General features: G+C 39.7%; 18 protein-coding genes, 1 long non-coding RNA gene and 1 pseudogene across 27 annotated transcripts; 8 read left to right on the top strand and 12 right to left on the bottom strand.

Moving 5' to 3' along the window:
* The first annotated feature begins 5,047 nt into the window (after positions 1–5,047).
* On the top strand, positions 5,048–6,718 carry LOC115729355. Its single transcript, XM_048284856.1, has 4 exons — positions 5,048–5,580; positions 5,717–5,835; positions 6,038–6,515; positions 6,619–6,718. Exons 1-4 carry the CDS (start codon positions 5,048–5,050, stop codon positions 6,716–6,718), a joined length of 1,230 nt encoding a protein of 409 aa, XP_048140813.1.
* Positions 6,719–25,594: 18,876 nt separating this feature from the next.
* On the top strand, positions 25,595–26,557 carry LOC115729357. The gene is made up of 3 exons (XR_004013941.2): positions 25,595–25,656; positions 25,799–26,273; positions 26,377–26,557. It is a non-coding gene; the product is annotated as an uncharacterized LOC115729357 (long non-coding RNA).
* A 2,564-nt stretch (positions 26,558–29,121) lies between these two features.
* Positions 29,122–32,230, top strand: LOC115729354 (disease resistance-like protein DSC1). The gene is made up of 6 exons (XM_030659899.2): positions 29,122–29,261; positions 30,777–31,334; positions 31,435–31,543; positions 31,638–31,749; positions 31,930–32,045; positions 32,174–32,230. Exons 1-6 carry the CDS (start codon positions 29,122–29,124, stop codon positions 32,228–32,230), a joined length of 1,092 nt encoding a protein of 363 aa, XP_030515759.2.
* Positions 32,231–35,782: 3,552 nt separating this feature from the next.
* LOC115729356 (monothiol glutaredoxin-S15, mitochondrial) lies at positions 35,783–39,829 on the bottom strand. Of its 6 annotated transcripts, XM_048285678.1 has the most exons (8): positions 39,679–39,829; positions 38,638–38,776; positions 37,876–38,010; positions 37,658–37,757; positions 36,608–36,674; positions 36,078–36,156; positions 35,918–35,999; positions 35,783–35,887 (listed from the first exon to the last, which is right to left on the bottom strand). In XM_048285678.1, exons 2-7 carry the CDS (start codon positions 38,707–38,709, stop codon positions 35,940–35,942), a joined length of 513 nt encoding a protein of 170 aa, XP_048141635.1. In that variant the 5' UTR covers positions 38,710–38,776; positions 39,679–39,829; the 3' UTR covers positions 35,783–35,887; positions 35,918–35,939. The 6 variants fall into 6 exon arrangements, with proteins under 6 accessions (XP_048141635.1, XP_030515761.1, XP_048141636.1 ...); XM_030659901.2 differs by having other exon boundaries at positions 35,783–35,999; XM_048285679.1 differs by having other exon boundaries at positions 35,783–35,999; positions 38,638–38,713; positions 39,679–39,817.
* A 991-nt stretch (positions 39,830–40,820) lies between these two features.
* LOC115729353 (glycine cleavage system H protein 2, mitochondrial-like) lies at positions 40,821–42,522 on the bottom strand. Its single transcript, XM_048285227.1, has 4 exons — positions 42,322–42,522; positions 41,378–41,637; positions 40,904–41,194; positions 40,821–40,868 (listed from the first exon to the last, which is right to left on the bottom strand). The coding sequence occupies exons 1-3, from the start codon at positions 42,401–42,403 to the stop codon at positions 41,066–41,068; spliced, it is 471 nt and encodes a 156-aa protein (XP_048141184.1). The 5' UTR covers positions 42,404–42,522; the 3' UTR covers positions 40,821–40,868; positions 40,904–41,065.
* A 1,367-nt stretch (positions 42,523–43,889) lies between these two features.
* LOC115755429 (pentatricopeptide repeat-containing protein At2g35130) lies at positions 43,890–48,473 on the bottom strand. Of its 3 annotated transcripts, none has more exons than XM_030694831.2 (7): positions 48,112–48,473; positions 47,796–48,028; positions 47,248–47,381; positions 46,111–46,285; positions 45,643–45,848; positions 44,955–45,079; positions 43,890–44,612 (listed from the first exon to the last, which is right to left on the bottom strand). In XM_030694831.2, the coding sequence occupies exons 1-7, from the start codon at positions 48,314–48,316 to the stop codon at positions 44,029–44,031; spliced, it is 1,662 nt and encodes a 553-aa protein (XP_030550691.1). In that variant the 5' UTR covers positions 48,317–48,473; the 3' UTR covers positions 43,890–44,028. The 3 variants fall into 3 exon arrangements, with proteins under 3 accessions (XP_030550691.1, XP_030550689.1, XP_030550690.1); XM_030694829.2 differs by having other exon boundaries at positions 46,111–46,289; positions 47,132–47,381; XM_030694830.2 differs by having other exon boundaries at positions 46,111–46,256; positions 47,132–47,381; positions 48,112–48,472.
* A 1,239-nt stretch (positions 48,474–49,712) lies between these two features.
* On the top strand, positions 49,713–50,536 carry LOC115755418. The gene has a single exon (XM_030694809.2). It carries the CDS (start codon positions 49,920–49,922, stop codon positions 50,496–50,498), a length of 579 nt encoding a protein of 192 aa, XP_030550669.1. The 5' UTR covers positions 49,713–49,919; the 3' UTR covers positions 50,499–50,536.
* A 402-nt stretch (positions 50,537–50,938) lies between these two features.
* LOC115755442 (BTB/POZ domain-containing protein At5g17580) lies at positions 50,939–53,428 on the bottom strand. The gene is made up of 3 exons (XM_030694847.2): positions 53,328–53,428; positions 53,141–53,210; positions 50,939–52,969 (listed from the first exon to the last, which is right to left on the bottom strand). Exons 1-3 carry the CDS (start codon positions 53,366–53,368, stop codon positions 51,338–51,340), a joined length of 1,743 nt encoding a protein of 580 aa, XP_030550707.1. The 5' UTR covers positions 53,369–53,428; the 3' UTR covers positions 50,939–51,337.
* Positions 53,429–53,607: 179 nt separating this feature from the next.
* Positions 53,608–56,764, bottom strand: LOC115755405 (pentatricopeptide repeat-containing protein At1g08070, chloroplastic-like). The gene has a single exon (XM_030694785.2). It carries the CDS (start codon positions 56,701–56,703, stop codon positions 54,880–54,882), a length of 1,824 nt encoding a protein of 607 aa, XP_030550645.2. The 5' UTR covers positions 56,704–56,764; the 3' UTR covers positions 53,608–54,879.
* Positions 56,765–61,612: 4,848 nt separating this feature from the next.
* On the top strand, positions 61,613–64,080 carry LOC115755411 (APO protein 3, mitochondrial). Its single transcript, XM_048285635.1, has 3 exons — positions 61,613–61,771; positions 61,827–62,330; positions 63,022–64,080. The coding sequence occupies exons 2-3, from the start codon at positions 61,933–61,935 to the stop codon at positions 63,890–63,892; spliced, it is 1,269 nt and encodes a 422-aa protein (XP_048141592.1). The 5' UTR covers positions 61,613–61,771; positions 61,827–61,932; the 3' UTR covers positions 63,893–64,080.
* A 2,717-nt stretch (positions 64,081–66,797) lies between these two features.
* On the top strand, positions 66,798–70,759 carry LOC115755433 (protein ENDOSPERM DEFECTIVE 1-like). The gene is made up of 6 exons (XM_030694838.2): positions 66,798–68,320; positions 69,234–69,353; positions 69,542–69,658; positions 69,747–69,836; positions 69,917–70,024; positions 70,219–70,759. Exons 1-6 carry the CDS (start codon positions 67,259–67,261, stop codon positions 70,282–70,284), a joined length of 1,563 nt encoding a protein of 520 aa, XP_030550698.2. The 5' UTR covers positions 66,798–67,258; the 3' UTR covers positions 70,285–70,759.
* A 939-nt stretch (positions 70,760–71,698) lies between these two features.
* Positions 71,699–76,136, top strand: LOC115755397 (uncharacterized protein At3g52155, chloroplastic). The gene is made up of 5 exons (XM_030694773.2): positions 71,699–72,116; positions 72,532–72,631; positions 72,747–72,926; positions 73,621–73,738; positions 75,615–76,136. Exons 1-5 carry the CDS (start codon positions 71,864–71,866, stop codon positions 75,675–75,677), a joined length of 714 nt encoding a protein of 237 aa, XP_030550633.2. The 5' UTR covers positions 71,699–71,863; the 3' UTR covers positions 75,678–76,136.
* A 611-nt stretch (positions 76,137–76,747) lies between these two features.
* LOC115755396 (myb family transcription factor PHL7-like) lies at positions 76,748–81,975 on the bottom strand. Its single transcript, XM_048285494.1, has 7 exons — positions 81,528–81,975; positions 79,926–80,156; positions 78,854–78,930; positions 78,694–78,739; positions 78,506–78,560; positions 77,921–77,993; positions 76,748–77,509 (listed from the first exon to the last, which is right to left on the bottom strand). The coding sequence occupies exons 2-7, from the start codon at positions 80,143–80,145 to the stop codon at positions 77,051–77,053; spliced, it is 930 nt and encodes a 309-aa protein (XP_048141451.1). The 5' UTR covers positions 80,146–80,156; positions 81,528–81,975; the 3' UTR covers positions 76,748–77,050.
* A 3,287-nt stretch (positions 81,976–85,262) lies between these two features.
* Positions 85,263–89,749, top strand: LOC115755395 (snRNA-activating protein complex subunit). Of its 2 annotated transcripts, none has more exons than XM_048285180.1 (11): positions 85,263–85,540; positions 85,674–85,729; positions 85,890–85,956; positions 86,052–86,096; positions 86,673–86,867; positions 87,421–87,509; positions 87,614–87,704; positions 88,188–88,283; positions 88,769–88,894; positions 88,979–89,239; positions 89,388–89,749. In XM_048285180.1, exons 1-11 carry the CDS (start codon positions 85,358–85,360, stop codon positions 89,670–89,672), a joined length of 1,494 nt encoding a protein of 497 aa, XP_048141137.1. In that variant the 5' UTR covers positions 85,263–85,357; the 3' UTR covers positions 89,673–89,749. The 2 variants fall into 2 exon arrangements, with proteins under 2 accessions (XP_048141137.1, XP_030550631.2); XM_030694771.2 differs by having other exon boundaries at positions 85,264–85,540; positions 86,052–86,107; positions 86,681–86,867; positions 89,388–89,691.
* Positions 89,750–90,122: 373 nt separating this feature from the next.
* LOC125316549 lies at positions 90,123–94,855 on the bottom strand (annotated as a pseudogene).
* Positions 94,856–103,342: 8,487 nt separating this feature from the next.
* LOC115755399 (cell wall / vacuolar inhibitor of fructosidase 2-like) lies at positions 103,343–103,882 on the bottom strand. The gene has a single exon (XM_030694779.2). It carries the CDS (start codon positions 103,880–103,882, stop codon positions 103,343–103,345), a length of 540 nt encoding a protein of 179 aa, XP_030550639.1.
* Positions 103,883–108,668: 4,786 nt separating this feature from the next.
* On the bottom strand, positions 108,669–109,202 carry LOC125316498 (putative invertase inhibitor). The gene has a single exon (XM_048284857.1). It carries the CDS (start codon positions 109,200–109,202, stop codon positions 108,669–108,671), a length of 534 nt encoding a protein of 177 aa, XP_048140814.1.
* A 1,156-nt stretch (positions 109,203–110,358) lies between these two features.
* Positions 110,359–110,823, bottom strand: LOC125316499 (cell wall / vacuolar inhibitor of fructosidase 2-like). The gene has a single exon (XM_048284858.1). The coding sequence runs from the start codon at positions 110,821–110,823 to the stop codon at positions 110,359–110,361; it is 465 nt and encodes a 154-aa protein (XP_048140815.1).
* Positions 110,824–113,320: 2,497 nt separating this feature from the next.
* On the bottom strand, positions 113,321–113,860 carry LOC115732792 (cell wall / vacuolar inhibitor of fructosidase 2-like). Its single transcript, XM_030663480.2, has one exon. It carries the CDS (start codon positions 113,858–113,860, stop codon positions 113,321–113,323), a length of 540 nt encoding a protein of 179 aa, XP_030519340.2.
* A 5,426-nt stretch (positions 113,861–119,286) lies between these two features.
* LOC115730503 (cell wall / vacuolar inhibitor of fructosidase 2-like) lies at positions 119,287–119,823 on the bottom strand. The gene has a single exon (XM_030661123.1). It carries the CDS (start codon positions 119,821–119,823, stop codon positions 119,287–119,289), a length of 537 nt encoding a protein of 178 aa, XP_030516983.1.
* Positions 119,824–136,588: the final 16,765 nt, after the last annotated feature.

Here is a 136,588-nt window from a genome sequence, read left to right on the forward strand (position 1 = left end):
TACGACAATATGTGGAGACATTCTGAAAGCAAGATCTAAAGACAAAGCTTTGATCAATAAGAAGAATTAGATCAAGATAAAAAGCCGGGCCCTTTTCTTTCTTTCTCTCTCACCTGTGGAAAATCCTCTGTGGAACACCGAGATCTTGAGGTATGAGGCTGCTCTTGATGCCCAGAACAATCTCGACGACGCCATTTCTGTATATCAATCTGAGGACTATCCCTCTTCAGTTGTCTCTGCACACTCCAGAATGTCTCTCCCTTTCTCTCTCTCTCTCTCTCTCTCCCACAAAGATGTACATAGGATGTGGGGTTTGGTGGATGTTCCTAACAATAACTCCCTTTGTTGTCGTTGGAGTTGTCGCATCAAAATTGGAAATTGAGTATAAACAGTCCAAATTGATTGGAATTTAGCCCAAACCAACAGAAAAGATTACGGTGGTGAGTCATTTGTCCCAGCAAACTCCAATGGGCAGAAAGTTGGTGGAATGCTGATTCATTTACACCAATATGAACATCACGTGCTTGTTGGCCGCAGCACGGGAATCTTTAGCAGCCCAAGTTCCATTTGTCAATGTCAACCAGTACCTACCATCGGCAAATGGCCTCATCTTCCGGTTGAAATATTTCCTGCTATGGTCTTGTGTAGATCAACTAGTACCATACACACGCCAGTAAATTATGGAAGATCACATGTATCTGTGCTCTTAGGGTGGTTTCAAGGGAATGTGAAAGCGGAGGGATATGAACCCGAATCTAAACACATTCGCCAGTGGAGCTACCCCATGAGATTTCTATGTTCTGGTATTTTCTTATCATTCTTTGGAAGAATTTTTATTGTTTTGAGTGCAAAATTATGGATTTTTTCTTTTTCCATGTTGGTAAGTTTCGACAGATTCTCTTAACAAGTGCCCGAGACACTAGTTAAACGACCTGTAATTTTCAATGCGCTGCCTCCCTCGTGTTATGCATAATCAATGCATTGAAAATCAAAACATTCCTTAATTTATGTAAGTATCCAAAATCTGTTTGTAACAACATGATTGGTGACATTTTTTTTCAGGTAACTTAGTAACAAATTTATAGTTTGCAAATTAGCAATTTTTATACTGATTACAAACTTTTTTTTTTTTTCTGATAATCAAGGTTTCCCACATGCAGTGGACTATACCTCGGGGTGGTTGGAGTTTTTGCCTATACCACCAGATAAGTCTCCCTAAACGTGGTCGCTAGGAGTCGAGATTACTAACTTTTATCTACATTACTTACTAATATTTTTAGTTTACTAACAACTACCCGAGCCAAAAGAATACTGACTACTATATCAAATTACCAACCTAAATTAGAGTAGTTTACCAATTTTTATCGGATTAAATTTCCATGTGGTGACCGTCCGGGCTTCTCTAATGGTAGACCACTATTGTCCTAGCACGACATTTGCACATTCGGGTGCTAGCCTTAGCAAACAATAGCATTAAGGCAAAATTCTCTCTTCCACAATTTTCGCATTTTCGTGTGTTTCAAGTACTTATCTCCAGCTTCCTTTGAGGAACCACCTGATTTTGGATTTGTTTTGAGAAAGAATAAGTCATCATCACGAAAAGAAGAGTATCACCGCGAAGCGAAACAGAACGCAATACTCAAGCTTTGCAGAAAATTTCTATCGAACTACTCAAACAGTTCTTTTTTCTTTAATTTCAAGTTAAGCGATAACTATAGAGAGCCGCACACATTTCCAAAACAGTTATTTGGAGCTAGTGCGGTCGGGCCGCGGTGGAACATTGACCAGAGAAGAGGATGGCTCGCCGACGATGTTAACCAAGAAATCACGCCTTGCACAGCCATCTCATGTCCAAGACTGTTCTCCCTCATCAAACTATAGGAAGCGTGCTTCCTTTATACAGGCAAAGCAGTTCTCATGCTCTTGTGCATAGTTCTGATGACAGTTGTGACCTGCTCTCTCTGATCTTCGCTCGAACACGCCCAAAGCAGCACTTTCGCAGTCCCTCCGTCCGGCAAACAACCCGAGTCGATCATTTCCTCGAAAATGTCTAAACATCTTTTGTAAAGCTTCTTTCTTGAGTCTGCTCCGAGTCGAGATGTCCATGTCACGACATCCGGCTGCAACCTTTCGATAGGAATCATCTGGAAAAGCTCCTCGACTTTTTCCAAATACCCTGCTCGTGCATATGCGTTGATCAGTGTGTTATAGGTGGTTATATCGGCTAGATATGGTCCGGTTTCCATTGCATTCAACACTTCCCCCATTTTTTCGAATTGTCCTAATCGGCCATAGAGGTTCAACATGCTGTTGAGGACATGAGTATCAGGCTCGAGGCCAGATTGCTGCATCTGTCTTACGATGTCCTCGCACTTAGCTATGTCACCACTTATCGAGTAAGCACATATTTTATCTTAATTCTACCTGCCTAATACCCAAAAAATCCTCAACTTTTACTTTTGTCCCCATTCTACTAACCTAAACAAAAAGAAAATCTCAACTTTAGTATATGTCCCAATTATATCCAAAACTTCTTTTTGTCTCATAATAAACTATCAACTTTTATTTTTTTCCCAATTCTATCACCGTTAGCCTTCCGTCCATAATTACTGTTAGTTAATCCTATGTGGTATTTTCATGTCGTTAATGAATTACATTTCAGCAAAATTAACATGAAAATCCCCCAACTTCTCTTCTGTTGTATGTTTTCCCTATACATTGCCAACAGATACGGGGCCACTCAAGACAGCACGATTTGGATTCTCCCCGGCACTCAACAGCCTAAAGAGCCGCTTGACATAGAGATCTGAATATTTTGGTGAACAATCCCAAATCTCATCGTCCTTAAAACTTACTACTTTCGAATTTCTAAGATTCATTGGTAAGTTCAGTGAAAAAAATCGAGTCACGTAGGATTACGTAACGGTGACTATTGACGGAAGGGCGACGATGGTAGAATTGAGATAAAAGTAAAAGTTTGGGATTTTTATGATACAATTTTTTTTTGGATATAATTGGGAGATATGTTAAATTTGGGGGCTTTTTGGCTATTATGCTTGTAGAATTAGGACAAAAGTAAAAGTTAGAGGTTTTTATAAGACAAAATTTTTTTTGGATATAATTGGAATAAATGCTAAAACGAGGACTTTTTTGGGTGTTAGGCCCACAAAATGATGCAAAGTTAGAGAATATTACTAAGCCTGTTAGTTGTTAGGTGTCTTGATTTAGATTTGATAGTAACTTGGGAAAATTATCAAAAAAATCTTAAACTTATTGCATTGGTGCTAATTAAGTCCTAAAGCTTTTTGCATTGATACCAATTGAGGTCATCTGGGCAATTTTGACAGAAAACAACCGAGTAGATAATTTTTAATGATATTTTAGTATTATTCTAACTTATTTATTTATTCTTTTCTTTCTTTCTCTTTCTTTATTTTCCATCCCTTTCTTTTCTTTCTTTGGTCGATCATGTTGTCCACATCAGCGCGGACCACGCCACATTAGCGCAGACCACGCCATGTCGCCTATTTCCAATCAAAATTGGCTAGATGAACTAAATTGATACAAATACAAAAGGTTTAGGGCTCAATTGGCCCAAGAAAAAAAAGTTTAGAATTGAATCGATACAATTGCAATAGGTTTAGGACATTTTTCTAGTAATTCTATTTTTTTTGTTGAATTGATTCTATTTAATAACTTGTTCAATGGAAAATTTCAATAATCCTTGTGTTTTTAAGACATTCACGAAGTTACTAATGATACAACTTTGAATTTTGATAAGGATATCATCATATTACTAACACATTATGTAATCACTAGTATAAAAAAAATCTAATCTAAACAACTCGGTATGATTGGAGTACCATTGCAATTGGGATAAGTACACTACGAGTGCCATAACTTTTATACGGCTCTTATTTGAGTGCCACATAGGAGGAAAATCGTTCACTTGAGTGCCACTTCCGACCAAAATCATTCACTTGAGTACCACTTTCGGCGAATCATCCTACGTGGACTTTTTTTTATTTTTTATTTAATTTTCAGTGACACGTGGATTTTTTTAAATATTTTCTGAAATTTTTTTCTTATTTTTTATTTATTTTGATATTTTTATTTTTATTTTATTTTTGTTGCTTCTAACACCTTGGCCGGTGACGGTCCCCGCCTCGCCGGCCAAGGGAGCAAAAAATGAAGAAAAAACTAAAGTAAAAAGAAAAATTGCAAAATAAAAAAAAACTATGAAAAAATCTACGTGTACATTAAAATATTCAGAAGAATTATTTTGCTGGTGCCACGTCAACTTTTCCGATGTCCATGTAATCGATAGCAATTGAGCGGTCGGTTTTTTAAAGTTATGGCACTCAATTAAGTAAAAAAAAAAAGTTATGACACTTGTAGTATACTTATTCCTTTTGTAATTAGTCAACCTCACACCAGTCTGATATGATTTTTGGCTGATTAGATGTCCAGTTAGCCCAAGGAAAGAAGACAAGTTGGACTCTGTTAAAAGAGTTGCTCTTATTGCTGTTGTTTTGCTCTTAACATAACGGTTGGGGAAAATTAAAAACATGAGTCAAATTATGACAACTGTCAAAAGTTAGGGGTAGAGTAATATAGTATTGAGTATTGACCTTTGGAGTTGAGGTCCAAAGAGGGGCAGTTGAGTCAATGTTTAGCCGATGAGGCCCTTGGGATTCCTGTGTAAACAAAAACATTGACCTGAGTCTGAAAGCAATAAGAGAACAAAATGGTTGCCTTAACAATTGTTTAGCTCCAAGCCCTTCTTTTGGAAAAAAAGAAGAATAGACAAAACTTCCTAGCCCTTGTTCTTTTCGGGACGCTTTTTAAGGTTTTCACAATGATTTCCGAATCTTGAAAGCATTCTTCGTGCGTACCAAACCGCGTACACGTTCTAGAAGATCCTATGTCAGCTATAAATCCATCTTGCATATATGCCGGAGACGTCGCCAAGTCTTGGATTAGAGAAAGCATCCAAAGAAGACTTACTTAGATCCCAAAAGAGAAAAAGTTACTAACAAAGAAGAAAATGAATGTCCTGGCAATAATTCTTCTAGCCCATCTCTGTGTGTATACTTGCAGATTCATGCAGAAGAAAAGAAGGGCAGTCCCTCGGAACTACGACGTGTTCTTGAGTTTCAAAGGTGGTGACACTCGCACTGGGTTCACCGATTTCCTCTACAACAGCCTGTTAGCTGCTGGGTTTCACGTGTTTAGGGATGACGACGCGCTCCCAGTCGGTGACAAGATAGGCCCGGGGATTTTCCAGGCCATCAGGAAATGTAGGGTCGCAATCCCTATCATCTCGGAACAGTATGTGCACAGTCACTGGTGCGTCCGCGAGCTCGCTGAGATCATGGATTGCCACGAAAGGCATCGCAAACCAGTCTTCCCTATATTCTACAAGGTGGATGTTGTTGATGTACTCCGCGAACGCCGTAAATTTAAAGAAGCTCTACATAAACATGAGAGGAAGTGGGGCCCAAAAGTGCCAAAATGGCAGAAAGCGCTGATTTCTGTAGCGAGGATTAAAGGATGGAGATCAAAGGCCATTGCTAATGGGTATGTATGTATGCATGTATCTATGTATGTAGTAGGAATCTACGCATCTATATCTACTACAAGTCTGAATCTGAACCCCAGAACACTAGGATTGGGATGACCTAATTTTGGTTTTTACACATATATATGTGGGCAGGCATGAAGGAGAGCTGGTGAAAATGGTGGTTGCAAGGGTTTCAAGTGAATTGCAGACAATGTGGATCGAACGGCTGCCCATGTTTCCCATATTGATGTCTAGTTACCCCATAAGATCAGGTATCTCCCCATTCCATTTAAGCCAAGCGCATGCCATTCCTAAGTATTCTCTGAGTTCATCATGTTAGAGCTTTGGCCTCTCTTCAATTCCCACATAGAGAAGGCATGTAAGGTTCGCGTGGGTTGGTCTTTTGGAATTTTCACATGATTTGTATGGGCTATATCTTACCATTATCATTTTGTTTGTCTTGCTGGATTGCAGTCTCTCTTTACTTTTCCGAGAAGAAAAGAAGAGAAAGCGAATGGCAAGTGTTCTTGGCCTTTCACGGCCCTGATACTCGATGTGGCTTTGCTGCTTTCCTCTACATCAGCCTTGTGGCTGCAGGAATCAGAGTGTTTAGCAATAATGATCCGTCCCTCATAGGTACAGATCTTTCTCGTGAGACTCGCAATGCCATCGGCGTCTGCAAGATATCCATTCCCATTCTCTCTAAAAATTTTGCTTCCTCTCGTTGGCGCCTCAAGGAGCTAGCTCAAATGGTTGAAACGAAGGGGCAAAAGATATTGCCCATCTTTTATAAAGTGAAGCCCTCACATGTGCGAAAAGTATCACATCGTTTTGGACGGGAAATGCTTCAACACAAGGAGCTGGTCGACCTAGATACTTATGGGAGGTGGGAGCGAGCTCTCAAGGAGGTTGGGTCCTTCAAAGGATGGGAATCCGAGAGAATCGCCAATGGGTACTTGCTTACATCAATCCCACCAAAACCGTAATCTGATCCTCATGCTATAAACTTGTTATGCTAGTCAGAGCTTACTACAAATTTATTTGGCAATTGGCAGGCATGAAGCGGTACTTGTGAAACAAGTCGTCAAGGAGGTTTCGAGGCTGTTGAACAATCCTCGAACACATGATCCCCTATCACCCATACCCACCGACTAGTGACTCAATCTTGGACAATGGACAAATATATTTTAGCATCTGCGGTTACCATTTTACAAGGTACCGGTGGGTGTAACTTCTTTTTTGGTTACTCGGAGCTATGAACATTATTGATCGGTCTCCCCTGGATTTGTTGCTGAATAATGATTCTTTTGAGACCCTTCTTCTGGGTGTTTTGATGCGAGGAATTTAATGAACTATTTTAAGCTTTGAGTTTTACTGATTATGTTTCGGCTCCCGGAATTACTCTTGCAATTAGAGGTGAAATAAGCAACAATTGAGCGACAGTTCGAAAGTGGTGTTGGTCACTCAAGAGCATCGCCGGTGTGGCAAGCGTATGTCGACAGATGTTTAAGTAATCACTGCATATTCGGGTACCACCCCCTTTATGCAGGTGAAGCTTATATTGCATTGCATTGAATCAAAGGATTGGCCCTTGGCTCTGGCCAAACGTGGATATTTTCCAATTAGATCCTGGTCTAGATCCAACCGCTGGTGCACTATGGCGGTGAAATTTCTGTCTTTTGGTTTTATCTGAATAAACAGTGTTCTTTTGGGAGACCATCATGGTGCAATCAATCCTCACCAGGCCATGAAACCATACTCACGGATTCCCTACCCGGACAACCCATTCGAAACGGAATGAACAGGCGTGATACACAGAATATATAGAGAGAATCGAAATTCTTCTGCCCCAAAAGGAAGACGTAATATTGGTACAGCTTGTATTGCAAAACACTGATTTTGGTTATCAAGGCGGAAATGAATATGTCCTCAATTTCTAAGAAGACGCACTCTGACCTCCCTCTTTGTGTCGGACCATGCCTTGTTACCGACCAATGAACACGGTTTGATGCCGCCGTCTGAAGTCCAACTATCGTCATTAGCATGGGCACCAATTCTATGTTTTAAATTTGGTGACGCACCATGGACATGCTTTTCAAAATCAAATGAAATTAGCTTGGATTCTCCCTAGTTCCCATAGCGTGAGTATGAGACATGCAGAAAAGAGTAGAGAATAGGAGAGGAAACAGATACCCGCTCATTCGCCAAGTCTTTAATTACGAGAAATTGTCTCAACAGAGATATCTAACGGAGGGCGCATGATTTCCTCCTGTTCATGTTTTTAATCTCTACGCTGATAGGTCCAACTAATAAAGAGAGGCCCACAGGCAATGCCTCAACGTTCGCCACTGAATTTGGTGATCGGCCACTAAATATTTAGGCTACAAAGTGTGCTTTCTTATATGATTTTTGGTATTTGCTTTTTTTCTACAGCTATTTGGGATTTGTTAAGTTTGAAATGCTTCTATTTATCTCTCGAGTATTATTCTGCTTCATGAATGGAAATTTTATCTCGACCTAAAAAAAAAAAAAAAGCAGCCATTGACCACGTTGGTGTGGGAACGGTGGCAGAACAAAAATAATAAGGGATTCATCATATCTCGCACATGTTTTTTCCACCCTCTAAATAGCTAGAACACTACTTAACTTATTGAATTGACAAAAATAACGTTAAAAGAGCTAATTAATCAAAATCACAAGTGGAGTGTGGAAATTGCTAATTTTTTCTTTCATCAAGTTAATATTTCATTCATTTCCGCGAAACAAAAAAACAACAACACAGTCCAACCGCAAACTAGACAAATCTTGTACAACTTCAAAACAAACAAGTTCCGGATAATAAGATGAATCATCAAAACAAATAGGGGTCGCTCGCTCAAAGGCAAATCTATGACTTTTCCAAAGCAAAATCGACGGGCGATCATCGGATCCGTCTTCAGTAACAAGTACATACCGAGATCTGTATCTATTGCTACGGCTTTACCTTTCGGCGGTAGGCTCCTAGGTTCGATGGCCCTAACACCATCGCCATGCAAAATAAAAAAGCCAAATGTGCACAAGTTTGATAGTGAGAACGGAACCTTCATAGAACTCCTCCGATCTCTTTTGAAATTATATTTGTATATTGAGAAAACTTCCTAATGTGTTTTGAAGATTGACAAAACCTTCCATATTTTCTGTTGAATATAATAAAAGCTATTTTTCAGGTAGTATTCATGAAGAAACCACATTCAGAATCTATTTTATGTCAATCCGGATATTGCATCTGAAGCTAAGGATTTTTTTATATCATGAATATAATATACGACATGGATAGCGTTGTAGTAATATAAGAATACCAACAAAGCTTGTACGCTTATATTGTCAAAGCGTTTGGTATCTTCAAACTCTATCAAAAGTCTATTCAGACACAGAGAGTATTCAAACTCGGACAATAGCATCTGATTATAAAGTGTATTCAAAAGAAAATTGAAATGGATATATATATATGTATATATAGCTAGTGATCTGGCTCAAGATTCACAATCGGAAAGTATTGATATTCAATCTCGAAGATTGTCAGTAATGACCCATCCTGGTATTAGCTCAGGCCGTAACATCCTTCCCCGATACGAAAATGAGCCGTTACATCCTTTCCAAAGATACTTAACAAAGCCTGTAGTGTCCCGAGGTGCTACCTTTTACTCACGTGCTCTATTTTAGTCTCTTATTATATACAATTTACTTGGTGCATGCGGAAGAATACACCATAACAATCAGCCATGCAATCGGACAAGTGCATGACAAAACACAATAGGACGCGCTTAAAGTGTATGGCCTTTATAGGTTCAGCAACCTGTTCCTGGTATAACATCACATAAATACCATAAACGTCTCATAACACAAAGGACAAATTTCATTGATATATATATATATATGACCCGTTTTATTTACAGCATCCATATAAAACCAACAAAAGACACTGGGAGGAATCAAAAGGAAGTCTACTCCCCAGTACCAGCAACTACCAGCATCACCATCGTTATCCATAGCTCCTTGTTGTATCTACCTCCCGTGGCTATATCCAAAGAGTGACAATCTTGGTTCCATCCTGCTACTTAGCTGAAAAAGGTTTAATACATGGGAGTGAGTATAAAATTCAGCAAATAGAACGGCTAATCCAATCAACCAAACGATCCACAGATTCACAAGATTAGAGAGGACTCGCACGATAACGATAAGCATCCAGCAATCAATTCGCCACAAGAAAAAAATCAAAATCGGAATATCACATACCCCCGTGACTTCCACGAACCGCCCCTCCAACCTGCGACCGGAAGCCTAAGTATGATATCTCCTCAAATCGTGTTGTATCGACGACTATGGTCCCAAATTAGCCCGGACTTCTCAACCACTCAGGTACGCTAGCCCTTATTTCTCATCCTGAACCGACCTGCATGTCGCAACCTAAAAATCAATTTCAATTTTAAGTTAATGGATTACTAAGTTAATTAAATCAATTAACCTAGCTCGAGTTCTCCCAAACTCTACTAATTCGAAACTTAAGGTTCAAATAATTAACATGCTAAGATTTTAATCAGAGCCGCCACTAATTATTTATGATAGGTTGATTAGGAACCTAAATAAAATAGCGGGAGGACTATTTTATTTTTACAAATTAGAAATTTTGGGTACGGGGACTTGATTACGCTAGATTACTCTAACACCCTTTCGGTCCCATTTTATTTCGTGAAAACAATTGATCAAGCAGCTTTAATTGATTTTGCCTAAGCCACTAACATAGGTTATTATGCGGGTGCGCAATCAATTAAATGAACATCTAGAATTCAAAGTAAGCGGGGAGCATGCACTAGAGAATTTATTCTCTCTTTTAGATTTTAGCTTTTTATATGAAATCTAAACTATAAGCAATGCATGAATTCTAATCTAAATGCAATGACATGAATAAACGCAAACTATCCTAAAAATGCATATGAATGTAACTCTATGTGACAAATGCAATTAAATAAATCCTAGCATGCAATCTACATAATGAATGAATGAATTAATTAACCTAAACATGCAACTCTAAGTGACATGGCAAATGTAATTTTTTATATTTTCGAATTTAATTACAGCCCTAAAATAAACTATGCCTAAAAGATAGTTATCTTACACATTTTAGGATTTAAATTGATCTGAACCCTAACACATTAAAGATAAACTATTTTAGGCATAATTATGTATCTAAATATGCATAATATAACCTAGAATGGGATCTAATCTAATTTATTCTATGAATCAAATAAACATGCAATCCTATCTATATGATTTTATCCTAGAATGCAATTTCATTTAAACATGGCAATTCTATCTAGAATGATATGTAAATCTAATCTATATGCAGCAATTACCTATATGCAATATATTTAGAGATTTTCAACACTCATTCAAATATTGCGAAAAGATAGCAATCCAATCAGTTCAACTCAAATATGGAAGCAAATAAAATCATCTTGAATATTTTGTAATTTCTTTCGAATCAAGTTTTGATCTAAAGCCTGATAGATCGACTCTAAAAATTCGAAATACCCGCTATGTCAATGATTCCATCTAAAGCCATATAGATAGAATCAAATCCATATGTGCGGTTGCGAATTAGAAAAGATTTTCCTAATTGATCACCTGCGACTCAAAAAGATTTCATTAGATCACGAAATAGCTCAAATAGGTAATCAAATATTTCAAATCGTGGCAACAACTTCCATCATATCTCGAGATAAGAATCATTACCTAATTCCAAAGCTTTAGCAAAAAATCTTGAACACCAAGTGAATTCTCGAACCATTCAGCTAGGGAGGTTTCGTATACACGATTAGGACTAGCGAGGCAAAATCACAATAGCTATTTCGCACCTCGAACAGTACCTAATCAGTGGAGAGATTGCGCTCAAAAGTGTGGTACTTGATCCCGAACGGCTAGCAAAAATCTGCACTGAAGAGCTAATGAAATCGTCCAAAAAATAGCACTTTTTGGACTAAGAACAGCGACAAAATAAGACTAGAACAGCAGCAAATTCCAGCACTAATCGACAGGGGATTCCAATACCAAATTGCAGCTAGAATAAGGGCCGAACGGATGCAAAACAGCGGTAAAAATCAGCACTGAACAGCTGACTAAACAACTGCTAAGATCGGGACTGAAAAGTAGCAAAATTAACACCAAACCGTGCATGATCAGAGGCCAAACAGCAAAAGAATTGCTCTTGAACAGCAGCTCGAGACAGCGCGAATCAGGAGCACCAAACGAGCTTGAACAGTGGCGGATTGGCTTCAGTGGACTCTTAATTTTAAACGATTCCTGTACTGGACTAGGTGCAAAAGGGAGCACTTAATTTGACCAGAGAAAAAAAACCTTCGAGGATGATATGCAAAAATAGAAATCCTCCAAGTGTCGCCCTCCAAATCTGCCTATAAACATACAAAGAAAAAAAAAAACAAAACTGATTAGCGATAAAAATTGAATTCACTCGACATGAACTACAAGAGATGGTGACTGTTGAGGTTTCGAAAAAGCAACGACCATCGTCAAGTGCATCGGCTCGACTCATCGATGGAAAAGTGGGTCACGAATCAGCATGTAGAAGCACGACGAGGACAACGGCTTAGCTTCTCGAGCGATAGCTTCTCTATTGCCTGGACGTCAACGAGATTGTCTCATGAGAGACGTGATTATTGACTCTAAGGATCTGTGCGTGTTTGATACACTAGAGGAGCTTTGTTGTGGAAACTTCCTCATCGTGGTTGACCATGGAGAATAGAATCCTGCAAGAATTATTTAAAGAAGGCCCTCCATGGATGATTAATATTAAAAATCAGAGAAAGAAAAGTCTTCTCTCTTTTGTCGCTTTCTCTTGTATTCTGCCCAGTGCCTGAAGGCCTCTTCTCTTTTCTTTCTCGACTTTCCTTCGCTGGACCTTTCCTTCAGAGCGTGGATGAAAGACCAGAGAAAGAGATGCCTCTCAATTCTTGCGTCAAGATTTTTTGTGGCCGAGTATTATGATCAATCGCTCTCTCCTCTGCCGTGTTCTTCAATTGTGTTGGCCTCCTCCTTTCTCATTGTGCCGTATGTCTATAATGAATGTGGCCCCCTTTGTTTGTGAAGTATAAGCATGCTTATTTAGGGAAAATTAGGTCAACTTAGTGGCTCTAACATATGACTCTTTATGAAATAGACCCCGAATCGCAAGACCTTTTTTAATTAAGCCCCGAAAGACTTAATCACACTTAATTAAGTTCAAATCAACCCATATTCCTTAAAAATTTAGGCACAAGATTAATTCAGATAATTCAATTGAGTTCAAAACCTTGAATTAAATCCATCCACTGGCAGTCCGATGAAAATGTGTATGCAATGTATGCTAAAATAAATATGAAAACTAATTTGATTATTTTTGTTTAGAACAAAAATTAGTTCTAATTTTTTCTTACGCAAAAATGACTGAAAAAGGTTAATCAAAATTTAGGTGTCAACAGTGCAAGCACGAAAGCACACAATTACTCTTAGGGCTCCTCGGCCAGCCTAGACATGGCCACGGGCCGTGAACCGCTAGTTCCGGTTCGTGGCCATGCTTGAACCGAAATCGATCCTTGAAGGGGTGGCCCCGGTTCTAGTTTGGAACCGCCGATTCAAAGGTCCGTTTCGATTTCAAATTTTAAATTTAATTTAAAATAATAAATTATGAAATAAAAAAAATTATAAATTATAAATTATAATCAAATTTTACATTGTAATCAAATTTAGGGGAAAAAAAGGGAGAGGGAAGGGGCTTGAACTTAATAAATTATCATTAAGTGCCTACATATATCCTTGGGAATAGAAGAATCAAAATTCATATAGTTTTTTTACCTTTGATAACCCTAATTTACCTCATCGTCAATCACCGGTACCGGTTGTGATACACGTGGCGGTGGTATGTCCACTATCATCATTGAAGAATTCGTCATCTCGATTCAGCCATTATTGTCAAAATTTAACCTTTGTCTAATCATCGACACAAGCTTGAGCTTCCACAGTATCCGGATTTAATCTTGAAAGGCGGTCGTCCAAAATTAATCCCCAAGCACTAAATGTTTGTTCAACTGCAATTGTTAAAAAATGAGTTACTAACATCCGTCTTGCGATGAGAGCGATGACTGGGAATTAGGTTGAATGAGTCTGCCACCACTTCAGAATTGTGAAATTTGTGCTATGTTCGGAATCACGGAACTCAAAAGCAATGGTTAAATAGTTTTCTAATTTGGAAATATTACATGTTGCTCCATTTTATCTTTTTTGCCTACTAATGAGCAGATTGTACCATCTACTAAGTCTACCACTCTCCTCCCTTTGTGAGGCACTAGGTTGAGAAGATCCACTATCACCTAAACCATATCTACTATAAAATTTATTATATAATGCTATTATAACATCTTTAACCTCTACTTGTATAATTTTAATATCTACTGTTTCATTCAAATATTAACAATCACAATAATAATCCTTAAGATAATCATACAAACCATCTAATTTAGTACGTGGATCGAAAATAATAGCAACAAATAAATAATAGGAATGTAGGCATAATAATGCAGCCATTATGCTTTCATTGCTATAATAGTCAGAGCTAAATGAACATCTTTTTCATATTCACAAAAAACACCAGCAATGTTAACACATTCTATTAAAAATAAATGTGTAGCAAGACAATAAACACCAGATAAAGTATAAGTTGCATTATTAAAAACTTTCAAAAAATCTAAAAATTTTTTGCAAACAACCCAATCTTGTGGGAGTAAACTAATTTCGGAAACATTATTCGAAATAAACGCACATAATAAATCTTTATAAGCAAAAAAATTGATGAAGTAACTCATAGGTAGAATTCTAAGCAGTCGGAACATCTTTTGAATTTTTTTTTTGTTTTTGTCTATGTGATATACAAAATCTGCTCCATTCTTTCATAACTTAGGGACAACTCCATAAAAATTTAATTGTCCTCTTTATTGAGGTGATAAAAGCCTCAAGAGTTCACAAACCATCTTGTATACATAAATTTAAAACATGGCAATCACATTTAATGTGAAAAAATTGTCTACCAAAAGAAGGTTTACAAACATTTTCTAACTTGGGAATGGAAGTGATATTTGATGCGGCATTATCAAAACCGACTGAAAAAAATTTATTAATCAAATTATATTCTTCTAAAACTTACCTAATTATTCTATAAATATTATTGGCGGTATACCTTTCATCAAACACTCAAAATCCAAGTACTTTTTTTTTAATGTTTCAATCGTCACCTATCTAATAACATGTGATATCCATATAAGAATGAATTTACCAAGGATCACTCCAAATGTCGCTACCTATATACATACGTCCATTGAAATCCGTAAAAAAATTTTGCAAAGCCTTTTTTTGTTTTTTATAAACACTAAAAAGTTCTCGTTTAAGAATAATTCTCGGAACAGGTTTTGGTTGTAGAGTACATGCAGTGTTTGTCAAAAAATTCAAACCAAATTTTTCACTAGTAGCAAATGATAAATGTTCAATGGCGATATATTGAGCTAATGTGTTTTTTTTAAAGTTCATTATTGTAACGAAATAAAGGAGAAATGTTAGGATTGGCGTACCCGGAAATTTGTTGTTGCTTGGTGTCGATCCCCGCTTGCGTTGCATATTTTTGCATCAGATACCAATAGTATGTTCCATAACCGTCTCCTTTATTAAAATTGTATGATTTCGTACAATATTTACAGTTTATCTTGTACTTGTCTTCGCCTACATGTACCTTGTCAAAATGTTGCCATAAGTTAGATGTACTCTCCCAAGCCTGCCGTTCCGACTCATTTGTTGTTGACGTTTCTTCAACGCCGATAAGAGGATAAAGACTTTCTTGCATTGGGACGTGCTCGACATTGAGAATATAGTTAATATTATGATCAGCGTCTACCCAACATGTAAACTCACGATGATCATATTGATCACGAGGTTGAGGATAATCGGATTCTCCCATCTCCATCGGCATCGGGCTCTTTCCCCTATCACCAGCTTCGCTTCCACTTGCCATTTTTGCCAGAAAATTGAGCGGAAAGCTGATTCAGAAAATTGATAGAATTAATTCGGGATTGAGAGAATTCAGAGAATTTGAGAAAATTGAGAATTGAGAAAATTTTGAGAAATTGTGAGAAATTTTGAGAAAAAATGAAAAGGAGGGAATGGTATTTATAAAAAATTTAAGAAGAAAAAAAAACAGGAGGGGGGGTATAATGGCCATTGGGGGGACATAGCCAACGGCTCTTCCCCCCCCCTTTTTTATGTTCAAAATCGGCCCGGAACTGTCGATTCAAGGCTGGTTCGGAATTTTTTTCAACTGTAATCGGCTCGTGAGGGACCGGGTTGGTTCCGATTCGTAACCGGCGGTCCCGGTCAAAGGGCCACTTCCGATTATTCCACGGGCCGGTTCCGAGTCCAAACCAGCCCGTGGCCATTTCTAGGCCGGCCACTCCTCCACATACCACCAATCCTCAATTCCACTCGTTTCGACGACAGCAAGAACGATCACCTCCAAATATGGTCTACCCATGATCATAAGGTCCTAATCCAACTATCAATACCAACATGCATTGCCATCCGCTAAACGACGCATGCAAATTTCAATTTCACTATCACCCCCGATCAAACCGAGCCTACTAATTTAGACCGCAATCTATAATCACTCTAGTAGAAGGGATTAGAGTTCTACTTGCCTCTGGTTGCTGCACGAAGAGAATGGAGCTCGAATCGCCGCTCGAACGAGCTCAAACCGACTCTTTTTCCTTGGCGGTCGCAAGGGATATCTGCGGCGCCGAAGAAGAAATGAGCTAGAGGTCTTGAAGGTTCGAGGAACCACCGCTGCGTTGTGGTGTCGCCAGCTCGAGCTGAAGCGAAGGGGAGTTTCTTGGGTAGTTTCACCGAAGAAGAAGATGAGAGGGAGAGATGAGAGGAAGAGGGAGTGTTGTTCGGTAACGTAGGAAGGAAATGAGGGAGAAGAGAAGGAGTGTTCTTAATATTAGAGGGCTGAGGCGGTGGAAGGATGGGTTGAATAAAAGCTTCGCGGTTCAATCGCGAACCGAATTCGCTCCGGAACGACCTTACTTCAATGAACGCAAACGGTCCAGTTAAGATTGCCACGCCTAACTAAAACATCGAATTAATAAACCACCGATCTAAATATTAAACCCCCCAATTTCACATTTGCTATTAACCTGACAAGTACTATTCTGCTCGTAACTTAACCTATCGAAAAAATCGGGTCGTCACATTGTCTCTGCAATACAACTTATCACGCATAATATCTTCGATTGATCGATGACTGTTCCGAATATTTTTTTCTGAACGAAGAATTCTACTCAAGGAAACCCAACTCTAAGTTGTATGGGCGACTTAATCAAGGGATCTTGATCTCATTTGGCAACGATTGCTCATTCTTCTTTAAGCATTCATGTCTAACGGATTGATTGGAGAATGATCCTCTAAAAACTGTTCGGTGGCTAGATTGGAAGTGTAGGAGTATAAAAGGATATCCTAGTGCTGAAGCAAAAGAAGGCCGCGAATCCAAAATTTCAAAATCCAAGAGTCTTTGTGAGCTTCAAAGTTGTAATCTTTGAGAGGTTTTGTAAAAAGTGATTGTATGTCGAGAATTTTCACTCATTGTAATCTCTTGTTAATTCACTAGTGAAAATCAGCCAGTAGGTTGTCTACATGGAGAGTGGAGTGAATGTAGGCTTGCAATAAGGCGAACCACTATAACATCTATGTGCAGTTCTCTCTATTGCTTAACTTTTTAATATTATCTTTGTTGATATATTGCAACAAGTGAGTCTGATTATAATATTGTTGTTCATCAAACTTTGACTTCGTGTGATATTTTTTTGACTACTTTAATTCCTCTTTAATTTTTTAAGATTGGTCTAAATCACCTATTCACCCCTTTAGATGATAGTGTTACCAACTATATTGTATAATAATGAAATCCGATAGAAGCGAAATCCCAAAAACATATACACAAAAAACCCTAAATATATACTAGATCGAGATAAAAATTTCCCCGAAACAGGAATAGGTTCCTCATTTTCGTATAATCATTATAGGTCACATTACAAGTTTGGTATAGGTTCCTCAATATTTGGCATTTGGAACCTACACTGCATATCTTGGAACTTGGAATCGGATAGGTTCCCATGGGTTTAGTTCCAAGTTCTAGGTTCCGCCCTGGAACCATACTCACCCCCATCAATTTATTATTGTTTCAAGCTTAGTTAAACAAGATCTCAAGGTCGCTTTGGGCCGCGCATTCTCTTCTGGCTATGTTGAAATCTGCTTCATAATGATGGCATAAGAAGTGTTTCGCACTTCTTCTCATGTATTGACCATAGAGAGGCTATATAAGATGGTGGACTTTTGCCTCCAAAAACTAGAAAAGGCAAAGAACGTCGATTTTCTTGGAAATTTGCATGTTTTCGTCATTTTGGGGTGCCGGTTACCCATACTAAAATTTAGAAAATATATGCCTTCTTTGCTCCAAGGAATTGCTGCTGCTTCAGCATACGCTGGCCGACGTAGAAAGTAAATCATTTTGCCAAAGAATACTACGAGTCATTAAGCTCAAAGCTTTCACCAAAAAAATAAAAATTGAGCTCAAAGCAGAGAGGTTTTGCACTCGCTTCCTCTTCCCAAGGTAAGCATGGAATATTATCTATTGTTTATGAGCTTACACATCCTGTTCTGGCCCTTCTTATGCAAACTTGTACTTTTTTCGATTCAAGTTACATTGAAACCAGATAAAGTGGATTTACCCTACTTCTCCTACTCGTCCAGTGACGTTACTGGGGGGATTTTCCTGCAGTGCATGTAAATCAGCATATTCTTCTTCGCTCCTTATATTTCTTCAGTATAATACTGCTGGTGTTGATACCACTAAAACTTTTCATTTGTAATTGCTTCAGGGTTTGATGTTGGAGAGCTTTTGGAAGGGGGCCTGGACGATGGGAATGTTTGGAGGCTTCAGCGGCACGTATCGCAAACTTGTACCAGACCAGCTGATGGTGAGAAGAAGCTTGGAAAAGATGGCTTCGTAGTGGCTATAATTTCTCAACAAAAAAGAGGCAAGTTTTCATCCGTATGACCTTGTGTTGGCCTTACAATGTATCAAGCTCGAAATCTATTTTCCTGATCCAAATTGAGGCCTTCTTATTGTTGTCCTTGGCACTGTAATGTGCTAGTAAAAGGGGCCAGTGTCCAAGAATTGTAGTGTAAGCTAGCCTCCGACATTAGCTGGACATCATGCTTATGAGTCAGCGACAGAATGAGTTTTCTCAGATCAGCTTCGATAGATGCTTTCCCAGGACTATCCTATCTCATTTCGTATTTGACAAGACTAAAATCATAGGCCCTTTCTCCTTGGAAGAGAGAATCGGAGTTATTATTTGGTGAAATTTTATGGTAGATGAAGGGACCATAATTTGTTGAGTATTGAATACGATCACACTGTTTGTTTGGCAGTAAAACCCGGGATTGGAGGCTTTGCCGCTTCAGTATTGATGCAGCGACACCCTAAACTCTGCAGATTGTTGGTCTTTGTGGCTGGCTCCCCGCTTCAAGGTGATTAATTCTTGAGCATCTTTCCCTTAATCAGATTATAAGTCTTCGAAACAACGAGAAAAGATCAAGTTCACTATTATTCAGACTCTTTTGAAGCGATTTAATTCTTCTAGAACATTTCCCCAACTTGAATGATCAACAACATCGCAACGGTAGATCGATTGGGATGTAGCTTACAAGTTGTTGTATTAAGTTAATTGACATTCTTTGACAGGCCTTCGTCTCTCGATCTTTCAGATCCAAAAATGTTAACAAACTAAGATGGTGACACCTAAATTTTATCTCGTAGATTTATCATTCAACTTATAAGAAAATTAACCGGCTGAACTCGACTCTTGTACAAAAATATCAATGTTGAATAGTCTGCATTAGCATTGTATTCAGATTCTAATAGCATTTAGGGCTAGGTCATTCGGATCGAGGATGTCGCAAAGGGTAAAGTGGATAATAATTCCAAAGATTGGTATCCATCTTGACCATGGTTGACCGAATTTGACCTAGGTTTACTGTGCTTGACAGAGTTGATCGAATTTCAAGATGAGATAATCCATGTTGGCCCAATCTTCATCAGTCTTGATCTAGAGATTTAAATCATATTCGAAGCCAAGATTGGTTCAAATACGGATTCAAGATTAATTCGAGATTGGCTCAAGATGGGTCGAGATTGCGATTGCGTTGAGGATTGGCAGAACACGGGAATTTGATCGTCGATTCATTTGTTACCCCAATGCGAACCACTCATTAAAATAGTCAAGTCAAAGTCAACCACCAGTGTTTCGAAATAGGAATTGGCCATATACATGCTCGTGTTTTGCATCGAAAGCTCAAAACCTAACTTTGACCCAATTTAAAATACGACCCACGGAATAAGTCCATAGTGGAAAAGATTGGTGCTTGTTAAATATATCTTGAATCTATGTACTCAGTCTGGTTCAACACCTGACCCGACATATTTTTTTATATGGCCCAAAAGTGGAAAAAAAAATTGAGATCTAGTTCGTGACGCGGAGAGTTAAGCCGATAGGCCCAACTCGAAGCAAGCGAACAAATCTCTATAGTAGTACGAACAGATCTCTATGGGGGTTCGAGGGCAACACCCCCGAGAAAATATTTTTGGGCTCTATTTATATTGCGGCTAGGGTTTTTTTGTTAAGATTGAGAATTTTCCTTACATGAGAGACTTGTGAGCCGTGTATTTTTGTTCAGTCGATAAGACTTACTTCTGTAATTTGTACCCTCTTTGATTATAGTGGAATCTTGTTTTGCCTCGCCCGTAGACGTAAATCACCTTCATCGAACCACGTAAATCATTGTGTTCTGTGTTTGTTTTTCGCATTTGTTACAACAGTGCTGCCATGCACAAGATTCAAACAAACGCAATTAAGATGTTATCATAGCTAAATCGGACCTTCGTCACTGAAAGCGCAATATGGCTTAAATTGAGGATTTTGAACTCCTCGTCCGCGACAAATAGCCAATCAATATGGCTTGTGACATTGGTCTATGCATAATTTCTCAAAGCGTAGAGTTGTCCTCCGCATGCATGTCGAGTTGAGAACAAACCAAACACCTCTTTTTTAATCTTCTTGAAATCATCTCGAATTTTTGTTAATACTATTGTGAGGGCGTGCCACGGGAATGGAATCACCTATCATCACGAAACCTTAAATATGTTCCCGACTCCAATCTTACGTCAAATTTAAGCAAAATATGTTCGTTGGACCGAGTAAATCATGCCGTGACATTTCCTAGTAAATGCTCGATTTTTCTAAAGCTTTTTTCTTTTCTTTTCTATAATCACAAGCTCACCATAAAAGGAACATAAAATACGCGTATGACCCGCATCAAGTTAGTATCCTAAATGCAAATTGGGTGGAATGATTACCGAGTATCTATTGATTCATATATATTTATTGAATGAACTTTCTTTGCTATCAAGACTAAAAATGATTCTCCCCTTAGGTGCGCACACTTTCATTAGTGGAAGAAGAAGAAAACAGGAAAAAGAAAAAGTGGACGAGGCATTAAGTTAAGAGTGAATAAAGAATGTCATTAATTCGTGCGTAACATTTGTCACATGATAACTAGATCTTACTTTGTTTTCCCAGTAAGAAGCACTAAAATGAAGCGGGAAAAAGCAAAAAAAAAGCGAACGGAAAGGTCAATTAATAAGGCAAGAAAGGGCGGAGACAGACAAATGCATTCTCGCTCTTTCGCAAAAAATAAATGATTTAGATGATATTTTTCTAGAATTGATCTCATGTATCAAAGATAATTAGTAGATGAAATTTTTTTTCATCACCGACAACATCTTATGTCTAAATATTTTCATGGACGATGAAAGTATTTTTCATTTAATCATTTTTACAAGTGATATAGATGTTCAATTTTAGAAAAGAAAAATTTAAATCATTCATTTTTCATGAGACAAATTAAGCCTTATTTATAGTGATCTTTTCTTCTTCTGTTTTTGTCGGCCAATATGGTGCTAGCAAAAGAATTCCAACCGAGAGTTAAACAAACATATGCATGTGCAGTTTTTTTCACAGCAAATGTGATGCTTTAGAAAAATCTTTTTCTAAAAATCACTTTCTAGAAAAATAATAATAATTTTCAGTGTTTGACTAAAATCTGAAAATAAATTGAAAAATATTTTTTGTTGTTTGGTAAGGAAAATGGAGCTTGATTTTATGCATCGTCATTTGGCAGGAAATGGTTAACATGGACGTCGGTTGTCCTATGTAGTATGACTGATGCTAACATAAATAATTTTTATAAATTTAAGGGATGTGTACACTATAAGTCCTAAAACTTGTCACGAAAATATAATCAAATTCTAAAACTTGTCAAGTTGATGCAATCAAGTCCTTTTGTTCACCGTTTGTTTAGCTAATGAATAATGCTAAGATGACATTATTTTAATCTTTTATTCAAATTATATTTAAATTAGATTTTTTTTTGTCAAATATGTGAACTAGATTAAGAAAAACTAAAAATGAAAAGCTAAAATTTTATTTTAAAAATAAAACTGAAAATAAATGTTGAAAAATGGCATGATCGCCTATGCGGGACAGCCGCTGTATCTAGCCATCGCCGGAGGAGGTCCGTCGGACTTGGAAGAGGGTGGCTTGCCATGGTTGGGCCCGGGCGAGGGCGCCTAGAACTGGGTGTGGCGAAGGCCGGCCATTAGTTTGTCTTATCACACATTTTTGGTTATGCTCACGTTTTCCCTTTTCTCTCTCGCATGGCCACCGCAATAATCGTCTTGAGAGAAGAATCAATCACAATTTAGCGTTCGCTGTTGGCCCTTCTTCTTTTGTTTCCGTTTCTTGATTGATTGTTGAGGGGCGATTGCTTTCTCGATTTGATTTTTGAAGCATATGGTTGCAAAAAGTTAGAAACCCCCTTTTTGCAGATTCTTGAGGGTTTCTCTTGGCCTCTTCGTGACGATGAATAAGATCCGGGCACACCGGGGCTCCGCGAGGCCTCGTTCTGCCCGGGCGAGGGCCAGCCACCCTCGCTCGGGGCCGGCGACCTCTACCAGCCCCTCCGGCGATGGGCGGCGGCGACAGCATCCACCGGTGATCTACCATTTTTCTTTTTTTATTTTTAGTTTTATTTTTTTCAATAAGATTTTAGTTTTTCTTTTTTAGTTTTTCTTTATTGAATTTAAATATTTAACCAAAAAGAATGCTTTAAATAAAATTTGATAGATTATTGCATATATACCAAAAGATCCAAAGATCAATTTGTGATTTATCATTATATGTTGATGATATACTTATTGCTAGCATTAATATGGAGTTTGCTAATACGGTCAAAAATTGTTTGTGTTCCAATTTTGAGATAAAAGATATGGGTGAATCTGCATACATTTTTGAAATTAAGGTTCTCAGATATTATTCAAAGAGATTGTGATCTCTTTCACAAGAGACTTATATAGTTAAAGTCCTTGAATGTTTTGGTATGCAAATTTATAAACCCAAAATACTCTTATTGCAAAAGGTAAAGGTTTGAGCCGTAAAATGTATCATGAGACTCCATAAGCAAATGATGAAATGGAAAATATTCCATATGCTAGTGTTGTTGGAAGCCTAATGTACATTATGAAGTGTACTAGACCTAATACTTATTATGCAGTTGGAATGGTAAGTGTACCAGTCCAATCTAGGTTAAGCACATTGGATTGCTGTCAAGAGATTCTCGAGATATCTGAAAAGTACTATTGATTTTTACTAAGTTATCAAAGTAGAGATCTGCGCTTTGAAGGCTATACTGATGTTGAATGAGGAAGAGGTTTAGATAAGAGGAAATCTACCTCTAGGATTGCATTCTTACTTAGCAATGTCGTCATATCATGGAGTAGTAAGAAGCAAACATGTATAGCCTTATCCACGATAGAAATTGATCTCGTGGTGTTATCAGTAGTAGTACGAGAAAATGTTTGGCTTAAGAGATGTTTGGATCAATGAGGGGTTGTTAAGGATACTACAGGTCCAATTATTGGTTAATTGTGATAGTCAAGTAGCAAAAGCTTACACTAAAGATCCGCTGCCAAACCAAATATATAGACACAAAGTATGATTTTGTGAAAGACTTGTTTATGTGAAAAGATGTGAACATACAGTACATATCTACACATAGAATAATAGCAGATCTTATGATAAAGTCAATTCCTATAGATATTTCCATTAGTCATATGTTAACAAAGGGATTAGTTCTCTACATTGAAATATCTAGAAGTGTGTAGAAGTTGAAGTACTAGATATTTATATTTGTCAAAGTTCATATTTAATGATATTTGTTATCATTATTGATGCCTATGAGTTTGTTTGACATTTATGCATATTGATGCTTAGTGCGTTATGTTTGAGAAAGTATGTCGGACATATGAGAGATTAGCCCACTCACACGGGTAATCGCCTTTATTTACTGCGTGATGAATAAAGATGAGACAATTTTAAGCTCATTATCTATGTGATAATTGAGAGCTCGAGCTTAGAATATAGATGTCACCTTGACAAAGTGTCAAGATGAGGTCATAATATTTATTATGTCCGTAAGTGAAATAACCCACATATTTCACTTTATCCGTCTTTAATGCCAGATGTGAGTTCTGATGGATTTTTTTTTTAAAGAAAGTAAATTTGTGAACTCAAGTTAGACATTGAGTATGTTTGAACTATCATCTGTACGGTATTAAGAGAAAAGACATACGCTCCATGGGAAAGGAGAGAATACCGTAATACGTACTTCATATTACGTATGCACGAGACGACCAAGAAGAGTTGGCAAGAGTTTTGATCTCAACTCTATAGCCGTGTGAGACTCTTGAGGATAAAAGTTTCTCAATTTAGTCCCCTCACGACTCTTACTTATTCTCAAGATTTCTTTTTGGTGTTTGCTATCTTATAGTGTTGCCAATGGTCATGAAATTGATTCGATCTAATGGGACATTTATAGAAAAGCGAGCTGCACCGAGATTAAGAGGTTTAAGGGAAGAGGAAGATCAATTTATTTTGATGTCACATTCAATCTTTGTATTCATAGGTCGACCAATTATGATTATGTGAGTTTAATCATGATTGTGAATACAATGTATTGTATTGAAGTACTCAAAGAGATCGAGAGATATGATGTAAATGTGAGTGATTGATCTAGGGTACTGCATACTGGATCCACTCTGAATTAATATGCCCATTTTGAGCTGCTATATATTCCCAACGAATGTATGGCAATGAGCTCTCGCAATATGTTGGTCGTACGGATTATTTGTTGATATGAACTTTGCAGAAAAGAGAGAGTTATGTTTTAACCCTTCGTGGGCAAGTGTGAGTTGTTGAACCTTCGTGGGCAAGTGAGAGATATGGATAATCCTTCATGGGCAAGTGGGAGATGTTGGAAAACAAGGGTATATGGGAAGGACCATGGTTCACCCATGTAGGCTATCGTAGCCTTTTTCCACATTGGATAACGGCCTTTGGCGGTTATCAATTTAAACATGATCAAAGATCACGTCCTTTCGTCATTGAAAATAAGAACGACGTTCCTCTTACATTCTTACTGAACAGAGAATAAAAAACCACAGGAATAATGACGACGAACTCCCGCTCTCCTCTCCGGAACGTCAAACAGGCGACAGATTCTCTCGCTGCATTGTAGACACTTAATCTGTGAAAAATGAGGTACGTCCGTACTGTGATGTATTTCTCCGATCGGTGATTCAAGATGATCCTAAGACTTATTAATTCCGTGTGATCCGCTGCGTATGTTAATTAGGATCGGTTCTCTTCAATATATATATGTGGGTAGGCACGAAGGAGAGCTTGTGAATATGGTGGTCGCAAAGGTTTCGGGTGGATTGAAGACGACATGGATCGAACGGCCCCCCATGCTTCCTATACTGATGTCTAATTATCACTTAAGATCAGGTATCGTCTAATTCCGTTTGAACCAAGTGCCGACACCGATTTTGTGGCTGTTAAGAGTTAGCTTGGTTTTTTGGGATGTTCTTATGATTCGCATGGGCTTCATCTCATCTTCATCACTATGGTTTGTCTTGTTGGATCGCAGTGCATCATTGCTTTTTGCAGAAGAAAAGAAGAGAAAGTAAATGGCAAGTGTTCTTGGCCTTTTGCGGCCCCGATGCTCGATTTGGCTTGGCTGCTTACCTCTACATCAGCCTTGTGGCTGCAAGAATCAGAGTGTTTGACAATAATGATCCATTCCTCATAGGTAAAGATGTTGATCACGAGATTCGCAATACTATTGAGAGCTTCAAGATATCCATTCCGATTCTCTCTGAAACTTATGCCAAATCTAGATGGTGCCTTGACAAGCTAGCTCAAATGGTTGAATGCAAAAAGGAAAGCGGCAAAAGATATTGCCTATCTTCTATAAAGTGACAACTTCACACGCGTGGGATCGTTTTCCAGAAGACATGCTTCAACTTCCACTTAAGGAGTCGACTGATGGATATATTTATGAGGCGTGGGCGCGAGCTCTCAAGGAGGTTGAGTCCTCCAGTATCCAACAATATCAACAATGGGTAAGCACTCTCGTCATCCCTCTACCGAAATCTTAATAGGATCCTATTATGGGAAACTTCTTACTACGCAGAACTTATTTCAATTTTATTTGGTAATTGACAGGCATGAAGGGGTACCTGTGAAACTGGTCGTCAAAGAGGTTCCGAGGTTGTTGAACGATCCCCAAACAAGTCCCTTCTCCAAGCACATCTCCCGTATGTGATTCCTATTTAATAAGAGTAATTTTTTCGATGACTAAGCGTGCCCTCGTTTATTATTCGTCATGTGCATTGACTTTCTAAAGAATAGCCGGTCAAGAAGTTGTTCTCTTCCAACTTAAGCGACCTCACCATGGCCTTGGAGAGATCATTCATCATAGGTTTCACCTTAAATTAGCAACACCATAAATTGATTTTCAATGCTCAATATTTTTTTTTAATCCAAGTGAAAATAACTCAGTAAATCTTCTATGAACTCAAGGCAACTCTGCAAAAGCCAAATACAGGCGTTCAAAGGAACATTCATGACAAAGTTAATAATTGCTGATGGATGGTCACTTTAGAGGGGATTGGCAGTAAATTTTGCATGGAGTTAGTAACTCCAACCCTGAATCTGTACATTTGATTGAACCATTGCTAGCGAGAGTCTAAAGATGTGTAAGTTAACAATAGTATGAGCATGATCTACATAACTATTGTCGCTGATAATAAGTTTAAAACCATGCAGGCGTCGGTAAATATTGCAATGAGTTTGTAACGTCAGTTTATGGATCGGTAGGTTTTTTCAAACTATCATCGGTAATTTCTTAGAAAGACTAGGAAGTAACCATCACAATCACAATTTGAATGATAACGTCCACAATGGTATTAAGCTTCAGATTACATGCCTTTCAAATTTCCAAAGGGCAGCTATCTCTCCTAATTGAAAAGGATAACGCGACTATTGACTTGAATTACAAGCTTTGTCGAAACTATTGGTAGTAACCTCTCCAAAAATTTGTCATATATGGTAGAGGCTAAAGTTACCTAATCCATATGTAAATATATTGATAGTATGTTTACGTTGGAATTGCCATTATTAAGTCAATAAATGCAGATTTTATGGATGAATTATAGCTTAGAAATATGTATGTAACTATCGAGGAATCCATTGGTAGTTTAACCAATTACGTTTGCTTTAACATGGCCACTTCATCATTTAAGGCTATTACTATTGTTAGGATTTGGCGCACAATCAAATTGAAGTAAAACGTAGAGCGAGAAAGAGAAATCTAGACACGAGATTTTATCATGGTTCACCCTTAAACTAGAGCTACATCCAACAGAGGATTCCACTATAATTAGTACCACGCACCTCTCGTTACACCACTAATAAAAAATTATGGGCTTAAATCGAAAAAAAAAAAAAAAAAAACCCTCTAGTATCGCAAGGGAATATGAATCATACTCCAACAGATATTAGGGCGGACATGTGAATAAATTTCTTTATTGTAATGCAACTGACCCTCACTTTCCGGGACGGCTTATGAAAATGAAGTCTTGATAAAGTATTAATCAATGAGAAGGCTGATGGGTCATTGGGAAGATCAGCCAAAAGCCCTGGTTTGCATCATGTAAGTATCTAGGGTTCGACCCAAAAAAAGGTATTTAGGGGACATTATGTGAGGCATTTGTTGTAATATAGTGCGGAAAATATCAGATCTTGCAATCGAATTTTTTCGAAATCACCAGAGAAAGAATAATAATGGATACTAGAAATTTACGTAGTTCGGTCCTAGTATCGATAGTTACTCCACGGGAAGAGCTGGCAACAAAAAATCTATAATTACAATCGCTCACACGCAAGTATTTCCCATCAAATAAACAATTCAATTTCGATGCAAAGCTCACGGCACAAATCAGAAATAGCTCTATGAACAACAGAACCAAAAGGAAAGTTCTCTGTATGCTTTTGTCTTTGTCGATCCAAATTGAGTTGCTTATATGGCGTTTGAAATACTCAAGTGTGTGTACAATTGTAACTCCGATTCTCCGATTATTAATGAATTATTTATTGATATGTCTTCTCATGGAGTAGGTGTCGATACTCAGACCGAACTACGTAAATCTTTAATGTCCATTATTATTATTATTATTATTATTATTATAGTAATTTCGCATATTTTTTGTTGTACGGATATTTTCGCATTATGTTAGAACAGCATTTGTGAGGAAGCGCAATTACATTATATTGGATCTCCATATCGTTGACGTAGACTTCTGGTTCTGGACTAATGAAACCGCATAATCAGTAATGTCCTTGTATCCAATAACTGAATATGTAATATGTTATCATTACAAAAGATTGGGACGATTCCGATGTGCGCTTACTATATTTAAAGCTTATTATAAAGGGGTCTCTTCTCTGACACAAAAGAGATCATTTTATTCGGCATAAGGTCACCAAAAGTGTTAAAAATTATGTACAATGCTCATTTTAGTGTAAAAAAATTTCGCCGGATCAATTAAGTGTCAAACTTATTCAAAAACGATCTTTTTAGTGCCAACTCCGATATACTTGGCCGTGAATCCGAAGTGGCCTTTTTTATTAATATCTTAAGTCGAAGTGGCTCGCCAGTAGTCCATTCAGCAACTTAAGTTAAAAATAAATATTTTAAAAAAAAATAATTAGATTAAAAAATGAAAAGCTAAAAATTCAAAAAAAAAAAAAAAAAAGACTCACGGCTAGTTGTGGCCAAGCCCTCGCTTGTGGGTCACCGCCACAGCTGCCGAGAAGGGCCGGCTAGGGGGCGAGGCCTCGGCGGCCCTTGGCAAGCGCCTACTAGCCTAGACTGGGCCAGGGCACGACCCATTTTTTGCATCGCAGTCGATGGGGAAGAAAGAAATGAATATCGCCCCAGATCTAAGTGAGGGCCAGCTGTGGCGGTGGCCACCTGCGAGGGCTTGGCCACATGGTTTTCGTGCGAGAATAGTCGTAGAACGTGACGATAAAACTGGTGGAGAGTTCTGGTAAAGAAGAGGGGGTAGGAATTGACCGAATAGAAGCTCCTGATAGGAAAAGGTATTGCATTGCCGGTGAAATGCGGCGGTGCCTGACCCTGACTCGGTGTAGTTGAGGTGATTTGTATATCCAGTTTCCAAGCGTCCAAATGAGCGGAATGTAGATTGTCTTCTTCTCTGACTCTGGCCTGAGCTCTTTTCACACGTGGGGAATTGAATGCAAATGGAGTTTCTTTGCGTTTCGGATAGGTCACCAACTTAGAAAAGCTTGTGCTTCGGTCTCTACTCTACATACATGGTGATAAATACTGGATCACGACCGGTGACAGGCAAAGTCAAATAAAGGAGGCTCTACTCTTCTCCTAGTCTTTTTGTCGTAACGAGTTTTAGGAATTCATAACATATAACTTACCAATTGATCCTAGGAAGTTGAAACATGTGGTGCTTTGCTCTGCTTCTTTACACAGCGCCTTGGATTAGGGGTGAGCAAGATGGACCACCCGGACCAGACCGGACCGACAGATTTAGTCCCGTTCTTGAGGTCATCTGTTCCTCAAGGTGGACCGGTGTCTGGGCAGTCCCGGTTCCTGGGTATAGGGAGGAACCGGACCAACCAAACCCAAAAAAATTTACTATTATTTTTTAAATTCATAACTTGCTGCTTAACTGAAATTAACAAAAAAATGCATAAATTAATTATGATTTTCTAAAGAAAAGAGAGAAGAAAACCTAACATTCAGAAGACGCCTTTTGTTCCGAGTCCCGACCTAATCTTGTCCCCCAAACCAAATTATATGATGACTTTGTAACACGATTTCAGCTGCTGCAGATGTTGCAAAATATGAAGATGATGACTTTGTATCACAATTCCTTTCTTCAACTCTTATGGGCTCCATCGTGGTTGGAATTATGGGTTTCTTAACTTTGTTTTCATTACTTTTTTATTTTCATTTTAACGGTTCCATTGGACCGCCTGAGAACAAGACCGGACCGGTGGTCCAATCCACCCTACAGTTCTAGGGACATTTGGTCCGATCCACGGTTCCTGAAATTGGGAACTGGTACCACTGGCCTGTGCCACAGTTCATGAGGAAACCGGATCAATCTGGGTCATGCTCATCCCTACTTATGATTCCAGAGTCCCTACCTGCCAATCCCTTTACCAGCAGGGCCACATGCCTATTAGCATGGAAGCAGATGGATAGCATTGCACACTTAACATGGGTTGGTGGATTCAGGGAATGAGCGAAAACCCGGAACACATCCGACGCTGTCGAGGCCATTGATTTGCGAAAGATGGATTGACGATGAACAAGAGGAAGAGTCGCTGGTGGGCCCATGAGTTCTGTTGGCTATTCCGGGACTCAAAAAGATACGAGAATGATCATCGACAACTTGAAAAAATTACTGATACGTTTTTCTTTTTAAGTGTTTAAATAATTATTAAACCAATAATCATATCATGTGGGCCATAATTATTTTTACAAAAAGATGCAATTGAGTCGACTTTTTCACTATGAACAGGAAAACTACGAACAATGAAGAAAAGGAATGCCCCCGCAACTATAACACTAGACCCTCTGTCCTTGCATTCTTACAGGTTCCTGCAGCAGAACACGAGCATGGTCCCTCGGCATTACCACGTGTTCCTGAGCTACGGCGGCGGAGACACTCGGACTGGTTTCGCCGATTTCCTCTACAACAGCCTGGTAGCTGCTGGGTCCACGTGTTCAGGCACGACGACATGCTCCCTGTCGGCAAGCAGATTGGCCAGGAGAACCTCTGGGCCATTAGGAGATGTAGGATCGCAGTTCCCATCGTTTCCGAACAGTATGCACAGAGCAATTGGTGCATCCGCGAGCTCATCGAGATCGTGTGTTGCCACAGACATTATGGCAAATTAGTCTTCCCTATATTCTATCAACTGGAGGTTGAAGATGTACGTGATCAACTCGGTAGCTTTAAAAAGGCTCTATGTACGCTTAAGAAGCAGTCCAGCACAGAAGAAATGCAAGAATGGCGAGAAGCGTTGACTTTTGTGGCGAGGATTAAAGGATGGATATCAAAGACTGTTGCTAATGGGTATGTATATATTTATGCTTATACGTGTGTATGTACGTACTTACGAATCTAAGAAGAATATGATCACAAATCTGAATCCGTACCCCTGGGCACTTGGTAGGCACGAAGGGGAGCTGGTGAAAATGGTGGTCGCAAAGGTTTCGAGTGAATTGAAGACGACATGGATCGAACGGCTCCCCATGTTTCCTATACTGATGTCTAATTATTACGTAAGATCAGGTATCGCCTAACTCCTTTTGTGATGTTCTTATGAGTCGCATTGGCTTCATCTTCATCACTTTGGTTCCTCTTGTTGGATCGCAGCGCATCATTGCTTCTTGCAGAATAAAAGAAGAGAAAATAATTGCCAAGTGCTCTTGGCCTTTCGTGACCCTCATACTCGATTCGACTTGCTGCTTACCTCTACATCAGCCTTGTAGATATCGGTCACGAGATTCACAATGCCATCGAGTGCTCCAAGATATCCATTCCGATTCTCTTTGAAAATTATGCCAAGTCTAAATGGTGCCTGGACGAGCTAGCTCAAATGGTTGAATGCAAGAGAAGAAAGAGGCTAAAGTTATTGCCCATCTTCTATAAAGTGACAACCTTCCAGGTGCGAGATCACTTCAAGAAGACATGCTTCAACTTAAAGTTAATGAGTTGATCCATGGATATATTTTTGAGCGGTGGGAGCGAGGTCTCAAAGAGGTCGAATCCTCCCACGAATGGGTATCGAACAATATCGACAACGGTACTTACTTTCATAATTCTCCCCCTCCAAAACCTTAATCTGATCCTATTATTGGAAACTTTTATGCTACAAAGAGCTTACTTCAGTTTTATTTTCCAATGGACAGGCACGAAGGGGTACCCGTAAAACTGGTCGTCAAGGAGGTTTCAAGGTTGTTGAATGATCCCCAAACACGTCCCATCCCAAAGCACATCTCCCGTATGTGATTCCTATTTTACACGAGTAATTTCCTCGATGATTAAGCGTGTCCTCGTCATTTGCCTTGACTTTCTAAAGACCGGCGAGCAATTCTTCTGGAGTTAAGTAACATGTCACACATGTTATGGGGTGTAATATGTCCAATGAATGTCATTTTTGGATTCAGACTGGCTAGCTATTGTTCTGAAGCTAGACTGTCTACGCAGTCCTTTCCCGTGAACATCAGCAAGCTTTCCTGAAATAGATTGACAGTTCTGACAAAAGCTGTTTCTCGGTCTCTGACGTTTTCCGGTTCTCCTGATGTGTTGTTCTAGCTGCCAATGGCTGTACTTAAGTCTTGGACGAACATTTTAGATGGTCCTCATCCAAACATCGTCAATGACGTGATATCCTCATATAGAAATCATCACGAGTCGATTATCACAGTCCAGTTGATGCTTCTTGCAACCTTCCAATGAACACATCATGGATGTCGTGTAGTCCTTAATAATCATCACACTTATCTGCATTTCTAATGGTAGATATTATTTCAAGAGTAGTTTGGGAATCATTAAAGTTCCTAGTGACGTTTCTCTAACACTCTAAACATGGTATGAACAGAGAAGCCCTATAATTGTCGTCGAAACCTCCCTACTTTAACTTTTCTCTTATTTGAGTGATAAAATGAAACGAATTCTCATATCAACTCGATTCAGGTGGTAGAAAGAGGTGAGAAAACTAACATGTTTGATCAGGATCTTTCATATGAACAGAAACTCATAAAAAGGAGAGGGGTTTGGTGTGCAACTGTGCGGTTAATAATTAGGAACTTTTCTAGATAACATTTCGGAATGAGTCATTCCTTTAATATGTGAATATGAAAGGATTGAAAGTCCATGTGGCCATGTCAAGACGTCATAGCGAAATAGGAGTATTTTAGCAAAAAAGAAGAGAGAAAATAAAGGAGTAGTCACAAGAAAAACAATCAAATGCATAGGCTGAAACATAGATCGTTATGTTTTGAAAAGTATTTCTCAAAAATCATTTTTCGAGAAAATAAAAATATTTTTTGATATTTTGCTGAAATAATGAATCAAATATATTTCCCGTCATTCGATAAAGAATTGATTTTCTCGGTGAAAATTATCAAAAAAATTTGAATTTTTTACTTTTTTTTTCTTTTTTGTTGTTCATTTTTCCTTTTCGTTTCTTTTCTTTTTCTTATTTTCTTAGGTGGCCTGTCATGCAATGGCTAACGACCGGCCAAAGCTGCTCACTCAAGGCCGGCAAGGCTCAAGCACCATCAGTCTCGAGCAAGGCTCATCCCTTGCCCATGGCCAATCACCGACCTTTGCCAAGCCGACGATCGATAGCAAAAGAAAGGGGGAAATTACCAAAAAAATCCTAAACTTATTGTAATTGTATCAATTCGACCCTAAACTTTTTTTTTTACCGATTAAGTCCTAAACCTTTTGCTATTGTACCAATTCAGTCCATCCGGCGAATTTTGGCCGGTCGGTGCTGACGTGGACGCCGGCCAGCCGGCCGGCGACATAATATTTTAATAGTTTTTTTAATTTTTTTTCCAAATTTACGGATTTTTTATTTTTTATTTTATTTTTACTTCCCCTTCCCAGCCCAGATCTGCACTCTCTCCTCCTTCATCCATGTCGTTGGTGATTTAAAAAAAAAAAAAAAATCCATGTCGTCGGTTGGCCAAATCGATCGATCGAGAGAGAGAGAGTTCTGGGGGAAGAGAGTTCAGGTGCGAGCACAAGACCAAACCGTCGTGCCGCTTGCCGTCGTCGCAACCCGAGGGGGTTGGCCTCGTGTGTGGGGGGCTATACCTTTTGTAAAAGGAGGAAGCTTTCCTTTTGGACTCTCACGGTCTCTTCACTGGTTCTCGTTTGGGGTGAAGGGAAAAGGAGAAGGTAAAAAAAGAAAGGAGAGGGAGAGAATCTGAGGCGCAAGGGAGCTCTGCAGAGGAGGAAGAAGCAGTAGAGTTGGAAAAAAAAAAAAAAAAAGCTCGTTCACAAGGGAGAGGGAGAGCTCTGTGATTTTTGAAGGGCGAGAAAGGTCTTTCTTTCCTGGGGAGGTCTCGAAGGAAGAGTCTCTGAAGCAAAAAACAGAGCAGTTCAGAGAGCAAAAAAAAAAAAAAAATCGTGAGCAAGAGTGAGAGATCGAGCCAAGTTTTTGAGTCCAGACAATAGATCCAGACCTAGTTAATGTGTACACGCTTCTTTTCGAGTGTGTTGTGCCTTTTTATGCTTCGTTTTGATGAAATCGCACCAACCGGACCTTGCTCGAACCTCGTCGGGGCCGTGATCCGCGGCCTTCGAACGGACGTCATCACGCGCGGTCGAACCCGTTTGGGTAAGTCGTTCGGCCTTTATTTCTCCTGTTGCGGTGTTGTGGCTCGGTCCTGGCGGTTTGAGTTGGTGGATGACGCCGTTGATGGGGAGGCGGTTCCTGTGTAGGTCCAAGAGGGAGGACCTGTGAAGAAGACCCTGTGAAAAGCATCGTGGAGAAGACGACCTCCTGGGCTGGGAAAGGGGAAATAAAAAAATAAAAAAATTCCGAAAATTAGAAAAAATAAATAAATAAATATTAAAATATTATGTCGCCGGCCGGCCGGCGTCCACGTCAACGTCGGCAGGCAAAAATTCGCCGGATGGACTGAATTGACACAATTGCAAAAGGTTTAGGGCTCAATCGGTAAAAAAAAAAAGTTTCTGATTGAATTGGTACAATTGTAATAGGTTTAGGACTTTTTTGGTAATTTTCCCCAGAAGAAAGAAAAGGAAAAACTTAAAAATAAAATTATGAAAAATTTTCCCCACTTTTGAAGGTATGTTTTCATTGGTGAAAGATGTTTTTCTTGACTAATTTATTTTCTATGAATCAACCATCGAATAATTAAAGTTGTTTTTGCGAAACAAACAATATCACGAAAAACGAGTGATTTGAAAAATATTTTCCTAAAAACAATAAAGCTGACGACAGAAACCTTTGATGTGTAGGTATAGCTCTCTGAATAGCAGAATCCAATGTGGACGATGGGGTTATATTATAAGTCTATGGGTAGAAAACGCTACTTCTGCCTTTCTTAAAGGAAATGACGTCTACAACGTTTCTTTAAATCATTCTAATTCTAGTAGAAGAAAAAGGTATAAGACTTGGAGCTTGGAGGACCATCGCTTGCCCTTCATCAAGAGTTTAACAGAATCGCCTTTTGTCCTGCTCACAACCTAATTCGCAATTCTCATTCTTTTTAACGATGTGATCGCTTTAGTAATACACATTACACAATATGAACAAAAAACTCTGAGCATGCCTTGCCAACATAGATATCTAACAGAGGGTGCAAAATATTCTATTTGTCAATGTTTTTCAGCTCTACGCTGATAGATTCAGCTAACCAATATTTTGCACTCGACAAAACAAGCAGTAGCAAAATAACCATACGACCACTCTAACCTGCGGCAAAATAACGAATATTCTATTTGGCCACGAAGCGTTTGACACATATATCACAATAAAAAGGTACGTTATTTGGATGCATAAATCAGGGGAAGTTTATTGTTACACTCTCGATGATCATCAACAAAGCACCTAGACTAGAAGAACGCGATGGTTGAAAGAAAACCAAACAAAACCCAAAATTCCTGTTTTCTCTCTAATCGGCCATGTATAACCTAGGCAGACTTTTCCTGGTTGGCTGCAATATCCTTGAGCTTCTCCTTCAGCTCTCCACTCTGGATGGAAAAAACAACATCGTAAGGGAGAATAATTCCAAGTAGGAAGAGCAGAAAGAGTATGGAACGAACCCTCACCTGGTGCATATTCATTATAATATCAGAACCTCCAATGAACTCCCCCTTGATGAATATCTGGGGGAACGTCGGCCAGTGACTGCAAATGAGAGGACAGGTAAGAAAACAGAATCCTATAAAATCTTCTCATCTCCACAATTGCAAATTTCAGCACAAATCAGCCAACATAGGTTCATGGTGCAAGTTTATCTATTCCGTGAATAACAAAATCCATGACAGGATGCCATACGATTGTTCTTAAAATGTAGCTGAAAATGCAGTAGTCCATACTAATACCAGAGTGCCTTGATGTGATGAACGGAATTCTAGGCAAATACTAAAGGCGGAAGTATTTTGTTCAACCCGATAAAAAATTGAAAGAAACCTATATTGGCTGCTATAACTTTGAGGAAGTATGTGAACACTTAAATCATCTTGGCATTGTTAAGTATGTTATATCAAAGGCTTTTTAGCATTTTCAGTGTACAGGTAGACTGTGATGTGAAAAATCAGCCAAAATCACACACCGTCAAAAGGGAGGTGAGACTCACCTGAAAGCTTTCACAGCACTTTTCAGCTCTGCATTTTCCAAAATATTCCTAGCACTTAATGGAGCATCTGCAAGGGTGGTAAGAAGACATCAGCAGGTTCACCAATCAAATCCAAAAAGTTAACACATCATGAAGGGACCACAATACGTGAGGAGAAACAGATACAAATGAAATTGCTGACATTTTCTTTCATGCACAACATTCACTAGCACTTAGAGTGGTATGGGCATTATATCTGTGCAGGACATCAAAAGATGTGGATAATATTATGTTTCCAAGTATAACGAAGCCCTACAATCAGCATATGACAAGCTGAGATAGCTATGCACAAGCCCTTCATACAGAAAGAGAAATTAATCCACCATTATAAGCTGAAAAAAAGGGATATTGCTAATTTGGGTAAGATTATTTTCAGTTTTACAGCTTCTTGCCCACCAAAGCTCTTCAACAATGAAAATCTCGGGCAACCAAGCATTTGACAAAAACTCTCCAACTGGTTTGCCTTTAGAATGATCATGCTGAGCATGAGATGTGTAGGTACTATAGAAGACAAAGATGTTTCAACATAAACATATACGGTACCATTTGTTTATTGGTAGAGCTGATTGAATGTTGATGTTTGTAGTGATAACACATGCAAAAGGATGGTCACCATCAGTACTCAAGTCTCATGCACTACTCTAGTACCTAGGAATGCAGTAGCTACGTACTCTCACATTCCCGGTAGTAATTATACTCGGAATTGTATATTCACGGTTTTCTCTATAGGTTCATTTGGAATGTGAGTATATTCCTCCAATAGCATCATCATCCAGAAAAGGCAAGATCAGCTCTACGCTGATTCCTGTACCAATTAAAAACAATCCAGTCCAATACTTCCCTCATCACATTTCACAATGTTCTAGTGCAAGCCTAAAACAAAGATCAGAAAATACATTCGGCAGCCAAATTTGTCAATGCTACTTCTCCATAGTCTTTCAAATTGAAAGCTATGGTAGGTAAGTCCACCAAAGACATGCTGAAAACGCTATAAAAGGCGAGAGAACTTACTGTAATGTTTCAATACTCTTACAGCTAGAGAGCTGAACCCACACTGCGGAAACTCAGGGACCCCTTTCATGTATATCATCACAGGATTTTCCTTGACATCCTAATATATAAACTAATGAAGTTAAACAAATGAAGAGAATAGATGGGCAAAGTAAATAGGAGGCACAACAAAACGAAGAACTGTATAACCATGTCATGTCATGTCTCAGAGCACCTACCTGTTCAACAACATCCTTTAGAGAAGTGGCAGTGTCCTGAAACTTATCCATAGGTTTGAAGTCATCATGTGTGTCAGGGTCATTTGGTGCAGTTGTGGAGTATGTCATTCCTCTTTGAATAAACGATGCAGATACCTGCTAATAATGGTTGCAAAAAGGGTTGTTAGCACTATATTGCCAATGTAAAATGACATACAGACTCGACTAATTCAGACATTATCAGAGATAAGGCTTGAGAGTTAGTGGGTACAAACACCCAACCAGTAACCAATGGCATTTATCTCACTTGAGCACTGCCTCCACTATTCTTTGAAAAATGAGTTTGAGAATTTATTTAAAAGTTGTCACATTGGCAACGACTAGGAAAAGAAGTTCAAATTTGAAATAGGAAGTCACTGCCAGTAATGACCAGCGTTGCACTTCCATCGGTGGAGTATCACAAAAGCACAACCATCATGCTGGAGAAGAAGTAACTAGGGGCCCATACTGAAACAACTTATCTAATTCCAATTAAGACCCATCAGGGTAAAGAAGGAAAGAGGTTTACAGCGACTGCTCTGCTCAGGGCAACATCCGCTCAGCTCCACATTTCTACTTCTGTTTTCTTGTTTGGCCAGCTAAACTAGCCTCTACTCAATATCTTAGGGCACACCTCAAAAACCATCTTTTATATTCAGAATTTAATCCTATGCACCTCCATCCTTTCAATAATAACCAGTTTAACCACATCTTACGCTAGCTGATACAGCAAGAAAAGCTCACCATTCTATTAGAGCATCCTGCTGGGGACCCTGTAATGCCCTTGAATAGTAGGTTTGATAAGGCTCTTGCCATGATGCCTTGTGCAGTAAAGCTCAAGGTTATATGTTGTGTGCACTACAGCACCGCACAACAGATATCTCTACATAGCAAAGATTAGGTGCAGAGTATCAGCTATAATTCATACAATGGATCAAAATTATGTAATAATAGATAACATTCGAACAAGTAACTCCACCAAAGTGAGGATAGAGCTCGTAAACAATAATCAACAGTCAACCCAAAGCGAATTGGAGCTTTGCATCTGAAAGTGGTTTCTCAAGCTCGCATCATCATCGATCAATCCGTTAATAAATCAGAACTTCTTCAACTAAAAGTAAGTAATCCAATTTAAATATGCATCATCATCATCATCATCAATACCATATAAGCCGTGCATTGGAAACAACTAGGGATGAGCATGATCCGGACGGTTCGGATCCACTTCCAGGGCTGGAAGTGGGAAGTAAGCTGGAGGGACGGTTGTAGAGAACCTGGAACAGAGAACCGTAGCCAACCCCCCCCGGGCGTTTGATTTCGTTCTATAAGCTCTCGATGCAAGAGCCGAACCAAAAGTACCCCACATATAAACATGAAAGAATAAAAAATAAAAATCACAAATTGATTCAATATATCCAAATTCCAAGCCTCTCAACAGTAGAACCTCTCCACATCAGTCCCAGTCTCGTTACTTTCATTAAGGATGAAAAAAACCAACTTCAAAGGAAACGAGTGCAGGAGAAACAACAAGGAGCTTGAGCAAGAATGTTCCGAAGCTTGTGCCGTAAAAAATTCATCCAAACTACCAAACCCCACCATCTATCAGGCCCCGCTTAAGGCGAAAACAGAGGCTGCAGCCCCTTAATTGCATCAGCAACAAGTCTTAACGCAAAAACCTCAATCACGGTCAGCCACCCAACAATCGGATTGCTAAAGGGATGATCCAGAACATAAAAAACCAAGGCAAAAACGGCAAGAGAAACAAGTTAAGAGGACGAAGGTTACCGGCGACGGAGCTCGCGGCAGTCACGAGCAAAGGGAAGAAGAAATGCGGGTTCGCGGTTGGAATAAATCGTCGGAGATTTTGATTCCTCGTCGCCACGCCAATCCTTTGCTTCTCTCTCCTCTCCTTGATTACGTAAAACGGAAAAGGAAAGAAGAAAGGAAAAAGAGAAGGCCCATACTTATAATTGGGCCCAGTTTTAATCCCCCAAATCGTAATTGGGCCCATTTGAGGAAGCTATAATGAAGTGTGATCCTTTCCCTTTTTCAATATCTTTTAATTTGATGTCAAACAATTTTTTCTGCTTTTTTTTTTTTTTTTTTGTCGACAAAAGGGTGGGGCGGGGTGGCCCACCGTAGCTACAGTATATGTAAGTATACGAGCCTGTCATTGCAGAAGTGGTGAAATCTTTTCACGCGAGATAGCAAAATTTCCAAAGCACAAATTGGATAGAGGTTCACTCACGACATGATTCGAATTTGTAATCTCATGAAAGATAGAGTGACCCTCTTAGTATTGGGTTATCACGCTCGCTCGTCGGCAACATCAAACGCATTGGATCTTCAAAAACTTTGTAAACCCTACAAGTTTTTTTTTTTTAGTTAAGCACCAATTTGTCATTCTTTAAAATAAAATAAAAAACACCGTTCCACAGAGTTCAAACATGGAACAAGCCTTGGATCGAAAGCAAGCGCTCCAAGCAATTCCACCGTCCACGCTTTGGCCTTAGAAGCACGCCACACAAGCAAAACACAATTAAACAGTCAAGCGAAATCACGATGGCGCCATGGTGAAAAGCGAAATTTACGCTTCTGAATCTTGATTAATTGAATCTCCCGCTCCAAGTATTATTTCGAGACGTTCGGTGTATGCCATCATCTTCTGGTTTTTGCTTTTTTTTTCCTACATTTGCAGCGCATCCCTAAACCAGCAACTAAAGCTTTCAGTAGCCTGAAGAACTTCAATCACAAGAAGGGGATTTTGTTGCATATGCATTGAACGCCATGTCGTTGCTGATGATCAAGACTGGCGCGCCAGGCCGGGCAGAGGAAAATTATCAGGAAAGCGTCGGTTTTCAAATACCGGAGTGGTAATGTGGGCCTTAGAGGTGACCTCAGGATTTGAGAGATGCGACCAAACTCACTTCACAAACAAGAGAAAATTGTGATCCTTAGAAATTTAGATGGAAAACCTGGATCTGTAAAATGACACCGATGTGATGAAAACAAAAGATATCCAAGGATCGTTACATGAAATTCTACACGATGCTCTGCAATGTCGTAGTGGGAAGAAACCACAATGGTAGAGTATGGCCAGCTGGTAGCGTCTTGTCCAAGATGAGTGTCATGCCTCCTCAAACACAGCATACAGTTCTGCAGGGCCAGGGGCCTAATGCTTTGCATCTTCTTCTTCGCAGAACTTTGAGTAGTCGTCGGCGCCCATCAGGGTTTTCGCCTCGTTCGCGTCGCTCACCTCGACCTTTATTATCCACCCGTCCTCATATGGACTTGAGTTAACCTGGAAAAACCACAAACAAAGAACGCTTCTATCAACAGATGGCAAAGGTTTTCGAAGTAAGATACCATCATCCACTTTTTGAATCAGCATGCCATGAAAGGTAAAAGAAACAAGATCCAAATTCAACTAATTGGATCTCCCAAAACCAATGCAACAGGAACGTAATGTTAAAAGGGAACTCACTAGACCAGGAGAGTTGTTGAGCTCTTCATTGACTCCGACAACTTTCCCTGAAATGGGAGAGATTATATCGCTGGTGGCCTTGACGCTCTCAACCGCGCCAAAGCTGCTGCCCTGCGTGACCGCAGCCCCTACTTCCGGCAATTCGACATACACAACATCTCCCAGATGATCTTGCGCGTGATCAGTTATGCCAACAATTGCAGAAGCACCGTCGATTTTCACCCACTCATGAGTATCGGCATACTTTAGATCCTTGAGAACTACAATAATTTCAAGACAGGCAATTTCTAAAGCAATCAGCAGTGAGCACACAACGTATAAGAGGACGATCCACACATTCGAAACAAGATGGTCACAGCTAGTAAATTACATAATTGGAAATAGTCACCCGATCTTAATTGATGTATGAGCACGAAGGAGAGGGATAACGTCGGAACAGATCGGATCTGGCCTATTGAAGCCATCTAAGCTTTCAATTGTGATGCTAGCCACGAATGTATTAGTCCTTTTTTAGCAGATTGTCCTTTTATTGGCAGATTGTTCTGCAACTCATTCATTCAGATCAATATGCTCTAGCTTTTGACTCTTAACACCTTCTTTAAAGCACATAAACATGACTTATAACAATGCCGCTTCGCCTCTAACAACAGGGAACAGACGTTATTTCTCGGTACCACCGATCTATGCTCAACACAACAATGCCACTCACGCAACCCATTGATCAAAATCAGATCTTTTTCTTCTACCCTTTACCGTAACATATACCACATCATTTATTCCAAAAACCGTATCGGTGAGCTCCACGATTATGCATAAACATGTTAATCAACTTGTTACGACAATATGTGGAGACATTCTGAAAGCAAGATCTAAAGACAAAGCTTTGATCAATAAGAAGAAGATCAAGATAAAAAGCCGGGCCCTTTTCTTTCTTTCTCTCTCACCTGTGGAAAATCCTCTGTGGAACACCGAGATCTTGAGGTATGAGGCTGCTCTTGATGCCCAGAACAATCTCGACGACGCCATTTCTGTATATCAATCTGAGGACTATCCCTCTTCAGTTGTCTCTGCACACTCCAGAATGTCTCTCCCTTTCTCTCTCTCTCTCTCTCTCTCTCTCCCACAAAGATGTACATAGGATGTGGGGTTTGGTGGATGTTCCTAACAATAACTCCCTTTATTGTCGTTGGAGTTGTCGCATCAAAATTGGAAATTGAGTATAAATAGTCCAAATTGATTGGAATTTAACCCAAAAACCAACAGAAAAGATTACGGTGGTGAGTCATTTGTCTCAGCAAACTCCAATGAGCAGAAAGTTGGTGGAATGCTGATTCATTTACACCACTATGAACATCACGTGCCTATTGGCCGCAGCACAGGAATCTTTAGCAGCCCAAGTTCCATTTGTCAATGTCAACCAGTACCTACCATCGGCAAATGGCCTCATCTTCCGGTTGAAATATTTCCTGCTATGGTCTTGTGTAGATCAACTAGTACCACACACACGCCAGTAAATTATGGAAGATCACATGTATCTGTGCTCTTAGGGTGGTTTCAAGGGAATGCGAAAGCGGAGGGATATGAACCCGAATCTAAACACATTCGCCATTTGAGCAACCCCTTGAGATTTCTATGTTCCGGTATTTTCTTATCATTCTTTGGCAGAATTTTTATTGTTTCGAGTGCAAAATTATTGATTTTTTTGCCATGTTGGTAAATTTCGATGGATTCTCTTAACAAGTGCCTGAGACACTAGTTAAACAACTTGGAATTTTCAATGCGCTGCCTGCCTCGTCTTATGCATAATCAATGCATTGAAAATGAAAACATTCCTTAATTTATGTAAGTGTCGAAAATCTCTTTGTAACAACATGATTGGTGACATTTTTTTTTTATAACCGAGGTTTCCCACGTGCAATGGACTATGCCTCGGGATGGTAGGAGTTTTTGCCTATACCACCCAATAAGTCTCCCAAGACGTGATCGCTGGAAGTCGAGATTACTAACTTTTATCTCCATTACTTACTAATATTTTTAGTTTACTAACAACTACCCAAGCCAAAAGAATACTGACTACTACATCAAATTACCAACCTAAATTAGAGTAGTTTACCAATTTTTATCGGATTAAATTTCCGTGTGGTGACCGTCCGGGCTTCTCTCATGGTAGACCACTATTGTCCTAGCACGACATTTGCACATTCAGTTGGTAGCCTTAGAAAACAATAGCATTAAGGCAAAATTCTCTCTTCCACCATGTTCGTATTTTCGTGCGTTTCAAGTACTTATGTTCAGCTTCCTTTGAGGAACCACCTGATTTTGGATTTGTTTTGAGAAAGAATAAGTCATCATCACGAAAAGAAGAGTATCACCGCGAAGCGAAACAGAACGCAATACTCGAACTTTGCAGAAAATTTCTATCGAACTACTCAAACAGTTCTTTTTCTTTAATTTCAAGTTAAGCGATAACTATAGAGAGCCGCACACATTTCCAAAACAGTTATTGGAGCTAGTGTAGTCGGGCCGCGGTGGAACATTGACCAGAGAAGAGGATGGCTCGCCGACGATGTTAACCAAGAAATCACGCCTTGCACAGCCATCTCATGTCCAAGGCTGTTCTCCCTCATCAAACTATAGGAAGCGTGCTTCCTTTATACAGGCAAAGCAGTTCTCATGCTCTTGTGCATAGTTCTGATGACAGTTGTGACCTGCTCTCTCTGATCTTCGCTCGAACACGCCGAAAGCAGCACTTTCGCAGTCCCTCCGTCCGGCAAACAACCCGAGTCAATCATTTCCTCGAAAATGTCTAAACATCTTTTGTAAAGCTTCTTTCTTGAGTATGCTCCGAGTCGAGATGTCCATGTCACGACATCCGGCTGCAACCTTTTGATAGGAATCATCTGGAAAAGCTCCTCGACTTTTTCCAAATACCCTGCTCGTGCATATGCGTTGATCAGTGTGTTATAGGTGGTTATATCGGCTAGATATGGTCCGGTTTCCATTGCATTCAACACTTCCTCCATCTTTTCGAATTGTCCTAATCGGCCATAGAGGTTCAACATGCTGTTGAGGACATGAGTATCAGGCTCGAGGCCAGATTGCTGCATCTGTCTTACGATGTCCTCGCACTTAGCTATGTCGCCACTTTTTGAGTAAGCACATAAAAGTAGCATGTGCGATTTCATTGTGGGAACTACCCCTAGTCGCTTCATGTCTTCGAAAACAGACTCTGCATCTGAACCACAAGCCCAAAGAAGAGTGAGCTAAAGGATGGGGACAGCAGGCAAGTGCTTACAAGATTGAATCTAGTTCCACAAGAGATGCACTCTAATTTTGTCCCACCAAGTGTTTTATGTTTCCCGTAGAAGAATGAGCAAACATCATGCCATTCCAGCATTCACAGCATTTGGATCACTTTCAATCCTCATAGCCAAACTTAAAATAACCACTGCATCATCTACTCAAGTTGCTAACCTTCATAAAGACCCGATCAACACTATAGTAACTGTAGGTCCTAATGGACTTGACCATTGGAAGATGATCTAGTACAGCATCATCAGCTCAAGTTGCGACTAACCTTTATAAAGACCTGATCTCCCGTATGCATCTACCATAATATTGAAGGAAGCCCTATCAGGTTCACAGCCCATGTGCTGCATGAGCGAGAAGATTTCTGCTGCACCATAAGGATAACCTGCACGGCTGTAAAAGAATTTGACCTAATCAATTTCAGAAATGGTGAGAGAAAGGAAATTCTCAAGGCTCATGAACAATGCAGCTTCAAGTGCAAACTTAAGATATTTTTATGCTCCCTACGAACTCCTTCAGCTTTAAATTAAGGGTAATCGAAAACCAGAATTTCTATTGTGGCCATAGATTTGAGGAGGCAAAAGACAAATGTTACAATAATTTATTTGGAAGATTACGCAACCAAGTTCTCCCGCAACTCATCAATTACTGAAGTTGTCGTCAATACAATCTAACCCTTCTTAGCATTCTCGCTAGTAATGTAAGATAAATTAAAGTTTAGAAATGTCTCTATATGATCTATACCCACAGTATAAATTTTACAAAAATCAATGTGGCGAAATATATTGCAATCTTAAAGCACCAGAGATTACAAGATTTTTCTTGTTGTGATTCTTTGGTTAACTATCATGTCGCTACCTTCTTATCTATATATATTTTCACCGTAATTTTTTCAGTGCTTGGAAAGGATGTTGTCACCAAAAGACTTAAGAGAAGAAACCATATCAAATAAACACCTGTAAGCTTCCATGAGTGCATTATAAGCATAAACATCAGGCTCAAGCCCAGCTTCTTGCAGCTGCTCAAATATCTCTTCTGCTTTTTCACATAGCCCCTCCCTTGCAAATGCATTGATGAGAGCAGTATATGTGCAGATATTTGGCTTACACCTTTGACTTCTCATTTCATTGAACATCTTTAAGGCCATATAGGATTTACTTGCCTGCACAAGAATATACATAACCAACCAGAGAATTCCCCACGAACAAAGCATGGAATAACAAATGCGGATCATGTGAGAGGCAAGCTGATCTCATACATTTCCTCTAGGTAATAAAAATCATTTAAAATGATCAGCATCAAGAGGACCTCAAACTTTAAGTAAATGTTGAAGTCGCAACAATGGAAGCGTGTTGCACTTAATGTGACTATAGTTAGCAGGACAGCTGCTGAAAGGCATGAGTGCATTGTTCAATCAAAGTCACCTTTCCAAACAAGTTGATCAGCATGGTGTACGTCTCAGTTGTTGGTTGGCAAGACTCTCTCTTCATCCTATCAAAGATCTTGATTGCCTTTTCAGGCTTTCCTCCTTTCGTTAGCCCATCAATGTATGCATTATACACAGTGGCACCTGCTCGAATGAGATTGTCCTGTTCATACCTGACTAAATATGAAGAACCAAACATAAAATCGTGGAATGGAAGCAATAAAATGCAAAACTTCTATTCGAAACCTCTCTGAGAACCGCACAACTAAGACGATGCATAGAGACCTTATGTTATCGAGCCAATATGACAGCACATCTGGCAGCAATTATGTGTTGGTGCTGATGGACAGAGGAGTTCTAGGCATTTTTGGAGTCTCAAAGACTAGCAACTTCTATCGTAATAACTAATTTGGACAAACTAGGAGATCATAAATTTTAAGGGGTTTATTAACACCTCTCCATGCAGTGAATAGAGGAATTCAACTGTGTATAAGTGGATTCCTCAGATTCACATAAGTGGGACAAGGCCTTCTGCATAATCAATGAGATAACTCTTATCTTTGAGTTCACCTGAATGTTTCTGCTTGTAATATATTTTTCAGTATGAGATGAAAGAAATGTTGGCCCTTAATAATTCACACAATGTGATATCATCACCTAATGAACTATTTTCTGTCCTCCGACCAAACAAAAAAAAGAGAGAGAACTGTCTTCTGTCCATATGCAAAAGGATATTTAAAGTAGCAAACGCCAGTTACGCCACAAAATTTATGGATAACATCAAAGAACTATATATAGATATAAATTTGCTGCACCACATTCAAAACGAAATAATGTCTTCCCTAACTTTTTTATTACTTTCAGCAAGACAAGAAATTCATGCCAATCAACAAAGCATCTTTACACCTTTCCTCCTAGTACGTGCAAACCCATTCATTTAAAGTCTTCTTTAGAGTTAAAAACTCAGCTAGCCCATGACTCTACCATTATACAACTTACTATATATTATCATAACGCACTTGGAGGAAGGCCATATTTTCTCATCTCTGCAAAGACAGCCTCGGCTTTCACTAGCAAGCCACATGTACAATAGGCTTTCAGAAGAAGGGCATATGTATCCTCAGTAGGAACACACCGAGCTTCAATAAGTTGTAAATACGTGCTTTCTGCGTTCTGATACATTGACTTGTGTCCATAAGCATCTATCAATAAATTGTAGCAGATGACATCTGGCTGGAAGGAGCTCCTATGCAGTAGCCACTCACCTATCTGTGATACCATCAAGAACATTAGGAAAGTCGGACGTTGCCTGTAAACAACATTGTGCATATCCCTTCTAACTAAAGGGTTGCAGAATTTCCAGCTCTATAAGTCAACTTTGTCTCAACTAAACAAATCAAAGAACAATTATAAGAACATACAGACCATGGATGTGAGGTCACTAGTGTCTAAGGCAGCAGAGGACGGAAGAAAAATCACATATCCTACCATAATCAAAAACAGCAGAAGCGAAACTGTGGCGTTACAAACCAACCACTAAAAATCTTCAGAAATGAAATTTCTGAACATAGTTAAACTTTGGTCAACTCAAATTGCTTTTGCAGATGGTACATAAAAGAATCCTCCATTAAACAACACCGGGGGAAAAAAGATCTAAAGAAAAAGATCCAAACTTTGTCCCACCAGAATTATAGGGTGCCATTTCTTATTCAAACGAAGTTGAACAGCTACATTTATGACATCATCCCAAGTGGCATGAGTTGGAGGGAGAGTATCAAGACAAGCATTGACCCTGTTAGCACCATTTTCCTCCATAACGAAACTCAGAATTTGCTGAGCACTAGGACTCAGAACTGGGAATATCCCATCCACAAACCCAGAGCCATACTTCCAACCTTGGCCTCTCAAAGACCCACCTGCCAAAACTTGTCAAAATTAGTCAAATTTTTTGACAAAAAGAGCAAAATAAAGAAAAAGTCTGAATTTTTTTACTGATTACCCTTTTGCCTGGAGACCTTTTTGTGATTGAATCTTCTCAATTTGCCACCCTTATCGATGTAAAAGCTGTCCCTCTTAAAATTGTCAAGAGAACCGCCTCTTTCCGAGCTACTTGATAATCTGCATTTGAAGTTGTCGTCGTGAAGCCTCGGCCTCGCGATTATGCATTTGAATAATGTGCAAGGAAGAATCCAACTTTCTGTCATAACTCGCTCTTATTCTCCTATTGTTTCGTTTCTCAGACGACGTTCGCACGAAGCCAACCGGGTAATACTGCAATCACTTGCTCATATTCAGCTTCAATGGCTTCTTGCTCCTGTCTGTTTCTTGATATTTTTTCACTCGATATTTGCAGAAAATATCTTATCCTAGGATGTGGTGTTGAAAGAGGCGGAAAAACAAGGTCCAACGCTAAAATAAGCAGGAAAAAAAAAATAAAGACACAAATGATTCATGAAATTTGATTTAATGTGTAATGTGATCTCTCAAGTTTTAATTTATTTAATATGATCCATGAACTTTTAAATTAATCAACATGATTTATATATTTTTGGTACATATTCAATATAGTTCTTCAATTATATAAAAATGTTCAAGGTGGATAATGAATTCTTCATCCATCGATTTGAACTATTGTGGCTTTCCCTCCGTTCCTACAACTAGCATCGATTGTTCAAGGAGATCCAATTCTTTTAATAATTAGAAGTCCAGATATTACATTGAACAAATTAAAAATTTAAGTATTGCATCGTGTACAAATTCAGAGATTACATTGAACAAATTAAAAGTATATAAATTATATTACATATTATATCAAAATTTTATGGACCATTTGTGTCGTTATCTCCTAAAATAATAAGCAAGTTGATTACGGTGAGTGACCTCAAAACACTGTTGAAATTCGCAGGCGATGTTTATACCGGCTATAATTAGTACGTTACGGAATGCGGTGTTATTGTATTTGTGTAAAAGTAGAAGGTACTAGTGTGATTATTATTTATTATAAACGTATCAGTAGTTGCTTTCTTTAGTTAATAGTCTTCGTCATAAGATAAATTACTAATCGTATCGAGTTTCTATTTATACTAATTTACTAATCACTAATAGGAATGTTTGTACATTGATTGGGAGAGGTTGGTGATATAAAAGTTAACGTTTACCATTCAAAAGTCCAATCTCACGTGATTAATCACTATGTAGAATAGGCTGGATCTTTATAAATAGTATCAAAGCATCATAGGCTGGTGCCCAATGAGCTTGCCTGATTACTCAGAATACTTCTTTTGTAAATTAGATTCGTACCCTATCCGACGACGGAGACACGTAAATTTGGCAATATATTGCTTAACCTACATGAAACGGGCTAGCTCGTTGTACAAAAATCATGTCCTGTGATTGTTTGCTACTTTGATAATTTACTATACGAGAAGTATTAGTGGAGGAATTAAACATTTCTTATTCGTGGAAAATTACTTGTCTATTAAGAAGCAACCATCCATTTCTAATTCTCGTTTCTTCTGTTTGAATGCATTCATGCGTTTAGCATATGTATATATAGCATTGCCCCTTGCGGCCATGCAAAGAACAATCAACAAACTCCCGCTTTGATCGCCTCCCTCCCTCCCTCCCTCTCTCTCTCTCTCTCCACCACCACCACCACCATGAGATGCCGACACCGCCTTGTCGTACTCCGGCAACCATCCTAGCGAAAGAAACAAATATAGGGTCGACCATTTCTCGTCTGTAATTTGGTTCATGTTCTTGGTTTTACTCGTATTCATAACATTTAGCCATCTAAGTTAGATTTCCATGGCAGAAAGGGATGGCGATGCGCGGGTCCAGACCGTCATCTGCCTCTTCTTTCTGTGCGTCGTCACGGGTGGCGTCTTCCTCTGCCTCTACATTTTCCTTCCCGAGACCGAATCCAACAGCTGGTTTTACCTCGCCGGCATAGTCCTCGAGGCCATTCCATGGTGCTTTTGGCTTCTTGGTTATCTCTACTCTTGTTTCCGGCCTAGACCCGCAAATGATCCGTCAAAAGGGTTCTCCGCTCGTGTAAATAGCACTGCTGTGGCGCCGGTGCCAGCGCCCGTGAATAATCCGCAGTCACCAGCAAAAGATTCCCCTCACAGCGAGGACAACGATGATGACGAGCAAAGGCGCGTCCATTTTGGCGCTGTGATTGTGATGGGGAATGAGGAGCAAAACGGACATCAATCAGGTGTTGAAGGGCTCAATAATGATGCTCTGGGAAATGGAGAAGACGGGGGCGATCATTCTCATAGCAACACGGGGTCGACTTCAAGCACGCTGAATGATCACGACCTGTCGATCGGTTCAAGGGAAAGCGAGATGCCATTGACTCTTGGGGCTTCCTCTTGTAAATGAACCTTTTGTGAAGGTTAATGTCACACATTTCTGATGCATATGGTGCAAATAGCTGTCAATATTTGTTAGAGATCAAGATGAGACAACTGAGTAAAGGTGATTTCATCGAAGATTACTTTTTCTTTTGCTTCGTAATTCACGTTGTGAATCTGTTTCGAGTCTAGCGGCGAGATAGAAACCGAGTGCAATGAGATTTTGCCGACATGTGACGGGAATTGTCCTAATATTTGTGTGGAAGGGCTGAGATCTCTGACACTGACATAGCCTTCATGTTATGTAAGATGATGTGATGATCTTCTGGTTCAAAGTGTGGAAAGTGACAGTATGTATTTTGTGAAACTTGACACAGCATACAAAGTTGAATATACCATTGATTCATGCTTATGTATTGATTGCAATGAAGCATAAGGACACTTTTCTGACTATTTTTGCAGGGAAAACTCATTCAACTGGACAAATTTGTAGAACAATCCTTATTGAAAGCCTTGTCAATGGCACATTACCACAATGAGCTTCTGTTGGTGTTTGAGGTTCCATCCGATGAACTCACCATCCATATTTCCAGAAAATAAATATAGGTGAAAGAGAGAATCTCAAACTATTAGTTATTTGACAGTGAAATTCTACAAAGCTTAGCTGCCAAATGAATAATCTTGGTTAAGTTCTGTCAAATAGACCTACCATTCACGCCAAAGATTAGTTCTTTGAACCAGAGAACGCTACTAGGATCGCAGTCAGTTGAATAGTAACCAAGCCTAGTTGAGGATGCAAAAAACCACTATATCCATGGAAAGGAAAAAACCATTTTTACCCCAAAACGTGAAACATTCAAAAAACCATTAGCCATGCCTAGGATGCACCTTCTTCTTCTTCTTCACGTGAGAACTATAATCATGCATGTTGCTCATGCACCCAAACTTCCTCTTTATCTCTCCCCACATACTAATTTTCCCCCTCTTCTCCAACTTATGACTGCCGCCATTTCCATTTGCCATCTCTTTCCTCATCATGCTGCACTCTCTCTCGAGCTCCCTCACCTTGCTGTTCATCCTCTCCATTTCAATCCTCAACTCTTCCTCGGTACGACTCAACTTCCGTTGGTTTTCCTCCACCTCTTCCTCTCCATCCTTTCCAAATCGTTCCTGGGTACTGTGCACTACTACTTCCTGCACGACTGTTTCTCGTAGCTTCAACTGCTCAGTAAACAACACTTGCACAACCACCCTTAATGGCAGCCTTTCATTTCGCACCGCATGCTCACAGGCTTCAGGAGACATTTTCTGGAAGTCCAGTACACGACACACCTCTTCTTTCTCCAACTCCGTCAGGAACCTATGCTTGTCCAGGTAAATATCGATAGCGCGGTATATTCCGTCGGAGTTTGTATGAATTGATGCTGCAAGCGACATCTCAGCCAGGGCGAGAAACGAATTGACCTGTAAGTCTACATCGCTTGCTAATTCTGCCAATAACTCTTCAATGAGATCTGCTACTTTGATAAAACCTGATTCATCTGGACAAGTGAAGTTCATGTAGAAACTTTTCAGGATCCTTTTGACACAACCAATGTCATATTGTGTTTCTCCGGCATAGCCCCGAAAGGGTATTAGGAGGTCATTTACCATTGCCTGGTCGAGTTGTCTCCCTATCCTGATCTCAAATCCATTTCTACAGTCAGCACTAGCTTCCAGTGTAAGGGCAGAGTCCAACATCTGAAACAATAAAGTACATGGAAGAAGCCTTGGCTCGCGAGGCAGGAGTCTCTCCACTGCTTCGATTACTTCCCTCTGAGAGTTCCTGTTGTATATTGACATGGTTTCGTCTCCTGTTGGGCTGGAACAAATCCATCTTTTCACGTATTGGCAAAGAGATGCCGCCACATATCCGGGTGGGATGCCTTGTAGGTTCATTGCTTTAATGACTGGTTCATAAAATTGCAGAGGCAGAGTCGTTAAATCCTCTGATTGCCAGTCGAGAACAAAAAGCTTTCTCCTTGCATTGGGTCTACACTCCCCATCTTCCTCTCCCTCACTGCTCTCATCCAATTTGGGAGCCTTAATTGGCTTTCCAAGAAGGCGGGGGTCGACTTGCGCCTTTGCAACAATGGAACTGAAACAGGCCTCGATAATGCCAAGATCCACAGCTTGCTGTAGGAGTTTCTCCGAGAGTCGCAGGGCCCTGATGGTCTCGTTCCAGCTTGGGAGGACTCTTTCTTTGAGAAAATCGATGGCCTTCTTCAGAAGATTGTTGGGGCAGTGAGTTTCAGTCATTTCCAGATCAGAAGCAAGGCAAATGAGGGGTACTGCATTTTCAGTAGAAAGTTGGACTTCAAACCCGTGGCAGAACCTTGCCACTAGCTCAAAGGTGTTGGGATCAGCGGAGATGTCTCGAAGGAAGTAAGATATCTTTTCGTAGGAATCTTTTTCCTCGAACAGTGCAGCTAGTTTTGCCGATTTTGCTGCTAGAAGCTCCTGATAAAACAATGGGACAGTAAAATCGCGATCAGCAATTCATAGGATCAAAAAGGTAGACCATCGGAGTCGTTTTCACATTAGGCTTTAGGCCATAACCATTGATCCAACAGAGAAAAGCAAAAATGAGTTTATGTGATCTAAGATTAATCTTGTGACAAATTTCCTCACTTTACTGGATGTGAAGGGCTCGTCGCAAACAAGAATCTGAAGTTCAGATGGCGCACTCAACTTGGACGACCTGAAAAACAAGGGGACGAGTGAAGAAAGTCGAGATAGAGCTGTGAATTAATGTCGATATGTAGTGTGCGCGTGCGCGTGTGTGAGAGAGAGTAAAATCAAAGGGTGAAGTGCTCACAAGGATGAGTCGAAACTTCTTCTGTTGACCATCTTCTGCATTTTGGTCTCTCTGTTCTTCAGCTAAGAAGTCATACAAGAAGACAAAAGTGAGAATGCCATGAAGGTTTTTTTTTTTTTGTGGTCAAAATCCCATGAAGTTCAAATATACAACATTTGCATATGCATTCCAAGTCGAGCAGATGAATGGTAATGCATTTCAACCATGAAATTGTTTCACATCATAGACTCACAAAATGTGCTTAAATTCGATTTTTCTCGGCTAACCAAGAGCTATGCTGTATCTATTTGGAGGAACTCTTAGACAGCATATAAGTCATTCATATAGAAAGGTCAGAAGGCCAAATGGAGATGGAAACTTTCATTGGAGAAGACAACAACTAGGGCAACTAGGTTGAAAAGCGACCGTCAGTTGAAATCTTCCATTTGAACACGCACGGCTAAGTCGCCAACAAATGAACCGAAGTAAAGAGGACACAAGATAGAGGCCCACCTATATTATGAAGACTTAGATTAGAGGTTGAGAGAGAGCTTGAAGGAAGTAAGCTTCTGGTGTACGAGAGGTGCTGAAAAAGGTGGAAGAAGTAATGTGACAATGGAAAGTTTTGACAAAAAGAGAGGCAAACACAGAGAGAGAGAGAGAGAGAGAGATGGGTTGTTGGGGAAGATAGCAAAGGATCAGGTGGAAGCTGATCTTTTGGCTAATGTGGCCGTTAGGAAGAGAAGATCTCGGGAAGTCAAAAATCTTCTTGAACTTCTCGTCTGCCATTTGCTTAGCTTCACAAATAAAATAAAGCAAAAAATATGGGGTATAAACAACAGATTAACAATCATTTCTTGTTTTGTTAGTTCAGGCACACACGATTGAGTGTGCAAAAGATAAAATTGGTCGAATAGTTTCATAAAATAAGCTTAACCTGTTCTCTCATTTTCAAGGAAAAATTTGTGAGAGAAAGAGAGAGACTATGCAAGTGATTTAAAATTTTTAAAATTGTGAAGAAAATGGGGTGTGAGAAAATTACCATCCATATAATATACAAAAAGAAATTCTACATCTTTGGAATCAGAGCACATCAGATTGTGCTCAAAGGGTAATCCATAGAATGCTATTAGGGATATCGAATTGAGATTCTCCTGTGTAAACTGACAAGCCAAGTTTTTAGAGTGCAAGTTCACGAGGAAGGCATCCTCTAGAGACCTCAACAGACGAAAATGATTCAAATGGCATTGAGAGCATGCATCTTCATTCTCACCACAAGTTGGAGCTCTTGTGTCGTAGATGATGAATGTAGTTTGACTCTGCAGCATTCTAGAATAAGTTAATGTCATTGTCAGTGAAGTCGCGGTGATTAATTCAGTGCAAGAAATGGCCAAAGTATAGAATCTGGTGCCTGATGAAGTACACAACCAGAAATGTTAGATAGGCTTCCATGATCGATTTTTATGTTCAACTTTTTTCACAGCTGACTTTCTGTTGTATTTCTTTCTTAAATGACAGATTTTTCTTTTTCCCTTTCTCAAGTTCTCTTGGCAAGCGCCCGAATGCCTCAAGATCAAGCAAATGCAATTTTGTCTTGTTGCCCAAAGCTCTTCAAGTGACTCGTAAATTCTTCGAGAAATCTGCAGACCTCTTTACTTTTCGGGTGTGATTTCTCGCCTTTCCTGAACTCGTGAACTATGCCGTCAAGTTCAATGGAACTACAACCTGGAGTCTTCTTCACATGCTTTTCTTTCATGAACTTTCTCAATTTTAACGCATCTCGCCATCTGTCTGCAGATGAATACATGTTTGACATCAATATATACGCACCATCTCGCTCTGGCTCGATTTCCACTAGTTTCTTCATGGCAAGTTCCCCAAGCTCAACTTTCCCATGAACTCTGCAGGCTCCTAATAAGGCCCCCCAAACAAAGGCATCGGGTTCAGTCGGCATATTCTTTATGAACTCTTCTGCGTCGCTTAACAATCCAGCACGACCCAAAAGGTCCACCATACAGGCATAATGCTCTGTTTGAGGTTCTAAGCCATAAACTCTTGACATGTCCTCAAAATGTCTCTGTCCTTCGTCTGCGAGTCCTGCATGGCTACATGCTGAAAGCACACCGAGGAGAGTTACTTCATCCGGTCTAATGCCCACCAGAGACATGTCAGAAAAGATTTCCAAAGCATGTGCTGCTTCTCCATGCATTGCTAAACCAACGATGATGGCTGTATAAGAATAGACATCCCTGCGTTTCATCCCTTGAAAAACTCTAAGCGCTTGGCTTATGCTTCCACATTTTGAATACATATCAACCAGAGCATTCCCTATGAATCCATCTGCGTTAATCATATGTTTATCGATGTACACATGAACCCACTTCCCGGACTCAAGCAATCCAAGATTAGCACAAGAATTCAAAACACCAACTAGAGTAACATCATCGGGCCTAATGCCTAGGGTTTGCATTTCCTCGTATACAACCAACGCTTCCTTGAATTTTCCTTGCTGAGCCAGTCCCAATATCATCGAATTCCAAGATACCACATTTTTCACGGGCATCTCGCTGAAAACCCAGCGAGCGAGATCCGCATCGCCACATTTCAGGAACATGTCCACCAAAGCATTGCCGACAAAAACATCTCTCTTTACCTCATTTTCATGCATATACCTGTAAATCCTCTTCCCTAGACTCAAATCTCCCAACATAGCGCATGCCGAGAGCACAATCACCAGCGTCATCTCATCAGCTACAAAATTAGCTTCGCACATCCTAAAAAACACCTCGACAGCTTCCCTTGGGGACCCCGTTTTCACATATCCTTGAATCAACGTCGTCCACGAGACCAAGTCCCGTTGGGGACTTTTGTCGAACAGCTTCTGAGCAGCTCCAATAACCCCACAGACCGCATAAACCCTCATCAGAGTATTGTTCACGTAGACATTAGAACCCAACAGCCCAGTCTTGATGGCGTGCACGTGAACTTCCTCCCCTTCCCTCAGAGCATACTCCTGCGCACAAGCCTTGAGAAGAAACGGGATGGTATAATCATTGGGCACCAGTCCTTTCATAAGCATCTCTCTGTACAACAGAATTGCTTCCAACGAGGAACCGCACCTGGTCCTGAAACTCGTAACGCCTCTCATAATGGCGTTGTACACGAACTGGGTCTGAAGGGGCCTCGATTTGATGACGAGGGCGTGAAACTGTTTGATCTCTTGAATGGATCTGCAAGATTCGATCTTGCGAAGCACCGAGAATTGCAGAGGAACGGGGTCAGTCTCGGGAGTGGCAAGGGGGACGGCATTGGCGGCGATAGTGGCGGAAATAGAGAGAGAGTGAGAGGGGAAGCTCATTTTGTGAAGAACCAGAGTGCGGTTGAAGTAACATGACATGGAGCGAGAATGAGAAACACTCTCAACTGCATTTAACGGTTTTATCTACATTGTCGGATTCTTTTAGCGCGAAAATGGAAAATACATACAATCTTTTTCTTCTTCTTTTTTTGTTTTGCTGGATATTTTTAGTGCATTTCTTAATCAGAGGAGTTATGTACATAAAATATGCCCTGCACAAGAAAATTACTTTGGTGTTCATGAGGATGAATACCACGAAAAATCTCAAATTGGTATATTTTTCATTTTCGAATTCTCTCCCCGAGCCGCCTCTCTTTCTCTGCGACTCTTCTCCCTCTCCCAACCCCACTGCGACAAGCTGTTTAGCTCGATTCTCCGCGAGGCGGTCACTCTGTCATCGCCTTTGCCCTTGCGGTGTCTCTCCATCCAATAACTGTAGCATCTCCCTCGCATTGTCTCTCTTATCATTTATCTCTCAACTCCTCCTCCTCCCTCCTCTCATCTCGTGATTCTGGAATCTAAAATCAACCGAAAGTGCTGTGGAAAAAAAAAAAAAAAAACTTTGCCTACAAAATATTCTTGATTTTTTGGGGCCCCGATACACGAACCACCTTTTTCCAGCACTGTATACAGTAGCTTAAGGCGGTTGGGGCATGGTATTTTGGGACGGCGAACGTCTCCCAATCGGCAAATTGATGGAAGAGGAGCTGTTTCGCAACCTGACGGCCTCAAAAATCCGTCCCCCTAATGTCTCTGCAATACGTGGAGAGCCATGGGTGTCTTCGCAAGTTGACGGAGATGATGTCAATGCGGAAAAAAGGCCTAAGCATTATCCTCGTGCTCTACCGGGTCTACCCTGTGGATGTTAGGGACTTATACCTTCCACATGGCTCTCCGTGATCTCGAGAGGGTAGATGTTTTGACGTGAATAATTTTTAATAATTTTTATATTTCATTTTTTTTTCTTTTTTTTTCCACTGCAAAGTAGCAATTTCTGAAATTCTAGGGTAAAAATTTCATTTCGAATTCTATCCATAGCCGCCCCTCTCTTTGCCACTCCTCTGCCTCTCCCACTCCCACTGCCACAAGCTTTTGTTTATTCGTGCAAAATTTTCAACTACGGGTGAGTCTTTTGGACTCTCTTTCTCTCCTCTTTGTTTTTTTTTTTCGTGCACAAATGTGGGCTCTCTCCGTGACGGCGGGCGGCTTTCGTTCTCAGAGCTCCGGTCGTTAATTTGAGCGGGGTCGGGTCTCGATCGAGGCAGTTTTAGTGCTTCGATGTGCAGCATCTCCCTCACATTGTCTCTCATATTGTGTCTCTCTCTCAACTCCTCCCCGTCTTCCCTCTTATCTCGTGATTCCGGAAACTAGCTTCAACTGCACTATATAGAGTAGCTTGACGGCGGCTGGGATATTGCATTTTGGGAAGACGATTGTCTCCCAATCGAAACCCATGGAAGATGAGCGGCCTCGAAAATCACGTCCCCATGACATCTCCGCACTACGCGGAGAGCCATGGGTTCTCCGCGGGATGGTGGAGATGATGTCAGTGTGGAAACGAGACCTACGCATTTTTCTTATGTTCTAACTATACGGATGTCAGGACTTACATGAAACAATCCAAATGCTCTCTGTGAGCTCGAGAATTGATGTTGATGTGGATAATTTTAATAATATTTATAATTTTTTTATTTTTTATTTATTTTTTTATTGTATTTACTTTCTCTATTATGAAACAATCGGATTACGATATGCCAAAAAGCGATTTCATGGGACATTGAATGGAAAATTTATGCCCAATAAAAATTTAGCAAAATTGGCTACAACACATAAAATATATACACACACACATAAACTACATATAAAATAACAAAAAAAAAATAGAAGAAAGAGGCCTGGTGTACTGGAAAATAGAAATCCGCCCAATCCTAGGGTAAAAATTTCATTTTCGATGCCTCTCCGTCTGATAAGTGCAGCATCTCCTAAAATTGTCTCTCATATCCTCTCTCTCTCTCTCTCTCTCTCTCTCTCTCTCTCTCTCTCTCTCTCTCTCTCTCTCAACTCCTCCTTGTCTTCCTTTTTATCCCTTGATTTTGGAACTAGCTTCAATTAGAGGTATCAAATGGATGGATCAAATTAAATTTGGATAGGATCGAATATGGTCCGACCCATATTGATCCATTTAACTCGTTTTGACTCATTTTTACACAGTATAAATTTAATGATTCATACCCGACTTATATCCGATCCATATTTCTTAAACATTTCTATATTTAACTAAATCATATAATGTTGGTTCTAATAATTTGATACAAAAAATAATATTACTAAAACACTCTCATGAAATACAAATTTAGTAATTTTTTTTAAAAATATTTTTATTTTTTTTATATTTTTATTTTTTCCTCCTTCCTCCTCCCCGCTCCGTTTGCAACTCCTCCTCCGTCTACCGGATCCGCTAGGTCCCCGTTCCCGAGGCATGATCCGCTAGGCTTAGACTTGAAGGCGACGTCGAAATCGTCAAAGCTCTTGCATGCCTTCCGATTCGCCCGCGAGTAAAGCACGATGTCAACAAACATCCGCCCGTACTTCGGGATCTTGAAGTTCCCGATTGTGCACTCGTACGTGCCCCTCATCGAGTTCGTGGTGGTCACCTTCAAGTTGTTCTTCCGCACCACGGACCTCCCCGCACAAGTGCCCCACAGCAGCTGCCAAACGCTCGGGACTAGCCCTAGCTTCCCTCTCATTATGCGCCTTCGTTGTCTCCTCCAATCGACCGAGCGATCGAAAGAGCCGCGTCTCTTAGATCGGAGAGGGACCTGAAACTCCCGATTCTCGCCTCGGTAACAGCTAGAGCGAGCTCGGAGATGGAGGGGGAACCTAGTGGGATTACAAGCCCCGAATCTAGGAGTGCCGAGGAGAGTGAAGAATTGCTTGGGGTGGGTTTGGTTCGGCATTTGAAATTAGCTTTGGGGAAATACAAATGCTTTCACCATAAAAGATTTAGGAAAATACTAATTGTGTTTGGTAAAATCTCATTTGAAAATTGGCTTTGGGTTGAAGGGTGTTTGGTAAAAACAATATTTCAAAGGGGCTTTGAATGCAATTTTTTAATTTTTAATTAAAAAAATTACCCATTACCGAGCCCGCAAAGAAAATAAATAGTAAAAAGGAGGGAAAAATCGAAAATATAAAGAATTGATGAGGTTCGTTTTGGAAGAAAAAAATCTCTTCGCATTTGGCCAAATGCTAAAAGCCCAATGCTGGTCCCTACTAACCTAGGACAACATTGGGCTTTTAGCTTTCCCAAGACCAGCATTTGGTCAAATGTTGGTTTAAAACTGAACCAAATATTTAAGCATTAAAAGTTGAACCAAATATTTAAACATTCTTCCAATGGGTTTTGGAAGCTGAAAGCTCTTTGAGAATGTCGAATCAAACTCACCCTTAGTCTCACAAGACGTTTTCGTGATCGTGGGTGGGGCTGTAGAGTTGAAAATTTAACCTGTTTTTTGGGCTTCAGTATTTTTCAACCCATTTTTGCCCATTTTAGAAAAAAGTGAGTTACCCATGTAGAACGGGGCCTCCTCAAACTGAGTTATAAAATAGGTAAATGACCCGCATGGCCGGCTCTAGCTTCCACTGAAAGTGCTGTGGAAACGAAAAGCTTGCGTATTCTTCAGTTTCCTGGGCCCTGATACACGAACTACCTTTTTCCGTATACAGTAGCTTGAAGGCAGCTGGGATATCAGTAATTTGGGACGATGATTGTCTCCCATTTGACAAACCGCTAGAAGATGAGCTGCTTAGCGCCCTAAGAGGCTCAAAAATCGCAGTTGCACTACCCGGCAGAGCCTCGGGTTTCCCCGTGAGTCGGCGGAGATGATGTCACTATGGGCGAGAGCCATGGCTGTCTCCACGAGTTGGCAGAGATGATGTCATTGCGTAAACGAAGCCTAAGCATATTATACAGGTGTTCTATCGCGTCGACCCAACGAATGTTAGGACTTACGTGGCATCTTCCACACGGCTCTCCGTGAGCTCAAGAATTGGTACTAACATAGAAATTTTTTGATAATATTTATATCAATTCGGTTTTATTTATTCTTTTCTTTTTCCATTTTGAAACAATCGGATCACGGTCTACCATTGACGCAAAAATTAATTTATATCGGATGAAAAATTTATGTCCAATCAAAGTTTTGTAAAATTGGCTACAATACATAAACAACATTTTAAATAAGGCAGCACTATTTCCACCCTCATTTCAGCTAATATACTCCTTTTTTTTTCAGTTAACTTACCAAAATATCTTCCTCTTTCTCTCTTCAATTTATTGTTTCTTCTTTTTATCAAGTTATTCCACAAAAGCGCCTTTATTTTTATCATCTCTCTCATTACACTCATTAAGTTATCAATTATACCATATCTTATTATCATTTTACCTAGATAATATTGTCAATTTTAATTTATGATCTCATTTTTTCATTCACAAGAAATTTCTATTTATGATAACTTATGAACACATAATTAAGTGCATTTTTATAAATATTGTGAGTTAAACCATATTTTAAAGTCGCAAATTTAATTCAATTATTTAGACGAAACTAATAAACAGTGGAAAAGAAAACTAATAAAAAAATGAAAAAGGTTAATTTGTTGGAAGTGTGATCAAATATCAAACGTAATCATATTCAAACCATATCTAAATATTTAGAAAGGATAAATGCATGGAGGATAATCATGCGATGGATGGAAATTACAATCGATATCAATTAATAGAAAGATTATATTGCAATTTTGGAGACCCTTTTTTTGTAGGAAAATTTTGGAGACTAACTTGAACATATAAAAAAAATTAAAAATTATATTGAACAAGTTCAAAATTTAGGGATCGAACGAATTAAAAGTCATAAAATTACAGTACTCCCCACTGACCCTGAATGTCGGCTCCTCCGTTTCTCGCCGTTGTCTCCTCCACCGGCGGCCAGTGACAGGCCCGGCACCTGGAAAAGAATATCTTCAACTATATGTCCTAAAAATGCGATTTTTCTAGTTTCCCTCGATCCTTCATCCCTCGTTATTATCTGGGACTGGGTCGGTTGAGGTTCCGATAGTCTTGGCATGTGCTTTTTTGGCTTTTCTTTTCCAATTTTTTTACAATTCCGACTGCGATGTTTAGTTTTGAGTGCCCATCTTCAAAGCCCAGACCTTGAAGCATTTGTTCGTGTGTCGTCGAATCTATATCTCTCCGAAGTGTAGCCCACGATGCTGAGAAGGATAAGCCTGCAGATTTTTCACATAGAAAGGCTTAATTGCTGCCTCAATCGAAGCTACGCTTTTGCTTCTTCTTCTTCTTCTGGAGCGTTGAATGTAGGAGTGGATGATGATGGTGACGATGAGTTGTACTCGGACGTGCCGAGGCCTCCGCAGCGGAAAACCCAAAGAAAGCCTTTTGTGACCCCAATGAAAGAGCTGATTCGGAAGGCGAAGGAAGAGAGAGAAGCTCGAAAGTTGCAGCCTTGTCGAATGCTCGAGAACCCACCAGAGAACGGATTGCTCGTGCCCGAGCTTGTCGAGGTGGCTCACCATGTCTATAGCGCTCGAGAGTACCTACTCAAGGGTCTATCGGAACTCGTCAAGGTTGTTCCGGTGCAACGCTGTAGGTATTGGGTTTATTTCTGATGCTTTTAGTCGTGGCTCCTGTTGCTTATCTTTTGATATGCTTTCAGATATTGAAGCATCTTCCTATAATATGTCAATGTGATCGATGAATTTGTCTAAGACAGGCTACTTTGGGATTCTTAGTCTCTGTTAGTTTTTCTTGCCTGATGGAGCTACTCTTGAATTCGGACGGGCAAAGTTTATGTCTTCATACTTGCTCTCTTTCTTGCACCCGTTGTTAATGCCTTTTTTTTTTTTTTTTTTTTTGCAGTATTGCTTGGATTATAGCTTGCTTATGTTAGTCGAATGTCACCTTTAGTAGCTGACGAATTAAGAGATAACTTTGTAAAGAGCTCGATTAGTTTAATGCCACCAAGCTCTGATACTTGTGCATTTTCGTGTTGACGTCTGTGATGTAGTTCTAGATGTGAACTGTGTGGGGATACAGGAATTCAGGAATTTCTTCAAGGGAAAACGGGCTGAGATACCTACCATATCCCTTACTCTTTGATGGAGGGAAAACGGAGAGGGGAAGAGAGAGAGAGATACAAGGAGATTCTGTTGTAGCAGATTAACAAATGTGACTATAAAACTAATGACTCTTTTAGCATTTTCTTGTTTGTTTGTCTTTCACATTTTTAGGGAAGTCCTACTTGAACAGCTATTAATACTAATGGATTCATTGCTTGTTAGGTTCTGTTTTGAAGTTCATATTGGTCGTGTTGGCCATGAGATTCGTACATGCAGTGGTCCAAATAGTGGTCTTCGTAGTGCTACTCATGTATGGAGAAAGGGGGGTGTTCAAGATGTCATATTTTTCCCCAAGTGTTTCCATCTCTATGATCGTGTTGGAAAACCAAGAGTGGGGCACGACGAGAGGCGCAGTGTCCCAAGAATCCCTGCTGTTGTAGAGCTTTGTATACAAGCTGGCGTAGACCTCGAAAAGTTTCCCTCAAAGAGAAGAACAAAACCTGTGTATTGTATCGAGGGAAGAATTGTAGACTTTGAGTCCGTAAGTGACACACACATGATTGCTGAATCAGTAATTGAGACAGATGAAATGGGAAGGAATGTAGTTCCATCGAGAACCAGCCCTATTGAAGAAAGTAAATTTGACCTCTGGAGTAGTTCAACTGATGAAGTCAAAAACATAAAGGAACTGAGTGTGTGGACACTGAAGTCATGGTTTGAAATGATGGAAGGAGTGAAAAAGATAATGGAAAGTTATATTGTGTGGACCTGCGGGTACTGTCCCGAGGTTCAGGTGGGTCCCAAGGGCCATAAACTCAGAATGTGCAAGTCATCAAAGCACCAATCTCGCAATGGTTTGCATGCCTGGCAGGAAGCAACAATAGATGATATTGTTGGCCCTAATTATGTCTGGCATGTTCACAATTTAAACGGGCCAGCTTTGAATAACAACTTGAAGAGGTACTATGGCAAAGCTCCTGCTCTGGTAGAGCTTTGTGTGCAGGCTGGTGCCCCAATACCTGATTGCTACCGAAGTATGATGAGGATTGATGTTGTCCGTCCTGACCGTGATGAAGCTGATCTTGTTGCTTAAGAAGTTATCAGTAAGGCAGAAGTTGGATGTGAACTTCTGCGTATTATGGTGCTATCGAGCTATTATTGTGGGAAATGCATTCAGCATGCTGCTGGTGAAGAAAGTATTGACAAAAGTGAGATCTTCTTGATGGCTGAAGATGTGCTTGACTTGACCGTTGAAGCAATATGAATCATGAGTTGCTGCCACATTCTGCGGTAACCTTAAACTGCTGTCTCAAAAACATTAGATAGATTGTTTCAACTGGTGATGAAACTCTTTAACTGGGGGTTTTAGTCTGGGAGTTCAAATGGAACATGTAGAACCTGAACTAGTCCCTTTTCTTTTGGCAAATGGGTAGCACAAGAGTCAAATATACTGCAATATATTGGAGAGTTTCACCTGAGCATATTCTTAATGAGTCCACACTGGGTGTTCTTTTGTGTCTATATGCTTCTTTGACATTCCGTACTGTTTTCTCTGGGCCCTACTCCCGTGCCACAGAGCGCTCCCACAAGGCCAGAGTGATTTCCGCGGTCAGGGTGTGGGGGAGGGGGGAATAACCTGTGGTGGAGTGTTTCAGATTGAATCTAGGCACTCAAGCTTGCTTGGGTGACAACTGAACATTGCTTAGAGACTTTTTTAGTTGTTGAAATTGAAGCAATAAGAACAGATTTTTGTTTGAATAGATCTGCAGCGGCTTCATACCGATCTCAAGTAAATTTTATTGAATTTGACATCTTACAGAACTCAGATTTCTATTGGTCTTCTCATCTTTGGCCTTATATGAGTATATGGCTATGCTGCATTTGTGTGCATGTCTGTTTATGAGATGTAGTTGTCACTTTATGTATAATTTGCAATTGGACTTAACTTTTAATGGACATGAGCTCCCTATATAGATAGATTCTCATTTTCTTGATGGTAATCTTTGTTGATGTGATGGGGGAGAGGAATTGAGGGAAAGAGATTCTTGAGAGATCATGTCCACCAACTGATCCTGAAGAAAGCCTGCAGTAGAGCTCTTTTTTCACACATGACTTTTGAACTTCAACTTAGAAGTCTCAGTTTACAGGAAAAGAGCATCTGCTTTCTTCCAAGATTTATATGGACAACAGATCTTTTGACTTTGGACCATTTCAATCATATGAATTTTGCAGTAGAGGTTTGAGGAAGGCTGAGATTAGTAACGTAAGCATCTCGTCCTCCTATTATGACTATGGCTTATTTTCTCCTATTGACGGATCAATTATGTTTTCGTCTTCACTATTTGCGTTTAGTTATTTGTTTGTTCTTTTTTTTTTTTTTTTTGTGTGTGTGTGTGGTTTTGTGTGTGTGTGTGTGGTTGGGGGGGTGGGGGGGTGGGGAAGGAATTTGTTTGAATTTCTTGACAACAAGGTATTACCTTTTGTTATTTGTTTTGGTCAAGTTGATACAACTTCAGCATGTTTATGCTGAGGGTTAGAACTGCGATGTAGTGGATATCTGATTTTGTCTCTTATTCTGCTTATTTGACATCGACGCAACTGGGCGTTGTCTAATCTTGATCACATTGTTGGATAGTTTAATGCAGGACTGAAGTGTCATCAACACAGATCAGAAGAGATGGACTCTAGAAGAAGCATCTGCTTTAGTGGCAGCTGCTTTGGAAGAAATAGGAATTCAGGTGTAGTCTTGCAGGTAGGCACACGCACATTATTGTACAGAATATCACCAAGAGATTGCCATTGCTCCACTCAAGAAATTTGATGAACTGTTTCTTCTTTTGGACTAGATTGGAAGGCAAGTCGGTTGGTTTGTTCATTTGGACTTCTTTTTACTTTGTCGAGCTTCCCTTGTTTGATTGACCAGCTCCACCACCTGTCCAATATAAGTCCATCTCCAATGGCCGCCTTTCCTTTTTGTGGTATAAACGCTCTCTCTAGCTTGCTGTACAGAAGTTGAAAACAGATTTGCTGTGGAGCAATTTGTCTGTTTGGATTCTCGGGTTTCCATCAAAATCAAGAAGCAAGAGATGGAATTTTGACTACCCATTGCTTCTTGCGCTGTCTCTTCTGCAAGAGAGAAGAAAAGACTGGGGATGATTTGGTCCTTAGTTGCAGACTCTGATGGATGATTGAGTCGGTAATTCGCCGAAACTGATTCGGGCAGAGTCATCCATATTACCATATCTGGCATGCTTGGCTGGTGAGACGGAGGAGGATTCATGGTGCCAAAATTCAAGATTTCAAGCAGATAAGGGGACTTCATTGTTCTTGATTTCTGATTTAGATTGACGAGACTCTTGGATTCAATTCATTTATGAACTATGAAAGATCTCCCGGAACTTATGAAGCCATTTTGGCTTGGTCTTCCAGAATAAAATTTGCTTTTCTCTGTTCAACATTCCCTTCTTTCGTTACACACCACAATATTTGATTGAGTGGAGCTTATGTTGGGTAATCTTTTTTCCAATAAATTTGTATTTTTTAAAGACGAAACAATTGATGATGCAATTAAAATATTTTTGTTCGAATATAAGATGATTTTTTTTCCTTTGAAATTAACAAAAATAAAATAATAAGCATTCCGTGTATTTTGATTTTGAAAATACGCTTGTAATGCGATATCGATACCCGCCGTAACGTGCAGATAATATACTAGTACAAAAAGAAAACTACAATCACATTTGACAAGGCGATATTAGAAAATAAAATCTTTATTGTTATCCTTTTTAAATGATTTTCAGTCATCATTAGTACGAGAAAATAAGGTGCTGGCTTCTTATGTAAATTAACATGACAATTGACAAATTAATAAAAAAAAAGACAATATAATAAAACAAAAAAAATACAAATAATTTATAAATTAATCTTAGTATATAAATTATTCAGTATTCATCAGTTATATGGCAAAAAAAAAAAACTGAAATTGGTAAGTAATTTAGTAATTCAGGTCCACCCCAGGCATAATATAACCTGCTTTTCGAAAATGAGACCGTTGCAGCTTTTCTCAGTCCCAGTCCCGTCGCGTCCCCCAACGGCTAGTTTCCTCCATTTCTCTCTCTCTCTCTCTCCACCGCTGTCTTCACTCTCCATCGAACTCCTCCACTTCTGCTTCCACCATCATCATCGCTTCCATTTTCGAAGACCCACGACGAGTCAACGATCCACCTGAATTCGATCAATCGCCGCCTCTGCAACGATCGATTTTGGAAGTGCGCAATCATTCGCACGCCGAAATTAGGGATTTGTTCGGGGCGATTCAGTTCGATACGGGGCTTCGTTCGTTCCTGACTTAGGGTTCGTTCTTCCCCTATCTTCTAGGGGCTCATCAAACTGGCTCCGAATCGGAAGTGTATTTGAACTTCGTTTCGCCACTTTGAATCGATCGTGGGAGAGAAGATCAATGGCGGAAATTGCTCCACCGATGCAGCAGCAGCAGCAGCGGGAGACGGTCGCGGCGGCTCCTCCTCCACCGCCGCCTCCAACGCAGCGCCGTCCGCGGGTGCGGGAAGTTCGCTCCAGATTCATGTCTCCGGTGGTTTGTTCTTCGTCTCCTTCACCTGGCGATCTCCACCTCCCTGGCTCCAAGTCGCCAGTCATAAGGCACGCGCCCGACTCTCGGCAACAGCAGCAGCAGCGATCGGTCTCTGCACAGAGGCGGCGGCGGCTTGACCTCGAGCCTTCGTCTCATGCTGATGAAAATAGATCAGAACTTACTAGGAGCTTGGACACGCCGTTGCTCGGAGCTGGACTGCAGAGTAAAGGTTCCAAAGTTCCGAGCCGAGCTTCGAGGTCCGACACTCCAATCGTGAGCACTAGCATGGATAGAATCGTGTCGTCGAGATTTAGACAGACGCCACAGAATCTTCCGCGAGCAGTCAGTGCTGGAGCTTCTGCAGCTACAAAATTGTTGCATTCGATTGGGATGCCAGTTACTGGTGGTCATGCTTCTGGTTTGAAAGCAGCAGTTGACGAGAATTCAAATGTGGAAGCCGGTTCAGTTGTTAATTGTCACAGTGAGAACTCTGCACAATTATTGTGGTCTTCGATGCCTGACGCAGATATGTTGCCCTCGGTGTCCAACCGATTGTTGGCTGAGAGAAATGTGAATGGGATGGGCAATCTTGGCGGTTCCGATTCTTCGAAGATCCCTGCTTCCCCACTCTCACGTATGCTTAGTTCGCCATTATCAAGCTGCGACATGTTAAATTCTGTCAAAGCCAGCGAAAAATCAGCACATGGTTCATTGAAGCAGCACATGGCGCTGATTAATGCTGGAAAAGTGTGTTTACCTCCAGTTGCGCCTTGCACAAAGACAGTGATGGATGCAAAGAAGGGAAGGAAAGTTTCTAGCCATCAAGAAGACGTACATTCTCTAAAATTGCTCAACAACCATTATCTCCAATGGAGGTTTGCCAATGCGAAAGCAGAGGCTGCTATGCAAGCTCAGAAAATGGAAGCTGAGGTTTGTCACATTTATTCTTAGGTCTATCAATTTAATGAGCATATGCACTCAGTATTATCATTATTGTTGTGGATGCCATCCTTGGCTACCTTGTCATTGGTTTTTCTTGACTAGACTATGGTCCAGTTTTGAGTAGACACTGTGAGAGATCAGCAATGATCTTGAAGTTCGATTTGTTGGTGAGAGAATTGCTAGTACGAGTATATGTGACATGAATTAAATGGTCAACATTGAATTTGGATGAAGAGTTGTATACGGAAGCTCCATATGTATCCTTCTTAAAGTGAAGGAAATAGAGGTTTGGAGAATTCAGACTTCCAAAGGGAATATAACAGATGAAAATCAGTAAATCTTTTGTCGCAGCCACCACTGGGGTAACAAGTAAAGGATGATGCGGCATGTATTGTGGATGAAATGACTTTAATTTCAAATAAAATTAAGAGCACAGTGACCTGCTTGAAAGTAGCCATAAAGTTGAATTTCCTAATATGGTGCGTTATGTCATGTAGATAAACCTCATATGCCTGTGAAATACCATCACGTGAAGATGTGGAAAGGTTTGATTAGATGTTTTGCTTATGAGTGATGAAAGAAAACAATTGCATCAATGAGAAGAAAGGCTTCGATTCTTCAAGCTACAACTTTTAATGGACGTAGTGTGGTGAGTTTTAGTGTCTACTTTATGGCTACAAACCCTTGTAACTCACCCAACACCATGAATGTAGACAAGTATGTGGCACAGATGAGGCTTGGTGGTAAAATGTTGATGGCCAATCCATAGTCGTCTTTATGTCATTGGAGTGCGTTTGGCATTGGTTTAGCTTTAAGGCTCATTCCTGCCATTAGCTTTGTGCTGCATTTGTTATGATTTAGACATGTTCAAGTTCTTTATCGTCTTTTAATGTCCTTGCAGAAAATGCTGTTTTCTCTCAGTGTCAAGCTAGGTGATTTGTACAATTCTGTGATGAGGAAACGTGCAGAACTTGGTACAGTGCACAGAGCAAAAGCAGTATCAGCAATTCTCGAATCTCAAGTATGGCTACGAGTTGTGTAATACTAACCATAAATTTTCTTATAAACTGTAGTTGTCAATTCACTATAAATTGCCCGTTATATATAAACTAATGTTCAGCTGTGCTGAATGATTTATTAATTTTTTCGTAAAATCACTTCTTTTTTTATGTATTAACGTATATTTTGTTTTACTTTTCTTGCATCTAGATGCCATATCTCGACGAGTGGTCCACTTGTGAAGGTGATTATTTAGCATCTTTGTCTGAAGTGACCCAAGCTTTGTCGAATGCCTCCATTCAACTCCCAATCAGTGGGAATGTCAGGGTATAGTATTAATCTCACTCATCTGATACAAGTTCGTATATTTGCTTTCTTGATGAATTTTATGCACATTACGTTGTACTCTTTACAGGCTGATGTTAGGGAGTTAGGGGAGGTTCTGAGTTCATCCATGAAGATCACGGACACCATTGCTTCCCATGTCGAAAGCTTCATGCCCAAGGTGCGATGCAATTCCATGCATGTTTTATCATTATCCCTTCCTCTTGCCTTTCTCAAATAGTAGGAACTTGCTTGATGCAGGCTCAACAATTGGAAGTTCTCATTTCTGAACTAGCCAGAGTGGTCAGTAGAGAAAGAGTTGTTATCGAAGAAAGTGGTGATTTGTTGTCCAAGAGATACTTATCCCAGGTTAGCCTAATTTTTTTTGGTCAGAAGTACTTATCCCAGGTTAGCCTAATTGAATTTGCTTAAAATGATCAAGTGGTAATATAGATTGTAGGAGCTACTCTTTCCTGTATCAAATTATGCTTGAGTATTCCCGTCACATTTTCCTGCCTATACCTAAAGTCCATGTTGAAGGAGTTTGTCCCTGTGATTTGCAGGTGGAGGAGTGTAGCTTGAGAGGCCAGATTATTCAATTTCACCGGTACCGTCAGTCAATTTCATGAAGGCTAAGGCTTAACAGCAGCATCTGATACATTAGCTGCGCTGGGATCTATGCGCCGGGATCATTGCTTGCGTTTTCGCTTGGTGGTGGAAGTAGCACAGCAGAGTAGACATTCAATATATTGTGAGACACATTCAGTTTCCTCTGCAGAAAAAGCCAGGAAAAAGATCCAACTTTACCTTGATTCTTTCATTGTTTCTGCAAGCATTGTATATACTTCGGCACAATGATGCTGATTTTTGGCTGTATCCTTTGTAATGAGTTTTACATCTTATAATCATAGTTGATTTGCTCATGATTATCGGCTGTGCAGTAACTTAACCATTCTTCATTTGGCAAAGTAGCTGCTTGAGGAATGGCGAGATCATAAGTAACTAAGCAAGAGCTGTATAGTGTTGGCATTGTCTGGTCTAGTTGAAACTGTATTGACTCGTACAGTGTTCTCTTAACAAATGAGTATAACAAGGTTAACCTGACCTGCTCGAAATCAATTTGAAAGTGAAGAACATGGTAACCATCTTGTTATTCTTCCATTGAGCTCGAAAATTCCGGATTTCAGAATTTCCTGTGACTAGATGCTTAGGCATTTGCAACTGTCAGCGTGGCATATAATAAAACATAATAGATTTTTATATGAATTTAGCTTATAAATGTGATAACCTAAATTAGCTAACAACGAATTAATGGAAAAAAAAGTTTATTAATCCAAGTATTTCTTGAAAAAGTAACAGAAAAAAAAATGGGTAGTTTCTCTAACATTCATATTAATAGATAAAGTTAAACCACAATTGCAGAAGCATGTGTTGTTAATGTTTTATCTAGGGTGGATCCTGTTCATGACTAATATATGATTGATTTATTCTACTAGAATAGATTTAGATAAGTTAGTGTATGATAATTAGTAAGTTATGTTTGAATTTCTCTTTGCAGTATTACAAACCCAATTTTCAATGTACACCGGCCACTTTAGTCCTAAACTTTCAATATGCCAATTTAATTCTAAACCCTTTGATAATTTGTCAATTTTGTTCTAAACCTTTCAATTGTGCCAATTTAGTCCTGAATATTTTGAAATTTTGCTAATTTAATCACAAATCTATTAGTTGGATATTTGGAAGAAAGGGCTATATTTATAAATTGTGAAAAAATTTAGGACTTACTTGGCAAATCTTCAAAAGATTTAAGATTAAATTGGCATAATTAAAATGTTTAAGACTGATTGGTGATCATACAATAGGTTTAGAACTTTTGGATAAATCCACTTTTTAGATATCTAATTATAGTGAGTCCCTGCCTCATTAATCAAATTAATCTTGTATTGTGTAATTAGTTTTCTTTGTCGTGTGTTAGTTCATCACTTGGGCATGTGAACATTATCCACTTAACAACCGAAGACAAACCAGGAAAAAGGTGGTGAGCGCAGGAAAAGAAACAGAGTGGAAGCAAAGCTAGAAAGAGTGAAAACTCCATTGATGAGCTCTCTCTCTCTCTCTCTCTCTCTCTCTCATGAACAAGATCCTCACACTTAGGAGGACCCAAACAAGCCTCGCTCTTTGGGAGAATTGATTCGACCCAAAGAAATGGTGAATTCGACCCTTTGCTGTGCACTGCCCAATCCCACCTCCTGCAAATCACATCTTCCGCCTCTCCTCCGATGGAGAAGGAACCCCAGCTCGCTGCTTCTCAGACGCTCTCTGGTCATGGAGACGACGGAGGGCCAGGTCGTTTCGGCGGAGGAAGACGAAGCACCGAGCTCGTCGGAGTCGGTCGCCCCTCGCCGCCTCATTCTTCTTCGCCACGCCAAGAGCTCCTGGTCTGACCGTTCCCTTAGAGGTTCATTTTCTTTCCCCAAAATTGGATGTTCAAATCGCATATTTGCAGGAGACTGCTCTTGTCCAAAATTCTGATCTTTTTCTTGTCTAGATGTTTGAGGAGGACTGCTGCAGTGTTTGAGAGAATAAGATACGCAATGTGAAATCTTCTCTGAAGTCTTTTGAGTGTGTCTAGGCATTGTTTGTTCCTAATTGTAGTGATCCTATTGACTTGCGAGCTGGTTAATTTGGAGGGGTTCTGATTCCTGCTCGCATTTCGTCAATTTACCTTCATAACGAGCGTTGTCTAAACTTCTAGGTGCATTAAGTTCTCCTCATCATGCCTTTTCCTTTTTTGGATGCCCATAAAAGGAGTGGAAATGTTGTTGCTTGCCTAGCTTCTAAATTTAGTCACTTTCATGAATCATTTCAACTAGATCATGATCGCCCTCTGAGTAAGACCGGTCGAGATGATGCTGTCAAAATAGCACACAAGCTTCACCTGTTGGGTTGGATCCCTGAACTTATTTTGTTAAGGTCAGCAATTTTGTAAGCGTAGATTGACGGATTGCAAAACATAGATGAGTTTACAGACTAATTTGGATGTTCTACGCTTGGCCGGTTTCGATTTGCATTCCCTCTTTTGAGGTAGTGATGCAGTGCGCACACGTGAGACACTGCGGATAATGCAGGAACAAGTTGAAAGCTTTTTGGAAGCTGAGGTCCATTTCCTTTCAAGTTTCTATTCGATTGCAGCAATGGATGGTCAGACAGCAGAGCACCTGCAAAAGGCTATCTGTAAATATTCTAGGGACAAGATACTGACTGTAATGTGAGTCCTGATTCTAGTCTTTTACTGGATGGAAGTATGACTATTCTGGAATTAGATTAAGTGGTTCCTCTTCAAATTAATGCATTTCGATGCAAGATTCCTAGTGGATACACTTATCACACAAGTTTCTGTAAAGGATGTATTCTGGTGTTGTTTGTAGACCTAAATCACCTTGTCGTGGTTTGATTATTCTGATGGCAGTGTTGCTGAAGCTTGTTAACACAATTTAGGACAGAGACATATTCCTATTCTGGATGTTTCATATTTGAGTCTGATGCTTGTTACATGGATAATGGGTCGAATATTGTTTTACCTTGTAATCTTTGTATGTTTATAGTAATGTTAGGTTCATACATATATTTTTGAAACTACAAGGCAGTTGTTTCCATTTAAGAAAAAAGTGATACCAAAGATGCTCTGACCCAATATTCCTCTGTTAGAATGGATAATGCCTGCTTTTGTACCTTAATGCGAGATCGCTTTGGCAATTGGGTACTTTGAAATATCCTATCAGGTGGTTATGGACTATAGTGTTGGTTTTGGTTTTGCAAAAAATGCTTTCACTGATATATCTTCCTTTGAACTAATTTGTTTAGATTTACAAAACCATAGGCCACCATTTTTCTAGTTATTCTGGTTTCAAAGTTTGAAACAGTATTAACAGATTTCTAAAAGCATATGAGTTATTGTGCAGGTGTATGGGGCATAATAGGGGATGGGAGGAGGCGGCTTCCATGTTTGCTGGTGCATCCATTGAACTTAAAACATGCAATGCTGCTTTGCTCGAAACCACTGGACGATCTTGGGAAGAGGTAGGCATCTACATTCTCCACTTCCAAGGAAACTTTTCTTTTTTACATTGCTACAAGCATTTGAGTGGGCACGACATAAACATGACCACAAGTTTTCATAGAGACAGAAATTTAGCTAGCCACTTGACAAGAAGACAGTGTACCCTAAAAGAGAAAAGCAAACTACTGTTTGTGTTATTCTAGGATCCGTAATCCAAATGGTTAAGACTTCAGAGTGTTGAAAGTCATAGGTGCCCTCAAAGTCACAAGAATTTGAAGTAAATGACGATCCCACTGGAAAGTTACTAACCATAGGAATCCTCAATATTACTGTCAAAAGGAGAATTATAATCTCATATAAGTTATTGACTACAGGTGCCCTCAATATTATAAGCGCTTAAAAGAAGCTACTATGTCACGAGGAAAAGTTATCAATGCCAAGCACCCTCAGAGTTACAAGCACGTGAGGAAAATCACATCAGCAATATGAACCCCAAAGTTACAAGCTGTTAAGGATAATTACCATCCTTTAAGGAAAGTTACGAACATTGGTACGTTAAAATTTATGATAACTTCAGGAAGTTGCAAATCTTTCTTAAGAGTTAGTAACTCATTGATACATCTGAGTTAGAATCAGTTAAGTAAAATTACAATCTCAAGGCAAAATTGCTAATACTGAGCTACCCACAATTGCAAACACAAAAAGAAACAAAACTTTTGGGAAATTCTACTAAGGATGGATAAGAAGTTTAAATTACGAGCACTTAAGGGAATTCATGATATTATGGGGAAGTTACTAATGATGGGACTACCAGAAATTACAAGCAATGGCGGAAAATTATCATCCTTCAAGAAAAGTTACCAACTATGAGTGCTCCTGAACCTACGGCCACTTGAGGGAAGATTTAAACCTTCTACAAGAGTTCTAACAATGGATATCGTCGACTATGAGCAATTAAGGACGATTACGACCTAACAGCTAAATTCCTACCTGGTAGATACCCTCAATTAGGAGATCTAAAAGAATTTTCATCCTTAAGGAGAATTTGGAAACCTCAGAAAGAATGGATAAGGTAAACTAGAATTTACTAGCAATCAAAGAAAATCGCAGTATATGTGGAAAGTGACATTAACCATTCTACTGACCTTTGGATAATAAAATTTAGGTAATCACAGAAGTACTGATTTTAAACAATTCGTTTACTATTAAATACTGTCATATTCAACTACTCATTTCTAATTATTTTGAGCAAAAAGATATTTCACAATACTAAATCATTTAGTAACATGGTAATGGTTCATAAAGAGTACTATTATATAAATGAAGATTGATTTATGCAATTGGATAACAGAGTAATGCAACAAACTGTAAGTAGGTACTTTGAACAAGGGAGCCATGTTTAGCACCCACGTATAATTTGCCACATCACCTTTCTCTGTATGCTCAAGATTACTGCATTTCTTGTAATGTTCATAAATTTCTTATACTCAGTAAGTGCCCATGTAGATGGAGTCAAAACCCTTGATGATAGGAACTTTTCCTGAAGAGGTGGTATTTCTCTCAAGAAGTTTTTTTTCCCCATATTGTGCTGGTTAGTAATAGTAAATTTCCTTGTATAATTTATGAATCAGCATATAATATTGTAATTCAGTTATGAATATGAAAACAGACCTTTGGATATTATACAAATAGGGTTGTAAAACTCCTATACAAAAAAATAAAATTATCCTTGAGCAGTTGTAACTTTTAGTGAACTTGCATCCTGTTTTCTTGGCCACTAGACCATAGACATTCCCTCCTAACAGTCGTCGAATTCCTTCTCTTTTTCTGATACAAGTCTTCAATATCATCTTATGGGATCTCTCTCTCTATCATATGATCTGTTCCTTTGTGCAGGCATTTACTGTGGCTGGACTTGGTGGGTGGAAGCTTCAGGGCATAGTCAAACCTACTGCATAGTTGAACCATCCTTCATCACTGGCATACTGCAAACTCTGGAGGTAGAATTTTAAGATGCTGATGAAGCAATATCTTGTCCGGACGTGATCCGAAATTCCTCGCGTTCTCATGGGCTCTTCAGCCTTCCGTACAGCTAGACAAATGGGTAGCTGGTCTCCTACTTGTTGCTCCAAACACTTGGACCATACACTGATATGACTGAGAGATTGTTGCTTCAGTCTGGAGGAAGCCTGATAAGTGAAGTTTCTAGGCGTCTTTTCTGTCACCGAGGCCTGAGTAGCTTACCAGAGAATATTACATCATCTTAAATAGAAATATATCATCTTCTGCTCCATAGAGAAGAACAATTGTAAGCAATTTTGCTTCCCAATGTGTCATGATATTGCTAAAAGTGGTTTAAGTAATTCTTTTGTTGAATTTGAGAAGGAGGTTTAGTTGAGTTTACTTGACTTTTTGTTGTAGTAAATTGGAGAGTGTTCTTTGTGCTTTTCCATGTTCCAGGTGCCCTTGTTCCCTTGTGCTTGACCAGCAATAGCGTGCGGCTTCCTCATGTGGAGTCTTGAGAGATCTTTTATCATATTGTCATGCCCAAATAGTAATGTGCAAAGGATCCATAATTCTGGGTTAAAGGGTCATGATTAGAAAAGCCTGGGCCTTTTTGGCCTATTTAGTGCCTAGAAGCCCTGTTTGTAAAACTGCACTTAGCACAAGCAGGGGTAGTTTATTGCAGGTGCAAGTACTTTTCAATAACCATCTAGTAGATTTGCTATGCCTTAGTTTTGTCAGTTCATTCAAGTAAAGTTCGTTCACCTGCGGACCGTACTTTCAAGCGCTATTGCTGACATTTTCATTTGCTGACAAATGTTTACAAATGTTTTTTTCTGGAGAAATTGGAGCTGATCGTCTATCTTTAAATAAAATTCAACTTACAGTAAGTGTTTCCGTTGCATGTGCTCTTCCAGATGTACAACTCGTAGCTTTCTCACTGCAGTAGTCAAATTAACCCTATTTACTACAGGTCCGTAGTCAGCAAAAAACTTTCAGGTCTACGCCGAGTGTCAACATGTCGGTTTCATGTTCAACAACCCCTACTAAAGAGAACTGATCCGCAATTAGTACACCATCTGCTCAGAAAATGCCATATCCTCACAAGTTTGAACTAAGCATCAAAGGACGCATCCAATATACAACCACTTCTAAGCTACCTATATAATACTTACCAAGTTAAACAGTGCACTCTCCTGACAAACTACACATGCAAGTTGAAACAAACTAGTCCGCAAGTCAATACACCAAGCAGTACAAGATGTTACAGTATATCTGCCAAGGCTCATCCCAGTTTGACCATTCTAGTCTCATCTTCTTACTGGGAATTAAACAGATGCCTGGTCAGGTAGTTTGAATGACGAGGTCGTATAGGAGCAACCCAAGCTTGATTCAAATATCGGGTGTAGCACCATCCCAGGTTTAGCATGCGAAGCACCAGCAATCACCCGTGGCTTTTTCGTTGACCTCTCGCCATCAGGGCTTTCAGCAGGTGAAGTGACATTGCAACCGGAATCAGGGGTCAATGGTTCATGATTATGAGATGAGAGTGATCCATCAAGTGAGAGGCTCTTGGCTAGGGCACGGTCCTTAGACTTATCTTGGATGGTTGACTCCGAGATAGGAGCTGGGGTAGGTGGATCGGTTTTGCTGTCTTCTTGGACCTTATCAACCGATTCAGGACCTGACCCATCAGTGAGAACTCCACTAAGTCTTTGTTGCTCTTCGATTATCTTCTTCAAGTACTTGCCTTGCGCTTCTATCCGCAGCTGCAGCTGTCTCTGCACCTGCTGACATCAAATGTACTGAAATTAGCTTAGCTTGTTGAAATCAGGATGCAACAATAACTTGACCTAATTTGGAGCTGAAATTATTTGCAACTCTGCCATAGTAAGAAGGTAGACGTCATACTAAAGGCCATGGAGCACCTAACCTCATACATTGCAGAATCAAATATATGACAGCCGGATAAAATTGTATACTATCGCATTTAGCATTTCCACACTTGATTGTCTTGATTTCTACATGAATGACCTCAAGAACGAAATCATGTAGTGAAAAGTCTGGCACACTCCTCAAAACTTCTCAACATGGCACATCATCAAAATTGATTGAGTATTCTTAAGAATATCAGAATATTAATTCTAACCATGTTATTCCCACCAATCAGAAAGCTATAATACACACAAAGAACTTGCCTCCAACTGTTCATGTAAGCGCTTTTGCACCTCCATTTGCAGTTTGAGAGCTTCGGTGATCTGCATCCCACCTCTAGTAGACAGAAAAAGCATACATTCCGTCATAAATAAAGTAAAAGGTTCAAATGTTGGCGATTATATATACACCCCCCACACCCCCCCCCCCACAAAACCAATTTACTTGAATATCAATTTATCAACAAAAGAATCAGATTGACACAAAAACTACAGAATTAGATGAAAAAATCCAAGTGCAATTACATCTCAATAAATTTGGTAATATCCTGCCAGATACTGTATTACTATCTTTGAAGAATAGCAGACAAGAAAAACTATCATGGAGAACTAATAATTTCAACAACTTAATTTAGAGTTACCACATGGTATATGATCGACTGATGACCTACTTGACATCTCATACCTGAAGTAAGCACAATATTAACAAGAAATGGTACTTACGAGGAACCATCCATCTCGGAGAGCACAATTCAAATTAGAGTTACCACTTAATATATGATCAACTGATGACCTTCTTGACATCTCGTATTTGAAGTAAGCATGATATTAAGAGGAGATGATACTTACGAGGAACCGTCCATGTCGGAGAGCATATCTGCACATTCTTTTTTCTCAGCTTTTTACCTACAATCAGTAATTCAGGAACAACCATAAGAATATAAGATGAAGCATCTTAAGAATTCATATCGAGCAACCACAATAATCATCTTAGATTACAAAAACAACAAGAAAACTGATTACCACTTGTTAAATCATACCTTCAGAGGAGGAATCGGGTAGATACTTTGCAAGTCGATATTTCTGCATGCATACAAGTGTCTCGTCACAACTTGAATGACACATAAGCATTCTTTAACAGAAAAGAATTAATATAGATTTGGTAAAAATAAAAGAGGAGAAGTTTGTCCTTTAAACCTGTAAATGACTTTTGACATGGTATATTGTTAGACCTTGCACACCCATAACTCGAAGAACACCTTTAGGTGTAGCCCCTGAAAGAAAGTAGCGTGACTACTATTAGAATACTTATCTCTATTTAAGATTAATGGGAAAGCGAATTTAGACGTAGATCTAGTTTATTCTATTTGTTGTCGGGTTCTATTCTGCAGTTATTTTCTTAACTCTTGGAAAAAGCACGTATCTACTAGCCAGAAAAAGAATTGAAGATGCACAAAATGATGGAAAAGATATGCTTGCTAATTAAGATCATCATATTAGTATGCAACAATGGGGCCAATGCCATTCAACTTTGGGTTGTCTTCAATTACTCCTTTTTTTTTTTCCATTCATCAAACAATCATTTTGATTATTTCCAATCACATCCCTAATACAAAAGAAAAATGAAAGCTAAAATTTTCAAGAGATCGCTTGTGAGAGTGGAGGTACCGGGCCTAGTATGCTGAGTTTCACTAGGTGCATCGGCAATGCCCCATTGTACAAATCTACCAGACCAAAAAGTAAAATGGATTTAGTTGGCAGCTGAGCTTCAAGACTGTTTCTTTGTGAGTGCTTTTGTATAAAAATTTCCTTTTCCGCTTCTCTTTGAGGTGTTTAAAAGCTCAAAGAGGATGATGTAACAAGGGCTTGGTTTGAGTTAATAAGCTAAACTGATTTTCTTGGTGAATTTCAATAATCTTTTTCATCGAAATAGGCCACATCAACCTAAGAACATTATTTTACATGTTCCGTTCTATTATTTTCTTTTGATTTTTACAATTTAAAGTCATCAACATGAAATCTTCCACAAATTCCATGTCTTTCAATCAATTAACCCACATGTGACTATACGGACAAGCATGTCAACATGGATTTTTTACAAAAGGGGACAAATAGTGAGTTGATCCTTCGTCATTTATTCATTATATACTTTTCTTTATAAATTGCAGCCTACTAGATCAAAACATTACCACATAAAAGCTGAATCACAAGTATAAATAGAAAAATCAAAGATAATCAAGAAAATACAAACATAATCGAGATAACTTACTATCCGGCCCACCAAGTTGTGCCACAGCATCAACAAAGCGATCATGAAGCTCATGTGTCCAACGTAACCGCTGCTTGGATGTGAGATTGGAATTGTTACTGTGATTGGTCCCTCCACCCATGGAGTCCATTGTGTTGGCACCACTATCTAAATGTTGACCATGAACCATTGTGTTGCTGGGAACTAAACTTGAACTAGGGACACTATTCTGTTGATACATTCTTCATTGAACTGCAGAACCCAAAAGAGAGACGTTAAAAATCGCATTATAAAGGATATGAAGGGTCAACAAGAAATGCTTTTTATTTTCCTAAAGCTACTAGAAAAGAGAAACCTGTGATCTCTTGATACTGCTTTTCCCTAAATACAAGCAATATTGCTTGACTGTTACTTTCCATGGCTCAAAATATCTTTTATTTTATTTGCATTCCTTCTATGTCCTCCACTATAAATTTGGTCGTGTTTATCAAGAACAGTACACAGAACCAAAGATATCAATGACTTCTAAAGCATGACTTCTAAAATATACAGCAGTCACAGATGCATTTCATCCTTATCCTATTTTTTCCCGCAACAACCGCCACCTGGCAACGTATAAAGTCCGCATAATATGACTCCGTAGACAAACTCAACATCACCATGTTGATGACCAATTGGATCTTGACGTAGTCATAGGAGCAAGAGGTACAATTACTTCCTCGTCTTTATAAACCATTAATTTGGCCCCCATAAAGAAAGATCCAGCTTTCAACACGCACGAACAAACTCAAGTTAGCCATCCATACATGGTATGTTTGTATGCATATGCAAGATGCGCACAAGCGCAAGCATAGAACGTGAATACGTCCAGCATCAAAGGAACGCATCCAAGTAAAGAATTGTATACCGCCATATACTTATTTGTCTACATGAATACAGGAAAATTTTAAGTTTGCAGCAAAAAGCTATCTGGACAGTCTCTAACTATGTAGACAATGAAACAACAGCAGTTGACAAAATTATCACAGTAGCAACAGCTAGGTGATACTATTGGCTTCATTTCAAACGAGCAGAAAAAGTAAGTAAATGAATCAAGCCGTATTGACTAGCATTCCACAACTCTACCGAGGAAAGCAAGGAAAGTGAAAAGAAAAGAAATTAAAATTGAGATATATCAAAAATTTAAGCTGAACCAGCACTTTTCGCTCTCTAAGTGAACAATTAACATAAGGGAAAAGTTAACAATGCAATGAATCTGCAACCACCCAGAATTGGGAATTGAAAAAGAAGATGCGAAACTTTCAAAGACAGGGGAAACAGAGACACATATAACACAACAAAACAAACCTCCCACAAGAGAGCAAATTGACACAGGAACCCTTAATTAGAAAAATCAAATTCAAATGACGATCGACCGAGCATCGAGCTGCCTATTCCTATGCAAAGACCTGCTTATCTACCGGGAAAAAAAGAGTGCGAGCTGAAATGTTAGAAATGTAAAGCTTCAATTTTTATTCCTTTTTCAGCTGAGAAAAGAAACAAGAATCTCCAATTAACAACACTAGGCATGCAGAGAAACCGAAATGGGCAAGAATGAAGAGATTCAAGGAAAAGGAAACATACCCAGAAGCAGATCTGCAGAATCCTGAAATACCGGAGCGTACATCCAATAGCAGAACAGGAAGAAGAACATGGACAGGACGAAGAGGACGACCCACAAGCTGAAAGTAATTTGACAAGAAGGAAAATGGGAGCTGTTCTGCTCGGGGCACAGAAGGGAGAAAATATAAAAAGAGGCTCGCCTTTATTTCTATTTGGTTCTCTGTGATCAAGATTCCTCTCTTTCACTTCTTCTTTTGATTTTTATCTGCCCTTTATCTATTTTGTTGCCAAGCGATTCTGCAAATTGCAGGAGTACGAATAACTAATGAGAGAATTGACCATTTCCTCCGATAAAAGAAAGCAGAAAAGAAAAAGAGAGAAGAAAGCCTGGTGGCCACCCACGACCAGGAGTGAGGTAGGCTCTTTTGTTGTTGTCCCTTTACCGGAAAATTTTGGCCCTGACTTGGAGAAAATATCATCAGTTCCTGGAGGATACGGTCTGAATCTCATTCGCTCTTTCCAACTTAAGATCTTGGGACAGGCAAAGATATTTTGCTTACGTTGTATCCGTTCCTGAAAATCAAAGCAAAAACAGGATTTCTCTGTATACATACGTACGTATATATAAATTCTTCAACCAAAAAAGAAATTTTTTTTAAAATCACTCCTATGTGACATGATTGCATGCATGCGAAGTGGTTTTCACTTCCTCGGATTGATGCTAAATGACCGTTGTAATAGTTGTTCAACGTTAATTTGCCTTACACTCAAAGTTTGTCTTTTGAAAATGCCTTTTCTAGTCTAGAGCATATATTTGTGCAAAGAGTCCTACGCCTGAAAAATTCGAATAGTCTATCTATCTTTTTCAGAAGCTATCACCTACTCTTTAGAAAGTGCCACCGGTGGGTTTCGAGCTATTCTGAAGACGCCTTTTGCTAATGTGGCATTCAGGTGCCGCTAAAGATTTGCAAAACTAAAATTACCAAATCTATGTTTTCCATTATTCTTATGCATATCCAATAAGCTAATTATATCATTCAGACACAAAAAAAAAAAAAATAAGTTAATTATATTATACTTATTTAATTCGCTTGGGTCGAGGTTGGCGGAGCTGAGGTTGGCTTGTTGTATCAATGTCGATGATGACGAGCAAGGAAACTACTTTGGTTATCGTAGATGTAGCCCCTCTTAACTACGCGCACCCCTACGTAAGGGAGAGAACTAGCTAATCAATGATTGCCGATGTGGTTGTTGTGCTAGTTTGGAGTGGAAGAGGATGGCATCACCGTTGGCCGAGACCGTGGAGGACAAGGTGCGCACCAGTGGCGATGGCAAGCGGCTAAGGTAATTTCAAGATAACCGATAAAAAAAAAAAAACAAGAAAGAAAATATTAGAAAAACACATCGGATAGTAGAGGTAGGTTTCATGATCATTTAGGGGGAAATAATGTCGAAAGAATGATATTGGAATTCTTTTTTTCTCTCGGTCAAAACAGGCAAGAGCTAACTAATTGATTTAATTACACTACTTCGACGGGGTTCATTGTACCAATTTTGGAAATCTTGCATCCTAATCATACTTTACTCATCGCCTCGAGGAATTCACATAGGACTAACCCGATTCGAGAGAAAATAATAATTAAGATTTCGAATGTGGGCCGTGAGGAGTTCACTCGTTACAATCGGAGCAAGTAAGGACGGCGCGGGATTCTCTTCGCGAACATTGGAAAAATTCGATGGGCCAAATCTTTAGCTGTCCTTTAATAAAACACGGCCGAAGGCCATGCAAATTGCGATCGAGACAAGGACAGAGGAATAAAAAAAAAAAAAAACCATTTGGAGATGATACAGAGGAACTGCCCGCGGGCAGACAACGTCGTCTCCCAAGGCGTTTTCTTAAACCGAGGGCTGCTCTTTTCTGATGACATGCTGACCGGGGCATCCCTCCAAAGGGAATCTTCCGGATAATATTCCGTCCCAAATCGAAATTATTCCGGCGACTTCGATGGGGACGGCTTTGGACTTTACCCTAGTGCACACCCGACTTCAATTGGACCGATCCCTTTCTCCCTTTTGAGGGCTAAACAACTTTTTTTATTTTTTTGGCATGGTACGATAGGACACGGCACGACATAAAACGTCAAAATTCGATTATGAGGCTTATTTATCTCGACAAGCATAAGAGTAATACGTGCTCATCAATGCTGATTTACTACCTTATCGAGCGTTTTCTTCCGTAGTGTGAAACGAGCACGATATGAATAAAGTTATCGTATCTTGATACTTTACATGGAGAAATTACACTTTTGCTAGTTCAATCATAAATATTTTAATTTTGCCAATTAAGTTATAAATCTTTTGATGTTTTCCTAATTTAGTCCCATCCAATCATTTAACGTAGATATCAACCGTCCTATGTGACATGGTTGGTGCTAACGCGTATAATTTATTCACTAATTGTCCATGTCGGCATCGGCCGTGCCACATAAGATTGGCGATGTCCACGTTAAGGCTTTTTCGGGTAAAATTGGTCGGACGTATTCGATTGACAAAACGTGAAAATATTTGGGACTCAATTGCCAAAATTTAAAAAAATGATTTATGACTAAATTGTTCCCTATTATATGAGCATGGATTTCAGATCGGGGCTTCATACCCAAGTAACAAAAAGTAGAGCACCTGAGTAATCGGGAAAGTGGGTCATAAGTGAAAAAAAAAAAAATCACGTAATTCTCGCGATGCGTTCTCGACGCGGGACTTTCGAATCATGGCGACATATGATTGCCCCCTTTTGAGTGTTGGTCATATCGGGTTTGATGTAACAATGTTCATTCAACCTTGTGCCGACGGATAACGGAGGAGGAATCGTGCGGGGCATAGGCAAAGTCACCGTTGAGGGAATACATACACCACAAGAGAGCAACGGGGTCCATCAAAAACATTGTAAAATTGGAATACGATACAAAGGAAATGTTAATCAAAGATGGGAATGTGTCTCATGTGGCTGGGCTTGACTTGCGATCCGACAAGAGCCATGGGCTTATCTCTCTTGGGTTTGATCCTGAACGCCAATTGGGCCTACGAAATCTCATAAGTTCTATCTCGATCCAACACCAAGCCCGGCCCCCACCAATGCTCTGTTTCCCTCCTCTCCCCTCTCTCTCTTTCTCATTTCTCGACAAGAAAATTTTCAGATTTTTTCCTCATTTGTGCCCTCAAATTTCCACTCTCCCTGTTATTATCAATTTTTTTTTTCCATTTCTCAACATTGCATAAAGTGGGCGGGTTAACTTTTGCATGTGTTCAACCCAAAAAAAATAAAAAATAAAATAAAATAAAATAAAGACATGCGGCCTTATTGATAAAGTGATTGGAAGATGAAGATGTTAGTCGTTAGTATTATACTTGAAAGGCATGGCAAAAGTAAAAAAAAAAGTAGTTTCTTTCTTTTTGTGAATACATTAATTTTTTTTTTTTTTTTGCTAGGTGAATAAAATTATTTAGGGCAGGAGACAAAGTGATAATAATTAAAAGGAAAGGAAATTGCTCCCAATCCCTGAAACTTGGTCTAGTGAGAGGAGCTAGTCCATTTGCGGGCAACACTTAATACAGATAGGAGTAAAAATCAAAATTTGAGGGGGTAATCTGTAACTTTTAAGAGTTTACGACCTATTGTGAAATGCTTACAAAAGTTTAGGGACTAATCTATGATTTTTCAAAGCTGAGGGCTTTTGTAACTTTTCCCCGAAAAGGAATTCCCGGAAGCAAAAAGAGCGGGGGCGAAGAAAGATCCTCCTCCTCCTCCTCCTCCTCCTCCTCCTGCTGCCCCCTCGCCTCCTCTGTGGGTGTATATGTGTGTGTGTGTTGCAGAGATGGCGGAAGAAGGATCAAGCGTGACCTTGACCACCGGCAGCACTCAAGAAGAATACTGCAGTGTCGCCATTCCTCGAGGCGGACACCTCTTCGTCCCCAACTTCATCGGCCCTCTCACTCGCGTCCCCGAGTTCGAAGCTTCTCTCCTTCGCGAGCTCGAGGTCCCGTAGCCCTTCCACGACCACCCTTCGCTCTCCACCCATCGAAGCGATCAATCCTGTTTTCTGTGATTACCCCGTTGTTGTTTCTTTTCGCAAGTCTGCGTTGTGATAGTGAATTCTGGCTTCTTTGCAGAAGCTGAAGGCAGAGGTTTCTTGCGGTTCGCAGCAAGAGTGCGATGAGGATTTATCGTAAGTGAATCGCGCGTCTATGGTAGATTTATGCATTTGGGGAAGCTTGTTTTTGGATGATTTTCGTGGAAGTTCTGTTCTTCTTCTTCTTCTTCTTCTTCTTTTTATATCGAAAGGCTTGTTCTCATTGAGGAAGAGGTTCGGCTTGGTGCTTGTGCAGTGTGAACGAGCTCAAAGTGTTCAGTGAGGAAGAATTGGTAGACATGGCTATGAAGGAGGCCTTTCAAGTATGCTGCGCCAGTTTCAGTTTTTGATTTCTTTTTTTTCTGTCCAGTCAACTGTTTGTATTCGTTACTTGCTCATACGTGGTGGTTGTTTGCAGGATCAGGAACTTCTTGATTGTTCTGAACAGCATCCAGAAGGCCAACCTAATGCTAGGTAAATTATATCTGTTGGGTCCACATATGTGGATTCTAAGCGAGCTGTTGCGAGAGAATCTTTAGCTGTGCTCATCATCAATATTATGCATCACAAGTTTTTCTAGTCATTTCTATACCAATGTCATTGCTGTCTGGATCTGCCGAATGCAAACACCCACTTAAACCTCCACATGCCGTTTGATTTAGCGATGATAGATTACCGAAGATTTTAGTTGTATTAGTTGTTTTGGTTCCTATATGGAGATGGTATTCGGTAAAAGTAGGTTCTTTGAGGCAATTATTCCATCATATTCAAATTCAATGCTTGCACTTGTGACTGGGGTGAAAGACAGCCTGCTAGTCCTGTAGCACATAGGGAGCTGCATTTGCTTCCGGGCCTTTTCTGAGGGTGGTGGCAATATCAACCTGGTTAATGCCTCCATTGTTTGACCTAGACTCTAGGGACAATACTTCGCTATATCCTTTCCATGAAGAGGGTACTCTTTTTCATTGGATTGCCTTTTGTTGGGCTATTTTATTCTTTTGAAGTGCCTATCTGGAATTGTTTTAACCTTTGGGTTATTACATTCAGGCATGAAGATGACCGAGGAGCAACAATCCAAGAACATCCAAATTTAGAGAACTCAGCGAGCCAAGGAGAAGTCTCAAATGCATTAGTGTGCATTAATGGCTTTCATTCTCAAAAAACAGCAAGAACTTGGAGCACAAGGAACTCCAAGAAAAGAACGAGAAATGAGGAAAACAGTCAAGCTCTTGAAGTACGTCAATTATTTGGCTATTAACTCGCTGAACTTCCAATAACTTTGTGTGGGGGTGCGTGTGTGTTACCTTACCTTCTGTTGCTCTGTCTATTAGTTACTTGCACTTTGTTTTTGAGACTCTTTCACTGAACAATTGGTTTTTGTTGGTCCAAAGTAGCTTATCATTTTTAGACTAATGAAGAAAAAAAATGCAGCTTCCATTTTCTTGTTAAAACTCTGGTGGGTTTGGCTCAAAGATGTTTGGAAATTGTTAGTGCTCCCTCATCATCTTTTTCTGTATTTAGATCTCCTGGATTAGGCATCTGGGGCTGTATTCCGAGATAGTCACATGTGCGAGACTGTGAGGTGGGATTTTTTTGGGTAAGAACTGACTTATGTATCGTGCACTATTTGCTTGAATTTGGTTGACTTCAGATATCTGAATGATTGAAGCATCAACTTGTTCATGGGTGCTTTTTTTTCTCTTTGAATTTTACTGTCCTTCTAGGTATTTCTTCTATTCTTGTCAGAGCCATAAGATTATTAAAATTTGTCATTGTTGCTTTTTCAGCATAGTTACATGGGAAAAGTGGATGAAATTGTGAAGATCAAACAAAAGCAGGATGAAGACAAGGAAGCAGCAAGGCTGCATTCATTCAAGTTTGCGACCTATCCTGGAAAATTCTTCTGGTTATGTGTATATTGTCATTTTGCACTTACTATAGAACCTTGTCTGTACTTACCGTAGAACCTTATCTGTCCAGTGCCATCTGTAAGATTGATGAAGTTGCAGTTCCACCTACGGAGAGAGTTGAGAGGTTGAAATCCTTGAGGTTGACAAACTCTGCAGTAAAGGTTTGCTCACAACTTGACCATTCCGTTTACTTTTTTAGTTCATTTGCTAAAGGCTACACGCTTCTCGGGCTTCTATTTGTCGATCCTATACTTATGTGCCACTTGATACATCACCTTCACTTGTGGTACTGATTACACTCGCTTTCCTAATGCTCTAGTTCCCTCCTTCTCTTTACTATCTATTGGAGTTAACTGTCTATAACTGAGCTGCTTCACTATTCTCAATCTCCTTTTGAATCTAAAAAAATGTGAACTATGAACAAACTAACAGAAGCTGTCTAGAAGTTTTCCTTTGGATAAATTATAAAAAAAGCTTATGCTCGGGTTGCTGTTTCAGAATAATGCACGAAATTGAATGAATCTCAGAACATGATGTTTAAGGCTATTCAAAGCTCGACAGTAACAAAATTTTATAGCTCTGACCATTTGATATTTCTAGGCTAATCGTGATTCTTAGATTCATTTCTCTTCTGATGTGTGCAGGTGAAATCATCAGACCTTCAGGAAAACATGCCTTTGTTGTGTCCAGAAATTGTTCTTTGTGTGGAGGTTTACCATAACGTGAGGAGATGGATCAAGGTATTATAGCTGTTTATTTGTTTTGTTGTAGTGGAAAGTACCATGTTCCCTGACATTTTATTTGATGTTGGGGAATTAAGTTGATCTTTTCATCTGGCTTTTGATTATCCAGTGTGCAGAAATAAAATTAGTACTTGGTGTAGTTAATGCAGTGCAAGATAAGTAACAAGAAACTATGGAAGAGCATGGTCACCTGTTTGTTGGGGGTCTTCAGCCTTGCTTGCTTTTGATAGTTTAACTTGTTAGCGATTTTTTAAAGGACCCTCTTTGGTGAGTCCTTGGTGATATTTACTTTCATCTCATTCACGTCTGAAAAATGCTAGAACAGGTAGATGCTTTCATGCTGTCATCTTTGAAGGAAGATTTTAAGAGGTTATGTGCTGAGATTGACATTTGACTGGGCTTCAGCTGAAAAAAGAGATCCTACCTCAACTAATTTTCCTTCTCTTGTTTGGCTTCTGATGTTATCTTGAAATTGTCTGTAGACACAAGAGTTCTTGGTTCTTGGACGACAATTATTGACGGAATTGAGGGACAAGATATATTGCATGACGGACCATATAATGCAGAAAGCTGGAAAGCACGATTCTTCAGGATATTTCTTGATAGAAGTAATAAACTCTTTCGCCTTGCTAGCTGTCATTATGCGATATATAGTATATGGCTACATGGTGATGATTGTCCGTGTTATGCAGGATTTCTTTTGCAATGATTTGAGGGACCCCGCTGCTATAGATTACAGCGAACCCATCCTTGAGTGGCTTAGGAATTCAAAGGATGAAGCTCTCAAAAAATGGGAGTGCATCCAAGCTGGTGAGATGGGGCAGAAGCAGAAGGATGTTGTAGGTGACTCAGCAATCTCCCAGCTGCCTCAATTCAAAGCCGTGGAGATGCAAAAAACGCGGTTTTATGATTTGAAACTTCAACTAGGTGCTGGTTATCTTTATTGTCATCAGGTGTGGCGATTGTTTTCCTCATAGTCATCCCACCGTAAAAATTTCTTGATGATGCCCTTACGTTTCTCTTTTTGTAAACAAACTCATTGTCTGTCTGTTATCTGACCGTCGGATACTGATGCTCTCTCTGGAAAATTACATGGTACAGGGAGATTGCAAGCACACAATTGTGATTAGAGATATGAGGTTGATTCATCCTGAGGATGTACATAACCGAGCAGCTTATCCTATTGTCACATTTCAGCAGAAAACACGTGCACAAAAATGCTGTGTGTGTAAGATCTACAGAGCTACAAAGGTAACCCTGGATGATAAATGGGCCAAGGAGAACCCTTGCTACTATTGTGATAATTGCTATTTTTTGCTTCATTACTCCAAAGACAGCTCTCTGTTGTATGGTGACTTCTCCGTGTATGATTATCACCATGATTAATAGCACCTACATTTGCAAATCCCTGTTGCTGATCTTGAATTCCAATTTCTTTACATGGATGCAGAAACCCATTATATGTTCGAGATTACTCATTACTACAAAATAGTTATCGTTTAGGGCTTGTAACCTTCCACATTTTCCAGGAACATCTCATGTTATTCAGCCTGCTAACACAGACTATATTTATTACTTGGCCCTTATATGAAAAGCTGATTAGAAACTTGACCAAGATTGCTTCCCTAAGGGAATATATGCAACTTTTTCTTTCTCAAAGGGCTTCTCGAGTTCTTGGTGATTGGCAAGAATTTTTCATACATGTTACATGACCGACTGTTCAACATTTGGCAGTCCCACCAAAGATCATTTCTGCTAAATTTTCTGAGGCTTTGGTGTCCTACATATGTCACAAATTCATATTGTTAGATCATACTAACTGGAAATCGATCAATATCAGATCGAAATGTTGTTCTTTATACTGAAAACAATATTGCCAATGATAGTTAATTCACATTCTGTAACCGTGCAAATGTTTGGCCCATCTTCTAGCCATGAAAGTGTCATGGTAGTCCCAACTCTCAACACTACTATTCCTCCCACCAATGCTCATATCTCTCCCTGCACTATCTGTACTATCTCTTCTCTCTCCCTTGTCCTCAAGACTCACCACAGTCTGTCCCGTCCTGATGCATTCATCAGCCCCCCCTCGGCATAGCTATATTCCACATACACATGTTCTTCCTCACACAACTCCAACAAGATCCTCTTCTCTTCACCGCTTCTCATCTCTCCAAGCCTTATGATCCTGCCATCCTCTCTGATCCTCAGTTGAAGCTCTCTGATAACACCGCCCAACAACCTTCCCAAGAAGTCCTCAAATTCGTGCATTGCGAACCCATTCGATGCGCCTAACCCTAACCCCACGTGAAACCGGTGTATGGGTATTGACATTTCAATGTTAACAGAGTGGTAGGACCTCATTGGACAGTCGGATAGGTGCAATATAGATGATTGCGGGTTCTTGTGAACTCGATCTTCGAGTATCTTCATTCCTTTCTTGAGCCCTTCAATCGGATCAGCCTGTCCCATGTAGAAAAGGCGATCAATGACTTGTAATGCCGTTCGCTTCCCGTAAGATGTCATTCGCCTCAGCGGAAAAACTCTGGCAGCTGCAGATGAATAGGTGACAATGGCTAAGCGGTCGATCGGTCTGAGAGAGAACACCACCAATGCCATGGACTGCTTAAGGAGCCTAAGGTGCGGGCCATTGGGACTTGCCACGAGGACCAAATCCATTGCTGGCTGGTGTGTGAGCTTCACCGAGAGGTATGCTCTACGCGTATGTGAGGTGCACATGTATGGTGTCTGATCTGGGGATGTGAAATGTTTCGGTACTGGTAATTGATGCAGAAACAAGGACGAGCTGCTCAGGTGATGCGAGGACGTGATTCCACGAGGATGGTGTGATCTTTGTTCACTAACTTGTTGAAACGGGTGTGTGCAGGGACGGAAGCTTGGGTGTGAGGGTGGAACCAGCATGAGAGAGAACTCTACGTGGGGATAACTGGATGTATGGTCAGGCTCTACCGGGTCATCATCGTCATAACGAGCAGAGCGCAAGAAAGAGCGTCGGTGGACTCGAAAGGTGGCGATGGAGTCATCTAGGATTTGGAGGATGGGGTCCGTTTGGTTGTAAGAAAGGGAAAAAGGCAGGTTGAGATTGCGGGGAAGCTGAGTCCAGTGGGCACGGCAAATGGGGCAAGTGACGCTCCCGTGCCGGACATTCGAGGAGATGCAGGTGAAGTGGAACGCGTGAGAGCATTGGGCGGTGAATATGGCCTGCCCTGGGCTGCTACATGTACTGTAACTCAGAGGGTCCAGGCATATTGCACACAAGTTCTGCAACTGAAAAGGGTCAAACTGAAAGAGTCAGCTTCTTCTACACAATCTAAGATCTTCAACTTGAAAATGGTTGATTCATATGAACAGAAAGCTGAAAAGAACTGAAATCGTAAATAGTGCAAAACATGCATCAGCTCTATTGATGGTAAACCTATTTATTTTTACTTCTTTATATTGGTTTGATTGCTTTTCTCCTGTTGCTAACTACTTTAGTAGTAAACTTGACACGGATCCGCTGTGGCACCTCATTGGTGGTGTAGCAGATGAAGCAAGAAATATTCTGTTCAGATGCTGCAAATGCAAGCTAGAATTCCCGAGAACTAGGAAGCAATTCATCCACTTTCCTGCAAACTAAAGGCATCGCTCATCTTTGGGATTCCAATGTGTCGACAAATCAAAGTACTTTGTTGCTGAAAATATCAGAGTTCATAATGACTGTGTTCTCTCCCCAGAAACAGAGCAATCACCATATAATTGCTCAGAGCAATGCGATTATGCTACTGGGGTCCAAATCAATCGATTATATTCTTGGGTTGTGGGGGTGGCATTCAATCGTGGCTGTTCTAGTGCAATGCAAACCCCACCAGGTTTCATACCATTTGGTAAAAGAAAGGCATGTTCTGAGGCTTTTTTTTGGTGCATATCTATCTTGTTCAAGAACATATTTGACAGCATGACCCACCCAAAACATGGCAGAGTTTTGTCAATTTCTAGAATTATCATATCACATGTCAAGTGTGGGTGAGAGTGGTTACGAAAAAGTGGGGGACAACATTCAAAATCGAATCAGTGTTCGAAAAATCTGACGAAGCATTACTGGTGATCCATGCGTGGGACACTGCCAGTGGGTCCTAAGTCGTGCATGATTTTGATTTCAGCCTCTCCTTTTAGCTGAAACTGACCAACTCTCTCTAGCTGGTTGGCAAGAGGGAAGATCTAGAATTCTAGATTGTAACGTTGCATTGGTTTTCTGCATAAGACTGATTAACAAAATATACTTCAATATTATCAAAGTTCAGCCGATATTTACAAGGGTGAAGAGTGCAGCCTGCAGGCTCTTGTCTTCAAATCAAATTAGAAGATGTCAGAACTTTGGGAAATTAAAATAAAAAAGGGTAAAGGTTGCAAGGAGTATTCATAGTTCCCTTTTTTTTTTTTTTTTTTTGTGTGAGCTCCTGGAATTGAAATGAAAATGTTGGAAATTGCACCAATTTGAAAGGGGAACAATAAAGATAAAGCAGAGAATGTGAAAATGTGAGAGCGGTCAAAATCAAGAGCCATTGGATTCCAAAAGGAAAAATTTAGCGTGTGATCGCTTTTGAGGGTGGATTTATTGAACGATTGAGATCTGATGCATTCCAATCCAACGGCAAAAGATTGCGGCGGTTCCGTGCCCGCATGGGAGAATAGACTCAGGCCACTCCTAAATGACTTTTGTAGCTATAGGTAGACTATACAGAATGAGCCAGAAGCTTCACATATGCTCAACACCCATTAAAAATCAAAAGCTTTTTTCTTTTTTCCCTCGAGCATGCTCTCGTTTTGGTTTTCCTTTTTCCTATTTCTTCAAGAAATTATGGGAAGAATTCAAGACTGAATCTTTCGTACTTGGAATGAGGGCAATGTGGAAGTGGCTGTTACCTTGGAAGTGACATTGCTGGCAGATTCCGTTTCCTCCACGTTTTCTGAGAAATTCTCTCGTTTTCTGAGAGACATAAGTGATGAATTCGAGATCTGCTTCGTTATTCAACATCAACAGAAACAGCTATCAAAATCAAGTGTAGTCACGAGAAGCAGAAAGCAAAAGAGAGGGACAAAAATTTGCTTACATGGATTGAAGAATTACAAGAGCAAAAATTAAGACCGAGAGAAATCAAACAGAGACAGGAAAGGGAGAGGGAGAGAGAGTGAGCAAAAGCAGCAAAGGTGGGGAGGAGTATTTTTCAAGAAACAAACGGGTTTTATTCTGTACATCCTGTTATGAGCTTTGAAAGCCAAGCAGCTAGAGAATTTCAGACAAAGAGAATTCCTCCTCCTAAGAATTGTTGTGGAGGGAACTCTCTAGTCTCTGCTAAAAACAAAATTTGATTAAGAATGCAGTATTTTGCAACTTAAGCAGATGTGCCCCAAAAAAATGATCTTTTTGTTGATGACAGAAGGAGAAAGAAATGGAAATATGCAACCCAGACTATAGAGACACAGAGAGACAGACAGAGACAGAGACAGAGACAGAGACATACATTGTTGCCAAGAACAGGAGGATCAACAAGAGCTTGTTTACGTGAGAAGGAGGCACATGCTGCAACCACCATCTTCCTCGCAGCTTTTCTCAGTATTGAGGTTGCTCCTTCTCCAACCCCCATTTCCTCTTTCTTCAAATTTGGACTCTTCTCTTCTCTTCTACCTTCCTCTGCTCCAAATTGCAACGCAAGTTGCAGTAAATGTTGTTTCGGAAACAAAAAGCAGAGAAGAAGAAGAAGAAGAAGAAGAAGATGGTGATGATGGTGGCGATGATGATTATGAGGTATGAAACAAAGATGGGGGACTTGGGTTTGTGTTTGTGTTTGTGTTTGTATGGAAGTGAGAAAAATGGCAGGGGGAGGCAAATCTCTGCCAAATGCCTGCAAAAGATGGTCAGCTTCTGTTGCTTTTTTCTATTATTGTCTTCCATCTACACGCCCTTCCTCCCTCATTATTATATTGCACATCATTGTTACTTTATTTATGAAAAAAGGAATAAACCAAACACTTCCTTTTCTTTTTCCTTTTTCTTTCAAAACAAAACTTGCTTTCTTTGTTTTACTGTTGGAAAAAAACAAAATCTAGCTCCTATTTCAAAAACTATTTCTCATGCTGTCAATTTCCTGTTTGTAATGGAGTGTCGTAATCCATTTCCTTACATCTGCAGTAAAACAATTCCCTAGAAGCATTCAAGTTCCTTCCCGTGTCGTTTCAAAATTTTCCAAGTTACTCTTTTTTCTTTTTTTTGCCCTTTAACGATCCCCTTGAACAATGAGTTTCACTTCATTTCAATGCCTCAGTAAAAATTCATGCTCTCCTTTTAAGTATTTGACAGCTGCAAGATAGAAAGATTAGAGTGAACACAGATTGAATGAGTTGATGACAGATACTTCTTGGGGCTACATCTAAGTCAAAGAGAAAAGACAGGACATCATCCTGCTGAGCATTAGACTTTAGATATAGGCAGCATATATAAGTCAAAGAAAATATTATTATTCACCAAAGATACAGACTTACCATTTTGTATATGTCACACTCTTCTGGTAATGTTGCTAGGCGCTATATATTCACCGTCCTAATACTATTAGACATTAGAGATGTGACTTCGAGGAAGTCAAAACCAAGCGCACATTATGTTACATGCAATTTACTAATATTTTGTTATATCCACATAAAATTTGTGTTCGGGACGGGGTAGAGGATATTCCATAGTCATATGGCGATTTCGCTAAAAGGGAAAGAAGAAAGAAAGAATGGTGCATGAAGTTTTGAATTTGAAGACCTTGACATTTGTTGAAATTTGCATATGGAAATGAGCATTACTCAAGTAAATGCAATCAATACATTGTTGCAGGACAAGGGGACCCCAAGGTAAAAAAAAAAAAAAAGGGAGGGCGGGGGAGGGGGGTGGTTGTGACGTCATCATACATTCAGAGAGAAAATGAGAACTGTGGAGAGTTGGTGTGTGCATATAGTGTGAGGTCTGCCCACACTTACCAGTCTTTTTCTGGGCCTTAAAAGCTCTGAGTGGGAGGTTGCCTTACATTCTTGATTTGACAACATTGCCTCCCCAATTACAGCTGATACGTATGTGCATTTATAGTTGTTAAGTGGTGACCTTTGCTTGATATTTATGGCACATTGAACTTAGCATACCCACCCTCCTTAATGATGCCAACTTGTTTCCCAATCTTTATCGATTTCCTATTTTCTCGAACAACAACCAACAAAAGTTTTCATACGTTGCGTAAAAGAAGTCTCACGAGTAAAAGGGCAAAGAATAGCCTGTATAACATGAAACCCGAGTTTGGTTGTGTCCAGGATGTCTTTAGCTGGAGATATTTGCATGCATTAATGTAGTCTTTGATGTTTGTTTAAGTCTATTGGCGTATGGAAATGTAATTGGTAGTTTATATCTGTTTAAATTAGTGGTTTAGTTTGAACTAAAATCTGTGATGTACCATAAGGAAAACCAAGTATTCAAACTATTACAACTTTGTTACCACCCTAGTAAATCCACACAGGGTACTTTTTAGTTGATTAAATTCAATCATAAAAATGGGGAAATATGAGACGGAAAGGGGAAAAGCTAAAGGGGGAAAACAATGGAGACTTGACCGTTGCATTTGAAATTCAAGTCTGGTCTGATCAGCAGGAAGAAGAGACATTCTGGTTCTTTTGTGGCTTTTGGCCTTTTGGAATGATGCTGCACATAAAGCAACAAGTGGCTTTGCGCCAAATTTACTTTACTTCGGGCCGTTGCACTACGGCTTAACAGTGGAGTGGCATTGGCCTCTTGCAATCGAAGCGATAGAAGTCTATTGTATAGACTCGTTTTGTTACCGGCACAATTATATGCAATTCAATCACGCTACATGAAATATATTAGCTTAGTCAAGTAGAAAGATGCTGACCAATTTTTGTGTGTGTATATGCTCATCAGCACACTCAGCAAAAATGCTTCAGCTGATGTTTACGGATATGGGCTAGAATCAGACTCTGAAAAAGGCCTACACAAGCATTGTTCCGTTCTTGATGGTGAGTTTTGAAAGATGGAGATGTGAACCAGCCCAATGGAGATGTGAACCTCAGATTGTTTGTCTCAGTACAACATGACATTATATGAATCAATCATATGAGTTTGAACTTGCAACTTGCGTTGCGTACATTGAACTTGTACCGCTGCTTGTGTTGTTGTCCCACTTAGCTGCACATCGAACATGTCGATAGCAGTTGCATGATCTGTTATGTTTAGCATTTCGTGGTCAGGATGTGATTGATTTTAGTTTGATGCATACTAATCAGAGTTGAGCCAAGTCTTGATAGCTGATCTGACTCCACATGACACTAAGTTAAGAGTTGAGCCAAGTCTTGATAGCTGATCTGACTCCACATGACTAAGTTAAGTTTGCGTTTGATGCCATTAGCTAGCTTATATCTACCACTTAAGATGCTGAACATGCACTTAATTATTCTTGGAGAGATAGAGTCAGTTACTCAAAGACAAACGACAATGATGATGAAAACCCCATCAAACTGTTAACCATATTCTTTTTCAGCTAAAATAGGATTTCCTTCTAATCAACCTGATTAGACAACACTAATCATTAGTTTTGAGTAGTTGAGCCATCATCTATCTCACTCTGCATTAAATCTGGGGGAGATCATTCAAATTAAGGCACCATATGAATTTCAAATCTGCTGAATCATGCAGGACCCTTGCGCTAAATTAAACTAAACATCTTCCTTTTTCCTGGAAGATTCTGTGAGCAAAATCTATTACAGAAAGGTTGTTGCTTATAAATGTTAAAAATGGTCTCACCAAATGATTAGAACAGGACAAGTCATTGAGACAAAGTTGCCTAGAAGATAGAGTAGGGCCAATGGAGCTAAAGTCTAAAGGGCACTGTTCAACAGTATGTGGAATTTGGGGAATCCTGCTCTTCTCCTTTTGACTGACACATGTGAGAGATTTCAAAGATCCTCTCTTCCACATGAAAAGAAGCAAAAGGTGAAAGATTGATTTGTATCTCTGCATTGGCTTGCCATGTGCCAATCTACAAGGGGAAATTTTGGCTGATTTGCTTGCATAAGATGGTACTTTTCTTTTCTTGACCAAGTCAAATCCCACTCAAAGGGGACAAGTTTGTAATCTTTCTTGACCATGAGCTCATTAAAAAAGACATACTCAAATACAAGGCACGCTCTTTTTGCCCTTTGGTTGTTTTCCCATTTTTGCAAAACCCCCTCTTTCTAAAGAGGGTTGATTAGGGTTTTCGGAAATCAGAGACTTGGAAGATGAAATATCAAGATTCTTCTGATCAGCAATGAACAACTTTTTCTCTACCTTATAGTATGATTCACAAATCTTTTCCAAGGGTATACCTTTAATCGAGAAGAGATGTAGACCTAGCTAGTCGCTAGAGACCATAAAATGATGGACAAGTGAGTGAAGGATTTGTGGATGCACATTCGTAATCTCCAGAATGAAGTTGTTGTCAACTGCACCGACGAGATTGGACCCCAGCTCTCACCTTGTGTCGTCCAGAGAGCAAAGATGTGCACAGCATTTCCTCCATATGATTTCTTGTGTCTCCCATTAAGTATACACAAACCCTTGTTGCCTTCTTTTCAATAATACGTTTCTCTCCTCCTCCTAGCTAAGTTACCGGAGGAGTTATGATCATACAAACTAGTACTGAAAACATATATATGACTAGTTTTTTCGTGTTTCATAGACTCTTCTAGACTTATGAAATTTTGCATTTTACTCTTTTAAAATGTGTGGAAATTTTTTAAATGTTTTTTCCTGGATCTATTACCATAATTTTTTTTTCTGTTATCACTGACTGCCCATTAGGGGTGTAAAAAGGAACCATATCTAAATCCGAGCCAAACCGAATGGACCCAAACAAAAAAAATTCGAGTCTTTTCGGATTGGGTTTTCCTATTATTTGTGGTAGCAAGTATAAAAAGAGGTTTCAACCGGTTCGATTTCGAATCATAAACCCAAACTGACCCAAAACACATTATTGAACTTATTTTGGACAAAAAATTATTAGACAAAAAGGTCACACAAACACACAAAAAAAAAAAGCACCATATAACCTGACCAAACCGTTTTTGGGTTCAGGTTCTATGCGGATCAGGTCACAAAAATTATAAACCCTTCATGTTGGTGTGGGTAGAAAATAGGAGTGACCATTTCCAATCCCACCCTAAAATCTGAACCGAACAGGACCATCGATGCGGTCCGGTTCCTAGGCAATCTAATCATTGGACCGGTCGCATCTTTTTTGTTGTTGTTGTAATTTTTAGTTATATTTTTCCTGTTAACAACATATTTACTATACCCCCTCTCGTTAATTGCATCGTGCTAAATTTGGAAGTCATATTAAGCATCATAAGCATATTAACTTTAGGTTTAGGTTTATATTTAAGAGTTTTTTTAAAGAAGTTTATTCGGTTCGGTCCTCTTCCTAGAACTGGAGTCCTCACAACCAGACCAAATCAGTCGATCCGATTCGATTTGTTTCCTAATTCAGTTGATCCATTATGATCATCCCCGGTAGAGAAGCATTGGGAACCCGGGCCAAAACGGCCTGTTGACACGCCAATTGCCAAGGAACCATTGACTTGCGACCCGTTAGCTTGCAATATCAAGAATGGGCCCAAAGCAAGGTTTAATATCTGTAATCCAATTGGGCCTCTACATCCAATCTCCCCTTTTCTCTACATGCACCAGAAGATCTCATCCTCATCAGACAATATCTCATCCATTTATAAAAGGTAGATGAGATAATAACACAAATGATCCATGAATTTTATTTTAATGTACAATATGATCCCTATTTTAATTTATCCAATGTAATCCATGAACTTTACTCCAATATACAATGTAATTCTTGAACTTTTAATTTTTTCAATGTGGTTTACTAACTTTTGATATATGTTCGGTTTAGTCCTTGAGCTACATGAAAATGTTCAGACAATATTGAACATTTTCATATAGGGACTAAATTGAACACGTATGAAAAGTCCAAGGACCACGTCGAACAATTTAAAATTTCGGGGATGACATTGCATATTAGGTTAAATGTCATGAATCATATTGAGCAAATTAAAAGTTCAAGGACAACATTACATATTAGACCAAATTCAGGAACTATTTGTGCCATTTTTCCAAAGGAGAAAGACTCCTATTGTAGTCTAAGACAACTTACACAACCACAATTAATTTTCACCAAATGATTGTGGTCATTCGATCTACCTTGAACAGTGTATTAACTTATGCACATTGAGCAAACCTATCAGAGAAGAATCATGGGACATTCAAGGATTCGAACACGGGTGTCCAATTTGCCATTGTCGGGATATTAATGTCGAATTTCATTAAGCAGTCAATGGCTTCAAATCCATCAATTCAGTGAGAGGTCAGTATTTTTTTGTTGCAGCACTTGAGGCCCACACAACTCTTCAACCTGTGATGCGTACACAGTACAACAAAAGATTTTACATACATGTGTGAATAGAGATGACACTCAATACTCCACAATGGTTGGACAATACCCAAATGAAAAATTAAAAGGAGAGGGAGAGTTATGAGACTCCGAAGTCTCGAAATAAATAAGCCCAACTGAGTAATGGCCCAATGGTCAGGTCAGTGGCCCTAGAGACGATTGCTTTATTAAACTTTGCGATTCTAGTCCCTACCTCCCACGTCTACGGGATAATGTGATCCTTAAACTTTTAATTTATTTCAATATGATTCCTTAACTTTAGTCCAACATGTAATGTCATTCACTGAACTTTTAAATTATTTAATGTGTAGTTTGTGCACTTTTGAACATGTTCAATTTGGTCCCTAGGATTATATGAAAAATGTTCGGTGCTATCCTCATATAGTCTAGGGACCAAATTGAATATGTACTAAAATTTTATGAATCACATTAAACAAATTAAAATTTTATAGACTAAATTGTAAATTAGGGTAAAGTTCACGGGTCATGTTGAACAAGTTGAAAGTTCATAAACTACATTATATATTGAATCAAATTTTGGGGATTATTGTGTCATTATCCTTCTTAGTAAATTACATGCATTTTTCTATCAAATACAAACTCATCCACCTCTTTCGCTTTGTCTCTCAAATAGACTATGTGTCGTGGCCGCTTGCCGGAGCCACCATAGCTACCACTATCGGTGCCAATGTTGGTGTCGTCGTCCTCCCCTAGCTATTAAGGGCTTGTTTGGTAACGTTTCTATTCCAAACAAGTGATTCTAATTAGAATCAATTTTTTTGATTCTGTTCCTGAATGAATTTTAGAGAATCAGAGTGCGTTTGGTAACTGCATAAAATTTTTGTTATCGAAATAGAAACACATTTACGTGTTTGATAACTACACAAAATTTCTATTCTGGGAAATCACTTCTCTTCTCCCAATTTGTCATTTAAATCAAATAATTACATAATCACATTTGATGACTTTTCTCAAACCCCACAATTGCGATCCTCTTGCACCATGACATCTTTTTGGCCAAAATAGAAATGCTTTATATTTGTTCCTTAAAAGGATAGTATGCTAAAATTGTTGTTTTTTCATGCTTCTCTTGAGCATATATGCATATGCCAAGGATGAAAGATGTGACTCTAATTATCTTTTATTACTCATAATGAATAAAATCCATCTACGCCACATAAATAACTTAGTTTTACCTTTGGATACCATACGAATGGTCATTGATGCAACATGGTATTCCAACAACAAATCAGGCAAGGTTTAAGAAAAATCGAAAGGAAAAATCACCAAAAACAGGATTAGCCAGTTGAATGGACCAATTTCCTACTTTTTGAGATTTTTTTGGAATTTTTGGGATTTTTTGGAACGATTTGCCCATGAGGGGCAAAATCATCATTTGGAAGAAATTGAAAGGAAAAATCATTAAAAATAGGATTGGCCAATCAAAATGACCCATCTCCTAATTTTTTAGATTTTTTTTTGGAATTTTTGGAATTTTTTCTCATTTTTCCAATTTTTTTTATTTTTTTTATGAATTTTATGATTTTTTTTGTCCAAAATTTTTATTAAAAAAAATTATCCGGATCGAGTTGGGTTGACTTGCACCCAATCCACACCTCACTAGCGCCCGACAAAAGTGAAAGAAAACTATCGTTGCCTTTTTGATTCTTAAAAGTGTTCTTTTTTTTTTTTTGGAGAAGCAATTTTTTTTTGTTTCTTATTTTTGATCCAAAAGTGTTCCTGGGAATAGAATCATAATCATAATTTTTTGCGTTATCAAACATGTTTCTGATTTTTTATTGTTCGAGAGAACATAAATAGAAAAATAGAAACGTTACCAAACATGCCCTAAGTTGTTGTCTTCCTCACTCTCTTTGTCTTCCCATCTGAGAGAGAGAGAGAGGAGAGAACCTTGTCAAGAAAATTTTAGAATTTTGATATAAAGTTGGATACGCTCTAGCCTACTAAACCTTGACAATGTTAGAATTTTTAAGCTCCAGAATCCAATCATGCAAAGTAGAAACCAAATGACTAAACTTTTCTAAGATTTTTATTAACGAGTGTCCAAGGTCACTAGTTAAGTAATTAACGAGCGAAAATCTATAACTTTTATTGCACTAATTGTTCTCATCTCATGTACGATAAAAAAATCTATACATTAAATTATCCCCATATTTATTTAATAGGTGTCTCGGTAACGCTCAATCGATTTAAATATCTTAATTCAGATCAGGAAAACTGACGAGGTTTCATAGATTTCGAAATAAAGAAGCTGAGCTGGCATTAAATCCCTGCAACTCCAACTTGGTCCATCCATGCCCATGGTCCAACTCCACCCGACAAGGTACTTAATGATCCCTGAACAGGCTTACCCCCCAGTCTCTGGGGAATGAACAGCTTGCATTATTTGCTAGGGGCAATCCTGGCCGTGCCTTGTTCTAAAGGACAATTATCCCAAAAATTCTACATCCATTATGCAACAGTCAATTTATTCTTGAATTTTCAAATTATGTCAATTTATTCCTAAATATTTCAATTGCATCGGTTAGCTCCTACACATTTTGTAAATTTACTAGTTCGGTCTTGCTATTTTATTTGAATAATGGGCTAGATAGATTGTATTGACAAATCGTTAAAAGATTTAGGACTAAATTAATACAATTATAAAATATATGATTGAACTAATCACCGCATAATATGTTTAGGACTTTTCGGACAATGATCCCTTTATTCTCAAGCCGTGTTTCAAGCTTGTCTTTTGGGAGCTGTCCTATAACATGTTCCACTCTAAGCTTCTCTCCCTTCACATTGTATCTCATTCTTATACATGCCCATTTGATCATTTCTTGCACTTGAGCTTGAACTGGGCCATGAGTCTATGACATAAGTTAAGCTATCGCAATATACCGTTATGCATCTGGAAACGCTATGGCCGACGTGATTAATCACGGCAAGATCTCGAGTTCGCCGGGACATGAAAGGAACCAACATGAGTTCGGCTTTTTTTAGCAATGACATTAGCAATCTTGAGAACCCGAATTCGGTGAGGTTGTTCTCTCGTTCAAAGATCGATATAGCCCTTGAATCCAAGAGCAAATCGAATGAATGAATAGCTCGTTTTATGTTTGTTTATTAAAAAAACACTTGGAAACAGACTGTAATATCATTTACAATGCGTTAAATCGATAAGTACGAATTTCACGTGACAAAAGGACCCAACAAAGCTTCACATTTACGACTCCCAGCGACCATATCTTGGGACACTTATCCGGTAATATTGGGATATCCCCACTATTCCGAATATTAATCCATTGCAAGTGAGAAACCTCGATTATTAAAAAAAAAAAAAAAACAAAGCTTCACATTTTTCTCATCGACGACAGCCACTGGGCCCCACAGATTCACTTGCAGACATAGATATAGACATTCTCACAGTCACGTGACGCCGCCAGCTGGTCCGGTAACGAAGATAGTCCCACGGATTGAGTCCACCGGAACAACCCAGCTTCGTCAGGTGAAGAGCTTCGACACGACGGTGCAAATCTCTGAGAGCCGCTTCAGGTCGCGGTTCCTCCCCGCCATCAGTGGCGCGTACGCGCTGCCCCCGAAGGCCCTGTCGCAGTCTTCGGCCGCATTGGCTCCGCCGCCGGAGTACCCAGCGAGGTCGGAGAAGGTCTCCGAGTTGAGGTCGTTGTAGGCCGACTCGAACTTGGCAATGGCGGCGGCGTAGTGGCGGCTGCAGGACTGGAGGCTGCTGGTGAGGCCGGGGCTGCGGTCGGTGAGGCCGGGGCTGCGGAGGAGGCCGGAGATGTGGTCCCGGGTGTGCGTGGCGTTGAGGTAGGCGAGGCCGAAGGAGATGTAGGCGAGGAAGTAGGCGTCGGCGTTGGGGGTGCGAGGGTCGGAGTAGAGGGCGGCGACGCAGTAGCGGTAGTCGCTGGTCTTGTCGCAGACCCGCTTCACCATCTCCGTCGCTGCGGAGGAAGGATCGACGGAGAGGGCGATGAAGACGAAGCAGAGAAGAGCGAGGCGTGGAGAGGAAAACGACGTCATTTCTCGGGGTGTGACTGCGAGGGACGGAGAAAGAAGTGGAAGGTGTGGTGGTTTTTGAGGGTGAGATGGCTGAAAAGCAAACCTTTTCCTGATTTATATATAAATAGAAGCTACAAGCTTATGGAATGCCAGCCCACGTCATTCGTTCAACCGAAAATTTAGGTCTAGGAATGACTTGAAAATTCTTTTCTTTAAAATGATTGCTTATTTCGCTTATGAAACTGAATAACCAAAAAATATTTTTATCGTCCATGAAAATTTTTAGACTTAAATTGTTGTTGATAATGAAAACGCATGTTCAACTATATTTCGCTTACGAAAATGAATAACCGTTAAATACTTTTATTGTCTATGAAAATATTTAGACATAAATTGTTATTGATAATCGAAATATTACAATCGACTAATTATTTCAAGCAATACGGGCGATTATTTCTAAGAAAATAATTTCCTGAATTATTCACTTTGCTCCAAACAAATGGAGCCTGCGGTGCATTTGTTTCGCCAAAAACTTAAGATCGGAAAATGGATCGGTTATATCGCTTGGAAAAGCTAGTCAACAGAAGATGTTGCAGTTATCAATGACAATTTATAGCTAATTATTTCCTTGGGTGATGAAATATTTTTATTCGTTCATCTTTATAAGCGATACAAGCCATCGTTTTTTGATAAATATTTTTCAAACATTGATTGTCCTGTAAAACAAATGCGCCTTGTTTGGTTCCATAACCAAATAGAGTAGGATTCTCTTTCAATTATTTGGATTACAAAAGATTAGCATGTTTCTTTTCATGAAATTAGGCAAACAGAAATCCGCCAACCGATAATGAACTTTGATGACCCACGACCAACACGAGAGGATGGGGACTGACGGCGGTGGCGGCGATTGGTGGTGGAATGGAATTTTTGGTAGTCTTGTGGCTATGAAAATGGGGGATGGAATTCCAATCCCAACCACAGCTAGATAATCCAATTCCACATTTTTTGAGGAATTCCATTCCATTGAGAATTCGAATCCGTGCTCTGAATTTTCTCTAAGCATGAAAGAAGTGGGGGCATTGGAATCTTATTCCTTGAGGAATCCGATTGTACATTGAATTAAACAAGACCGGTTACATCTCTAGGACGTCGACCTCATATCTAAGGTCATCGGAGGTCAAGGATGCTGGTCTCAAGGAATGGTGGTGATCCTTACCGATCGTGAACCAAGGGTGCATCGGCGGAAGTGGTTGGAGAAGGAGCACCATTGCGGGGGCGGCACTATGAATTGGAGAGGAAAATAGGAAATAGAAAGGAGAGAAGGGTGTGATTGGTGTTAGATTTTGATTTTTTTTTTTCTCTTTCATGTGTTTTATCATGTTCAATCTATATTTAGGTTACATGTTTCTAATTCTATCTATCATCAAGTGAGCATTGCATCATGGGCCGGTGGTAAGCACAAGAAGAATCAAACCGATCAAAATCCGTGCTTAACATATAAATACCAAGCGATTAGGGGCGTTTCTTTTTCCAATGGATAATTCAGTTTCATCGATGACAACATAGTCAATTGGAATGTGCGAGACACCCTTAGGGACGGTTTAATTTAAGGTTTTCTCTTTGACACGTTTAATCATTTGTACATTCTTGTTATTTGATAATTTAGAGGTGCGGACCCAAAGAGATCGAGCTATCTAGCGATCCACGAATGAATCGATTAAGCCCATAGTTTCGATCTGTATAGACAGCCTCGACTTAGAACAGTTTGCGCCCGGTTTTCATTCCAACATTTCCCTTGAAGACTTCTCACATTTTTTGCTTGGCCGAGGAGGTGCAGACAGAGAATTCTTTGGATAGGAAGATGTAAATGCTGTCATATACCCAGCGACAACGATCAATGCTCGTCCCGAGTTTAAGCTGATTATTAATCCATGATAAGGCTCATTAAGAAAGTATAAAAAAGAAAGGAATATTTCAAGTCAAAAGTCCTTTTGTTAGTGGGTGAGTTTGGTTCAGCATTTTCAAGGGGCTTTTAGCTTCCAGAGCCCATTGGGAGAATATTGAAGCATTTGGTTCGACTTTAAGCCATCATTTAACCAAATGCTGGCCTTAGAAAAGCTGAAAGCCCAATGCTAGTAGGGATTAGCATTGGGCTTTTAGCATTTGGCTAAATGCTAAGAGAATTTTTTTCCTTCCAAAACTAACCTCATCAATTCTCTGTATTTTCGATTTTGCCCTCTTTTTTACTGTTTATCTTCTTCGTTGGTCCGGCAATGAGTAGGTTTTTTAATCAAAAATTAAAAAATTGCATTCAAAACCCCTTTGAAATGTTGTTTTTACCAAACACCATTTAACCCAAAGCCCATTTTCAAATAAGATTTTACCAAATGTAATTAGCATTTCTTAAACCCTTTTAGGTTGAAGGCATTTGCATTTCCTCAAAGCTCATTTCAAATGCTGAATCAAACCCATCCTAAATAGTCGGAATGCTCGAGGCAAGTGAATCATGACATTTTTGGAAGTTAAATGAGAGGCCATCAATGCGACTGTAACGTCGCTTTTAATGAGTAGTTTCCGGCATTTGTTAGGTGCACCGGTACATAGTATGGCCTACAATCCACCCCTTATATAGTAAGTATGTTTTATTCCGTACACTGGCAATTTAAGTGCACTCTAGGTATCGATTTCAAGGCGTGTGTTAGTTCCTAATCAAGAACCGGATACCGAACCAGTCGGTTTGGAACCATCGTGTCTAGTCTTGCTCCCGAGTTTACTAGGAAACTGGCCGGTTTTATGTTTTGGGATAAATTCTTACCATAATATATAAAATTGTACCATTTCACTAAAAAAAACATTTGTTTGTCATGTTGTTATGTTATTTAATTGTGGAAACCCTGGTTTGATTTTTTTTTTTTTTGGTAAGGGTCATGGTTTGATTTTCATGGTTGCAAAAATGGTTTTTTTTTTCTTTTTTGGTAAAAGAGGCTTCAAAATCGGTTCTAACCTTGAAATCGAGATCCAAACTAGTCCCGAGCGGGTTCTAGTTTTGCATAATAGGGAACCGAACCGGCTCTCCCTATAACCGACCGTGAATTGATCAGTTCAAACAGGTTAATTTGACCCGGTTCTTGGGTTAAACCGGACGTGTGATGCTCACCATTATAGCACACAACTTCACTTTTTATTTTCATTTCATCTCGAGTTTCACTTCGATCTCTTGATCCGCTTTGCATTTGAAAAGCGACGCATCGGCCTAGTTTCATTTCATGGTTATACATCCACGTGATCCCATGTGCAATACATCTGATATCGGAAGAAAGTTTAGATCTCAAATGAATTTAATGAAAGAAAACTAACAAGTATGGCTCTCAAGCTCAGATTGAGAACTCATTTCTCGCCTCCCAGCTGCTACGAAATTCAACAGGTGATGGATGCCTTCCTGTCAATTTCACTGTCATTGAAAGGCTGTCTCGTTTGATTTCGCATCCAAGCATTTAGTTTCGCCTTCCTGCCCTAGCCTTATCTGGTTTGCGCATTTATTGTGAGAAATAATTTCCTAAAAGATATATTTTAAAATTCACTTTCAATTTTTGTTCTGAATTTACTGTCAGTTTAGACTCAAATTTGCCTACGCATCTGAAAATCGCCGTTGATTTTATCAAGATTATCTACATAGGGGCTAGCTAGAGATTCGTTATCAAAACCCGCGTCTTCACCCCATGTTGATAATTTTGAAAAAAAATCAATGCCGATGTTTGTACACAGTAGATTTGAAATTAGAGCGCAACTTTATGATTTTTTTTTAACAAAAAAAGTTCGGGACAATATTGGGATTTGACCTAAAGTTAGATTTTTTTAGGCCTATTCAATTATGATTCACTCATCCGCAAATGCCAGTAAAATTTGTTTAATCGTAGTCGCTCATGTAAAATGGGTAATTAGGATCATGAAAACGATTCCATCTCACGGCGGGACTAAAGAGAGAAGGAGGAATAATCATAGGAGTTGGGGTCCAAAAATTTGGAGACCACGCGTAAGATATTCGTTCTATATGGGTGTATCAGTGTATGATTTTCGTTTTGACTAAAGGGGTGTCTTATTCAAGGAAAAATAAGCCAAATTTCCATTTCTATCAAAAGTGGAAAATGAAATGGAATCAATCGAAACTAGGAAACAAAATCATCATTGCCGAAACGATAGATAGAGTTAATCATAATAAATGAAAAAGAAAAGCACGAAATTCACCAACATAAACATAGTTGTTTAGTGGAAAATGGTGAAATTTTTTTTAAAAAAAAATAACTGTATGTGTTTACGAAAATGAATGAACGAAAATTTTAGTTATAAATTGTCATCAATAATGAAAATAATTTTTATTAATATATTGTTTCAAAAGCGATGTGATCATTTTTTGACTTTTATTTAGAATCATTCATTTTTCAGCGAAATAAATGGAGCTAAGTTAAGCTCAAAAGCTAGTCCCATTTATTCTTGTTAACATGCTGCATGTTGAATTGTCTGCATGTCATTTATAAATTTTCATTGATAATGAATGAACGATTCATTGCAGGACAAAATCAGCTTGTCCCATAAGGGTCGATGCCCATACAATGGGGGCTTTTCTAGAAATGCTTGAAATAATCTACGTGTTACATGCTAATGCACGATTCATTGCAGCAAAGGGAGAGTAAAGAAAGGTCACAAATTGGCCTGGTACGATCAATTCAAAGTAGTCCTCAAATATGATTCAAATTAAGACTAAGCAGGTTGACAAATTTGCTTCAACATTTATTATGGGCATCGACCCTTATGAAAATAAATGTGCAACAGCAACACAAATCTCTGAAAGCCCCTTGAGATCCCTGTTGTTATCAGTCAAGGGTGATTTTGTCCTGTTAAAGGCTGATTCGCAGTCAACCGCTCGGTCGCCTGCCTTGCTCGCCAAGCCGGCCAACCCGTCGTAGGTCTCGGAGTCCAAGTCTGTTAAAGCCTCTTGAATTTTTGCGATGGCCGTTACGTAATCTCCGTGGCATTGCTCGAGGTGCTCGTGCACTGGACTGGTCGAGTTATTGAGCAGCGAAGTTATCTGGAGTTGGGTGCTCGAAGCCTTACGATACGCCAAGCCGAAGGCCACATAGGCTAGTGTGATCTCATCAGCGCCTGGCGTGCGCGGATCGGAGTTAAGAGCGTCATTGCAAAATTTGTAATCAGATGCTTGCTTGTAGACCTTGTCAACTAGCCCGGAATCGGCGATGACGTTCCAGGACCGAGAGATGATTGACGCAAGAAAGATGGAACATGAGAGATTGCAGAAGAGACGAAGAGCATAAGATGTTGCCATTGTTCTCTTCTCTCTAATTCAACTTTGTGGAATGGTCGTATTGTGCTAACAGAAGCACAGTTAATCTTTGCTTAAATAGGATCGGGGGATGTAAAATTTCCATGATTAACAAGATTGTATCAATTAATTGCAGCTTTATTCTGAAGACTTTGGTTTCCATGGAGGTTTTTGCCACATTTCTTTGGATAGAAAGGATATGAATGAATCCTCGTTGCATACAATTCCAGAGATTCAATGCATGAGTAATGACCCTGATTTTAATACCAAAAATGAGGTAGGAGTATCTCAGTTACTATATCCAAACATGTATCCACCAGCATCAGTCTAGGAAGGAAGACACGGGTGCCTATCAGCTAGTCTTTTGTCAACTAACTAGGGGTGAGCGGTTCCGGGTTATGTATAGGTTCCATTTAGAACTTGGAACTTACACGTTAGAACAAGTTTATATATATTTTTAATCTGGAACCTACCATACATAATTTGGAACCTATAACCTACCATGTCACAGGTTTCAAAGTCGGTTTCAAGGTCTTCTTAGGTTCCACTAGTATTTTTAATTTAACTATTGCAGCGAATCATCACCTTTAATGACCACTAGTTTCTGCTATATTCCATTGACCTAAACTCATATTTAGACACACTAATAAATATAAAATATTAACGAAGTAAAAGTCTTAATCACAAATATTGTTGGAAATGAAAGTCTTAAACTAGTGGTTCTAGATTACACACACATCATCAGACGCCATGGAATTTCGCATGATCGTACCAAAACATATACTAAGAAAAATGCAAAAACTTGTTACATGTTTCAAGTTTTAGGTTCCACCTATCTAGAATCTACCGTCAAAGTAAGTTCTTCAATTTTTGAAATCTGGAACGTACCTTGCATACCTTGGAACCTGAAACCGAACATGTTCCCCACCGGTCCGGTTCTAGGTTTCAAGGTAGACCGCGGGACCATGCTCATCCTTGCAACTAATCCATATAAAGTAAGACCATAATCAGTTGCTATCAAATATAGGCACATTAACATGATAAAGCCAATTCATCAATTGAACGACCTCGAGTTGATTCCGTTTTGACGAAGAACGCCCACCATAGATTATTAGTTTAGTCATCAGCGCGGGCGCCCAAGGTGATGGACCGACACTGACTAATCTTTGTGTAGCAAGCACTTTAGTGACTGCAACACATGTTTCCGAGAGGCCTTTAAGATTCCCATTATTATCAGAAAATGATGAAGGTGGTCTTTTAAAGGCCTGTTTGCAATCGTTCGTGCCTTACTATCAATCATCGCCAAGACGGCCAATCCAAAGAAGCTCTTGGAGTCCAAGTCAGCTGACACCTCTTCAAGTTTCAAGAGAACCGTCTTATGAACGTTTCGACACTGCTGGATGTGCTTATGAACGGACGGGTCATTGCCTGGACCAGTGATGTTAGTTAGCGTCGAAGTTGAGTAATCTAGGGTGCTCAAAGAAGCACCATGAACCAAGCCAGAGACAATGCAGGCCAGTGTGTAGTCATTGGCATCAGGTGCTTGCGGATCAGGATACAGGGGTGTAGTGCAGAATGTGTAGTCGGTTGCTTGCTTGCAGACCATGTTAACTAGCTCAGACATGGTCGTGAACTTTTGACGAGAAGGCTGAAGGATGACAAGCGCCAAGAAGACAGAATGTGACACGAACAAGATGCTGTCATTGTCTTATGTTGCTTTTGAATTATGAAGATGGCTGAGATCCGCTTTTCTGACTCTAACAAATATGAGCAGAATGGCCTCTGCTATAACTTTAGAAACTGGGAGAAATGAAATTCGAAGTGCTAACTCTTTAAGATGAATCATTTGAAGCTAGATCGCACAAGGTTTTCTGCGTTATGTTCTCAATCAACAGGTACTTTAAATAACACTCGTTTCCTAGTGTGTGATTAGCCTACCATGGAGGCATGAGTCATAACTATTGCCAAACGTACGCTCAAATTCACCACATACGATCAATTCCAGTAACCTGCCTTTTGTGCTCAGCAATGTAACTCATACAAGGGACAAACATGCTGAAACTATCTCACTATCTTCTATGTCTTTCAATCTTCAAGTTCTTTAACAGACATTACCTCGCCGTAACTCATCACAAACTAATTGTCCGATTCAGTAACAACTACGAGCACACTGGGAAGGATTGATAGAGTGATCATCCAGCGTGCGGAAAACAATCAAGAAGCAACCTCTGTGGAGATGAAAACCAAAGCTGGCAAAAAAAAGGTGGACAGGCTCGTGAGTGAAATTCATGTGGAATCGGAATGAACCAATGTGTGATGAAGTGCGACCAGATGGGCAAGCATGCCGGGTTTTACTTTTCCTTAGGATTTCATGAAGCATTGAAGCACTGAAATCTGACTGTACCATAGACAGCAGAATTGGACAGGAAAAATATCTATCATTGAGTGAAATGCAGGCCGGATTGGACAATAAGATGGCTTACACTTGACTTGATGGTCCTGGTATTCTTACATTGTTAATTGGATAAGCATCTCTTTGTTGATAGGGGATAAAGAAAAAGTGATATTACAGCAAGCTCGTTTCGTCATTACGCTCTTTTGGAATCAACATGCTAGAATGCATCATCAGACCATTCAGGTGGATTAGAAAAGAAGTCGAATGCTAGACATCATCCCGAGCCATAGATATGTCTCATATTCTTAGGATTTGAGCATCATGTTGCAACGATTCCACAAATGGCTCTAAGTTGATCAACCTGAAAAACGAGGAGATGTCCACATTTTGATTCCAAAATGGACAACTTCTGTCAAAGGGCATCACGAGCACCAGTTCACTAGACCTGGTTCCCAGCAAGAAGCTCCTATCGAGCCCAGATCAAAAAGTTGCATAGATGGAACTACAACTACTTGAAAACTAGACAGAATCTCCGCAGCTTGCAATTCTTTCCTGCGAATTTGTCCAAATAGATATGAGAGCTCAAAAAGTGTTGAAGAAATTCCAAACTGCTACAACTTGGCATATTTTGTCAATCTCTGTATCTTGTCACACTGTTGGATTGGGAAATAGGTGATGGACCAGCATAATCTCCCTGACAAGACATAGGACGCTTTGGAGAACAAGCCACAGTAGGAAAAGTATCGAAAAACTCACAGGAGACATGTCTTTGTCAAAGCCCCACTTCCACTTACAATGCAGCAAACTGCATCTATGTCATGCAATAATTCAGTTCGCTCGCAAAAATTTTCATGAACTCGTATAGTCCGTACCTCTGTGATTCTTTCTATGTCCGGACCGTTGTAGACCAATGCCGAAATAATTAAAAAAAACTCCAAGGTTTGTGTAGGAGTTAAAACAAATGTGCATGTTAACATAGAGATTATGTTGCCGTGATGGTGTCACTACCTTTTCACGACATTAACCATGGCGAACTTTGCATAGTCAATGAAGGCGACAGCAACCAATGACAAGAAGGAGGAGGTTATTTTCAAACCTGAAGTTGACCAACAAAGTTCCGAATTGGGATGCAAAGGCCTAAAGAAAAAAAAGATTGCCTAGCAATTGAAACCCTTTATCCCCTCAAGCCTTTTGGGATTAATTTTACTCCGATGCTTTGGGTGTGTATACGCAAAACTCTCTAAAGTGAATGTTATCTGCTTTTCCGACCAAAGAACAAATGGAGTTGACGCATGGTGCCGACACTAAATGCTTGAATCCGAAAGCAAGAAAGACAGCCTTTCAAAGGCAGGAAATCGGTCCTAATCTGAGCTAGTGAGCCAGCTATTAGTTTCTTTTTATTAAATGCCTTCGAGATCCGAACATACCCATGAAATGAAACTTGGTCCATGCATCACTTTTGGAATGCGAAGCGGATCGAGAGATCAAATTGAAACTCGCGATAAAATGAGAACAAAGTAAAGTGGTGCACTATAGTGGTGAGAATCAAAACGGCTTTTGAAGCCTCTTTTACATTAAAAAAAAAAAAAGGAAGAAAAAAAAACCAATTTTTGTACCCGTGAAAATCAAACCATGGTCTCCATGAACAAACAACATAACAACTCGATAAAAAAAATATTTTATTAGCGAAATGATCAAATTTGGAGATATTATTATAAAGATATGGTCAGACATTGAGCCACTTTGCAAGAACAACACAAATCACTGAAAGCCCGTAAAGATTGTTGTTGTTATCGGTCAACGGAGATTTTGTTCCCTTAAAGGCCAATTCGCAGTCCTTCGCTTGGTCGCGCGTCATAGAAGCGAAGTAGCTCAATCTGCCATATGTCTCCCAATCCAAGTCGGTTAAAGCCAGTGTAGTTTTCACGATGGCCGTTGCATAATCTAGGCGGCATTGCTCAAGGTGCAGGTGCACTGGACCGGTTGAGTTACTTTGCAACGAAGTTATCTGGTCTCGGGTGCTCGAAGCGTTGCGATTCGCCAAACTGAAGGCGACATAGGCTAGTTTGGCCCCATCAGCGCCCGATGTGCGCGGATCAGAGTTGAGAGCATCCTTGCAAAACTTGTAATAGGGTGTTGTTTGGTTGCAGATCTGCTCGACTAGCTCGGAATCGGCGGTGACAGCCAAGGATCCAGTGATGATTGAAGCAAGAAAGGCGAAGATTGTGAGATTGCAGAAGAGAAGAAAAGCATAAGATGTCGCCATCGTTCTCTTTCCCCTTATTGAAAATTTGGGGGAGTGCTTACAGGAGCCCAATAAATCCCTGCTTAAATAGGAACCAGAGATGTAAAAATTTTGCAGGATTAACGTGATTGTATTAATTAATTGCAGCTTTATTTTGCGACATGGAGGATTCTGCAACATAATGAAAGGATAGAAACAGATCCCCAATTTAGTAAATGAATAAGGTCCTTATCATTTACTTTATCTATCCTATATTACTTAATTAAGGGCAAAAAGACACATGGAGTGTCAATATTTGTATATAGGGCTCATTTTAATGCCAATATTTTTTTTATCACTTAAGTGCTAAATCGGAAAAAAAAAAATTACTTAAGTGCCAATTCCGGCAAAAAACAATTACTTAAGTGCCAATTCCGGCCGGACAATACAAGTGAAATTTTTTATCTTTTAATATTAAGTGAATTTTTCTTTTTAAAAAAGGCCGTACGCATGGAAAAATAAAAAGCCAAAAATTAAAAATAATTTCCAAGTAATATTGAATTTTTTTAATAAAGCTAAATAACCAAAAAATAAGCCAAAAGTTTTAAAAAAAAAAAAAAAAAGAAATTCGAGGTTGCAATGGTGAAGGCTTGCACAATCCTCATTGCTCCACCACCGTTGGCAATGGCCGGTGAGAGAGGGGGGGGGATGGGCCTGCCGGTAGGGGTCACCGAGCCCCAATCAATAGCCAGCGACCCCCACCGATGGGCGGCGAGGGCTCAACCTCACATATTTGGGCAAGGTCGAGCCCCGACGGGGCCGGGGACGCCTGCCTCGCAACTACAGGTCAAGGGCAACCTCACCTAGCAACGGCCAAGATCTGCAAGGTCGAGCTCTTGCCGGCTACCGGCGTGGGTCGCCGACCACCGGCGGGGGCTCGACGTCCCCCACCGGCCCATCCCCAACACTCAACGGCCATGTCATTTGTTGTGGGGCGTTGGTGATGACAAGGGTTGTGCAAGCACTTGCCACTCAAACCTTCGAGTTCAATTTTTTCAGCTTATTTTTTAATTTTTTAATATTATGTGGATTTTTTTAATAAAATTTTTTTTTTTTTTTTTTCTGGTGGCTGGGATCCTCCAACAAGCCATGTAGATGCCATGTAAGATTTCCGGTGATGTTCATTGAAGTTGACACTCAAATAATAATTTTTTTTAAAAAAATTGACATTTAAGTGATAAAAAAAGGGCTAATACCATGGAAAGCCCCAAACCGGTATACTTGTGACAATTTTACTTCAAGCTATTTTTTTTGCCACGAAAAATTTCAAATTGGTACACCTATGACAATTTTATCCCAAACTATTTTTTTGACCGCAAAAAACCCTTAATTGGTACTTTTGTAGCAAAATTACTTTAAACTAATTTTTTGACCAAGAAAAACCCCAAGCTGGTATACACGTAACAAATTTACCTCCATTAAATTGGATTAATACCACGAGAAACTCCAAATTAATAAACCTGTGACAAACATATGGTGAAAATTCCAAACTAATACACCCGTGAATTGTCACATGCCATCCAACTTAGCAATTTGATGGTTAGATTTAACTAAAATTATTGGAAGGTAAATTTATCACATATGTATCGGTTTGAGATAAATTTATCACGGGTGTACCGGTTTAGCGTTTTTGGTAGTTAAAAAAATAATTTGGGGTAAATTTCTTACATGTGTACTAATTTAGAGTTTTCCGTTGTATTAATCCTAAAAAAAAAATTGACAACAAAGTGAGCTCGGTATATAAATATTGACACTTCATATGTCCTTCCCTCTTAATTAAGGTATCAGTCAAGGAAGGAAGATTTGGGTGCATATCAGCTGGTCTTTTGTCATCTAGTCCATCTAAAGTCTTGACCATAATAAAGTTGCTATCTAAGCACATTAAATTTTATAAAAGTCGATCCATCAATTATAAGAACTCGAGTTGATTCCGTCGTGACAAAGAACGTCAACCATAGGCTATATCAGTTTAGTCACCATCGCATGCACCTAAAGTGATGGACCGACCATGAGTCATTTTGTGTAGCACACAAGTTACTGATAGCAACACATGTTTTCGGAAGACCTTTGACATCCCTATTACAACCGGTTGCAAAAAGAAGGAAGGAAAAAAAAAAGAGAAAGAAAAGGAAAAAAAATAATTCAAAAATATAGTAAAATACTATTAAACATTGATGCATCAACGTCGGCCACGTTACGTCAGCCATTTGCAGTCAAAATTAGACGGATTGATTGAATTGACATAAATGCAAAATGTCTGAAACTGAATCAATAATTATAATATATTTATAATTTTTTTGGTAATTTTCCTTGTTCTCTAGGGTATCATCGATTGTACCATTGTGGCATCAACTATCAGATATACCACATTTTTTCAAACTTCCGTAACCTGCGTTTTATCCTCAGCTGGACGATTCATACAAGGGACAAACATGCTGAAACTTCCTCACCATCCCCTATGTCCTTTAATCTTCAAGTGATATAGCATACATTTCCACGCTGCAATTCGAGATAAACTAAAGCTCCATTCGTTTTGTGAAAAATAACTTTCAGAAAAATATTTTTCGATATTCGGTGAAAAATAAATAAGTTAAGGAAAATACTTTTCACCCATTAAAAAAGTACCTTCAAAAGTCAAGAAAATGATTTTCTCTATTTCATGTCTTACTAGCAAGTTAATATTTTTCACCCATTAAAAAAGTACCTTCAAAATGATTTCCTCTATTTCATGTCTTACTAGCAGATCGTCCTTTTATTGGCAATGATTGCTAGTAGCAATCATTGCCAAGTCGGCCAATCCAAAGAAGCCTTTGGAGTCCAAGTCAGCTTAGTGCCTCTTCAAGTTTCAGCAGAACGGTCTTATAAACGTTTAGACGCTGCTGGATGAGCCGGTGGACGGAAGGGTCCTTGCCCGGACCCGTCATGTTAGTTGGCGTCAAAGCTGTGTAATCTTGGGTGCTAAACAATGTACGACACACCATGCCAGTGACAATTCAGACGAGTGTATAGTCAACCGCATCAGGTGCCCGCGGATCAGTATTCAGATATGTACTGCAGAATGTGTAGTTGGCTGCTTGCATGCAGACCTTGTTGACTAGCTCGGACATGATCGTGACACGAGCAGAAGACAGAATGTGATATGAACAAGATGCTGTCGTTGTCTTATGCTGCTTTTTTTTATGAAGATGGCTGAGATCTGCCTTTCAAACTTCAACAAATATGAGCAGAATCACCACTGCTAAAACTTCGGAAACTGAGAGAAATGAAATTCACAGTGCTAACACTAAAAAGATGAATTATTTGAAGCTTGATTGCATAAGTTTTTGGCGATATGTTCACAATCTATTTTGGTACTTTAAATAGTCTTAACACTCGTTTTCTAGTGTATCATTATCCCACCATGAAGGCATGAGTCATGCCAAACGTATGCTCAAATTTATCAGGAAAATTACCAAAAAAAATCATAAACATATTATAGTTGTGCAGGTCTAAACCTTTTTTTTTTCCAATTAAGTTCTAAATCTTTTGCTTTTATGCTAATTCGATCGGTGCCGATGTGGCAATTTTCAATAATATTGGAATATTTTTTTCGATTTTTTTTTCCTTCTCCTTCTTCCTCCAACAGGTGACTAGCGAGAGGTGAGGGCCAGCGAGGCCGAGGATTGCCATGGATGGGTCTCGTGCTCTCTCTTGGACAATCGAGGCTGGAGGAAGAAGGAGAAGAAAAAAAAAGTAATTGGAAAAATATTATTAAAAATTATCCACGTCGGTGCCGACAGCTTTACGGCGGTGCTGGTTGGCCAACGCTGGCTAGATATACCGAATTGACACAAATGTAAAAAGTTTAGATCTTAATTGGCAAAAAGAAAAAGAAAAGCTTGCGACTAAATTGGCACAAATTGCAATAGCTTTAGGACTTTTTTCTTTTTTGGTAATTTTCTCCAAATTTACCACATACAATCAATTCCAGTAACCTGCCTTTTGTGCTCAGCAACGTAACACACGTAAGGGACAAACATGCTGTAACTATCTCACTTTCTTCTATGTCTTTCACTCTTCAAGTTCTATAACAGACATTACCACGTCGTAACTTATCACAGACTAATTGTCAGATTCAGTAACTACGAGGATACTGGAGGATTGATATAGTGATCATCCAATCTGGGGAAAACAATCAAGAAGCAACCCCTGTGGAAATGAAAACCAAAGCTGGTAAAACAAGGTGGACAGGATCGTAAGTGAAATTCATGTGGAATCAGAACGATCCAATGTGTAATGAAGTGCGACGGGCAAGTACGTCAGGTTTTTGCTTTTCCACAGGAATTCGTGAAGCTTTGAAACGCCGGAATCTGACTGTACCATAGACAGTAGAATTGGACAGGAAAAATATATATCATTGAATGGAATGCAGACGGGATTGGTGGACAAGCACGGACGGTCTTGCTTCCAAAGAAAAAAATCATGTGAAATGTCACTGTGGAGTGGAAACAAGAAGATGACTTACATTTGACTAGATGGTCATGGTATTCCTTACATTGTTAATGGGATAAGCGTCTCTTGGTTGATAGGGGAATAAGAAGAAGAGATATGAAAGCAAGCTCGTTCAGTCTTTATGCTCTTTTAGAATCAACATGCTATAATGCATCATCGGACCATCCGAGTTTGACACATGATACCGACACTGAATGCTTGATTCCGAAAGCACAAGAGACAGCTTTTCAATGATGTTTGAAAGGATGAGGCATCACCTGTTGAATTATCGTAGCAGCTATTCAGAGGCAGGAAATCAGTTCTGAATCTGAGCTGGCGAGTCAGGCCTTAGTTTCTTTTCATTAAACGCATTTTTGATCCAAACTTACCTCAGTTATCAGACTTATTGTTTATGAGATTGTGTGGATACATATCCATGCGATGAAACTTGGTCCATGGCTTTTGGAATGTGAAGCAAATTGAGAGATCGGAGTGAAACTTACGATAAAATGAGAAACAAAGTAAAGCATGTACTATGGGGGTAAGCATTTCCATCCGACAGCCGGATCGAACCTATTTGGGAGAATTGGTACAATTTTCGAGTCCGCGAACCCAGAATCTGCCCCGGGATAGTTCGATTTCAGGTTCTAAGGCTGAAACAGGATTTGAAGCCTCGTTTACCAAAAGAAGGGGGAAAAAAAAAACACTTTTCCAACCATAAAAAATCAAACCGTGGTCTCCATGAACAAAGAACATAACAACTTGATAAAAAAACTGTTTTATTAGTGAAATTGTGTGATTTTCAGATATTAAAATCAGCCGGTTCCCTAGTAGAACCGTGAACTGGACTAGAGCCAATGGTTCTAGAATGATCTGTCCTGTTCCCAGTTCTAGGCCAGGAACTGACTGACTCTGAAACCGATACACCTTGTTCTAGGTCAGACTGCGAGCCACTCTGCAATAGCAACACAAATCACTGAAAGCCTGTTAAGATCGTTGTTGCTATCAGTCAACGGAGATTTTGTACCCATAAAGGCCGATTCACAGTCCTCCGCTTGGTGGCCTATCGTAGAAGAAAAGTAGGTCAAGCTGCCATACTTCTCCGAGTCCAAGTCGGTTAAAGCATCTTGAATTGCCGCAATGGCCGTAAAATAATCTCCTTGGCATTGCTCAAGGTGCTGGTGCACTGGACCGGTCGAATTACTTAGCAGCGAAGTTATATGGTCTTGGGTGCTCGAAGCGTTGCTATACGCCAAGCCGAAGGCTACATAGGCAAGTGTGACCGCATCAGCACCCGGTGTGCGCAGATCAGAGTCAAGAGCATCCTTACAAAATTTGTAATCTTGTGTTTGGTTGCAGAGCTCCTCGACTAGCCTGGAATCGGCACCGACGATCGAGGATTCAATGATGATCGACGCGAGAAAGGCGAAGAATGTGAGATTGCGGAAGAGAAGAAGAGCATAAGATGTTGCCATCGTTCTCTTTCCTCTAACTGAAATTTGAATAATGGTTGAATCGTGCTTACAGGAGCCCAGCTAAATCTCTGCTTAAGTAGCAACGAGAGATGTAAAATTCCCACGATTAACAGTGAAAGAAGTGATCCAAAAACTATTAATAAACATTTCCCTTGAGCCTTCATTTCCTTGCAAATTCATGTCAATCTTTGTTCATTTGCCTTATTGTTACTCATTAGATTGAAGTAGCGTGAACAACTCACGCATATACTCTTGCACACACTCTCCAAAAGCCAACCTACCCTTCTGCAGAAACAAACGGTGGTGTCAGAATCAGGTCTTTGGTTACTATTGGGTGTTTTTCCTACCCACCTGTTACTAAATTACCCATCCAAATTTTCCGACACCACATCCATGGCAAACCTGCTTCATCCTCATTTCTCATTCCCATTTTCAATGGGAATGATTACAACTATTGGCGTATTAAAATAACTATGTTCCTGATGGCCCAAGATTTATGGGACATCATGGAGAAAGGTTATGAGGCTCCGTGAGACGGTGCAACTGTTAAATATGGCGAATTAGGCTTGGGAGATACTACGAGAAGAATTTCAAGGATCGTAAAAGGTACGCACTATTCGGCTTCAAACTCTTAGAACAGAATTTGAGAATTCTAAAATAAAAGTAAATGAAAATGTTCAAGAATACTGTGGAATATTAAAAGAACTAGTTAATCAAATGAGATCATGTGGAGATTAAATCACTAGTCAGAGGGTCATATGAAAAATAAGAGTGTCACTTAATAGAAAATACAGTCCTATTGTTACAACCATAGAAGCAACTAAGGATTTAAAGACTCTATCAGTAAGTGAATTAATTGGCTCTCTCGAAGCACATGAGAAAAGACCAATGGCGCAAGATGAAGATTTAGTTGAACGTGCATTTCAGTCTAAAATAAACATTTGCTCTCATCTATCTAAAAGTAATGGAAAGAGCTCATGGAAAAATAAAAGAGGAGGAGAAATTTCACAAAAGGAAAAATGTCCACTTTATGGTTTTTGCAAGAAAACTAATCATTTAGGGAAAGATTGCCGATTTAGAAGTAAATCACAATTTCGCTTTTGTAAAAGATATGGCCACGTATAGAAAGATTGTCGCTTGAAAACAAATTGCCAAGAACTATAATAAAGAAAAGGAAAAAAAAGATAATATATTTTATGCAGGCCAAACGGCGAATGATAAGAAAAATGACACTTGGTACATTGATAGGTTGTAGCCATCATATGACATGGGCTGAATCTATATTCCCCGAAATTGATAAATTGATGAAATCCCAAGTAAAATGGGCAACGGCCTAATAGTCGACGTGAAAGGAAAAAGCACTATCGTTGTTGAAACAAATAAAGGCCTAAACTATATTCACAATGTATATTTAGTCCCCATTCTTACACAAAATCTCGAGTGTGGGCCAAATTATGCAAAGTGGATATTCTTTATATTTTAGTGGAGATGCCTGCATTATTAATATAAAAATATTAGGAATAATACCACAAAAAATTTCAAATTGGTACACCTGTGATAAATTTACCCCAAACTAGTATACCCGTGATAAATTTACCTTCTATTAGTTTCTGTTAAATTTTGTCGTCAAATTATTGATTTCGATGATAAGTGGCAATTGACGAGTATATTAGTTTGGGATTTTTACCTTCTGTTTGTCATAAATGCATCGGTTTGGGATTATTCAATGTATTAACCTAACTTAATGAAAACTAACGAATGGTAAATTTGTCACAATTGTACCGGTTTAAGAATTTTTGTGGTAAAAAATTAGTTTAGGGGTAAATTTTGTCACAAGAGTACCAATTTGGAGTTTTATTTGGTCAAAAAATTACTTTGGAATAAATTTATCACGGGTGTATCGGTATAGGATTTTTCATGGTCAAAAAATAATTTAGGATAAATTTGTCATAGGTATACGGGTTTGGGATTTTTCGTGGTATTGACCCAAAATATTATTGCCTCTATTAAAATGGAGAATAGGAACTTTCCTATTCGATGGAAGTATATTAGGAATATGGCCATGAAAGCTTATCTTGATGAGCCATGGCTATGACATCGAAGATTTGGCCACTTCAATTTTGTTGGGATAAAAATTCTCAATCAGAAATACACAATGATAAATTTTCTAGCCATTTTGAAAATTTCAAATGTTTGTTAAGGCTGCCTCTTTGAAAAACAACAAAGGCGGTCCTTCCCATCTAAAGGTGCATGGAGAGCTGAAAAGCCATTGGAACTAGTTCGTACGGAAGTCTAAGGTCCAATGACGACTAAAGCCAGTCGGAATAGATTTTTAATTCAATTCATTGACACGAGAATGACATGGGCCTACTTTTTTCGCGAAAGATTAGAGATTTTATCTATTTTGAGAAAATTCAAGATCCACGTCAAGAATCAAAGTGGCTGTAGAATCAAAAGTCCTAAGGAGCGACAGATGCACAGAATAAAATTCAAGGGAGTTCAACAAGTTCTGTTAAGACGAAGGAGTTCATCATCAATTCGCTGTTGGTTATGCCCCTGAGCAAAATAAAGTAGCTGAAAGAAAGAATAGAACCCTCATGGAGATGTCAATCTGTGTTAAAGGAGAAAGGACTTTCAAATTTGTTCTAGGCAAAAGCAGTCTTCACAACTTTATATATCTTAAACAGGTGTCCAACTAGAGCTATTCAAAATAAAACTCTTGTCGAAACATGGAGCAAACGAAAGCCTTCGGTGAAGCACCTCAAGGTGCTCAGCTATATATGCTATGTCTACAATCCTACTCAAAAGAGGAGCAAGCTAGTTGAAAAGACAGAAAATGGAATATTCATCAGCTACAACAACCAATCAAAAGGCCAACGCCTCTACAACCTAAGAACTAAGAAGCTCATGATCCGTCGAGGTGTCGAGTTCGAATGCTGCTTGGAACTTGAAGGACTGGAAGATCTAGATTAATTATGCTGCCTTACTTGACATACCACCTACACGTGAAGAATCAACAACACAAGAAGAAGGTAAAGCATAGGATTCATCCACTCACGACATACACTTGACTTGATGGTCATGGTATTCATTACATTGTTAACTGGATAAGCATCTCTTGGTTGATAGGGGATTAAGAAGAAGAGATATTAAAGCAGCTTGTTCCGTCGTTATGCTCTTTTAGAATCAACGTGCTAGAATGCATCATCGGATCATTCACATGGATCAGGAAAGAAGTTAAAGAATGTTAGGCATTATGCCTAGCAATAAATATCTCTCTTACCCTTAGGAATGGAGCATTTTGTTGCAACGATTCCACAAATGGCTCTAAGTTTATCGATCTAAAAAACTAGGAGATGTCCATTCCAAAATGAACAACTTCTGTCAAAGGGCATCACGAGCACCGGTTCACTAGATCTGGTTCCCAACAAGAAGCTACTGTCGAGCCCAGATCATAACGTCGCATAAACGGAACTGTAATTACTTGAGAAAGAATCTCCCCAGGTTGCAATCCTTTCTCGCGAATTTGTCCAAATAGATTGGAAGGCCCAAAATGTGTTGAGAAATATCCAAACTGCTAAAACTGAGCATATTTCATCAATCTCTGTATCTTGTTGCACTGTTGGATTATGAAATAGGTGATGGCCCAGCATAATCTCACCGACAAGACGTATGAAGCTTTGGAGAACAAGCCACAGTAGGAAAAATATCAAAAAAACTCACTGGCGACATGTCTTTGTCAAAGCCCCACTTCCACTTACAATGCAGCAAACTACACCTATGTCGTGCAATAATTCAGTTTGCTCACAGAAATTTGCATGAACTCATATTGTCCATATCTCTGTGATTCTTTCTATGTCCGGACTGATGCAGGCCTACGCCGAAATCAGCAAAAAAACTCCAAGGTTTGTATAAGAGTTAAAACAAACGTGCATGTTAATAGAGAGATTATGTCCCCAACCTGGTGTCACTACCTTTTCACGACGTTAACCATGGCCAACTTTGCATAGTCATTGAACGCGACTACAGCCAATGAAAAGAAAAAGGAGGAGGCTATTTTCAAACCCGAGGTTGGCCCACCCACTGCAGGAGAGACCAGTCATGAATTTAAGCTAGTGAGGCAGATGTTAGTTTTTTTTTTCATTAAATGCATTCGAGATCCAAACATACCCATTCAATGAAACCTGGTCCGTGCATCGCTCTCGGAATGGGAAGCGGATCGAGATATCAAAGTGAACCTCGCGATAAAATGAGAACAAAGTCAAGCGTGCACTATATGAGTGAGCATCGCCTCTGGTTCAATCCGAGAATCAGATCGAACCTATTTGGGACAAGTGGTACCGTTTCCGAGTCCGCCAACCTAGAATCTACCCGCATGATAGTTCCATTCCCAATTCTAAGGCAGAAACGGCATTTGAAGCCTCTTTTACCAAAAAAGGAAAGAATTTTTTTTTTTTGTACCCATAGAAATCAAACCATGGTCTCCATGAACAAACAACTTAACAGCTCCACAAACAAATGTTTTATTAGTGAAATTGTGCAATTTTGAGAGATTAAAATAAGATATGGTCAGACATTGAGCCACTTTGCAAGAGCAACACAAATCACTGAAAGGCCGTAAAGATCGTTGTTGTTATTAGCCAACGGAGATTTTGTTCCATCAAAGGCCGATTCGCAGTCCTTCGCTTGTTCGCCTGTCATAGAAGCAAAGTAGGTCAATCTGCCGTAGGTCAATCTGCCATATGTCTTCTGATCCAGGTCAGTTAAAGCCAGAAAAGTTTTCACGATGGCCGTTGCGTAATCTAGGTGGCATTGCTCGAGGTGCTGGTGCAACAGACCGGTGGAGTTACTGAGCAGCGAAGTTATCTGGTCTTGGGTGCTCGAAGCATTGCGATTTGCCAAATCGAAGGCCACGTAGGCTAGTTTGGCCCCGTCAGCGCCCGGTGTGCGCGGATCAGAGTTGAGAGTGTCCTTGCAAAACTTGTAATAGGGCGCTGTTTGGTTGCAGATCCGCTCGACTAGCTCGGAATCAGCGGCGACGAACGAAGATCCAATGGTGATTGACGCAAGAAAGGTGAAGAATGTGAGATTGCAGAAGAGAAGAAGAGCATATGATGTTGCCATCCTTCTCTTTTCTCTTATCTGAATTTTGGGGGATGGTTGTTGAATCGTGCCTACAGGAGCCCAGTTAATCCCTGCTTAAATAGGAACCAGAGAAGTAAAATTTTCCAGGATTAACAGGATTGCATTAATTAATTGCAGCTTTATTTTGCGACATGGAGGTTCTGCAACATCATGAAAGGATAGAAATAGATCCCCATTTTGGTAAATGAATAGGGTCCTATATCATTTACTGTATCAATTAAGGAAGGAAGATTTGGGTGCATATCGGCCAGCCTTTTCACATTAATTTGATAAAAGCAAATTCATCAATTATACGACCTAACCGGATTGGAATCCTAGACAGCTTACCTTCCTACTTAGTTGACCGACAATGACAAAGGCTTGCGAAACCATAGGTTATATTCGTTTAGACATCATCGCATGCACCTCAAGTGGTGGACCGACAGTGATTCATCCGGTGTAGCACACGAGTTAGCGACAGCTACTCATGTTTTCGGGAGACCTTTAAGATCCTCATTATTACTGGCAGGAGGAAGAAGGAACAAAAGGAAACAAAAAGAAAATATTAATATATAAATTGAAAATATATTAAAATGTTATTAAAAATTAACAAAGCAGCATTGGTGACGCCACTTCAGTAATTTCCAATTAGAATTTGGCGGATAGACTGAATTGATACAAATACAAAAGGTTTAAGACTGAATTGACACAATTATAATATATTTATGATTTTTTTTTTTGCAGAAGGACATCGGAATTGCGAAAGTTTATGTAAGGCACTCACTTTGATGTCAATTTTTTTGAAAAACTATTATTTGAGTGCTAATTTCCGTGAGCTTTGTCAGAAATCTTAAGTAGCAATGTTTTATTAATAATATAATCCTACGTGGCTTGTCGAAAAATCCTAATCAGTAATAAAAAAAAAGCTAAAAGTTAAAAAAATATTTACAAATTAATAAAATTTTAAAAAGGCTAAAAAAAAAGAAAAGTTAAAAAAGAGAAAAGAAAATGGAAGCCTTGTAGAGGGTGGGGGATGGCCGACGACCCCTGCGGACTGCAGGCGAGGGCCTGTAGGCCCTTGCCTAGATTTGGAGAGGGTCGTCGGCCCTTGCCCAGGTCTGGTCGAAGGCTGCTGCTGGCGGGCCTGATGACGAAGTGGGTAGAAATCGGATTGAAGTAGAGCATGGTTTAGGCATTTCGTCGAACACTTGGTGCGCGAGCTGAATAAATGGAGAGCCAAAAGAAACGCGCACGCGAGAAGCGAAGCGGAGATGGGAAGAAGCATCGACTGGTGGGGTTCAACCGGCAGTGGCGGTCCGCGGGATGAAATTCGTGTTCTCTGTTGGGAACTCCATCATCTATGGAGCAGCCAAGGTCTTCAATTTCGTGTCCCAAACAGCAGTGTTCTTCTCGGTCTTGTATTACCTCATTACGGCACAATCCGGAGGGGTTACGGTGCAAGTAATGGGTATGCTTCCAATGCCAAACTGGGCGAGGATTAGATGTGTCGAATTTTTTGATAAAGAGTTCTTCTGGCAATGACTGAGATTGCTTTCTTGCAATGATTTATCACCTGGCTTGTGACCCTTGCCAGCGGTTGGCGGGGCACGCCGGCCACTGGCCGGGGCTGGACGAGCCACGCCGGCCATTGCCAGCGGTGGTAGGTCGGCGGCTTGGGCTATGCAAGCCCTTGCAGTTCCATCGTTGCCATTTTCTTTTTCTTTTTTCAACTTTATTTATTTATTTGTTTATTTTTTCAATGTAATTTAGTTTAATAAAAAAAATAAAATACTAAATATTATTAAAATTTTGCCATGTCAGTATCAGCGAGTCAAATGAACTGAATTGACACAAATGTAAAAGATTTATGATGCATTGACACAATTAAAATAAATTTATGAGTTTTTTGATAATTTTCCCAACTATCAAATATACCACATTTTATCAAATTCAGTAACTAGCATTTTATCCTCAGCAGGGTAATTCATACGAGGGACAAACGTGCTGTTACTTTCTCACCAGCCTCTTTTTCCTTCACTCTTCTAAGTGCTATGGAAGACATTTCCACACCGTATCTTGTGATAAACTAAGGCTCCGTTCATTTCGCAAAAACAACTTTCAAGAAAATATTTTTCGAATTTTTTGGAGTTTGGCTCACGAAAATAAATGAGTTAATAAAAAAAATTTCTACCTATAGAAAAACATTTTGAATTCCTTACCAAAAAAAAAAAAACATTTTGAATAGTGAAGAAAATGATTTCCTCTTTTTGAAAAGAGAAAAATATTTTTCCTCATCTTTTCTCCGTCCACTCCTTCATATTCCTTTTCTTTATAATTATTTGTTTATTTTTCATTTCTTTTCTTTCATTTTTTTAATTTTTACTTTTTTTTTTATTGTGTTTCTTCTTACGTCCGTCCCCGGCCACGGCGACGGCCGGCAATCGGCCACAGGCAAGGCACGACATTGAGTCTCCTCGGCCTCAAGCAAGGCTTCACCTTGCTAATTCCGATGACGTCAACCTCGCTTGAGGTCGGCGAGGCTCAAGCTCAACCGTGGTTTGACGATAGAAGAAAAAGGTAAAAGGAAAAAAAAAAAAGCAAGAAATTACTAAAATTAAAAGAGAAAAAAATAAAAACATAAAAAATTGAATTAAAAATTAAAAATAAAATAAAAACAAATAAAAATATGAAATACAAAATTATTAAAAGGAGTGCAGAGGCGAATGATTTTCCATACTGAACAGTGCAAATATTTATTTTCAAGGTTTGTTTTTTTTTTTGTTCAAATATTTGCAGGGTTTAAAAACCGGAAAATATTGTCAACTTCCCGAAAAATATTTTCCAAAAACACCTCATTTTCTGTCAAATGAACGGAGCTAAGTGTCGTAACAACTACGAGCACACTGTAAACGATTAATAGAGTGATAATCCAACACGAGGGAAAAAAAATTAAGAAGCAACTTCTCTGGAAAATACAACCAAACCTGGCAAGAAAAAGGGGAATAAGATCGAGAGTGAAGTTCATTTGAAATCGGAATGATCCAATGCGCGTTGAATGAAGTGCAACGGGCAAGTATCTCGGTTTTTGCCTTTCCTTGGGATTTCATGAATCAGTAAAAGACGAAAAAAAATGCGAGATTGCAGTAAGAGAAGAACGGCAAAAGATGTCGCCATTGTTCTCTTTTCTCTGATTCAACTTGGGGATATGTTGAATTGTGCTTACAGGAGCACAATTAATCTCTGCTTAAATAGGAACAAGAGATGTAAATTTCCAGGATTATCAGTGTTGCATCAACTAATTGCAGCTTTATTTGGAACATTTTGATTTCCAAGGAGGAATATGCCACATTATTTTGGATGTAAGGGATTGGAAAATGCTTTCCTGACAATCTTGTCAAGGACGGTACAATCTCAATCGTAGATTCACACACCACTATCGCGTGTTTTTCATAAAGCAACAATTGATTGAGAGATCATATGGTTAAAAATCGTTCTAAAGGATTTGAATAAATCACCATTATATATAATCCCAGCGATTCAACGCAAATTGTTATGATCCTGATTTTAGTACCAAAAATGAGCTAGGAATATGCTAGTTGCTACACCTGTCCTATGTTGATTAGTGTTAAATATGTCTTGAATTTTATGTACTCGATCCGATTCATCACCTAACCCGACATATTTTTTTGTGCAGTCCAAAAGTGGAGAAAAAAATTGAGATTTAGTTTATGACGCGGAGAGTTGGGCCAATATGCCCAACTCGGAGCAAGCGAATAAATCTCTACAGCGGTACGAACAGATCTCTATGGGGGTTCGGGGGCAACGCTCCCGAGAAATTTTTTTTGGGCTTATTTATACTGCGGCTAGGGTTTTTTCGTTTAGATTGAGGATTTTTCTTACACGAGAGACCCGTAAGCCATGTGCTTTTGTTCGATCGATAAGATCGACTTTTGTAATCTGTACTCTCTTTTATTATAGTAGAATCTTGTTTTGCCTCGCCCGTGGACGTAGGTCACCTTGATCGAACCACGTAAATCCTTGTGTTTTGTGTTTGCTTTTCGCATTTGTTACAACAATCAGCATCGCTTGGTTAAGGTAATCAGTCCACGGAGGAAGATTTTAGGTGCATATCAGCTAGTCTTTTGCCAACAAATCCATCTGCGTTAAGACGATGGTCAGTTGTTATCTAAGCACCTTAACACGACAAAGCAACTCATCATTTGAAGGACCTCGAGTGGATTCCGTTATGACGAAAAAGGTCAACCATAGGCGATTAGTTCAATCATCATCGCATGCACCTAAAGTGATGGAATGACAGTGATTTATCTTGTGTAGCAAGGACCTTATTGACTGCAACACATGTTCCCAAGAGGCCTTCAAGAACCCTATGAGTGTCGGACAATGATGAAGGCCGTCTCCTGAAGGCCTGTTTGCAATTGTCCGTGCCTTACTAGCAATCATCGCCAAGTCAGCCAATCCAAAGAGGCTCTTGGAGAGCAAGTCAGCTAGTGCCTCTTCAAGTTTCAATAGAACCGGTCTTACAAACGTTTCGACACTGCTGGATGTGCTGGTGGACTGACGGGTCCTTGCTCGGACCGGTGATGTTAGTTAGCGTCGAAGATTACACAATCTTGGGCGATCAAAGATGTATGATAAACCAAGCCACAGACAATGCAGGCCAGTGTGTAGTCATTAGCATCAGGTGCCCGCAGACCGGAATACAGAGGTTCGTGCTTCGTAGTGTAGAATGTGTAGTTGGTTGCTTGCTTGCCGACGTTGTTGACTACCTCGGACATGGCCATCACGAGCAGACTGACGGATGACAAGCGCAAAGGAGACAGAATGTGACATGAACAAGATGCTGTCATCGTCTTATGTTGCTTTTGGATTATGAAGATGGCTGAGATCTGCTTTTCTAACTTGAACAAATACGAGCAGAATCACCTCTGCCAAAAACTTTGGAAACTGAGAGAAATGAAATTCACAGTGCTAACACGTTAAGACGAATCATTTGAAGCTAGATTGCACAAGGCTTTCAGCGTTATGTTCTCAATCAATAAGGGACAAATATGCTGTAACTACCACACTATCTTCTTTTTCTCACACTCTTCAAGTTCTATAAGACATTACCACGCCGTAACTTATTACGAACTAATTGTCCGATTCAGTAACAACTACGAGCACACTGGAAAGGATTAATAGAGTGATCATCCAATGTGGGGAAAACAATCAAGAAGCAACCTCCGTGGAATGAAAACTAAAGCTGGCAAAAAAAAAAAAAAGGGTGGACAGGATCGTAAGTGAAATTCACGATCGGAACAATCCAATGTGGAATGAGGTGCGACGGGCAAGTATGCTGGGTTCCTGCTTTTTCTTAGTATTTAATAAAGCATTGAAACACCGAAACCTGACTGTACCATAGACAGCAGAATTGGACAGGAAAAATGTATATCATTGAGTGAAATCCAGATGGGATTGGTGGACAAGATCAGACAGCCTTACTTCAAAAGAAAAATTCATGTGAGATTTCACTGTGCAAACAAGAAGATGACCTATACTTGACTTGATGGTCATGGTATTCCTTACATTGTTAATTGGATAAGCATCTCTTGGTTGATAGGGGAATCAAGAAAAAGAGATATTAAAGCAAGCTCATTTTGTTGTTAGGCTTTTTTAGAATCAACATGCTAGAATGCATCATTGGACCATTCAGGTGGATCAGGAAAGGGCATCATGCTGAGCCAGAAAACTAGGAGATGTCCACGTTTACTTCCAAAATGAACTTCTGTCAAAGGGCATCATGAGCACCAGTTCACTAGACTTGTACCCTGCAAGAAGCTCCTGTCGAGCCCAGATCAGAACATCGCTTAAACGGAACTGCAATTACTTAACAAAGAGACAATCTGCCCAGGTTGCAATTCTTTCTCGCTAATTTGTCCAAATAGATTTGAGAGCTCAAAATGTGTTGAGAAATTTCCAAACTGCTAAAACTTGGCATATTTTGTCAATCTCTGTATCTTGTTACACTGTTGGACTATGAAATAGGTGATGGACCAGCATAATCTCTGTGACAAGATATATGAAGCTTTGGAGAGCAAGCCACAGTAGGAAAAGTATCAAAAACTCACCGGAGACATGTCTTTGTCAAAGCCCCACTTCCACTTATAATGCAGCAAACTACATCGATGTCACGCAATAATTCAGTTTGCTGGCAAAAATTTCCATGAACTCATAGAGTTCATATCTCTGTGATTCTTTCTTTGTCCGGGCCGATGCAGGCATATGCCGAAATCATTAAAAAAAACTCCAAGGTTTGTGTAGGAGTTGAAACAAATGTGCATATGAACATAGAGATTATGCCCCCGTGATAGCGTCACTACCTTTTCACGACATTAACCATGGCGAATTTTGCATAGTCAATGAACGTGACAGCAACCAATGACAAGAAGGAGGAGGAGGAGGAGGAGGAGGAGGAGTTATTTTCAAACCTGAAGTTGACCCATTGCAATAGAGAGATCAACAAAGTTGCGATTTATTTTACCGATGCTTTGGGTGTGTATTCACAAGACTCTCTTAAGTGAATTTTATCTGCTTTTTCCGACCAAAAAACAAATGGAGTTGACGCATGATGCCGGCAATAAATGCTTGAACCCAAAAGCAAAAGATCCAGCCTTTCAATGATGTTTAACAGGATGAGGCATCACCTGTTGAATTTTCGTAGCAGCTACTCAGAGGTAGGAAATCTGTTTTGAATCTAAGCTTGTAAGCTAGATGTTAGTTTCTTTTCATTGAAACCTGGTCCTTGCATCGCTCTTGGAATGTGAGGCGGATCGAGATATCAAAGTGAACCTCGCGATAAAATGAGAACAAAGTCAAGCGTGCACTATATGGGTGAGCATCGCCTCTGGTTCAATCCGAGAACCAGATCGAACCTATTTGGGACAAGTGGCACCGTTTCCGAGTCCGCCAACCTAGAATCTGCCCACATGATAGGTCCATTCCCAATTCTAAGGCCGAAACGGCATTTGAAGCCTCTTTTACCAAAAAAGGAAATAAAAAAACAATTTTTGTACCCATAGAAATCAAACCATGGTCTCCATGAACAAACAACTTAACAGCTCCACAGACAAATGTTTTATTAGTGAAATTGTGCAATTTTGAGATATTATTATAAAGATATGGTTAGACATTGAGCCACTTTGCAAGAGCAACACAAATCACTGAAAGCCCGTAAATATTGTTGTTGTTATCAGTCAACGGAGATTTGGCTCCCCTAAAGGCCAATTCGCAGTCCTTCGCTTGGTCGCGTGTCATGGAAGCAAAGTAGCTCAATCTGCCATATGTCTCCCAATCCAAGTCGGTTAAAGCTAGTGTAGTTTTCACAATGGCCGTTGCATAATCTAGGCGGCATTGCTCGAGGTGCGGGTGCACTGGACCGGTCGAGTTACTGTTGGAGCTGTGTCCCAGTGCTGCTGCTGTTTTTCTTGTTGTTTTAGTTCTTTTTTTTCTATTTTGCAGTCAAGTTTGATTTGTTAGGTAGTTAGTTTGTTAGCTATTTTCTAGGAAGTGGAACAAGTCAGTTTTTTGCACGTTTGTGTGCAGTTCAAAACAAGTTCCTATTAAGCTTGTACTTGACAGTTTTCAAAGTTAAGGTTTCTAGTCTTCTATTCCATCTCTCTCTATGCAAGTGCAGAAAATTGTGATAGCTGATCCTTAATCAGCATTAACAGTGGTATCAGAGCTTCTGTGGGATCTTAAGGGACTGTGAAGTGAGGGTAAGCGAGCATGCAAACCGTGAAGTAAGGGTAAGCGAGCCCGCAAAGACAAAGCTATGGAGGCGGGATCAAGTGGATTCTCTACAATGGCTACTCCGGTCTTTACCGGGGAAAATTATCAAGCTTGGGCTGTCAAGATGACAACATTCTTGGAGGGTCATGATCTATGGGAGGCTGTGGAGAATGATTATGAGATTGCTCCGCTTCCAAACAATCCGACCTTGAATCAGATAAAGTTCCATAAAGAGAGAACCACAAGGAAGGCCAAGGCAAAGACTTGCCCGTATCTTCTTGTCTCACCCCATATCTTCACAAGGATCATGAGATGTGATTCTGCAAAGGCAATATGGGATTGCTTGAAGAATGAATACGAGGGAGATGAGAAGATAAGAAGCATGAAGGTGCTGAATCTCTTAAGGGAGTTTGAGAGACAACGGATGAAGGATTCAGAGTCGGTGAAGGAATACTCTGATAGGCTGATTGAGATAGCTGAAAAGATCGTAGTTTTAGGGACTGACTTGAAGGATGAAAGGCTGGTTCGGAAGATCCTGGTGTCTCTTCCAGAGAAGTTTGAAGCCACCATAGCTTCTCTGGAAAATACAAGAGATTTAGCCGACATAGAGCTTGCGAAATTGTTAAGTGCCCTACGGGCACAAGAGCAAAGAAGACCGATGAGAAGAGAAGAGCCTATAGAGGGTGCAATGCAAGCTAAAGTGAAGTTCAATGATGGAGGCAAAGGGAAGAAATGGAATCAGCCCAAAGGAAATGCAGGTGACTCCAAGTTTGTAGCGAAAGAAGGAAGTTCTAGTGGGTCCGGCAAATGGAAGAAGAACAAGAAGCCTTGTCAACACTGTGGCGGAACTACTCATCGGTCCTTTAGATGCTGGAGGAGGCCTGATGCTAAGTGCATAAGATGTCACAAGATGGGTCACATGGAAGCAATCCGCAAAGAGAACAATCACCAAGAAGCGGGAGAAGCACAGATAGCAGTGAATGAGACCGAAGAAGAACGCTTGTTTGTGGCTTCCTATTCTGGTTCTCCCGTTGAGAATGATGCATGGCTGGTGGATAGTGGCTGTACCAATCATATAACTAGCAATTTGAAGCTGTTTAGGAGTCTAGACAAGTCGGTCAGGTCCAAAGTCAGAATTGGCAATGGACAGTATATCGAAGTGCAAGGGAAGGGTACAGTGGCTATTGAAGGAAATCGGGATGTGAAGCTGATTAGTGATGTTCTCTTTGTGCCAAAAATAGACCGGAATCCGTTGAGTGTTGGCCAATTAGTTGAGAGGGGCTATAAAGTGAAGTTTGAAGGAGAGGAATGCCTTATTGATAATGCAGATAGCAAGGAAGTACCGAGAATGCCAATGAAAGACAAGTGCTTCATGTTCAAGCCACGAGAAATGCAACAAATGGTTTTGAAGTGCAAAGAAGAAAATGCAGAGCTATGGCATAAAAGGCTTGGACATGTTCACTGGAAGAACATGTTGTTTATGCAGAGGAATAGCTTGCGGATGACTTGCCAAGTTTGGAGGAGGAATTTCCACAAAGGTAGTAACTTGTCTTCTTGGCAAGCAAGCCCGATTTCCTTTCAAAGGAGGAGGTTGGAGAGCATGTGAGAAGCTGCAATTAGTCCACACAGACTTATGTGGACCTATGTCCGAGTCATCTCTCAATGGTAGCAGGTATTTCATTACTTTCACAGATGACATGACTAGAATGAGCTGGATTTACTTTCTGCAAGCCAAGTTTGAAGTTGTTGATGTGTTTGTGAAGTTCAAAGCCTTAGTTGAGAATCAGAGTGGGAAGAAAATCTAAATGCTCAAGTCTGATAATGGTTCTGAGTATCTTGCTCACAAGTTTAAGTTAAACTGTGAGGAAGCAGGCATTATGCAGCATTTCATCGCCCCCTATTCATCTCAACGGAATGGGGTCGGTGAGAGGAAAAACAGAAGCATTATGGAAATGGCCGGATGTATGATGCAGGAGAAGATGTTACCTAAGAAGTTCTGGTCTGAGGCGGCTAACACTGCAGTGTTCTTGTTGAATAGATTGCCCACAAAGGCCTTAGAGAGGTCAACACCTTTTGAAGTTTGGTATGGTGTTAAACCTTATGTAAAGAATTTAAAAGTTTTTGGGTGTTTGTGTTATACGCATGTTCCTCGGGTCAAGAGGGACAAGTTGGATCAAAGAGCCGAGCCTGGAGTATTCATTGGATACAGTCTCCAATCAAAGGCTTACAGGATTTTTCAGCCTATGACGGGGAAGGTGACTGTGAGTAGAGATGTTGTTTTTCTAGAAGAAGATGAGTGGAATTGGATCGAAGAAAAGAATGCAAGACAGAAGAAATCTGCAGAACAACAACCTACAACAACCGTACAGGTTAATGAAGTTGTGAATGGATTAGAAGATACTATGGATGATATGCCAATAAGAGGCACAAGGTCACTTGCTGAAGTTTATGAAAGAAGCAATGTGGTAGTGCTTGAACCAGCTAACTTTGTGGAAGCTAAGGAGGATCAGAAGTGGATTGCAGCAATGCGGGAGGAGTTGACAATGATTTAGAAAAACCACACATGGGAGCTTGTTGACGGACCATATGACAAGTGTGATTGGGGTTAAGTGGGTGTTCAAAAAAAAACTTAATCCCGATGGTTCCGTCAATAAACACAAAGCTAGACTAGTTGCGAAAGGCTATCCTCAGATATGGGGAGTAGATTATTCTGAAACTTTTGCGCCCGTTGCAAGACTTGATACAATCAGGCTACTTTTAGTGTTGCAGCGAGAGAAGGAGTGGCCTATATTTCAACTAGACGTCAAGTCTGCATTTTCGAATGGAGAGCTCGAAGAGGAGATTTTTGTTGAACAACCTGAAGGCTTCAATGCCAAAGGGCAAGAAGAGAAGGTATACAAATTGAGGAAAGCTCGTATGGATCAAGGTGCTCCAAGAGCTTGGTATGGAAAGATAGACAGATATCTCAGGATTTTGGCTTTGCAAGAAGCTTGAGTGAGTTCACTCTTTATGTCAAGAAGGTGAATCACAGTGTTGTAATTCTGTCACTCTATGTAGATGATTTGTTGGTGACGGGGAATAATGTGGAACCGATAGAGAGGGTGAAGCAAGGTGCATTTGCAGCTTTTGAGATGTCAGACTTGGGACATATGGCTTATTTTCTAGGTTTGGAAATCAAACAAACTTCACATGAGATTTTCATCCGCCAAAAGAAATACATGAAGGAAATTTTGAAGAAGTTTCGGATGGAAGATTGTAGAAGTGTCGGCACTCCTATGGTCGTTAAGGAGAAGCCGCAAAAGAATGATGGAACAAGCGATAGATGCTTCAATGTATAGAAGCTTGATTGGATGTCTCATGTATCTCACAGCAACTAGACCGGACATTCTATTTGTTGTGAGTGTTTTATCCAGGTTCATGAGTAGTCCTAGTCGGTTACATTTGGTCACCGCAAAAAGGGTCTTGAGATACATCAAAGGAACATTGTTCTTTGGTGTGAAGTTTAGGAAAGGCCAGAAGTTTAAGTTGCGGGGTTTTTCTGATAGTGACCGGGCTGGCTCAGTAGATGACATGAAGAGTACATCCGGGTACTGTTTCACTCTTGGTTCCGCTTGTTTCTCTTGGTGTTCCAAAAAGCAGGAGATTGTAGCTCAGCCCACTGCAGAGGCTGAGTTTATAGCAGCTCTTGCAGCTGCAAATCAAGTTTTGTGGCTGAAGAAGATAATGAAGGATCCGTGGTTGAGTTCTCGTGATTGCATTGAAGTTTATGTGGACAATCAGGCTGCTTTAGCAATATCACAGAATCCAGTTTTCCATGGCAAAACCAAGCATTTTAAGATCAAATTCTTCTTTC

Source organism: Rhodamnia argentea, chromosome 9, assembly GCF_020921035.1.
Source record: "Rhodamnia argentea isolate NSW1041297 chromosome 9, ASM2092103v1, whole genome shotgun sequence".
Lineage (NCBI taxonomy): Eukaryota > Viridiplantae > Streptophyta > Magnoliopsida > Myrtales > Myrtaceae > Rhodamnia > Rhodamnia argentea.

Bases quoted from the DNA above. Each gene is read 5' to 3' on its own strand.
- LOC115755405 (XM_030694785.2), bottom strand. From the start codon at position 56,703: ATGTCATGTTACTTCAACCGCACTCTGGTTCTTCACAAAATGAGCTTC.
- LOC115732792 (XM_030663480.2), bottom strand. From the start codon at position 113,860: ATGGCGACATCTTATGCTTTTCTTCTCTTCTGCAATCTCACAATCTTC.
- LOC115755411 (XM_048285635.1), top strand. From the start codon at position 61,933: ATGCTGAGAAGGATAAGCCTGCAGATTTTTCACATAGAAAGGCTTAAT. The intron at 62,331-63,021 runs GTATTGGGTTTA...ATTGCTTGTTAG, and splicing joins GTTCCGGTGCAACGCTGTAG to GTTCTGTTTTGAAGTTCATA.
- LOC115755418 (XM_030694809.2), top strand. From the start codon at position 49,920: ATGGCAGAAAGGGATGGCGATGCGCGGGTCCAGACCGTCATCTGCCTC.
- LOC115729354 (XM_030659899.2), top strand. From the start codon at position 29,122: ATGGGGAAGAAAGAAATGAATATCGCCCCAGATCTAAGTGAGGGCCAG. The intron at 31,750-31,929 runs GTAGATATCGGT...ACAACCTTCCAG, and splicing joins CTTACCTCTACATCAGCCTT to GTGCGAGATCACTTCAAGAA. The intron at 32,046-32,173 runs GTATCGAACAAT...TCCAATGGACAG, and splicing joins TCGAATCCTCCCACGAATGG to GCACGAAGGGGTACCCGTAA.
- LOC115729356 (XM_048285678.1), bottom strand. From the start codon at position 38,709: ATGGCAAGAGCCTTATCAAACCTACTATTCAAGGGCATTACAGGGTCC. The intron at 37,758-37,875 runs GTAGGTGCTCTG...TTTATATATTAG, and splicing joins TAAAGGATGTTGTTGAACAG to GATGTCAAGGAAAATCCTGT. The intron at 36,000-36,077 runs GTGAGGGTTCGT...TTTTCCATCCAG, and splicing joins TTATAATGAATATGCACCAG to AGTGGAGAGCTGAAGGAGAA.
- LOC115755396 (XM_048285494.1), bottom strand. From the start codon at position 80,145: ATGTATCAACAGAATAGTGTCCCTAGTTCAAGTTTAGTTCCCAGCAAC. The intron at 78,740-78,853 runs GTTTAAAGGACA...GTATGCATGCAG, and splicing joins ATGTCAAAAGTCATTTACAG to AAATATCGACTTGCAAAGTA. The intron at 77,510-77,920 runs GCAAGTTCTTTG...TGATGTCAGCAG, and splicing joins GCTTACATGAACAGTTGGAG to GTGCAGAGACAGCTGCAGCT.
- LOC115755397 (XM_030694773.2), top strand. From the start codon at position 71,864: ATGGTGAATTCGACCCTTTGCTGTGCACTGCCCAATCCCACCTCCTGC. The intron at 72,632-72,746 runs GTCAGCAATTTT...CTTTTGAGGTAG, and splicing joins CCTGAACTTATTTTGTTAAG to TGATGCAGTGCGCACACGTG. The intron at 73,739-75,614 runs GTAGGCATCTAC...TCCTTTGTGCAG, and splicing joins CTGGACGATCTTGGGAAGAG to GCATTTACTGTGGCTGGACT.
- LOC115755395 (XM_030694771.2), top strand. From the start codon at position 85,358: ATGTGTGTGTGTGTTGCAGAGATGGCGGAAGAAGGATCAAGCGTGACC. The intron at 85,541-85,673 runs GTCCCGTAGCCC...GCTTCTTTGCAG, and splicing joins CTCTCCTTCGCGAGCTCGAG to AAGCTGAAGGCAGAGGTTTC. The intron at 85,957-86,051 runs GTATGCTGCGCC...GGTTGTTTGCAG, and splicing joins CTATGAAGGAGGCCTTTCAA to GATCAGGAACTTCTTGATTG.
- LOC115755429 (XM_030694829.2), bottom strand. From the start codon at position 48,316: ATGACAGAAAGTTGGATTCTTCCTTGCACATTATTCAAATGCATAATC. The intron at 45,080-45,642 runs GTGTTTATTTGA...ATTCTTTTACAG, and splicing joins GCACTCATGGAAGCTTACAG to CCGTGCAGGTTATCCTTATG. The intron at 44,613-44,954 runs GTTAGTCGCAAC...CTTGTGGTTCAG, and splicing joins GAGATCAGGTCTTTATAAAG to ATGCAGAGTCTGTTTTCGAA.
- LOC115729355 (XM_048284856.1), top strand. From the start codon at position 5,048: ATGAATGTCCTGGCAATAATTCTTCTAGCCCATCTCTGTGTGTATACT. The intron at 5,581-5,716 runs GTATGTATGTAT...ATATGTGGGCAG, and splicing joins TCAAAGGCCATTGCTAATGG to GCATGAAGGAGAGCTGGTGA. The intron at 6,516-6,618 runs GTACTTGCTTAC...GGCAATTGGCAG, and splicing joins TCCGAGAGAATCGCCAATGG to GCATGAAGCGGTACTTGTGA.
- LOC115729353 (XM_048285227.1), bottom strand. From the start codon at position 42,403: ATGGCGTCGTCGAGATTGTTCTGGGCATCAAGAGCAGCCTCATACCTC. The intron at 41,638-42,321 runs GTGAGAGAGAAA...AAATTATTGTAG, and splicing joins CCACAGAGGATTTTCCACAG to TTCTCAAGGATCTAAAGTAT. The intron at 41,195-41,377 runs GTGAGTTCCCTT...TGGTTTTTCCAG, and splicing joins TCAACAACTCTCCTGGTCTA to GTTAACTCAAGTCCATATGA.
- LOC115755399 (XM_030694779.2), bottom strand. From the start codon at position 103,882: ATGACGTCGTTTTCCTCTCCACGCCTCGCTCTTCTCTGCTTCGTCTTC.
- LOC115730503 (XM_030661123.1), bottom strand. From the start codon at position 119,823: ATGGCAACATCTTATGCTCTTCTTCTCTTCCGCAATCTCACATTCTTC.
- LOC115755433 (XM_030694838.2), top strand. From the start codon at position 67,259: ATGGCGGAAATTGCTCCACCGATGCAGCAGCAGCAGCAGCGGGAGACG. The intron at 68,321-69,233 runs GTTTGTCACATT...ATGTCCTTGCAG, and splicing joins CTCAGAAAATGGAAGCTGAG to AAAATGCTGTTTTCTCTCAG. The intron at 69,837-69,916 runs GTGCGATGCAAT...TGCTTGATGCAG, and splicing joins TCGAAAGCTTCATGCCCAAG to GCTCAACAATTGGAAGTTCT.
- LOC115755442 (XM_030694847.2), bottom strand. From the start codon at position 53,368: ATGCAGAAGATGGTCAACAGAAGAAGTTTCGACTCATCCTT. The intron at 53,211-53,327 runs GTGAGCACTTCA...CTTGTTTTTCAG, and splicing joins AGAAGTTTCGACTCATCCTT to GTCGTCCAAGTTGAGTGCGC. The intron at 52,970-53,140 runs GTGAGGAAATTT...TTGTTTTATCAG, and splicing joins AGCCCTTCACATCCAGTAAA to GAGCTTCTAGCAGCAAAATC.
- LOC125316499 (XM_048284858.1), bottom strand. From the start codon at position 110,823: ATGTCTGAGCTAGTTAACATGGTCTGCAAGCAAGCAACCGACTACACA.
- LOC125316498 (XM_048284857.1), bottom strand. From the start codon at position 109,202: ATGGCAACATCTTATGCTCTTCGTCTCTTCTGCAATCTCTCATGTTCC.